Consider the following 144,179-nt stretch of genomic DNA (forward strand, 5'->3'; position numbering starts at 1 on the left):
GTCTCACCTGTTCCCTGTTACCTCGTTACCTTGTGTTGTTGGTCCTGTCTCGTGTTCCCCGGTAAGTGTCTGTTTGTTCTGCTTCCTGTTTTGTTTTGGTAGAATGGTTTCCTGTCTTGTCTAGCTCTGCCTTGTGCCTGTCTGATTGTCCTGCCCCGCCCTACTGTGATTCACCTGACGTCTCACCTGTTCCCTGTTACCTCGTTACCTCTTGTACTTAACCTCTGTGTTCCCTGTGTCTAGTGCCTGATCCTACTGTCGTGTTGAGTCTTCATGCCTCCTGTGTGTATTTCCCCGATTCTCCCTGGGAGTTTATTCCCAGCTCTTCCCTGTGAGTTTTTCCTCTTTCCCTGTGATCCTGTTTTTGCCTCTTGAATTTCTGCCCAGTTGTTCCCCGTGAGTTTTTCCCCCATCCCTGTTATCCTGTTTTACTGGGCCTCCTCCCTCCTTCCTGATGGTGGACATTTTTGGTTTTGGACTTTTGGGGTTTGATTATTCTGAGACTGTGCCGGTTCCTCGTCGCCCTGTGTTTATCCCGGTGGACTGTTATCAATAAACCTGTGTTTGTCTGCTCCTGCGTGCCTCCGGTACACTGCTTTTGGGTCCTCATCCCTGGCTACTCATAACGCATGTAAATGATTTGCATTTTAGATGTGGGATTAAGGAAATGTCTACAGCAAAAATTACATGTGTTTACAGTTTTTTTCTAAATTGGACTTATTTATCTCAGAGAAAAACAAATGCATAAAGGCCTATGATATAGGCGTAAACTAAAATCTCAATTGTTGTGTGGCCAGGGTGGTTCAGTGGGTAGAGCAGGCGCACATACAGTACACTGTAACAAATTTAATGTTAAATTTACAGTAACTTACTGGCAACAATTGGCCAGCAAGTTACTGTGAATTCTTTGTACAGTAAACGTACTTCCATTTAGAGTATTTTATGTATTCATTGTAAAATACAAAACAATTAAACACAACATAAGATAAAAAAGTAAAAATACAGTAGTTTACTGAACTATTTACAGTACTGTGTGGTTATATTGTGATTTTGTTACAGTAATGCTTAAACAACTGTGATTTCAACTGTAACTCTTAGACTACTGTGATTTTGTCATGTTGACAAGGTTTAATTTTAATCTGTTTACTGATCCCCTATGGGGAAATTACAATTTACACTCTGTGTCCACACTTTGTAAGTTTACACACAGTCCTGAACTACACACACACACACACGCTCAGGATCTATACATGTCAGAGTGAGTTGCAATGTAACTTTACAGTATTATACTGTAAAAACCATATACGTGTACCATATAGTGTTGCTGTGAAATCTAAAGTAGATAACTGGAGATTTCACAGCCTTTATTTACAGTGTACACTTCAAGGCTTAAGCCTCGACGCAGAGGTCTAGGGTTTGAGTCCGACCTGTGACGATTTCTTGCATGTCTTCTCACCTTGCCGTCCTGTCCATTAAAGGCAGAAAAGCCCAAAATTCGTATTCTCAATTGTTATACACTGAACACATGAGAGGCAAAAGCTGAGACATTTCCAACGTGTACGTGTTACTACCAGTAAATTCAAAATTTGAAGCCGGACAGCCACAGAAAATTCTGACATGTTCTTGCATCATCTGCCTGCACAAAGGTACGCTGGATTAATCTCAACTAATAATTTAAGGTAAATGTCTTTTTATAGCCAAAGGGGTTATTGTTATCATTTTAATTTTTGTTATTATTGTTATCTTTATACGGTCTTCTTTTCATCTAAAATGTATATTGCTGAAAACTGCTGCTGGACGGAGTCATCCCAAAAGGATTAATAAAGAGAAGTCCGAGTCCGGGTCTAAGTCCGAGTCTGAGTCTAAGTAGGCCTACATCCTACTGCAAATTGGTGACGACAGGTGCCAATGATAAATAAGTCCTGCCATAGTAATAATTTATGTGTATATTTGGTGCAAGTATGTTAGGTAGGCTATTTTCTGACATATCATAAACCAAACCATTCGGTAGTGATGCTAAACGAGGAAAACTAATTTAGATACACATATGACGGGAACCGGAGGGTCGTCGGTTCAAGTCCCCGTACGGACCAAAGTACGGAGAGTGGAATGGTAGCTGGGGAGATGCCACTTCACCTCCTGGGCACTGCCAGGTGCCCATGAGCAAGGCACCGTCCCCCCCAACCGCTCACAGCGCTGGTCCAGCTGGCGGCCCCCCCCCCACTCTGACACCTCTCCATTGGTGCATGTATAGGTCCTGAGTATGTGTGTGTCTTTCAGACCTGTGTGTAGTGAATAATAATAAACAGAGTGTCAATTGTAATTTCCCCACTGGGGATCAATAAACAGTATAAATGATGTATTAATTATTATTTATGACATAAAGAATAACAAGTGTAATATATTCACTTGATTTACGTGTGAATAAAAACATTTTTCCTACTGTGCCGTTTTGTAATGTATTATTACAATAATGAGACTCGCAAGAAAAGCATCTTAACACGGTTAACAAATACACGCACTAACTTTAATGAAGTGAAGGCATGTTATCAAGCAATTAGGATTTTATAGTATACTACGGTAGCGGAAGGGCAATTCTATTGCAAAATAATTGTATGCATGACGGGAACCAAGCTGATACACGTTTATGTTTTCTTCGATTTGCTTAGAGTCTAAATAATTAAGGTGCCTGAGCTCCACCAACATGTTTCCCTGCGAATTTAATGTGTCCACTCGGTGACAAAATAGAAAATGAATACTTGGAGAGAAAAAAATCACTGGGTTTAAAAAAAAAAGTGCCCCATTGTGAGGAATTACTCTTTCAATAACTAGCTGGCAAGGTCTACTCATTCCTTTCTCATGTGTACCCTTTCATTGTAACACACTGGTCAATGCTACTGTTGTGCAACAGCGCAATTAGTCACAGAGAGTAGGAGTTATGCAATTTGATTTATCATTCATGCAATTATACATTTCCCCTACCTTTTATCAAATATGCATGGGCCTTTGTAGCAGTCATTATGAAGGCTAATTAACCGTTCTCCTCAAAACAAACAATGCTTATCTATAATTATATCTGTGTTATCTGTAGCTCCATTACAGTCCGTTTGTACAAACACATTACGATACACAAGCACATTTTGACGTCAAATTACGGGATATGTTCATTTGCAAAGCTTCATATACAACCAAACATCGTAATCTATCCATGGTATATCCCTTCATTATTTCCAGGCTGCTGGTTAATGACTTCATAGGCTAAAGTCTAGGATATGGGCTGTTGTGTGTCATTTACACTGCAATCCCATCAATCTGTGTAGTATCCAATGGCTCATTTGTAGCATGCCCAACACCCCCATTATTCCATCAACAACCTGTCAGTGCAGAGGAGAGCACAAAAACAGACCCAGCACAAGGAGCACAAGCAAGCAATTCTCCAAGTTAGAATACTGATGTTTTTCTGTAGCAAAGGCCTCAAATGACTTCCTCCATGCCTGAGAGAATGGGAGTGCATTTGGATTTTAAATAGGAGGAAAAGGAAATATTGTGTTGTAAGGCTTGCTTCCAGGGAAACAAACATCAAATGTAACCGTGCCACTTTGTGACAATGTACCTCCTACGGGGGGGAATTGTGAGACTTTTAAGAACTGAAACTTTAATAACTCAGGATTTACTTACTTGGTTTTGACAAGAAGTGCTTTGTTTGAAAAGGTGTGAATGGAAATAAGCAAGAATGTTCCTATTCAAGTTGGAGTTGAAATTCAGCTGGATATATTTACTAACCAAAAATAACTCTCTCTCTCTCTCTCTCGGCTGCGGTGTTTCCACTGTTACAGAAATGTATCCCTGCTCTCTGGGTGGATAAGAAGAATCATGTCTAGCCGTATGGAACTTGAAATCAGTTTGATGCGCCCTCTTTCGAATTAATGGCCTAGATACACATGCATCTTGAGTTTACAATCTACAGTATATGGGGCTACATATAGCAGCCAAAGGCATAGACCTACAAAAAGACTCAGTCACTTTGCACATTTTCAGTCTCAAATATGCCAAGTTTCTGCCACTTCCAGCCTTTTTTAGGGCATATGTTAGATTATGACTAGCCGATGATTTGGGGAAGTAATTGTCCTCAGGTGTTCTGAACATCCCAAGCGTATTCTCCACCCCCATGGTGCTCAACTGTAGGGATTAGGCTCAGAGTAAAAGCTCTTCCCTCAATGGAAGGAAGGGAAAAAGCAGGTCCAAACAGACACAAACACACTAAGTATGTGTAGCCAATCAGCTTTCTGCTTTGCTTGAGCATGCAGTCCCTCCGGGCCCGTTGATCCAGGCAAAGAAAAGTCCTCTTTTGTCCCCCCCAGGACCTGTAATACCTGTGATGAGTGCCGCGGTGCTGCCAGCTGCAGCAGCCATACTCAATCCCACCATCTCAATGCACCACACACAGAGAACACACAGAGAACACACAGGCCTGAGAGCAGCCACTGTAAAACACACTGAAGCTCTTTGCAGCCACCTGCTGTGCTTGATGTAAAACAGCATTTTTGCACTGATGGAAACACAATCTGTATGTGCTGTTGCGTGAAGATAATGTGCATAATTAACGAGATTTATAATTGTATATTGAATTGGTGACACATTATTTTACGAGTCTGTAATTTCCCAACAATGTCTTAGTTAATTTCCTGGAAATAACTGTATAAATTATTACTAGTTACAGGGCAAATAGAGACAAACAAGAATAGGTCAAAACCCAGTATATGGCTCATCTTTTACCGCACATGGACCGTGCAAGAAAACACACAGATAATATTTTATAAACACTAGAGAAGGCATATTATAGATGTTAATAATGAAATGATTCTGACAAACGATCAAATATTCATCCCCTGCTTGCCCCCCTGGTCACCCGGAGTTTTAATTCCCCCGATTCTTACATGATGAAATATCAAAACCTGCCCGTCCACTTTATTTAGAAATAGCCTTGTGTCACTGTGGATTGTGAGTTATCTTTGAATGATTTAGGCCTACTTACTCCACAGATTAATGTGTGTATGAAGAGCAAGCGACACACACACACACACACACACACACACACACACACAGTAGTGTGTCATTCATCAGCATGTAGCCTACACTGCCTTGAGCTGTCGAGGGTCTGAAATTGCTTCTGTAGAGGGTTAATGGTGTAGCCCATTTTTGTGTATGCATGACAGGTCAAAGTCTTCCACCACAGTAAATCTGACTTTATAGTTTAGTTTTATAGTGAGTAATTAGGTACACAAAGGCCAAAGGTCCCGACTTTGAATTTTGATTGGAGACTTTAATGCAGCCTTGAAACTGCTGTTTAAATTATAGCTGCTTCATTAGTGGATGAGGGCCTGTCATGGATGATTTGCATTCTGCATATCAAATCGCCCACCTCAAGGAGAAACCCGCATCACAGTGGTTTCAGAAGATGATCCGGGATCCATTCTCCATGCTTCCCTATTAACACTGGGACGGTTGTCTTTTGTGATTATAACTTAGAGCACACAACAATTAGCGGTGTGGTCTCTCTTGTGCGTTCTCGTTAATACGATATGCTGTTCACTCTCTGCAGTAGATGACTCCACCACATAGGTAAATGTTGCAATTCATCCTTGAGTAAGTCAAGAGCAAATGAAAGTCTGTCTAGCATGAAATGCTTTTTACTTTCTGCGTGTTGTTAAGGGCATTTGGTTTTATTTGTAATTTAAAACATGCAGATGTTTCTTGTCTATGTATACCTCGCCTGTTTACAATGTCTGGGGATAGCATTATTCTCAATGTGTAAATATATTATTAATTGTAGTTCATCACATCATAATACTGTACATATGAAGCAGTCTATTGGTGAGACAGTGAAATGGAAGTCTTTATATATTTTTAGATTTTTCTGATTTGCGATGTCTTTTGACCACAGGTGTATTATGCAATATACCATAAAACGCAAAAATACCCTGTACTCCCATAAACAAAAAAGTTTTTGCCCTACCTTGACATGGGTTAATGTATACTGTATTTTAGATTATTTGGTTGCGAAAGATTCCTCTTTGCAGATTTTTGTCTCCAACTGATTTTATGCCAAGTAAGTTCAAAATACATAATTTCTCCAATCATGTCTGTTGATTACGATTCATCAGTGCTAATTCACTATGGTAATTTTGTCATTGAACTGCTGGCACGGAAGATTTGTGTGCAGACACCCCACCTCTTAATAATGTGCACAGCAGGAAGTGAAGCAACAAGATTTTTGTCTTATAAGGATTTGGGTTTTTGCAACAGTTAGATGCCAATTACACACACAAAGACAGACCAAACCTCTTGACTAAGCCTCCATTTAGAACTGGACAACTCAGTCTGGTTTTAAACAACAGAAGGTCCACACATGTCTGAGCTTTATCATTTGCATTCTGAAACTACAGCTGCTTTACCTGCTGCTGACAGGTTCATGAAGGCCACATTTGAGCCTTTACTTCAAAACTAATGAATACAGCTGCCTGCCTGCCTCAGAGTAGAAACCACAGAAGGTTATATAATGGTAGCTGAAAAAAAAGCAGGTGAATGATTTACAACCTGAGCTATTATTTTTTTTAATTTACCGCTAGTTGCGAAATATTACTCTTCCCATCTTTCCCTGCATTGAGACCACTACTGAAAACTATTGCAATCATACCTTCGATGTCATGTGTGAAAAGTATCTATTCTAGAGGAAGCCTCCTACAGTTTAATAACAGGTAGCATATACACCTACTATCTCACCCATTATAATCAGCCCCGGCATCAATATAAGAAAATATGAATAATATCTGCAAACGTGCTGCACTCCCACACCTCAGGAACGGGAAGAGAACCTTGTCAGTATGTATTCCACCTTCGCAGCACGTGACTGATGAACAACTATTATAATCATCTTGATTCACACTAGGACACTTCACGCCCCCCCTTAACCAGATAATTAAACTCATTTAGTCACACTTGAAATCATGAGGGTAGTTGAACACCGCAGATCTAAATAAGTTTGTTTAATTTCAGCATAAAGAACTTTGAGTGTGCAAGATCAGTGAGATTATATATTGTCTCAGTGTGGTTTAGTACAATTAAATCATGTACAGCAGGAATTAAAAAAATAAGTACATTGCAGTGTAGGTTTACATAGCCAGATAGAGTGAAGAACAAGACTCATTGTTCAGTTCGAGGAGCGTTTAAAATGTATTTAGTGGTTTCTTTTAGTCAGTATTTTTTGTTGTTGCTTATTCCCACCAGGTATCCATTCGCCGTACACGTACTCTTTGCTTGTAGTGGTATTCTTTGAGGTGCTTTTTCAAAGCATTTGGAATGGGAAGCATGTTAATGCCATCATAGGTGGTGCAACTGCTTATGACCGCCCGGCAGATGTGTTGCAGGGTGAAGGGCTGCGTGCGATGGATGGGGTTAGACAGCAGGGGCTCGAAGAACATGCAGGAGTTGGGGTCCTTGTAGTGCTCCAGCAATCCCGTAACAGTGGGAGCGTGGAAGACACTGGGGTCGTGCACGTCAAAGCTAAAGTTGTGGTTCCACTGTTCAATGCGCGCGTGCAGCGAGCGGCCGTAGCGGCGGAAGCTAACGGAGAAGAGGTAGTCTTCCTGGGCAGAGTCACGCAGGAGGAAGGTGCCTTCAGGCTTTCCCTCCAGCAGCGTCTCTGCCTCGTAGCGGTCCATCACCCCCCAGTAACACGGGAGGGTGGTGATCTGCAGCAGGTCTGGAACCAAACAGTGAATGTAATCAATCTGAGTGTGTATGCGGTAGCCATCGTGAGGTTTGGGATCCTCAGTCGGAGGAAGTATGGCTCTGGAGGGCACGTTGGTTGCCGTCACCTCTGGGTCAACCAGAGGATCGGGGATAGTGTCACAGGTCTGGACAGAGGCGGATGCAGACGATGAGGCGGATGCTGAGGCCACCACCTCATCCAGAGTGTCCAAACAGCTCTGTAGAAGGAGCTGGTGCTGCTGCTGTCTTTGGAGAAGAAGCTGCTGCTGCTGATGAACAGAGGCTCTATCAGCCACGGCTAACTCATTCATACCATGGGCCAGCTTAGGGCCATGCTTGTAGAGAGGGTTAATTTGGGCCGTGACCTCAAATGTGTGGATCTCTGCATTGGGTGGTGGCTCAACACCTTGTTCGATGCTGATGCGTCTGCGCTCTCGCAATCTGTCATCGACATCCTCCACCAAAATAGCCGTGGCTGCAGTAGGGGCACTGCATACTACTGCAGAATCAAGCATGGGAGGCTGGGTGATAGGGGCCGTGTGTTGCTTAATGAGATACCACTTTTGAGCCAGCTCTGATCCAACAGGGAAAGGGCAGTCATCCAACATCAACTCACTGAGATGGATCTTACGCTTCGAGGAGGCACAGGCAATTGATGACAAAAGAGCTTGTGGAGATGAAGATGGTGCTGATGCAGTTGCACTGTGTGTCTTTAATGGAAAACACTGCCCCATTGCATCTTGGATTTTTTGCCTGAGAGTGCGACTGCTGCTTGACCCTCTGCCCTCACCTTCACCGGGTGCAGGAACCTCTGTAGCAGAGCTAACTGTTCCCAGTCCTGACCTGGCTGTTACCCGTTCTTGTCCTAGAAAGGAGGCGGCGGCTTCCAAACCCTGCCATCGCCAACTCTCCTTCAGAGGTGAGGACGAAGACTGGTCCATGGTCTCTAGGTCACTCAACAGCTCACCATACTCAAAGCCATCGCTGACAGGCCTCTCAGCCGCTGGTTCATGCGAAGCAATGCCTTTCTTCTTCCCCTTTCCACCTTTCCGTCCACTGCCTGACCCTCGTCTCTCCTCTGACCGGCTCTGTCTCACCTTTGGACGGGCCCCCCTCTCTCGATCCTTCCCTCTGTTCCCTGACTCCTTTGGTAACGACATGATGGATTATGTGGTGAAAACGCAACAGTTATTCAAGTCCAGGGAGCTGCCAAGGGACGACTTGTAATTGCAGTTAGCTTTTGGCAGGTTTCCCATCCACATCCCTTGTTTGAGATATCATTATCAGCGTCCATGTATTGTAGCCGTAAAGAGTTAAAAACAACTGCAAAACAAAATGAGAGTTCTGTTTAGAGCTTGCAATTACCTTTTAAGATACAATATTATCATATTACTAGTGATATGCCTTTCTAAAACTGATTCAATATTACACAATCAAAATCGCAATATGGACTAGTGCAATATCCAAATAGTAGGGGGGAGGTTTGAAAGCTCAGATGGGCCGATCTGGAATCTTACCTCCCTTTGGCTTTCAAATGAGCAAAGTTTGTCAAGGCCACACCCCCAGCCTCCACCTTGGACTAACCAAAAATGGATAATTCCCTCCAATATTGTGAATCATATTGCACTCGCCACATCAGTCAAAATAATTTGGCAATTTGACATTTTACTCATATCATGCAGCCCTTCCCAACAAAAAAGATGTTTTCATGACGCTCCTAATGTTCAGTTTACGTTGAAATAGTTTGAGATGTGTTTATTTTAGCTCAACTGACACTTGCTGACATTATCGTTTAATCTGTCAATTATTCTTTTGATTGTATGTTCATGTTTAGGTCCAGAAAACAGTGAAAAAAACAAAAACTAAACTAATCACGGTTTCACAAAGCCCAACTTGACATGAAAAATCCTAGAAGATTAAGAAAATCAGAGACCCCAAGCCCAGATCGTTTTTTGTCACTTTTGCTTTGAGAAATGACTAGGTAGGCATGGGGAACTTTCCATAAGATCAACTCTCAATGCAAATCAAACCAGCTGTTAAGCTAAGTGAAATAACACCATGCCAATCTCTAGGTATGGTTAAGGGTATGTGATGATATTGGGGGGCTATTTTAATTCCAAAGGTCAAGGGAACTTTATCAGGATGCATAGTATCCTGAGCCATGAATAAAACTGGCCATTAAAAATAAAAATGTGCCTGCTGCTCTATGGGAATTTAACATAGGGGTGTATACTTATGCACCCAGTATTTTAAGGAAGAACATGTATTTACTTCAAATACAATATTCATTCACAAAGAAAACTGGTGTCCTTAAAAAGGTTGAATTTTCCTAATCTTTTTTAATTAAGCTAAGGCATTAAGATCAATTTCCAAAAGATGTTTTTTTTTTATTTCTCTTTTTAAATCAACTTTAGCATGGGTGTGTAAACTTATTCAAGCCATTGTATCTGTACCTAACCCCAACCAATCGAACTGATTCGTAGAGCGGGTCTTGCGTGGCCATAGTGGAATTTGGGACACTAAACTGCACGTATGGCGTTTCTAATATTTAGCTAGAGACTTTGAGTCTGTCTCTAAGATGAAAAGAGTTCACGTACATGAGTAGCTATACTTTGATTCAAGGCATTTTGGAACATGTTAGAGAATTAAAAGAAGCAAACAACACAGGGTCTAACTTCCAGTCTGATTAATCTTGGCTTTCAGCAGAATGTATACTGAGGTCCTTAACAGTACATAGCTACTAACATAGCTATATCATGCATAAAACACACAACTGACAAACTGTCAGAAATTGGTAAATAAGATATGTTACCAGAAAAGATGAGACCATTGTTTAAACCGTCCAACTTACTTCCCCTGAAAACTATAAGATACGATGCTCTTCGCTCCGATTTCCTACAATCCGAAGCATCTTCTAACGTTAATTAAGTAACGTTAACGCCACAATTTTGATATAACTGTCCGTAAGCCGGTGACAAACTCGTAACGTTAGTTGGAGTTAACGCTAGCTAGTAACGTTAGCTAGCTAGCTAAGCAGTTAACGTTAGTTAGAGGTTTTGACTGTGATTTAACGCTAAAGAAAATAAGTGACAGAAAACTACAGCGCCAATTAGCTGAAGTTTTCTGTACTTTAACCCAACATCCTCTTTGTGCCATGACGAAGATCACGTCCTCTCAAAAAACATTAACTACGTTAGCTAGCTAGCTATCATCACCGAGAAAAAGTGGACGGTCGAACTTTTTCTACTAACGTTAGCCACGACTTGAGCTAACGTTAACTAGCGTCAGATACTTGCGAGATATCAAACTCTTTAGGAAATTCGACGACTCAAATCATCCCTTTAAAGTTTAGGCATATCGACCACTCAAATCGTCCCTTTACAGTGAAACGTAAGGCGTTATCACGTTAGCTACCAAGCTAAAATCATCAGCAAGCAGCTGTTAATGCTCGGTAGGCTAAGTTAGCGGGGCAGCTAACGTTAGCTATCTGCTAACTTGAGTAGCTACTCTTTGCTGTAGAAGGAAATGTTAAATTGTATTTGTGGCAACTTATATCCAGCTTTCTCAACAATAACACGAAATGTGTACATACCCAAGCAGTTGTTATGTAGTTTCTCGACGAAAAAGCTCCAGTTTCTTTCAGAAAAACTAGATAATGACGTTAACAAAAAGCAAAAAGGCGGCTAGCTCATATTAGCTTGATTAATGAACTGCTAAAATCCGTGCAACCCGGAAGAAAAAAGTATTGAAGTAACGTCGGACTGAGAGCAATAACAGCTGCGGACTTTTTTCAGCTGCTGAAAGGCGTGTCCAATACCTAACAAAGTTAATAGACAAAAACACAAACCACAAGTGCAGTTGCAAAAGAACTGAACCTCTTTATTTGGACTGTCAATGATCCGACGAATGCTGCACTTCAGACCATTCACACATTATGAGTGACAGTAAAAAAGTAGAGTAAGCATGGGATGCAAAAGGTTCATAAAATATTAGAAAATGTCTGGGGAGTCATCAGAATTAAATATAAATTGTACAAGACAAATATATGCAAAACAGCCTACAGCTGGCTGCATTAATTTAATAATTTAGCCTGGCAGGGACATTAACATGATCTTGGGACCACTTGGTAGACATCTTCATAAGACACAGGCTCTGTACCTCCTCGTGGATGCTTGGTATGTGAAAATACACCAGGCTTAACATGTGAAGTGCATTTCCCAACTCATTTCATGCATCACTGGAATGTAAACATGGAGTAAACATATTCCTTGGCCTGTTATAGTGTTCTGTTTACTCATAATCACATAATCTGTGGCTCAGATAAGCATTGTCATCCCCCGCTGCATCTTCATTATGCACAGACACTTGTAGAAATCTGATGCACTGTACCTCTGTGTCCATTCACATTAATATGTGGTCTGTTTAAAGCTACAGAGGCTATGAAAATGATCATCTGAGCCATTTGTAACATAACACATTGATATACAGTATAGTGAATAATTAAAAAATAAGATAGCCAAGTCTTAAAGTTGTCAGCATTGTTAACTCACATAAATCCTTTGTGGGTATGAGTGTGATGCTTTTAGTAAGTCAGATCTATCCAAGAGCCTGCTCTGAAGAAATCCATGACTAGAATACTACTGAAGACCATTAAATCAACATATTGAAGATGCTGGAGCTGTGCATTTCAGGCACCACATGAACAGTTTATCAGGACATGACAGCTAACGGTTCAAACACAAAGCCAGGAAAGCTGTTCTCTCATCACCGCATAACTAGAAAAACAGGCATTACACGTCTCATACAGTTATCACTTGAAAAAGCATTCCGAGACTCACACAGAGTCCATGGATTAGGGGGTAGAAGGCTTTTGTTTTTAGGCTCTACCCAGCCAGCTCATGTGCGAGAAGGCTTCAGTTCTTTAATGCGTTACATAGTGAGACAATGGAGTATTCATGACATCGCATAAGATGAATTGGGCGTTATTCAAGAGAGATGTAAACAGTGACATTTAGGCGGTATAAACATACATGATGAGTCGCACGATTTCTGCTCTCTAGCCGTTGGTGACTCTGGGCACCATCAACCACCATGTCCTCTATCTACAACAGTGCTGTATTAGTGTGGCAAAACATGCGATTATAGAAAATAAGCATAAGTTATCAATATCAAGGGAGAGTAAAAAATACAATTGGAAAAGATATCTGTAAATAACCATCTTTACTAGACAGACCTCCTATGGCTCTGCTGAAAGAAAACGTGAATGGTTATCCCTGCCTTATGATGCAACCAAAAGTGATCCAAAGGTTAAGACCATATTACACACACATGCACCTCCGCTCTGCCACATTCAAAGACAGAGGCTGTATAAAACAGGTTTTTGATTCAACACTGATACCACATGATGATGTTAGGGTTCTGAGACTGAAACACATTGAGACACTAACAGAAAATATGGACATCGTCAAGCACCTTGAAAAGTATGATTCATCAAATCATCACGTTGGCCGTTTGAGGATGAGGGCACCGCGAGGGTGAGGCTGCGCTCTCAAGCATTTATCACAAGATCAAGCTTCATTTTCCAAAGCCAATCATAAGGAGGCCAGAGGGTTGAGACGGGTTTCATTTAGTTTTCTCACCCAGCATTAAAGTGTAAATTGAAAACACTCTACTCCCCTCGCTTTTATCAATTCAATATCAAATCAGCTTGCGCACAGTACAAACCTCACCAGCCCTTATTCACCCCTCTGGGGATTCCTTGGCACAAAATGAGATTCATCATCATTTATGTAGCTAGTAGGACATAAAATAACAGGGACAAATTGCAGCTGGCATAAATTATTCAGTCTGCTGTTCTTTATATAAAAAAAAAAAGAAAAAAAAAAATTATACCTTTCTGTTGGATTTTACTACAAATATCCATCTGAAATTAACAATCGCACAACCTTTCTCTTTGGCTTTGTAGACGTTTACAGGAGGACAGTCACTTCTGCTTTGATGTGTTAAGGGGAAGCGACCAAGACACAGAGAATGCCTGTGGTTTGTTACGAGCTTTTCCTCAATCCTTTTGGTCCTCCTTTTGCCACAAAAACATGTACTCTATTGTGGATTTTAAAAAAAGAACCAAAGAAAGCTTTCAAATTTTCAACCAACACAGGCCCTCACTAGCACTGCTTACAGAACAATTAGGTTGGCAAGGAAGCGTATTGGTGTCAGTTTATACCCGTCTACCAGTGGAACCCCTGTGTGGGCATCCTAGGGCCAATTACAGTTTAGTGGCTAATATCAGAGATCATTTATTAAAAGTGCCTCACTTTTGGGTGGACATTTTCTGAATCTACACATTATGTGTTGCAGGGGCTGTGGCTGTCAGTGTGTTCTGGAAAGAAGCCTTGCTCCAAGGCAGGAGGAAAAGAAGAGTAACTTGTAGGGCCCAAGCCCTTTAAGACAGCACCAATCCACCGTTTTTCTCTCAGACCACGGCAAACTGAGCCTCTGCACGTCATGTCACAGTCCTGCAGGTGACATGGAGCAGTTCGCCTTTTCTTTTTCTCTGTCCTGCAATATAATAATCATCTGTATTCCATTTTTAATAAACTTAGTTGTATATAATAAAGTACAAAAATATTAGAGAACATATACACAGTTTTTTTGTCATTTTGTAGTGACTGCTTTGCCTGGTTTTCTTAAGCATACGTATATCTTTGTGCTGGGTGAAGAGGAGTTAAACAGGCCTCAAATGAAGTGTATTTTTCCGTTCTTCTTTTCATATTGTTGATGTCCGGTCTGTTCCATCTGAGGAGGAGATTGGAAAAAAAATATGTTTCAAGACATTAGCAATCATAAAATATACTGCATCATTTATCTTTCATCTTTAAAGGCTTCACGGTTGGAGAATTCTACTCCCTTTTCTCCAAGGGGCAGAAAAACTTATTTTGTTGCATTCATTTCATGCATTTGTATGGTGTGTCAGCAATTTAACATTGGCATATTGTATCTTTACTAGATATGTTTCTGGATAAATAGGAGCTTTTTCCCCACGTTGGGAAAATAAACTTCACTGCTAAAGGAATGTACATACAATAACCTAACAATTACTTGGGGATATTGTCTCCAAAATATGTATTTTGCCATGGCTGTTTATCTAAACAAAAGGGTGTTTGATGGAATGTCTTCGGTAATAAGGAAATAGTGAATGGTGTAAATACTGAAACATTGAAATTATAACATCTCATTTAGTTTCAACAGCAAACTATGGACTATTTGATATTAGACATCAAGAAAGTAAGCCAAACAAGGCTTAACACATTGTTAAACATACTTTCAGACTGTAAACACAGACATAAATATGTATCAGTAACCCTATCTGTACCTGAGAAAGGAAGGAAAATAATTTAAATGCAACGGGGAGACCTTTTGACGTCAGGCCCAGAATACTCGGGGGTTGGGACACAGGAAAATAATACAGAGCTACTGTCCTTTAAACTTGTTTTACGCAAATGTTGTCATTCAAGTACACCATATGATGCACAGAGGTAAGAGGACCCCCGGCTGTGACTTGACAAATGATATAGTATAATTTTGATGTTATTAAAAATGAATACACAAATATAGCTAATTAACTATGAATTCCCAAAGTCAACAGACTTTTCATCTGTGTTTGCATTGGAGAAGTTGTGTGTGAAGCAATGGTAAGCATTGCTTGCTATGTATTGCCTTAATGTACACACAGTTCATTAAATCCTTTCTCACATGGCTTAGTTATAACACATAATAAGGTGTTGTTGCCTAGTTAGTAGTTTAGTGTGAGGTTTATCAACCAGTGGCCTATTTAGTACCGGGCCGCTGGGGACACTTACCCCCTAAGGCATGCTCTGTCATACTGAGGCACAGTGACTCCAGCGTGGGGTTGATCTCCAGGTCAGCGCCTGGAACTTGGCATTCTGAAAAAAAGAGTAAAAACAGTCTGTCCATAAGAAGATTGAGGATTTGTACGACTGTCAAGTTTGCCAGGAAGTCAATTTCTTTCAAAGTACAAATTTACAAAAGCAGGTGTGTATTTTCTCTAAAAAAGAATATCCAAAGAGGATTAATTTGGGTATTTTACTTGGAAATGAACAGGACATTGCTTGTACTTCGGTAGGACATAGCTTGTACAGTTGGTTACCAGTATAACCAAATTATTTCAACCAATTAACTGGGAGTGAAAACATTGGTGGACGTTACTTTATTATCCCAAACATCTGTTGTCGATGTCTGTTATATTTCAGTAACTTACTGAGTCAACTTTGACCTATTAAACTGACGACAGCTGTGCTACAATACAGTTGATCTATCCATATAATGGACCTTTAGGCTATGTCTACCTTCGTTTTAGAATTAAATAACACGGTTGACGATGGAATGGGTTGAAAAGCATTTCATCACTTGTTAAACACTATCAAACTCTTTAATATAATGAAATCTGTTTTCATGGTGTTTTATCTGTTTTTTGGACTGATCTTATATAGCGCTTTTCTAGTCTCAACAACTACTCAAAGTGCTTTTACATAGTGCAGGAACCATTCACCACACACAGTGGCCGAGGCTGCTGTACAAGGAGCCACATGCTCATCAGATGAACACACACAGACACATTTATGGCGCAGCATCAGGGGCAACTCAGGGTTCAGTGTCTGGCCAAGGACACTTCGACATGGACTGCAGGGCCAGGGATTGAACCACCAACCTTTCGATTGGCAGGCAACCGTTCTACCACTGAGCCACAGCCGCCAAAAAGACAATATTAAAACTACAAAAAAACATATATTTTTTCAAGTGTGTGGCAAAAGTAATTCTTAAAATCATTGAAATTAAAAATGTTTGCATTAAAATGACATTTTTTTTGGTAACATTTACACGGAAACAAACTATTTGCATCACAGTAGCCCATCTATGACACTTCATTAGTCACCATGTTTTCCTCACATCGAATAGTGCTAGGGCGTTTCTCAATACCAAGTAAGCAAAGAACGGACTTGTGTTCTTGGGGAGACCGTACTTGCTGGCTGTACCTGGAAGACTGAACTCGCAGGTTCAGAAGCACACAAAACGCCGTTGACCGTTTTGAGACGAAGCGTTCTTCCTGTTATTGCGCAACACCCACAGCACAGAGGGCGCCTGCCACTTTAGTTAGCTCTGATGTGTGTATTCATAATAAAGCATGGACGGTCACCTTTCACACCGCCTTGTTGTTTTGTTACGTTTTCATTTAAAGTGCTATTAAGTATCACGGGCCAATAACTGTATAAATAACGACACAACGGCGAGAAAAAATCCTTGTAACATTGTTCGGGATTCACTTTTAATTGAAAGCAGAAAAGAAACGTTAAAATAGGTATTCAAATTATAGATGGACTGGGTAAAGTTAGCCACTGCCGTCGGTATACTTTACCGAGAAGCAGAAGAGGAGCCTGCGAGAGGATGAGGAGGACGGAAAATTGTTTTAAATATCTTACAATTGTGGACCTGGCTTTCCTCTTCCATTGTTGTTGCTGCATTGTTCTGTCTAAATGTGGGGCCAGAGGGGTCTGTCTAAATGTGGGGCCAGAGGGGTCTGTCTAGATGTGGGGCCAGAGGGGTCTGTCTAAATGTGGGGCCAGAGTGGTCTGTCTAGACGTGGGGCCAGAGGGGTCTGTGAGCTGACTGACTGGCAGGCGAGCTTGCTACGCCAGGCGGGGATGGTGGAGCTGTCCAACTCCGAAGGCTTTTTTAATTCACCATCAATTGTTGTTGAACTGCCTATACTCAAAATCTACACAGCTGATTTCTCGCCTTAAAACATCTTAAAAATGAATTTATTGACTTAATAATAGACATAAATTGTGAAAATCTGTGTACCGGAAACCATACGCGCTTTACACCCGAATTGAATGCTGGGATACCGGCCCGGCCAAGTTCACACAAGTTACCATCCGATGTATCCTCTGTAAAATGGGCGTGTCGAGATCACATCCGGGGATTTTAACTGTTCTTGGCGAAATGCAAACTTGTGTATTGGGTCGGAACTTTGGCCACCAAACATGACGTTTCCCAAGAACACAAGTCCATAGAAGAACACAGATTGAGAAACGCCCCTATACTGCTAGTGCACTAATCCCAGATTTCCTTAAAATGAACTAAGTGCCAGATACACTTGGTGTGCATGGGAAAGGACTTGGCATGGTGCAAACCTACAACTAAAACAAGCCATTAACCAATGAAGAACATGATAATCAGGTACAAGCTAGGGCTGTATAATAATGAGTGAGGTAAAGTCTGTCAGTCTGTCTGACACTGTCTGTCTGTCTGTCTGTCTGTCTGTCTGTCTGTCTGGACCCTTAACTGATCTTACTACTCGGCTGCAAGACAGTGCAGTGATGAGTGATGTTTAAATTAAATCATTTGGACTACCCAGCAGAGCACACTGTTAAACTCTGCTGTAATAGTTGTGCTTTTTTTTAATTGAGGATCACATCTTTCAATAGAATACAGAAGAAGACAGTTACTAAAGTATCATCCAAGTGAAATCCTTCCAACATCTTGTCTATTTTTGTCTACTTCTGTGTGCTCTCTATGCTTATTCAATTCCGTGGTTTACAGATCAAAGCTGTTAGTATACTTGGAAATTGTGACATTCTGTAATCCTTATCTCTATAAGGATGTCTAATAAGATCATTTGTAATGAAGGTCTAGGACAGATTTCTTAAAATCCATATCATTATGAAATACTTCTTTAAAATCTATTTTAACATCCCGTGTGTGTGTGTGTGTGTGTGTGTGTCTCAGCCACAAGGTATAAATTAAAAGCTAGAAACGAATTTTATATTGTTATTGTGGGAATTATTTAAGTTAAAACAGACAGAAAAGATCGTCCCGATGGCCGAATGGTTGGGGCACATGCTACGTTCCCTGCTCAATTCTGGCTGAGGAACGGCATTAAATGTCATAGCCTCCTCTCTCCCCTTGTTTCCTTTCGGCTTCTGTACGGCCCTATAAATAATCTTAAAAAAACAATCACCTAGATGTTAGTTGTACACGCGATGTCGTGTGGGTGCTTGGGATGTCAGTTCTAGTAACTGAAGCATGGTTAGAGAGAAAGGAGCAATAAACAAAAAAGATCATCCTATCAGAGGCAGTCCTGTGGTTAGAATAGAGTTTTTTGTATTCATGAATGTACCAACAGTACAAAGTAGCTAGAGCTCCAAGCTGTAGGCATGTTTACGATACCATTGCTGGGTTCATGCATAAGTTATGAATTTTTGGCTTTCACACAGAATGGAAACGTCCTATGTTGACTCTGTTGAAAAATGACAGGACCATTACAGATGAATTTGCAATGCTCATGTGTGGCATCTGGCACATAAGACAAGACAACCATTAAGTTATGTATATTGTACAGGTTGACAGATTGTTTACTGCAACATTCTGCTAGGCTATCTTGTCATTTTGTCCTTGGCAACAGAGGGAGAGCAGCTCTCTGGTTTGGCATGTGACCAAATGGGCTTTTAAAAACAAACAAACACATACATAGATACATACATACATACAGTGTGTGTGTGTGAGTGTGTATATGTATATATATATATTTTTTTTTAACAAAAGGTTTTGTAGCTTTTGTTGCTCATGGTACTCACTAGCTGAGTCAAATCTGCCTCTTCCAAATAATATTTTCCTGTTAACCATTTCCATTTTAGTATATATACATTTATGCTTTGGGGGGAAAAAAGGTGTTCTAGATAAACAACATGCAGCAAACGCGCGCGTGGTAACGTAAGCAGGCGATCAATGGTGGCCAGACTGACATTTGCAGTTAGGTTTTGGTTTTCAGTGTATCCAAATGTAAACAGGACAGTAACAGACTGTGTAAATGCATGATTGTGAAGAATATAAGAGGCTTGACCTCATACAATACCTTGCTGCTGGAACATGAGCATGGTTTGTGGGGAAGTGTGGACAGGGAGTGAGTGGGTCCGCTGCACCGAGCTGCGACTCTGACTTGGCATGCTGTTACTGCCGCCAGGGTTGGCAAACCACAGGTTCTTTAGAGGAAAACACAAATTCTCATTACGCAAATGCCCGTCATCTTGGGCGCACCATCAGCTATGTCATTAAACCGAAACTCTTCAAGCTAAGATAATCAATCAATTCATATCAAAATGTGATCCCCTTGTACTGTCTTGTATTAACAGATTAAACTGCCATCGTCTCCTGTCTTATTCACTTGTTTTCCTTTCAGAACAAATGTTTACAAAGGCCTACTATGGCTTGTTGGGCATATTATCATGCAGGTTAATACCTTCAGGCACAGTGAATGGACATATTGAAGAAAAACTCAGAACATCTGTCAAGCCCAAAAATATAAAGTCAGGTCACTACATGAAGCTGCGTTTAGCTTTTATAACAAAACCATTTTTTTTTTTTTCTTTTTACATGACATGACTTGATAAATATAATCTGTCTTGTCCACAACTGAGGCGAGCTACACGTCACAAACAAGTGTTAAAAAGCTCATCAATTGGCAGGAATGCTGACCTGTCTACCCTGGCCTGCCAGCGCAGGACTAGTAAGTGTGTGGCGTGAAGATGCTCCCCCGATCCCGCCGGGACTCAGAAGGCCAATGCGCCCGGCTGGGAGACCACGAGTAGTCATCTGGAACTGCCTTTGTCCCCGCCGCCCTACAACTCCACTCACAGAGCCTGCTGTGGGGAGGGAGTTGGACCCATAGGTCCAGCTGGAGTAAAAGAAACAAAGAGACAGTAACATACATCAGAAATCAGTGAGAGTTAAGAGAACTTAATGTTTAACTCTTTCAGGGAGTTCAGGGAGAACAGAACATTCAGCTGGTCTGACATCTTCCCTGCTGAAGATGGAGGTAAAGAGGGCCAGCCGAGTCTTACCCTTTCTGTCTGTACACAGGCATGTCCAGCATAGCTTTCCGAGGGAACAGGCGTAGCAGTTTGAGGACCTGCTGCTTCCAGGAGACCAGCCTTTTCTTATGAGTTTCTGTGAAAGCCTAACACAGAGAAAGAGACAGCACACGAATTAAAGGCATCATATTTTCAAAGAGCATTAACAGGGTTTCGGCATTTACTTTCCAGAATTTTTGATTTTTAAATTAAAAGGCAAGCTTTATTCCTAAATTAAGGACAAACCTATAGATGATTACAAGAATCTCTATTACTAACAATTTGTGTAAAACTGTCTATATGGTATTTTCATTATTTTATATTCTTGAGGTATAATTGAATGTGCTATGAGCATTTACAACCATGCACAAACAAATGCATGAATACAAATGGGTTAAATATATTCAGTAAATTAAAAAAAAAATAATCTTCTGGTTCTCACCTCATGTGTCAGACACTTCTCAATGAGCTGTAGGTAACAGCTGATATTCTCCTCATCAGGCCTTGACACCAGCAGCTGGGTGCACACTGAAACAAAAAGAAGCCAGGGTGAATATATATATATATATATATGTCCATTATTTTAATCTAGATCTAAGAGATATCTGCAAATATGAGGGTAGGTGGATAGGGATAACTGATGAAGTATCTGTGTTTTACATTGCCTTAATAGCTTCATTACAGCTTATCGTTAAGCTGTTGAGTGCGTTTGATGTGTGTGTTGACAACATCTTAAGAGCAGTTCCTTTAAGGACAAATAACATAACTACCTCTGTAGTCTAGCATCTATGTGTAATCAATTTTAAACTGGTGGGAACATCTTACTCTTACCTTTACCCATGACACGGGTGAACTGTCCAGCAATGTCGCCGTCTGAGATGGGTGTGGCTGAGGAGTCTCCATCACAGGGAGGTGGGTTATGGCCCTGGAAGCCCTCTGAGGTCGGGTCCTTGTCGGCTCCTGTTTTTGTAGCTTCTGAAGGGGGGGTGGCTGTGTCCGAGGCGGCGGCCGAGTCAAGAGCAATCTGTGCTGCACTGGGGGGGCTGTAGGCCTTGATGGGGGTGATGATGATCTGTTGCAATTCTTGGAGGGCATTACGCAGGTTTCCCCCTTCCAAAATATCCTGCCATGAAATGATTGAACATGCTGAATAAGCTATTCAGCTGTACGCTTTGTACAGATTCCTAGTGTACTAGTCCAGCTCTGTGTCGGTTTGTGTGCATCATGGGAATTTCTTGATGAAGTACATACTTAAGTGCATTTTAGATCAGTACAAGTTGAAATTAATCAGAAGATAAGAAGAATAACATCATCCTCCCATTTGAATTACCTTTTCTAAAGACTTGAGCACACTCTGCCTCTCTCGCAGTTTCTGGATGCTCAAGGCGATCTTATGCCGTGCTCCTTTAGTGACGTTCTAAAAAGGAGAGAAAGAAAGTAACAAGATGCCGTGTAAAGCAAGCGAGTAATTTCTTGTGGGAACACAATTCATACAGTTACTAAAAAACAAACCTTATCACCATTTGTTTCATTAAAGCCAAGGGGCAGAGGCAAAATCGCACCATTTGTATGTGTGACTGGCTCAATGTAACTGTGGGATGCGTTGCTTAATTTCATGCATCATTGACAATTCCTCAGGTTTGATGACAGTAATGTGTACAATTGATAAGGAGGGTGGAGTAATCAAATTCCAGACCCAGTGTGTGTAATAGGGAGGCTTAAAAACCTGTGACTCCAGGTGTTGCTCTGTGAGAATCATCATCTCCTCATAGGTCATCTGGGAGAAAAGTGTTGCATATTTATGAAGGCGGAGACTCTTCAACCATGCGGGAACATCTAGAACAATAACACCAAGGGACAAAAAAATAATGATACATTTTAGTTTATATCACCTTAGCTGTTCGCTGTGTGCCGCTTTTACCAGAGAAAAATACTGTGAGAGCCCTTGGCTCACTTAGGTAATGAACTCTGACCTTTCATGCCACTTCCATCCTCCTGGAAGGTGTTGCGAGCAGAGCCCTGTTCTTCCGTCTGCTCACTGCCTGAGGAGGCGACGCTACTCTGGGGTGAAAGGGGTGCATGGTCTGTTAGAATGAAGTTCTGCCGGCCCCCTATGTCATCCTGGCTAACCCATTCAGAGCCACAAGCTTGGGGACAGGAAGGAATAACGGACATGGACTTCTTCAGAGGGCTGGGCTGCATCTGCCCACACAGACCTGGCATGGGAAACAATTAATATATGAGAAACAGCAGCAATTCTTAGGAATTCCTTTGAAAGAATTTAAAGAAATGTTAACACGCTACGACTGTTAACAAAAAGCACACTGTTTGCACAATATATGAGAGGTCTACAATGGTCTAATATGACCCTACTAAACTATCTTGTCATGTTTTCACCCAGTTGGAAAAATGAGGAGAATGACAAACCTGTGTTGTTGCTGTTGATGGGAGAGGACATCCCACCTGGGAAAGACATGTGTCCGTTCTGGCCTGCAGGAGACGTGCTGGATGAGGGGGACTGGTCGTGCCAGGCGTGGCCGGGGTCCAGAGCTTCAGCAGAGCTGGGCCATTCATCTGAGCCCTGGCGCGGGTGGTATGGGCTAGATGGGGCCCGTGGCGTGTAGCCACTGGATAGGTGCTCCTCCAGGTGGTTTAGCCACATGGCCAGGGAGGTGCGGTCATCCAGTGTGGTGGCAGGGTGGATGAGTGCGTAGGACAGCAGCTGCCTGCTTTCTTCAACAAACAGGCTACTCTCAATAGTGTAACTCAAGACCTTCTGCAGCAGCTTCATGTACTCACATTTGGCCTCGCTGTTGCGTGGCTGCAGCAGAGGCAGATGGGACAGCAGCAAGGACACAACCTTCTCCTTTGGCTCCTGATGCCACTGGCTGACAATTGCTAATGACAAAAGGGCAAACAGAGATTCAAGGGCAATTCATCTTTTAATACTGGTTAAATATAGGCCTTCAATTTAAGGAGAAACTAATAGAACTAATAGTGCTACATAATCAGAGATAATGGACAATATATGAAGAGGAAAAAAAACTCACACAAACACAAAACAGACAAAACACTCAGCTACCTGCATTGTTGGCCTCAGCTTCTAGGATGTGGATCTCTGTGCAGTCTGCCAGCCAGTGTTCAAGGCAGATGTGTAAGAAGCGAGCCTGGGTGCGGGACACCCTCTTCAGGAGGGACAACAGTGCCACCGTCTGTTCACACTCATTCCAGCCCTTGAACCAATCTGTGAGGATACCTACCTGGTCTCGGAACATCATGGCGTGTCTCCTCGATAAGGAGAACAGGAATATGTGGATCGGGGCACTGGAAAGACTGCTCTCTCAGACACAGACAGGATCAGTCCCACCCCGCACAGCGGGGTCGTATTTGCAACCACAGTCCTGGGATCCCCTCAGGCTGTACCGAGGGGCCCTCACATGGTTCAAGTGCGGAAGGAACTGCAGACAGGGATGCTGTACGGATTTTTCTTATGAAGTGAGACTTAAAGTGTGTGTCAATCGTAGTTGGTCACGACACAAACAGGAAAAGCTTTGTTTTTCACTCTGGCATGTTCAGGATCACATCATCTGTGCCCTTAAAAAAACAACAGACAGACAAAAAGAAAAATATTAGATGATAATTACACCAATGTCTACGTTAATTTTGAAACCTTAACCAATCCAATTTTTTTATCCATTCAGTACATATCCGTTCGTATTTTCTATTTTTACTGCATTCGTCATGACAACAACCACCCTTTCCCCCCCCACAAATAAACAGGCGAACATGTGTGCTTTGACAGACTGATTCATCCCACATATTTACTACTGGAATATGTTCTCCATGTGATCTTGGAAAGTATTATTTGAGCACAAACAATTTTTCAGATGGATCATCAACTTCAGTAAGTGACAAACAGAATTTACAGTAAAGGTAAGTAGGATAATTTATAAATAAGAGATGATGGGGCACACAGCCAATGTAGGACAGGCACGCGACTTCAACCTTTTGGAATATGCAAAGAATGGCAGTGATAGGGAATATTAAATTGGAGTTTTTTGTAACAGTGTTTCTATACAAAATGTCCCCTATATGTATAATTCAAAACAAAATGAGATTTGATAAATATCCCAAACAAATCTCACGTATAACTGACTGTAAGGGTGTTATTTAAAGAGAGCTTTTACTAATTGAGTTAGTCAATATCGTAATGGTAAAGGCGCAAGTTAACCACTAAGGGTGTGCCAAACACCCTATCCAAAATTTAAGAGTCCAGAACATTTACGCTGAGAGTAATTCTTAATGCAAAATGGGCTGCTATAATGGCTGTCGTCAGTGCCCTGTATTTACAATAGCTAATTACATTTAAATGGTTATCCGCTACTAAAGAAAAGTACAACACAAACTCACTAACCAGCATGCTAACGTTAGACTTCCAACCCCGCTAACGGCAACACTTGTAACATTAGTTTAAATTTTGATTAAAGAAACAAAACCTCAGTGTCTGACTATAAGCTCTGGTCCACAGACTGTTGTTATAAGTATCACTGCGAGGTTTATTACGTTGAAAAAGGCTAACATTACACCAAGCAGCCTAGCATTAGATAGCGGTTAGCCAGAGTTAGCTTAGTCCAGTGATGTAGCTAACACTCGAAGCAGATTACTCAACACTTATAGCTAGCTAGCTATACCTTTCATAGCACAAGCATCACAGAAAGATGGTTCTATGCTTCGCTTCGCTTCACTATGCCAAAAATCAAGTGACCACCCCAAACGAGGCCTCGTAAAGTCCCCCACTCATATCACAGATACGGGATGTTCTTGTCAATCTAGCTCAGTATTTGGATGTCAAGTCTTTTTTTAAGTGATCGTTTTTTTTAAAAACAACCTTTATTGAACAAAATTACAACGATGGAAAGAGTAAACATGAACTAACTAACGTTAACTGTTTAATCACCGTCTCAGATTTAATCCACCTATACAAATGCAATACAAAGGGCTTGACCAGCAGGTGTCGCCATTTTTGACTGTATCAAACGATTCGAAACATTGAACAATTTTCAACCCACAATTGCTTCATAGTGATGCAGTACTTCAGAAAGCTTCGTTTCCCCCATGACTAGCTTGGAAGACCTAGTCAGTGACAAAAGATTCAACATTTGTATTGTTTTTTTCGTTAATGCTGTTGCTGCCCCTTTTCTCCGTTTCGTACTTCAATCTTAGCGGTGCAAACAGGGACGTTAAAACGCAGTTTTAATAGACAGCCGGCTGTAGCCAGTTAACTAGCGTTAGGTAAAGGTAACCGATATGTAATTAACAATAAACGTACGTACAAGGTTTGTTGTTTACCTTTGTCAGTTGTCACTGGTTAGCGAGCTAGGCTAAAGTGCTAATGCATAGCTAGCTCGACGGTAGGGTAGTGCTAGCGCTAGCTTCTTAGCTAGCAAGTTTTGCTAATACAATAACGTTATCTTAGCTGAAAGAGGCGTAGATTTCGATCCCATAAGAGGTATTCCTTAAGGATATTCCTTTACAGCTGCAAGCTCCCGTGGTTTTAAGCAGGCCATGTTAAAGAATTTATGTACAAAATGTTTATTGCAATGCAGAAAATAAAGAGTGTACGCCTGGAGAAATCTACTTCGATTTTGAGTTGACGCAAGACGTGAGTACAACGTCATACGTGAGGATGGTACGTAATGGTTTGTTCCGCCCACTGTCTGGTAAATAAAAAGGGCTCCCACCCTGACAAGTAAACACCATTAGGGATAATCCCTGAGCTATGTTCCATGTTCATAAACTAACTGAACAGAGGAATGCTTTATTGTACTGTATGGGCATGGTCATATGGGGAAAATAAAAACCATGATAACCAGAAGACATTCGTCTTATTTATATGTAAAGTATATATTTATAGATATATAGATACAGTGGCTTGAGAAAGTTTACATACCCATGCTAAAATTGAATAAAAAGAGGAATAAAAAAACATCTTTTGGAAATGTATCTTAATGCCTTAATTCAAAAAATTTAGAAAAATCCAGCCTTTTAAGAAGACCAATTTTCTTTGTGAATGAATGATGTATTTTAAATAAATAAATCTTCCTTAAAATACAGGGGGCATAAGTATACACATGGAGGACTTTCAATAAGATTATCTCTTAATGCAAATCAAACCAGCTGTTAGGCTAACTGAAATAACACCATGCCAATCTCTAGGTATGGTGATGGGTATGTGATGATGTGTAGGGGGCTATTTTAATTCCAAAGGCTAAGGGAACTTAATCAGGATGCATAGTATCCTGTATCCATGAAATAACTGTCCTTTAATAATAAAAATATGCCTGCCTCTATGGGAATTTAACATGGGAGTGTGTACTTATGCACCCTGTATTTTAAAGAACATTTATTTATTTACAATACATTATTCATTCACAAAGAAAATTGGTGTCCTTAAAAGGTTGGATTTTCCTAATTTTTGAATTAAGGCATTAAAATCAATTTCCAAAAGATGTTTTTTTTATTCCTCTTTTTAATCAACTTTCGCATGGGTGTGTAAACTTTCTCAAGCCACTGTATATGTTCTCGAATAGCGTGTTCTGTCTGACTCACAGCCGTACACCTAAATATATTTAATTTAAAATATAAAACAGCAAATCCTCAGTTTTAAGAAGCTAGAAAAATGTCATGTCTGGCCACGGAGATTGAATCACCAACTCTTAATTGATTTAACGGCCGAGCACTTGAGCTACAGCCACACCTCTCGATACATGCTTAATGGATTAACATTTGTGCCAGCTCATTTTCTGCTGATCTAGTCATTTTTTGGAATAATCTGTTTCAGCACCATAGTAAACAATTGAGAGCTTATTGTGCAGGGGAATGTAAATATGTATGAGAGAGTAATTTCAGACATAACCATAGTTTCAAATTGTACATAGAAAAGACCATAAAAGGATTTAGGATTAAGATAAATATCTCCATAACGTGGATGATGGTTAGTCAACACCAAATAATACACACACACACACACACACAGGTAAATGGCAAAGGACCTGCTGTGACAACACTGATTGGGGGTGGAGCTGCAACATGCCTGAGTTTTCCACCAGTAGAGAGCAGTAATACTTATGTAATACTGTGACAGTATTTTTTGTAATGGAGACATTCTACTTTTAATGTTTGAGTAAATTACATTTGACTGCATACGCTCCCATACTTTTACTTCCATTGAAACTGTACATTTATTGTACTGTGGGGGAAAAAGGGAATCCAAAGCACTCTTCTTCAAAATGTTTTAAAAAGCCTTTATTTTACTCGCTATTGTTAAATAGAAAATTGAAAAGACACAGGGAGAGGCAACCCCCGCATAGCGGCACGGACAGCCTCCTTCAGGGTGTTATTCCATTGTGGTTTTGCTAGTTCAACCCTCCTGTTGTCCTCGGGTCAAATTTGACCCCTTTAAAAAATGTCTATCTGAAATATGGGTTTCTTTTTGACCAAATTACCACAAAAAATGGATTGGATTCCATACAACGCTCTTTGCAAATACAAACAATCACTTTCATTCCTGATTAAACTCATCTGTTCTTAACTATTAGTCAAAATAATTCTTAATTTCTGTTTTTTTTTAACTCAAATATTAGGTACAATTCTATATAAACGAGGGTTATTGACCATGAATTCCAAAAAGTGGTGTAAAACTAGTTGTAGTAAGGTGGTGTTAGTGAAACCTTAAAACAAAGTCTTTAACCCGGGAGGACAACGCAAGGGTAAAAGGACCTGAGGAAACTTTCGAGTTCTGCAAGTTTCTATGTCCATTTGATGTTTAAGTAGATTACCTTTTACTGCATACATTCCTATTCTTTTACTTACATTCAAATTGTAAATGTATTCTATTGTGGTATCGTTAGTCCTGAGGAAACCTTCGAGTTCTGCAAGTTTCTACGTCCATGCCTGTATGGCAATGGGAAGTGAAAGGAAGCCAATCACACATATCAACAAATGGTGACAACGTAAGGTAAAATTGAGCTTCTTCAACTTCAAAATGTGTGGATATATTGATCAGTATCTTGTCATACTAAGATTTATATCATAGGATACAATATTTTTCCTTAACGCATTACATAGGCATTGAAAGACGGTCAGAATGTGTTATACAACACGTGGCTGAGCATACACACATCTTGTGGTGTAGAAAAGAGGAAGTAGCACTACTGCATCCTCTAGCTGAGTGTCTGCCCCCCCCCCCCCCCCCCCCCCCCCCCCCCCCCCTTACCATTAAAAACAGGGATCGTGACAGTCTGAGAGAAGCTTTCAGTTTGTCGCAAGTTTGTCTGTTTCAACAAGTCACCCTGAAGACAAGGAGGCAGAAAAGGATCCTTTGATCATGGTAGGTGAAACTTGATGCAATTGCTTGAAAGATTTGGCTTTTCTGTTGAAATGTACTGGATGTGATCAACTGTCATTTATTTGTGTATACAATATTTTAGATTCTACCATTGCAACACAAGTCAACCATCCCCCGCTCTCTTTCACACAGGAAACTACATTCTGGCATGTTGCAGCAAAAACATTTCCTGCCCTCAATATGTCAGAATAGTGTTCTGAATGTTTAATGTCTCCATGCAAGGTGGATAGAGACCTTAACATCTGAACAGACTGAGCAGATGTCTCTTACCCCTTTTTGTTTGTTTCTATATCTGGCCTGTAGATCAAGCCACATACCTTTTTCAGAAGCACAGCACCATCAGGAGATATTTTAACATTTCTTAGACTGACGTTTTTTTTTTTTATATGCCCCATTTTGCAGTCAAGCTCTCTGGTGGTGTGTGAAGTGGATGAAAGTCTAAAAGCTAAACTGAGAAAGTTTAGATTTCGAAAGGAGACCAACAATGCTGCCATACTAAGTAAGTATCAAATACTAACAATGAATGTTATGGTTCCTTTCATATCTTCATTTGTAAGGGGATCGGCACATATTCATATCCTATACACATATCAGAGCATCAACATTAAAGAGAACCAAAAGCCTAAAAAATTGTATTTGATTTTTTAGTGAAAATAGACATGGAGAAACAGCTTGTTATCCTTGAAGAGGAATATGAGGCAAGTCCATTTTTTTCAAGTTTTCTTTGGAGGGCGAAACCTGCGTTTGAAGTCACTTAAAATCATTTTTGTCTTTTAGGACATCTCACTGGATGAGCTGAGAGATGAACTTCCAGAGCGGCAACCCAGATATCCTTCTTAACCAGGCAAAAATCCTTAAATTCACACAGAAATTAATACTCTGAAAAAGTTTTTAATTCCTTGACGGTAGTGCACATTCATTGTCTACAGCTACAAATATGTCCACGCTGATGGAAGGGTGTCTTACCCTCTGTGTTTCATATTCTCCAGTCCAATGGGTAAGTAATTACAGTATCTTAAATCAAAAGTAACCTCTCGTTAAAACTGTATTGATCTGCTTAATAGAATAAGTTATCTGCCAAATTAATAACGTCTCCTCTTGTCTGAAATCCGCTTTGTTAAAATGAATTGTAGCGATGAAGGTAGATGATTGAATGGATTTGTGAGGAATGTTCGACTGGTAAAACTACAGTATCCCTGGGGGAAAAATGTCATATTTCATTTGAACAGGATGTAAGCCAGAGCAACAGATGATGTATGCAGGCAGCAAAAATCAGCTGGTCCAAGCTGCAGAGCTCACAAAGGTAATTATCTCAAAATTACCTTTATTTTATCACAAACACAGTGGTATTAGGATCACCATATCAAGATGGGACAATTATTAAATGTAGACCAAACCCTAATTATCTTTAAGTTGGTTGGCAACGTATTTTGCATGTTATTCATACTTTTAGATGTGCATTTTGAATCGTCTAACCCATTAATTAGCAGCTAGCTTAATTATTGATGAGATAATGTCTGCTTTCTTCCCATTTGGATGTTATGTTATTGTTAGTTGGATTGTGACACTTTGTGCTTTATTTTGTGAGGTCTTTGAAACAAGAAATGCTGATGACTTGACAGAAGAGTGGCTGAAGAACCAGCTGTCATTTTTCCGTTAAATATGCATCTTCAATACCACAGACTTTTTCTGTGTGAAACATGATTGTGGATTTTAAATTTCCAATTACTGTCCATGTTATTGCTATTAAATGTACTGTTTGAAAGGAAGTTTTGATTTGTTAGTTTTGCAATAATTAAATAATTTTAGTCATGGGCAATTCTCTTTTTTGTCCAATAATATATGTACTGACCATTAACATTTCACGATTTTCAAATGGCGCACAGACAATAATAAACGGTTACATTTATAGGATTACTTAGAGCACAGGTGTCAAACTCAAGGCAGAATAAGTTTTTGCCCGCGTAGTTGTGCGCCAAACCAAAAAGACATAAAAACGGGTTTTCAAACTGCAATTACGCCACACACACAAAGCACAATTTGAATTTTCCACACAGCCTGTTTAACAGCTTGTTGTTAGGCAGGTAGCCTACATCTGAAAATGTCAATCAGCATGCATTGTTTTGCTAAATTCTGTGATTGCTAAGGAACATTAAATAAAAGCGCGCACACACGCAACGCACGCACACGTCTGGCCCTTGATGTTACCATCTTCTTCCAGTGTGGCCCTTAATGAAATTGAGTTTGACCCCCCTGATTTAGAGGTTCCCTAAATCCATTAATGAGGGAAAAACAACAACCGTTTCATACAAAATGTCACCTGCATTTTATTATCAGTTTCAAAGCCACGAACCCAATGACAAATCAAAAGCAGAGAGAACAAAGACATTTTACATGATCCTGTACGGAATATCTGAGACAAAAAGTGCGAGACAAACCTACAATTAAAAACTGGATTTAAGCGAGATGCCCCCGGTCCAAAACCAATGAGCATCTCCATTTGTACTTTAGAAGAAACTACATCCCCAGCCTGAGCTAACATTAGGGTCAGTGACAGGGTAACACTGCCATGTTTGGAGCTGAACGTAGAGGTAAGAAAAGGTAGCCGTCACCTTGCCGTCTTCCGGAGCACAGATCTCATTCACTGTCACTGGCGTCACTGGAATCTGAGCCTCTCTCGCTTCCACTTCCGCTGTGAGCCTGGGTCTCTGAGTGCTCACTGCTGCGGTCGCTGTGGGCTGGAGAGGCACTGCGACTCCTGCTGCCTCCTCGGTTCCCTCCGTCATCCTCGCTTCCGCTGCCCTCCTCTCCGCTGCTCCTGGCGGAGTTCTTGTTGTTCTCAGTCTCTTCGTTGTCGTCGTTGTCGTCGCTGTCGTCGTCGCTGCCGAAGATCTCTTCCTCGTCTCGCATTTCTCTCGTCCTCTCCTCGCCGCTCTCACTTCCACTGCCGCTGGCCTTCCTCCTCCGCTTCTCTCTGTCCTCGTCCTCTTCGTCCTCCTCTCCCCTTTGTTCCCGCTCTTCATCTTCCCTCTCAGATTCACTACCAGAGTTCTCTGCCTCACTGCCGCTGCCCTTCTCTTTCTCATCACCTGGAGAAAACAATTCAAATATCACAAAAACAGAAAATAATTAAAAACCTGTCATTGATGCAACAATACTACTCCGTTGTAGCAGGTAGCCAAATAAGTAAAGAATGAGAATAAGTGACAAGAATTGCATCGGTAGAAAATAGAAGAAAACTGACCCGAGTCCTGCAAGTCCTTATCCATGTCTTCCTCTTCATCTTCTGGCTCATGGTTCTCCAGCTGAGCTTTACGGGCTTCCTGAGAATCACAATAAAAAAAGGGAATGAGTCATCAGTACAGTACTGTCCAAGAACTAAAGCGATATATACAGTATTTAATGCTCCAGTCATTAGATTAGCTTATTGGAGTCACGTTGGAAACAAAACAAGCAAACTGGAGAGTTGTAGGATGTATAAATTGTTCCAGTGCACTGTTCTTGTTTTGGCGTTTCAAAGCCAATAATCCTCCGTTCGTAAAAGTTCCAAGATCGAGAGTTTAATCAATTTTTAAGTTAATGTTGTGACCTCAGATGCAATTTTGTAAGGGTGTGACGAGATCTCGTTTTACGAGATCTCGCGAGATTAAAACGTGACGAGATTTCTCGTCGAGGTGAAAAGTTGTCTCGTGAGGCGATGTGATGTCAGCGTGATGGAGCGTGAAATTACTATTGAAGATCCCCCTGCCACTTTTAAATCATTTGTGTGGCAACATTTTGCTCTCAACTGCTGCCAGAAACAGTCGACATGCTTATATTCTTGAAAAAGAACATGACCATATCTTAGGCTGTTGTGTGTAGTTTCTCTCTTTTTCATGCTTGAAGAAAAAAATTGTTTCTGTTTGCACTTGTAGTTTTGAGAGAGCAGTACTTTGGTTATTGATACACTACTGTTTGCATTTAAAGTGTTATTTTTCTGTTATTTACACATTTATTTTATTTATACTGTTTATTTTTTTATGTTCGGTTTGTGGAAAGGAGTTAGATTTCTCGTGTGAAATTGTACAGGGCAGAAGCCAGTTGGTAGAGTTTATACAGAACATTTTGCAGTGTTTGCACGTCCTTTACTGCATATAATTCATTAAAATAGTTTTTAAAAAAAGTTAAATAACATTCATCATTAATAGTTGATTTCAAAATGCACCTACATTGTTTTGCATTTTGTGATTTTTTTCAGTTGAATAAAAAACTTTTCCATTCATATATTTCATCGAGGATTTCTTTAAAAAAAAAATTTAAAATCTCGTCTCGTCTCGTTCTCGTGAACCCAATCTCGTGATGTGTCTCGTCTCGTGGAGTAAGCGTCTCGTCACACCCCTACAATTTTGCTCGGAGCCGCTAAGTCAGGAGTAGAGATTGTCTTGGACGTGCAGCAGCAGACTATGTTATGTTTCATTACGTTACATATCATAGTCACAACCATAGTCATAAAACTGTGTCCCTTCTACTGCCACCACCTCGTTCCAAATCCCTTCCACCCCACCACGTGTTTAGGTGATCAGCCAAAATAGGCGGACCTGAGCCACCATATCCATACCCTAATCACAAATCACCCGTGACAGATGGAACAATAAAATGAGCAATAAAGAAAAATCAGTGTTGCCAACAGGGACATTGTAGAGCGCCCTCTGGTGGACAGACTATCATTTATTTGTCAAATGCTTTTCTTTCTATTTTTCTTTTTCTTTGATAAATCAGCCATTATAAATGCTGATGGGATAAATCGGAAAATGTCCAATATTGGCTGATAATAACTGGCCCGCTGATATATCTGGTGGGCTTTACTGATTTCCTTAATGTCTGTGGTTTTGAGTACATATGGAGGTATTGAAATACAATAACTTTAGTTAAATAAGTAAATAACAAGTACTATCCAATAAGTGGTACAAATGCCTTAAAGAAAAGTAAAACGTGTTCAGTATAACATCAAGAAAAAGAGGAAAGCAAAATGTCCACTTACCTGGGCTTCGAGTTCCTTCTCGTTCATGTCTCTGTGCTTACACACCAGCACAGCGTTTGTGGTTGACTGTGCTCCAGCCTTGGCTCTCCTCTTGCTCAGACGCACCCTGCAGGACAGAAGAAAGGCCGTCAGAGGATAAGGGGCAAACAGATTCCCAAGAAAGCCCCATTTGTCATGGTGTTGGTGCGGTATGTTGTGTGCATCACCAGTTTACATCAACCTTTCTACGGCATAACAATTTACACTTGTGCTTGACAGAAGCACACCAGCTGCAATTATTCCTAAAATGCACATCTCCATTCATGTTGTAGCCTAACAACAAACAAGCCTTTTCTCCAAACAATGCGTTACCTTGTCTCGAGCTCATTGTAGTAAACACCATCTCCATCTCTGAAGATGAAGAAGTAGTTCTCTTCATAGCCCTTGCTGGCTTTGTTCTTGACATTCCAGTTGTACTCCCTGGCTATTTTATAGTCATACCTGAAACAAAGAAAACAAAATGCATTATTACTTCCTGGTACACAAGCAAAGCACCAAGGTGATTTTTTTAATGCAACATTTTTTGACATACAGATCCTCAGGCATATAATCCATCCCCTCATCACAGTCTCTCTTGCGCTTGCGAATGGTTTCTTCATGGGGCAGGAAGTAGGCCACAAACTGATTTCCCTCCTCATCCATCATACCTCTGTATTAAAGAGACATGAAATGTGAATTAGTGTCTATACAAAATGTTTACCATTTTAAACACTCATCTATGCAACCGATATTTTGTAGATACCTGATCATGGCCTGAGACATCATTTCCACTCCTGCTGGTCCTGATTTGTCTTTAGGTGCCGGATCAGAGTCAAAGATGACCTGAGCACATGGGTTGATCCACATCTGGAGAAAGAGAAAAACATACATACAAAGTTATTATATAAATCTGTAAAATGCCAGTTTGTCAGTTAAAGTGTCTTAAACTGACAAACGTACAGTAAAGTGTTTGTTAAATCTTTTTCCCTCCATGCACTTCTACTACAGTGCATGTGGCATGTCATTTTAAATAATACACAGAGACGCTAAAAGTCAAACTTGAGTGAAATCTCAACTCACCTTGAAGTCGGGGAACACAGGTAGAACCTCCACAGGAGTAACTCTGGGTTTACTGTAGTGCTGTGAAATCTGGAGAGAAACATGTTTACAAACCCCAGGCCAAAGACAACTCCCCATTAGAAACAGTCCTCTACTGCACAGAGCAGCTCCACAGCTATAGCTGAAGAAAACTAACGTACTGTCCATTTTACTCTTTATGTGGCTTAAAATATAATATAAAGGCTGTTGAACAACTAATTCACCAACTCACTGATTTCTGTGCATCCTCAAAGGTTTTCTCAATAGCAGAAATCTGGCTGTCTCTGTCCTTGTAGATTTCTTCTTCCGTAAACTGCTGTTTGACAGAAACACCGATCCTAAACACAAAAAATGTCTTGGTTATATACACACAAAACCATATGCCGTTAAGTAATTGTGTGGGAAATTAAACACATTCAGCCAACTTACTTGACTTCCACTTTCTCATTGGAAACGCCGTATCTGTTGAACTCTGTAGAAATATATTCTGTCTTTCTCATCCACGGGACCACTTTGGCATGCTGCTGTGACCTTATAGGGAAGAAGAAAATGTTCACAATAAAATCTCCACATGGATCTATAGCAACATGGATCTACAACAACATAAAGCTGCCTATTTAGCAGCCTTACCTCTTGGAGCTGGATGGAGCCTGGATGTCTTCTTCCAATAGCTTTTCATCAGCGGGATCCAACAGTACTGACAATATAAAAGAGTGGTTCAGTCAAAACAGTGATTTGATAACGCAAGGTAGTCTCCAGAAAAAAAGAGGAATAGGATATGACATGTAACAACAACAACAACAACTGGAGACTTACTATTGGGGTCTATGCGGTAGGTGTCTGGATTGATGAGATCAATGGTGACCCCGAGGTCTGGCTCAGTCAGGAGCTCATGCTTGTGTTGCTTCTCTAGAGAAGTGGCTTTATACTGTACAAACCTGCCACAACAGAACAACAAATGTCAAGCTGTGCCAATGTTGCTCACAGTGTGTGTCCTCCATGTATAGAGAGGCCGGGTGTTTACCTGTGCTGATCAAATGGATATGTGATGAATTTGGGGTCAAAAGGGATGTCAGGCAGGCTGTTGCAGTACTTCACTCGACAGACCACCCCTGACCTGTCACAGGCACAAAAGTACAAGACATACACAGTGTGGGTAAGGCAGACACTTTTACATACCTTAGTGCTACTTTAATTATGCACACTTTAAATGACTGTATATAATAATAATAAATACATAAAAGTTCTTCAACTACTTACCTCTCTGGGACAGTTCTATGAGAGGATGGCCTACTGGAAGAGAAAACAGACATTTGTCAGATTATCTCTCATCAACTAATGCTACAGTGTGACATACAGACATTTTTCAGGCAAAGGACATTGATGTTGTCCTGCCTTATTGTAGCTTTTCAACATTACCTTATATTATAAGGCCTTTATTATGCTTGAATGGATAGATGGATGGTATTAAAGTTCGACCGCTGAAGAACATCACAATTATCGTTATTCCTTTGTGCGAATGCTCTTCATTTAGCTAACCTACGTAACTAGACCCTCAACCCTAAAGTCAAGTCTACAATTACTTCTAATGATCTTAATCTTCTAACGTTAGTAAACGTATTGTAAAAGTTGTTTCAAACTGTTTTGTTACAGAAATGCATTACTGTTCAGTAAATAACGTTAGTACCTAACGTTTCTAACGCTAGCTAAAGCTTTAGCTACCACTAGACAATAGCATATAATGCTTTAACGTTAGCTAGCTAGTTGATGTAATGCAATAACGCTACTGTTAGCATTAGGACTGTTTAGCATTAACACAATGTTAACAAATGGATTTGCACTTCACGTTACATTAAATCACTAGGCCTGACTTGATAGACCAAATTTACTTCGATAATTAAGTGTGTTAATGGCCGCTAAATAACGTAGCTTAGCAAGCAGGTTAGAATAAGTTATCTAGACGCTAAAGCTTGCTTGTTAGTTAAGCTACCGTTGACGTTAGCTGGCTAACTAGCATTGTTAGCTAATGTTGTACACAACTGATAGTCGAGCCACCTAATAAGCTAGCTAATGTTGACGAATTGTAGATAGTTTCGCGTTAACTCAACAAAATTAACATAACGTAATAAACTGCCCAGCAAGTTTAATTTAATTTTACCTGTGGCCGTCTTCTCGTTGAGATTGAGTCTGAATCGTTGGAGCCATGTTTAAGACAAACAGCTCACAACTTAAAACAAAGTTATTTGTTTGCACAAACTATCAAAAAAAGGTCTGATGACAACCCAATCTTTTTGACCTAAGTAACAGTACATCCAACTATACAATCTAACTTTATTCAAAATGTGCACGGCATTTTTATTTCGACCCGGCAAGACATGATGACGATGACCCGGTTGTGTATCGAGATCCTCAGCTCTGAGGACTGGTGAGGATTTGCATTGCTTTATTGTGAGTGACCCCTACTGCCCTGGCATGCAAGGTATTCAGGTTGTAGATTGATAGTCAGCTAAAACTTGCACTTATAATACTTCCATTTTTTATTTAGCAAGCATATTGATACAAACAATTGACATTCTCCGTCTCAGTAACAAAATGAGACCAAAATGCAATCTGCTGGTTTTGTTCAAAAGCAATTCCCTTTGATTGACAGACAAGGAATACAAAAATGTATTGGCAGACCATGTACTCTCACAGGGTTGCAAAGAGTTGTATATTTTAAAAGTATAATTTCACTTTCAGTTCATTCACTAAATATAACATTGACATATTGCTTTGAGAGAGGATTCCTACCATGGGATCCACTATTATTTTCTTGTCTCTCTTTAAATAACACACACACACTCTCTCTTTCTCTGTCTTTCAGTCCCATCATGTGATGTTCAACAGCAGATAAAGCTTTTGCAGTTCATATTGGGATATGACAACTGAGAATCCACAGATAAAGAGCACAAGATGTGGACAAAGTATTTCCAAGGTTTATAATAAACCTTTAAGCGCAAATAATATTGATTCTATTAAAGTTATTTAAATATAAATTATGAACTCTTTATCATGTTCAGAAATGTATCTAACGCCACCCCACCCAGCATTCAAAGCTAGCTTAGCTCCTTGTTGATGGTCAAACATACACCAAAACATCAGGTAATTGTTAATAACATTCATACGTAATTTATAACAGTTTTACGGCAATCTGATATTTAAAACACAAATATAGCTGCAGACAGCAACAACTGCAGTTTCATTGAACGGTGGCATGATCAAAACAGCATCTCAGCACAAGTCTCAAAATGCAGCTAAAATAAAGATCAAACCAAACCAAACCAAGCATTTTCTGCTACAATCATTCTGCTTCCCCGAAATCTGAAAGAAAAAGTATAGATGTTACATTGGTCGGTGTGATATACATCAATCATTGAGATGTTGCGCATTCGGTCTTGCTGCAAGTTTCCACCACCAATAATAAAAGTGGGCCGACATTTACATTTGTTAACAATGGCTGTGCACAACAGTGTGCCAGGCAGGCAGTGCAAAGGAAAACAGCAACTGCGCTCAGTCATAATTCGTCACATAACTGCTATAGCCCTCTATTGAGAGTCCTTTCAGTGGAGTGCTTGATCTTTTCACGTATCAGGTTTGCATCTCTGTCTGCATATGGGTATCGACTCTGGGGAGAGAGAGAGAGGAGAGAGAGAGAGAGAGAGAGAGAGAGAGAGAGAGAGAGAGAGAGAGAGAGAGAGGGGATTAAGCCTTGCACACAAATACACACAGCTCATGTTTCAAATTGTTATAAACTTAATTAATCTGGATAAAAACAACGCTCTTGCCTGCTCAACATGTATATCATCTGCCCAGGATCATCTGCAAATACCCTGTAACATCAAAAGAATAGTTCTATTAAAACTGAATTTTCACTAACCCCTGAACCGAGTACACACACCACTGATTCCATAATGGACATTGCCCATTATGTCATAAGTGTTTTTCCATCCATCGGTTCAGGAAGGGCTTGAGGACTCTTAAGGTCTAAATTTGGGTCCCATTAAGTAAAATGGAGATGACAGTTTAACTTTCAACGCATGTCATTCTACCTTCTCTTCTCTTCATCTACTTACAAGATAGGTGACAAAGAAGTGTTGGTGGGCAAAACAAAGTTATACATCTGGGGCCTGTGTCCAAAACCATGTTCCATTTAATCTGGCTCTCTTTTGGGTTACATGAGCCTACCATTGGTAATAATAACTAGTGTCACAAAACTATCTCAGTTACCTGTAACATAATTTAAGGACGGCCCTGGGACGCGTTCTTCGTCTCAGTGTATGGTTTGTAATGGTTTGTCATTCTTAAAAAAGTCAAAAAGTCAAAAAATAAAAAGAATATTGAAAGTAAGGCGAAGGGTATGGAAAAGTGTGGGGGTTTCTACTTTAGTATTGAGTGAGTATCTTAACTTGACTGTATAATATTTCACTATTTTGAATATATGACAGACATAAATATGGCAATCACAGAAACCCATCTCTTACTCATCTCCCCAGTGGTAAAACACCCGGTCCTGGTAGAACATGGAGAGAAACAGCCAGACACTTATTGTCTCGACCCAGAAGATAACGAACAGGAACCATAGCGATGACAGCAGGACTTCACACAGCATCCTGGAGCTCTGTGTGGACAACAGACAGACATAAAGTAGAAATAAGTCATGCCTTTTGGAATTATGATCTATGTATTCACCTGTCCTGACATATCATGTGTTATTCTTTGAATGTCAGGGATTTTCCCATACCATTTATACTGTTTACATGCTAACCTTTTTACAGATACATATTCATTCAAAAATGACATATTGTATCAAGTTTTGTATGCATTGTGCATGTAGCAAAGTCAACATACTGTACGATCTTTGTGTGGTTATTACAACAAATTTTATTCATCATAATTATTCTTATACTCCAATTATTTTTTTTGCTAATCCACCCAATACGTTTAGGCAATGACATCTACAATATGTCATAAAATACTGCTATGGGTCGTATTTGGATAACTAGAATTATAAAAAACATACTGTAAATGTTCATATTGTGGACATATGAAGTTGGGCATATATAATGTGAGCCAAAAAAAGCTATTATTATATAGCTACATTGATGTTGACAATTTTTCTCTTTTTATTTGACTGACAAAGTCAGCAAATCAGTGTCGACTCACTTAAGAGAGCAGTTAACGTTAGCTAATGTAATGTCGTGTGTTGTGAATCGTTTATATATGCGTATTCGTATCTATGAATCGTTAACGTTACTAATATTCAAACAAAATTGTTGGCTAGTGTCCACGAAGTAGGGAATATAACGTTTCTTTAGCAGTAGATAACAAAAAGGACGAGTAACTAGCTTGGCAGCTATGTCGTCATTCAAGTACTAGCAGCCAGGTAGGACGTTAGCTAACGTTACTCGTTTTAAAGCCCATGTTTGTGTAACGTTAACCCCAGTTTCACTTTAGCATGAGCTAACGTTAACGGTTACATTCAACTTAAACTTAATTAATGCGTCTCCAATGCAAGGGTAAACCATAGGGTTAAACATGCCAAAGTTACACATGACAAACAGACTGCTAACGTGAAGTTACATTTATCACATGTCCATGTTGTTAAACGGTCAGTAGATACATATTCGTGTAGTACGACTACTTACTCAAGTAAAAGCCTCTTGTAATGGCATTCCTTTCCCAAGCTAGCAAAACTTGTTTACAATGCACGTCACATACTGTCTATGGTCACGTATCACGTTGCATGTATTTCCGCTTCTGCGTCCAGTGATGTGATTGGTTGATTGGATTCCCAGCTATCCTCGGACCTTTCCCTCCCTTTCTGTAAACCAATGGAAGTAGCATCAATATGATATTGAGCATAGCATCGTATAGCAACCTTGAGTTGCACACTTGACGTAAAAAAAACACAAGGCCACTTATACTAAAATTACTTTATTACAGCTGATTTCTGTTCAATATCCCTCTGCCAACACAATGGTAAATATTATACAAACAAAATAGTAAATTTGATCCTATTTTTATTCTGTTTAATGTATCTTTTGTACACAATTTAAATCCACGTTTAGTACTTTACCATCTCTTATGTAGTATCTTCATAATCTCTGACATTCAATAACAAGTTCCACCATCTATACATTTTAATACAGGTTATGGGTTGTAGTGGTAATGTGCCAAAGAAGAATACTGACATCTTCAAGGAAATGCAATCTCTTTCATAATTTGCCTGTCACCACAACATCTTTTCAAGCCTTTTCACTTTGGCCCCTAGAGCAGAACCAACTTGTTTTTATACATTTCATGCCATCCGCCTACTGATGGGTGAACCATGGAGATGAGACAATGCAGTGGCATGTTGGCTTGGCAACTCAGGTATGGCACAGTGTTTGACCACAGAAAGGATCGCCATTTTTTGTTGTTGCCGTTTCTCAATCGGTATCCCATAAGCTTTCAGTCAGTAGGACAAAATTTGACATCAAAGTTAAAGCAAAAAATAAAATAAAATAAAATAAAATCCAGGGTTGTGGAGAGGTCTCATAACAGACAATGATTGATAACAGTATCCAGACGCCCTCACACACAACGTTGACATGAAAGTGAACAAAAGTTGCGCACACAAACTTAAGGTTGGCATGGAGGTGAGGTTTGATTGGCCTGACATTCAAACACTTGGCCTTGGCTTTTGACTAAAGGTAAGATTCTGATCATGATAAATACATTCCCCTTTTCTTCACCAAATATCCATAAATCAGAAAGGAAATGATAAATATAACCTGCTGTATTACAGTAACTTAACCAGTTACTTGGCATTAAAAAAAATTAAGTTTTGGGACTAAACCATATGTAACTTCATATAATGCATACTTTCAAGGATAGGATATATACACGTGGAAAATCAACATCCCACCTATTTAAGAAAAAGCATTTTGTGTGTCCTCAAATGTGATATATATCACATTATGACATTCAGAAAGAGCCAGCCTCTGAAAAGGTGGCTCTGATTCTGAGTGGAATGGGGACAAATTATCAAACGTGTGCAGTGGTGGAGAACAAATTTTGCCGTGATAAAGCTCAGAAATGGCCGCCTGACTAAAGAAGTGCCACTTAAGAAGATGACAGCAAACATATGCATATGAGAAATTCGGTCTGTGTACACAAAACCAAGAATATCTTTCATCGAGCTATGTCCAGACAACTCAAAACCACTTTGAGAGTGAAAGGTTTGCTAACATCAGTGTGGTCTGTCAGTTAAATAAAGTTAGTTTTAGAATTTATTTTACTTTAAATGTGAGTTTAGTTTTTATACGTTTTCTTTAATAAAATATACACATATGCACATTTAACTCCAGCTTTGTATTTCAAGGAAGCATAAATCGTTATTATCTCTAGATCATTAACTTTAATGGCCTTTTCAATATAATGTGTTAAAGTCTCCGTATGGATATAGAAATTGAAAGCCAAAGTGGAACAGAGAGGCTGTTACAGGGTTTAAAGGGTGTTTCTCCAATGATATTTCAACCACAAACCAGAGAGGAGGGAGTGAGCAGAGACACATTATCAGAGGAACTGCTTGAGCTATCAAAGGAATACCTAAGTGCTTTTTTGCCACATTTTTTTGTTTTTGGCTGTTTTCCCAGAGAGTGCGCTGAATCAAATTTTACATTTACATGTATCTATAATATATTGTCATCATGTGAGCATGTGCTTGATTCAGTCACCCTTGTTTTTGGGTCTCGATGAGATGGTGTAACAATTATGACATAGCACCTTACTTTTAGTGTACTTAACTGGGCCCCAACATTTTTCAACAGTGTTGTAGTTTTCTTGTTGGTGCCAAGCCTGCTGTTATGGTCATGATAATTGCCTTAACCTTTCCACCTGCTGCACATAATAGACTCTCCTCCGCAGACTTAGTTCAATTTGTTCTATGGAAACTGTATTCAAAAACATAACTAAAAAGCCTGCAGCATCCTCACATCCTCTAGCATGAAACGCAGAGGAGGAGAGGAGGAGCAGCTTTAGTTTCAACACACAGTAAAAGCTGCAGAAAGGGGGGAAATGCTTTCACTTGCATACTGTCTGTTTGCATACACTAGGTCTTGTCTCTACTTGTGAAATTGCTACACGACGAAAGAAAAAAAAAAAAAAAAAAAAAAAAAATCACAGCGCGGGTTGGCTCGACTCCTCAACTTAAGTACATGCGTACCGATGAAAACACTCCTCCACCAGGTGCTTTGCAAACAGAAGTAACGTTTTAATTTTACACATATTCCGCTGTATAAAGTGCTTTGAACAAGGCAGCAGTTTAAAAAGGCACTAATAAAAATCAACAGATCAATACTAGGATTGTTTTTGAAGGCAAATTAATCTCAAATTAATCTCGCAAATTGTTTCCCCCTCACAATTCCGCCTGTGAATGTGTCCAAGGACATTCTCTGCAACGCAGGGGTTTCCAAGTTCTCCCCTAGAGTACCACAACTCCAAAGACCTCAATATATAGTTACTGCTAAAGCAATTTTCTATTCCTCACCATTTATAAGACTTTACTGCACACACAGTGAATATAATAATCTGAGAAAAGTATTCGGGACCTCTGGAACTAAAATCAAACTAAACATACACTGGCACTAATGATACAATTTAAAATAAACTATAAACATCTGAGACAGATTTTTTTTAATCAAAAAAGGTTTAAAAAGGCACTGTAGTAGTGTTGGAGCACTAACACTGCTAACATTAGGTTATTTGGCTCTGAATTTGCTGAAGTCTCATTTTGGCTGATGACCAGGAAATCAGGTGAAATAAAACTACTGAGTAGAAGGAGGCATCTCATTTCTCACAAGGACCATTACAGCAGGCTGGCATCACAACAGCAAAGCAGCTTTAGTCTGGTCTGCTGCGGTTTTAACAATCGCCAGCAAAACTGACCAGTGTGTGAATGAATAGGAATCGGGTGAGTGAAAGAGAGGGGCTCCTAAATGAAATGAGAATACCGTGATTGTTTGATGCCACATTTCTTAGGACATTGTTAACACACGTCAAAGGCGTTTCAACAGTGTTTCATGTGCAAAATGAGAGCAATGGCTGTGGATAGCACAAAACATATATTTTAAAACTTTAGCAGGAGCGAGCTGTAAATAAAAGCAAATGGGACTATTTTGTGTTGACACTCAAATTGCTTATGTAACATAAATTTAAGGATCTGTACGTGTGCCGATAAACTGCCGTGAGGATGGGCTGCGTCTTTTTGTGGGCCCTTTTCGACCTGAGCAACATTTAATTCATCGCACATCCACATCTGTACGGGGGGGGTTACTGGATTCTACATTCTCCACGCTCAAATTCCAACACCAGGGCTGATGGGGGATCTATGTGTAGGAGAGGTGTGACCCGTTAGATATTTGAGAGGTGACACTGGTACTCCTGCTCATGCTCTGCTCACTGCGCCCTCCTGAGGGTGTCCTCCCCATTGCTTGGGGGCTGTTCTGTACACCTCCACTGCTACGGGACAGGGCTCCTGCCGATGGGTGGCCCCACGGTGATGGAACCCCACCTCCCTGCATGCCCTGCCCCCAGCATTGCTGCATAGGTGCCCCTCCCGGACTGGAGTGATAGTTGTGATGGCTGCCATGGTGGCTCGCCCCTGCGGCCGAACCAACACTGCCCCAGTGGGACCCTGGAGAGCTCCCGGATGGCCGCTGCTGCTGCTGCTGATGGTGACTCCAACTTGCTGGAGCCCCTGGAAAGCTGTGGCTGAGGCCCTCTGGGGAGATGTTTGCTAGCACCATGTTGCTGAAGCCCAGGCGCATACTCTCGGAGTCAAAAGCCTCAACTTCTCGGGCTTGACGTTCCAGCAGGCTCCGGATTCGCTCCAAGCGTTCATTCTGCAGGGATAACATCTCTTCCTCAATCTATATAAAAACAAACAAAAAAAACATGGTAAAATAACATATATATATATATATATATATATATATATATATATCTATATATATATATATAATATAGATATATATATGTGCTTCACAGTAGAGTAGTTCCGATACCAGTACCGGAAATGCCTCTGATACGACCTAAATCGCTGGTATGGGCATCGACGAGCACTAAAGTCTACGCATGATCCGATACCACGTAATTTAGACTTAAAAAAATAATAAATACACTGTAAAGTTCTTTATAAGAGTTATTATTCTGCTGATGACTGTCAAACTAGATGACAAAAGATAGTTCAGAAGGTTCTATGGCATTCATTCTCTGTATGCATTTCTTTTTTTGGGGGGGGGGGGGGGGGGGGGCATTTTTAAGGCCGCTATTGACAAGAGAGCTGAAGAAATAAAAAGAGGAGAGAGGTGGGGGGAATGACATGCAACAGCCGCAGGTCGGAGATGAACCCGGGCCCGCTGCGCCGAGGAGTAGACCTCTATACATGGGTGCCCGCTCTAAAAACTGAGCTATCTGGGCGCCCTCTCTGTATGTATTTGTTCATGCTTTACAAAGGGTTTAATTTGAGCAAGGCCATACAACACTGTCATACAATGCATACCTTGATATCACATACAGGGTTAGTAGTATACAGCTGTAAAAAATAATATATACATTTTAATCACACTGGTATCTGATTGGTACTCAGTATCAGCCGATACGCAAGTTCAGGTATCAAAATCGGTACATCTCTACTTAGTGATGGCCAAATGAAGCTTCGTAAACCAGTGTCTTTATTTTCTGAGCCCACTAGATGGCGCTCTTGGTTTTAAGAGAAAGGCCTATGGCGTTGCAATTCAGTGTATTCTCAACACTTCGTTGAACAGCGAGCGCCATCTAGTGGGCTCTGAAAAATAAAGACACTGGTTCACAAAGCTTAATCTGGCCATCCCTTTCTCTACTTCACAGTGTACATAATAAAATTAAGGATGGCTGAATTTCATTTATTGGCTTCAGTCTCATGGTCCTGGTAATGTGCAATGGCACGTGAATGGAACAGAGCCATCGTTAATGTTATTAGTAAACGCCGGTGCTTGCAATGACAATGGAGACAAATATAAATCTCCACGTGACAATAATTTCAAACCTTCTGTTCCAGTAGGGCCCTTCGGAGTGACACCCTCTGCTCCAGGTCCTTCCTCTCGCGCTCGTGCTGGGCATCAGTCTGCATTTTGATCTTGCTCTGGTAAGCGTTGAGAAGCTCCAGCTCTTGCTGTAGCTGCATTCGTAGGCCTTGGCACTGAGCCTCCTGAGTCTCGTCCAGACGAAGCTAGGGACAGACAGATCAGGATCAGGATCAAACAAGTAAATCATAAAAAACAACCATAATCAAATTGGGCAAAATGTAAAAACTTGTGTGGCAATTTCATGGTTTTATTTTAAAAATGTTCTACATTCCTGGCATTCCCAGACTCACCGCCTGTGTGGAAAGCATCTCATTGATGGAGTGGTCATACTGCTCTGCCAGGATGGCAAGTTTGCGGTGCTGCTCCTGCTTCAGCCGTTTAAGGACAGCCTTGTGCTCTGACTTTGGCGTGGTCTCCAACAGATGGTTTCTTAGTGCTTTGTACTGCCTGGTCTGGATCTTACATGTGTCCTGGAACTGCTTCTTGATCTGTAGCTCTTTGGACTATGTTATAGAGGGAAAAATAAATTGATGTAATTATGTATTTCTATATTTAAAAGCAAACATTAAAAGGCAGGGTTGGTAAAGTTGAAAAGCTAGCAAGATTTGAAAGCGGCATCTCCTCAGGGCTCTGTGTAACTCCTCCCCTTGGCCTCAGGGCTCCGCCCCACACACAGACACAGATGTGCATGTGTCGCAGCTTCAGGGCAGAGCGAAGAAAGGACCACAATTTAACTTCACGTCTCATTCACAGGCAAGCTAGCACCTAATGTTATCATACTAAATGTTTAAAACAAACATGTCTACTGTTAGCAATGCAGCGACGACGCGCATTGACCTCAGGCTCGTACACCGGAGGGGTAGAGTAAGCGCAGTGGGGGAAGGAGGGACTTCACTGCTTCATCCCAAGCGGACTGCGAGGCAGTGATCGGTGGGACTTTGCTCCTTTTTCAAAGCTCTTGCTGTCAGGGTGTAAAGACCATTTCAAACAATATATAAAAAGTGTATATTGGAAATAGTTACCAACCCTGCCAACAGAAAACATGAAACATCTACATTAGATCTGTACAATCTTAATATTTTTGGGCTTGAGACCAAGCAATTAGAACAAGAAAACCAGAACACATGGTTAAGGCAACATGGGTCCGCTTCTATTCATCATTCCATTTTAAACCCATTTGCCTAACCAAAGAGAAGGAACAAGCAACATAATCATTACTTTGATGCAGTCCTTATACTCTAAATTCTATGGATCAGTATTAGAGCACACCTTGGCTTATTCAAGATGAAAAATAGGTCTGCCTCGTACACTCGTACACTTCAACTGTGAGAGATGGACTCTAAAACAAAAATCACATTGAATGATTTTAAAATAATTAATTTGCATTTTATTGCATGACATAAGTATTTGATCACCTACCAACCAGTAAGAATTCCATCTCTCACAGAACTGTTAAGTTTTTCTTTAAGAAGTCCTCCTGTTCTCCACTCATTATCTGTATTAACTGCATCTGTATGAACTTGTTAGCTGTATAAAAGACACCTGTCCACACACTCAATTAAACTCCAACCTGTCCCCATTGGCCAAGACCACAGAGCTGTGTAAGGACAACAGGGATAACATTGTAGACCTGCACAAGGCTGAGGTGGGCTACAGGACAATAGGCAAGCAGCTTGGTGAGAAGGAAACAACTGTTGGCGCAATTATAAGAAAATGGAAGAAGTTCAAGATGATGGTCAATCTCCCTCGGTCTGGGGCTCCATGCAAGATCTCACCTTATGGGGCATCAATTATCATAAGGTAAGGGATCAGCCCAGAACTACACGGCAGGACCTGGTCAATGACCTGAAGAGAGCTGGGACCACAGTCTCAAAGAAAACCATTAGTAACACACTACACCGCCATGGATTAAAATCCTGCAGCACACGCAAGGTCCCCCTGCTCAAGCCAGCGCACGTCCAGGCCCGTCTTAAATTAGCCAATGACCATCTGGATGATCCAGAGGAGGAATGGGAGAAGGTCAAGTGGTCTGAGGTAGAAATAGAGCTTTTTGGTCAAATTCCACATTTTGGTCAAAACACCGTCCCAACCATGAAGCATGGAGGTGGAAACATCTTTCTTTGGGGATGCTTTTCTGCAAAGGGGACGGGACGACTGCATCGTTATGAGGGGAGGATGGATGGGGCCATGTATCGCCAGATCTTGGCCAACAACCTCCTTCCCTCAGTAAGAGTACTAAAGATGGGTCGTGGCTGGGTCTTCCCGCATGACCAGAACAACCCAAAACACACAACCAGGGCAATTAAGCAGTGGTTCCATAAGAAGCATCTCAAGGTCCTGGAGTGGCCTAGCCAGTCTCCAGACCTGAAACCAATAGAAAATCTTTGGAGGGAGTGAAAGTCTGTATTGCCCAGCGACAACACCAAAACCTGAAGGATCTGGAGAAGGTCTGTATGGAGGAGTGGGCCAAAATCCCTGCTGTAGTGTGTGCGAACCTGGTCAAGAACTACAGGAAACATATGATCTCTAGAACTGCAAGGTGTCTGTACCAAATAATAAGTTCTGCTTATCTGATGTAAATACTTATGTGCAAATTATTTAAAAATCATACAATATGATTTTCTGGATTTTTAGTTTAGATTCCGTCTCTCAAAGTCAAAGTGTACCTTTGATAAAAATTACAGACCTACATGCTTTGTAAGTAGGAAAACCTGAAAAATTGGCAGTGTATCAAATACTTGTTCTCCCTACTGTACATAAAAATATATAAAAAATAATTTTTAATAAATCAATTAACTGATCAGAATCAAGCATTGAATCCTTCTAGAAAGAATCATGATGCATCAAAGAAAATACACACACATATATATACACTACCGTTCAAAAGTTTGGGGTCACCCAAACAATTTGTTTTCCTGAAAAGTCACACTTATTCACCACCATACGTTGTGAAATGAATAGAAAATAGAGTCAAGACATTGACAAGGTTAGAAATAATGATTTGTATTTGAAATAAGATTTTTTTTTACATCAAACTTTGCTTTTGTCAAAGAATCCTCCATTTGCAGCAATTCCAGCATTGCAGACCTTTGGCATTCTAGCTGTTAATTTGTTGAGGTAATCTGGAGAAATTGCACCCCACGCTTCCAGAAGCAGCTCCCACAAGTTGGATTGGTTGGATGGGCACTTCTTGCGTACCATACGGTCAAGCTGCTCCCACAACAGCTCAATGGGGTTCAGATCTGGTGACTGCGCTGGCCACTCCATTACCGATAGAATACCAGCTGCCTGCTTCTGCTCTAAACAGGTCTTGCACAATTTGGAGGTGTGTTTAGGGTCATTGTCCTGTTGTAGGATGAAATTGGCTCCAATCAAGCGCTGTCCACTGGGTATGGCATGGCGTTGCAAAATGGAGTGATAGCCTTCCTTATTCAGAATCCCTTTTACCCTGTACAAATCTCCCACCTTACCAGCACCAAAGCAACCCCAGACCATCATATTACCTCCACCATGCTTAACTGATGGCGTCAGGCATTCTTCCAGCATCTTTTCATTTGTTCTGCGTCTCACAAGTGTTCTTTTTTGTGATCCAAACACCTCAAACTTGGATTCATCCGTCCACAACACATTTTTCCAGTCTTCCTCTGTCCAATGTCTGTGTTCTTTTGCCCATCTTAATCTTTTTCTTTTATTGGCCAATCTCAGATATGGCTTTTTCTTTGCCACTCTGCCCTGAAGCCCAGAATTCCGCAGCCGCCTCTTCACTGTAGATGTTGACACTGGTGTTTTGCGGGTACTATTTAATGAAGATGCCAGTTGGGGACTTGTGAGGCGTCTGTTTCTCAAACTAGAGACTCTAATGTACTTATCTTCTTGCTCCGTTGTGCAACGAGGCCTCCCACTTCTTTTTCTACTCTGGTTAGAGCCTGTTTGTGCTGTCCTCTGAAGGGAGTAGTACACACCGTTGTAGGAAATCTTCAATTTCTTAGCAATGTCTCGCATGGAATAGCCTTCATTTCTAAGGACAAGAATAGACTGTCGAGTTTCAGATGAAAGTTCTCTTTTTCTGGCCATTTTGAGCGTTTAATTGACCCCCCAAATGTGATGCTCCAGAAACTCAATCTGCTCAAAGGAAGGTCAGTTTTGTAGCTTCTGTAACGACCTAAACTGTTTTCAGATGTGTGAACATGATTGCACAAGGGTTTTCTAATCATCAATTAGCCTTCTGAGCCAATGAGCAAACACATTGTACCATTAGAACACTGGAGTGATAGTTGCTGGAAATGGGTTCTATACACCTATGTAGATATTGCACCAAAAACCAGACATTTGCAGCTAGAATAGTCATTTACCACATTAGCAATGTATAGAGTGTATTTCTTCAAAGTTATGACTAGTTTAAAGTTATCTTCATTGAAAAGTACAGTGCTTTTCCTTCAAAAATAAGGACATTTCAATGTGACCCCAAACTTTTGAACGGTAGTATATATATATATATATATATATATATATATATATATATATTGTTTTAAATGTATTATAAAAAGTTACTGTCTCCAGACATGGAATCAGGAATCAGCGTGACTGAAAGAGGATTGGATAATGGACAACAACTTAGAATTTAGGCAAGAGTGCAGAAAAAAAAACACTGGCCAAAAGGAGAAAAAAAAATTAAGTTTTGTATCATATGATCTAATAAGACATGCATAAATTAATTATGCAAAACACATATAGGCTGTTCTTCTACTTTATGACCTTACATCTGACCACCTCATGTTTCATGTTCTCCACCTTTAAACATGACTGAGCCTCTGACATGGAAGATCACTGCGAGAGAAGGTGACTTCCACAAGCATGTTTAAGGCTTAAGTATGGAATGACTACAAAATAAAAACCCCAGTAGACAAAAAAAATTGCATTAAAACTTGTGTGACAAATACTGCATATGTCAAAATCTAACAAACTCAGATTTATATGCATTTTAAATTAATGCATTGAAGTGTACATAAAAGAGATGCATCAATAATCTGTTTAGAATCGAATTATTGACTTCTGAAATCGAATCGTGAGGTGCCCAAAGATTCCCACCCCCATTGCATATAAAACAAGTACCCAGAGCAACATTTTATTATTATTGAAAAGAGAGTATCTATTGACTATTCAATGAACATGCATGCGCACAAGCCGAGTTCTCACCTTGAGGCTCTTGGGCTGCTGGCGAACCTCCATAACATGTTTGCGTCGAAGTTCCCTCTCCCTCCTCTTGTTGTACTCCTGCTGATTGGTGAGCTCCGTCTGGTGCTGCAGACGGATGAGCTCCGCCCTGGTCTTTTGGATGGTGCTGACCTGGCGGAACTCCAGTTCTTGCATGGACTCATGGTGCCGAAGAAGCATGGCATGTTCCAAGTCCTTCTGGGTCTGACGCTTGTTTAGCTCCTAATTGTGTGCATGTGGTGAGACAAAGAGATGAGACTGTCACGCTCCAAAGATATCCCAATTTTAGTTTGTTAATCAATTCATTAATGTTTGTAACATTTGAGAGAGACCCAGCTGTACAATGTACAAAGAGACAGAGTGCTGACCTCACGCACTAAGTCCTGTTCAATATTGTGGCGGGCGATCAAGATCCTCCGTTTGAACCTGCGGCACTCCAGGTCCAGATACTGCCTCTGTCGGCGCTGCAAGTTGGCCTCTTCCTCAGCTTGGAAGTGTTGGAAGTTCTCCTTCTGCTTGGACAACCACTCCTGCTTTTCTTTCTTGGGTGTTGACTGGTTTTCATTCAACTCCTAAACAGAAGAAAGATTGCAGGTCACTTGTAAAACAGACTTCCATGGTACAGACTGATGTCCATTTGCTGATTGCAAGTAAACAGAGACTAATGGCGTTTTTCCATTACATGGTATCTACTCGAATCGTCTTAACCGCGGTGCCCCGTCCTCCTTTTTCATTGCAGATTAGTACCGCCTCATAAGTGAAGCGAGAGTGGCTGGTCGTCATAGCAGGAAACTGCTGTGACCTAACGCTACACACACACACAAAGAACGTCGAAGGTGTGTTGTTTTTTACTCTCGGCATGCGGCTGCTGCTAGTGAAGGCCAAATGAAGCTTTGTGAACCAGTGTCTTTATTTCCTGATCCCACTAGATGGTGCTCTCTGTGCAACAATTGGTAGACAATACACTGAATTGCAATGCCATAGGGCCTTTCTATTAAACCTAAGAGTGCCATCTAGTGGGCTCAGGAATTAAAGACACAGGTTCACGAAGCTTCATTTGGCCAGTACTTTGGCCAGAAGACAACTTTTGTTTCAAAAGAAGCTGGAGGCAGCTTAAAAAATAATAAAAATAAATAAAACCCTGGCTGAACTACTTAAACGTGGCAAGTCTGTTCAGGACACCCCCGTCTATCGCTAGCAATGATGACGCAGTGAATAGTGATGCTCCAACCAATTAGCCTGCAGGTTTCCACGTCACCTTTTTTGGTATTGCGTTGGTACTAAAAAAAAAAAGTCCCTGTTAGCACCAGGTACCACGGACTTTTTTCATAATGGAAAACCAAAACACGCAAGTAGAGTCGAGGAGGTACTATGCAATGTAAAAACGCCACAACGTCCCATACATTATGGCGTTTTTCCACTAAAGAAGGCGTGGATCTCCCTACCTCTTTGAGTTGTTCCTTGCGAAGTTTGTATTCCCGTTTCTGGGATTCAAGGAAGCTGTTGAGCTCTTTCTTCTGCTGACTCTGAATATGTTGCTGGAACTTCTTTTCATCGTTGGAAAAGGTTTTTGCCTAATGGAGAAATGTACATAATAATCAGTTTACTCCAGGCATTTTGTAAATCTTAGGTGAACACAGAAATGAGCTGAAAGCATACATCTTTCTCCATGGACGCCTGGTGCTTCTTGATCAGTTTCTCCATCTCCTGGGCAAAGCTATTCCTCTGGTTCTCCAGCTCCTTGTCCAGGCGGAGTCTGTGCTCATCCATCTCAGCCTTCAGCTTGTTTTCCAGAGCCATCAGCTGTTTCTGGTGCTGCCGTCTCATGCGCTTGTAGCCCATTATCTGCTCCCTTAACTCAGAATCCTGCTCATGCTCCTTAATCTGGCGAGTGAGCTGGAAAACACAAGACCCAAATTCTCTTCATATTTTTTTGGTTGGTAAGAACAAGTTTTAGACAACGATACCTCTAGGAGGCTTCCATGTCTTGTAAGGTTTTAAGACAATATGAAGGAAATGAAGAACTATCTTTTAAAGTGCATATACAAGGGCTTAAAAGGTTTCAAGCTGGATCAAGAACTACTTCTAGCCTTAAAGCAAAGGCATCAGGGATCACAAGGACAATTCTTCAAAAGATTTTGGATGTCCAGCAGCTATTTACACACACACAGTCATTTTATCCATCTTCTTATTTGATCTGCAAATACAATAACTGTTATTACCACAGAGGCTGTGCGTATAGTAGCAAAGTGTTCGCGGTTCCGTTTTGGCCGCGGAGTGTGTACAGGCGGGGACTGTGGCTCAGTTGGCCGGGTGTTAGGCTCCGATTCTTCTTTATACGTCTCTTCCTCCTAAAGCATAGCCAAAAATGCACCCAACATGTAAACAGCAGAAGAAGATACTGCAAAACAATAAAATGTCTCTCATGCTGTATTTAAAATGAATAAATAGATCATATAATAACAACAACGAATTCATATAATACATTTGAAAAAATCCCATCTGAAGGTCAGGCTGTAACCTGAACATCTTACCGGTTTGAGGTGTATTACCGAGCTGTTGGACATGACTGTGTGGCCTCCCTCAACGTCCACCTCGCTCTTGTCATCGCCTGCATCAGTTAGACTGTTGACAGAGCTGCTCTGTGAACTGGCGCTGATTGACATACTGGGTATGGATTGGTTGCTCCCAACACTGTTCACTGTACCCGTCCTACCCACGCTGTGTTCTGGCTCCTAAAAAGGTCACACACGTCAGACAGTAACAAGGATTCAACAAAGCGCTATAATAACGTAGAATAATAATAATTTATACTTTTATTAATCCTGTTGGGAAAGTACAATTTAAATTCTGTTTTCTTAGAATTCCCTACGCATGGGCCTGAAACACAGTGTGTACAGTAAAGGGGGGGTACAGTGCCTTGCTCAAGGGCATCTGGCAGCGTGAACTGGCATCTCTCTAGCTACCAATCAACACTCTGTACTTTGGTCCGTACTGGGAATTGAACCAGCGACCCTCTAGTTCCCAACCCAATGCCCTATGGACTGAGCTACTGCCATCCCCAACGACACAATACTAGAATATACAACATCCCTACACTGGACACGACAGAGATTATACAAAAAAAAAGGAAAAGAAATGCTGCCTAGCTGTAGTTGAAAACAGTTCCATCACAGACCTCATCTTCATCTTGTGCCTCCGTTGTGGGGCCATTATGGGCTTCCTGAAACAAGAGCTTCTTCATTTTGCGATACTGCAGATTGTCAAGCTCCCGCACTGCATCCTTAGTCCGACTTATCAGGTCTATTAGAACTGATTCTGGTCGCTCACGCTGGACAAATGCATGCTAGAGGAAGAACACAGGAAAGACTTGCATTAAAATTGTGACTTCTAATATGGTTATAGCTCTACTTCTAAAAGGGTTTATTCCTAAACTATACACTTAATCCCTCATAACATTTTTTTTTATTCTTACCTTTAAAAGCTCCTCAGAGTTCGGCCTATCCTGGGGGAATTTCTGAAGGCAAGAATCTACAAAGTTTCGGAAATAATCCGTCCTAAAGTTGAGAGATAGAATGTGGAAAACGGATAGAATTGTAGTAATTTTTTCGGACTCAAGTTTGTTTAAGAAACAATACACAATCTCTTATTGATGTCATTCTAAACTCACCATTCACTAGACTGCAGCATGGGGCTCTCATTCTGTGCTATATGGTATAAGGCACTCATTGCATTCATGTTGAACAGTGGAGGCTTCCTCTCAGCTACAGACCAAGTAGTGGGTTACATCACGGCGTCAGATGTTGCGAAGACAAATTAAATTATAAGAGAGAGAAAGAAAAAGCAACGTCATTCAAGTATTGACTGAATAAGTGAGCAAAATTATTGCTTGCAATGAGAGGTTAGTAAAAGTGTAAAAAAAGAAAAATGGATGTGGATGCAAGCAATGTAACAACAAAGCTAAAAGGTAGATGTGAAAACAGGCCATATACAACGGGGGCCGTACCTAATTCAATGCAGGTTATTCCCAAAGACCAAATGTCCACCTTTCCATCATACTGGCCCTCATCCATAGCTAAAATTACTTCTGGGGCCATCCTGAGAAAACAAACACATTCAGCACAATGAGAATATGACAATGAATAACAATTTAATGGGGAGTTTGATCAAACAGAAAACTTTAACGTAAATGTTTTGTAGCGCACCAATATGGAGTCCCAACAAAGGAGTTGGCAGGACAGGCGATGGAGGCAGAGCCAAAATCCGCTAGTTTTACCTGCCCCGGCTCCGTCAGCAAGACGTTCCCCGCCTTGATATCTCTGTCAAACACACAAGAGGAAATGATTCCAGCTCCACACAGAAAACAGAATGCCTGGACACATAAGCAGTGTCCAGCATGCACCCAAACACTCACCGGTGAATCATGTTGTGGGAGTGAAGATAAGCCAACCCTTGAAGAGCACCATGGGTAATTGCAGCTATTTCAACTTCTTGCAGAGGTTTCTTGTGAACTGGAAGGGATACAGTCAGCGATGCAAATCAAGAAAAAGGTGACAAGGATAAACTAGATGACTGAAACTACCGTTTCCGTTTGTAGTCATGCCGCCTCATGCAATGATCAGAACAAAGAAGGATTTTCAACTCACCTTCTAACAAATCAGAAGCAGAGCCCAGACAATACTCCATCACCAGCTGCAACAAAACAAAGAGTTTTGTGTGAAATTGTTTTCCCCTCAGTGGGTAGTACATTTTAGTCATCATCACCGCCTCTCATGTAGAATCTTACCCAGGCCGTGTGCTCTCGCAGGTAACAGCCTTTGTACTCTATGCTGTTTGGGTGTTGTATTCTCTGCAGGAATTTCACCTCTTTGATTATGTCTTGCCATTTCTGTGAAAATAGTAAAAACAAATTAGAGGACAGCAACAACCAGCAAACAAAAAAAACACTCATGAGTAAATGTTATTACCAATTTCCTGTTAACAGGATATAGGCTAGTGAAAGCTATCATACCTCAGTGGACTGCTTTCCACTGTAAGACATCTTCTTGATGGCCACCACCTCATTTGTCCGCACATCCCGTGCCTGAAGGATAAGCACATTACATATTGGTGCAATTCTCATCTTTACTTCACAAGATCACCGCTAGGATATGGTTTGGTTCAGTTACTTAAGCTACATGGGCTAAAGTAGTAGTACCAGCTGTATTTTGAGATAACCATGCAACCTATTCATTTTATCATGTAATATTTGCCTGTAAATCTTAAATGATGTCTTATATAATTATTAAAATCAACAATCACAGTATGTGACCTCATCATGACATACACAATCTGTATTAGAGACTCAACAACATGATCCACATTCAAATGCAATGTAGCTGTTGTGGCATTTTATAACAACAAATTGGGTCTTGTGATATAATTCTCTGCCTCTAACTGCTTGGGTATAATATCCACATCCCACAGACTATATAACCCATCTTAGCTAACACATTGTGCAAAAGTATGTCCAAAATAATAGGCTTGAGTGTCACAAAAAACAGTTGTGCATTGTAAGAATCATTATGAAATATTTGAAAGCGTCTAAAAGGCCTTTTAGAACAACGCTCTCCCATTGCTGAATACTGAAACAAAACTGAACGATTTACCAATATCATCCAAATGGCCTTCAAGCACATTCTGAATAGACTTCTAGGCTGACACACTCATGTTGCACTTTTTGCTTTCTCTCTTTGTTAGCAGTTTACAATCTTGGAAAAATGGAATTGTGCCCTTCACGTTACACAGTGCTATACCAGACATATGCCCTTGTATAGTTTATATTAGCTGAGCCAGGCTTAACCTTTCTGCTCTGACATGTTATTCTTTGGACCAGACCCCTATTTGTCCCAATGTGCCACACAGTGCCCACCCTGAAATGAATGACGGGGCAGTTTTTTCTTTTCTTTTTTAAACACAGTTCTGATGTCAGACTGAACATGGTCTAAGGCTTGGTCCAAAGCCTAATAATGCAAAATACTCACAAAATATACAGCACCAAAGCTGCCATGTCCAATCTCACGCAGATCTGAGTAGAGCTTTTCTGGGTCCTCCTTGAAGAAGAGCTCAGCAACGTCGGGGTCCTTCAGGCTCCCCGCCCGACTGCTGTTGGGCATAATGGGGAGTTGGGGGGGGGCAATGCCGCTGCCGCCAGGAACTATCTGGGTCTGCGACAGCGACTTGAAAGCCCCCACCGATGGCTCATCTGCAGGACAGTGGTCTCATGTGTGTTCAGAGCTAAAAAGTACAAGGAAAAATAGGAATGAGTACACAAAAAAAAACAGCAGCAAAGGGGTTTAACCCTAATGTAGTTATGTGTCCCCCAATATACATTACAGGGCTTCATTTTTAATACTGAATGGACAGCAGAGAAGTATAATATGATAGTAAGGTAATGTTACACTATATTAATAAAGCTGTTACAGTGAGAGTCAAGTTGAAGCAAGTGACACATCACACGGCTCTCTGGCTGTCCATACATACTACAGCAGAGCCTATATACCTGAGTGAGAGAAGGCTACGCAAAACATGAACTAAACCATGATGTCAGGTGCAAATGTAAAGAAATGGCAAGTCGGAAATCCTGAAGGTAGCAAGAGAAAAGTCTCCCGTTTCCATAGTAACAGCAACCACGGTAAGGAAACCAGTGGGCTGTGTCTTGATCAACTCTCCTCACACCGTCAGTGACTGGTATATAGACCAAGAGATGTGAGGAGGCTACATCGAAACCCTCTTGCAACTGACAGTTTCCAGCTCTAACAAAGAAACCAACTTAACAACACACTGCTTCACTGTGAGATCGATGTCTGAATGGAAACAAAGCATTCCAGTGATGGGACTACTTGTTAAACCTGTAGGTACTTGGTAAACAGGCATTCTCAAACATACCAAACATTGTCCATATAGCCTTCCTACACGATTAAAGGATCAGTTTGTCAAAAATCACAAAACACGGGCGCCCACAAAGCTCAGTTGGTGGAGCGGGCATATATCTATTATATATACACACACACAGTGCGTATGCATATATATATATATATATTTATATTTATATTTATATGTTCCCTCCTCGACACAGCGGGCTGGGTTTGACTCCGACCTACAGCCCTTTGCTGGATGTCATTCCCCCCCTCTCTCTCTCTCCACTTTAATGGCTCCAGCTGTCCTATAAATAAAGGTCAAAAATGCCCAAAATGCCCTTTCTCATTCAATGCGTTTCCTTTATTTTCATGACTACTTACATTGTAGATTATCACTGAAGGTATCAAAACTATGAACGAACACATATGGAATGATGTACAAAAAAGTGTGAAATAACTGAAAACAGTTCTTATATTCTAGTTTCTTTAAAGTAGCCACCCTTTGCTCTGATTACTGCTTTGCACACTCTTGGCATTCTCTTGATGAGCTTCAAGACGTAGTCACCTGAAATGGTTTCCCAACAGTCTTGAAGGAGTTCCCAGAGATGCTCAGCACTTGTCGGCCCTTTTGCCTTCACTCTGCGGTCCAGCTCTCCCCAAACCATCTCGATTGGGTTCAGGGTGACTGTGGAAGCGCAGCACTCCATCACTCTCTTTCTTGGTCAAAGAAGGCCTTAATTCGCGCAGTCTCCTCTTAATCCTTGTGTTGTCTTCTCATCAAAATTGAAAATCAACAATTTTGTTGACGCTTAATCAATGCTTTTAACTTTCTTATATTTTTGTCCTTTTTTTCCAATGTTGGTCACTTTTTTTTTTCCTTCAATACTACGTGACACCAAATTATTAACTCTAGCTCTACAGTTATTTTTAGAATTTGTGGTAAATTAATTTCATATATAGTAAATTATACCTCATGTTTGAGTTAGAAAAGCAGACATTAGGAATTATTTGGACTAAAATTAAAGGAATGTATGTTGATGGATAATCACAGACTGGAATATGTCAACTTTTACTCAATACTGTTTCAAAACCACTTACATTTATTTTTCAATTGCTATAAAACTGAATTAGACACACCAAAACTAATGAAAGTAGAGATTTGTACTTGCCAAAGAGTGTTGTGGGGAATCAATCATATTTTGGGTAATTACAACTGGGTAGTCAAAATGAATATTGATATAGGAAAATGGGTCAATTTGACCCAAGGACAACATGAGGGTTAACAGTTGTTCTAGAGATGTGTCTGCTGCTAGAACTCTGTGTGATATTCATCTGGCCTCTAATCTGAGCTGCTGTTAACTTGCGATTTCTGAATCTGGTGACTCAGAGGAACGTATCTTCAGCAGCAGAGGTGACTCTTGGTCTTCCTTTCCTGGGGCGGTCCTCATGTGAGCCAGCTTCGTTGTAGCGCTTGATGGTTTTTGCGACTGCACTTGGGGACACATTCAAAGTTTTCGCAATTTTACGGACAGACTGACCGTCATTTTTTAAAGTAATGATGGCCACTTGTTTCTCTTTACTTAGCTAATTGGTTCTTGCCATAATATCAATTCTAACAGTTGTCCAATAGGCTGTTGGCTTTGTATCAACCTGACTTCTGCACTACACAACTGATGGTCCCAACCCCACTGATAAGGCACGAAATTCCACTAATTAACCCTGACAAGGCCCACCTGTGAAGTGAAAACTATTTTAGGTGACGACCTCATGAAGAACACCAAGGGTTTGCAGCGCTATCAAAAAAGCAAAGGGTGGCTTCTTTGAAGAAACTAGAATATAAGACATGTTTTCAGTAATTTCACACTTTTTTTCAAGTACATAATTCCACATGTTAATTCATAGTTTTGATGCCTTCAGCAATAATCTACAACGTAAATAGTCATGAAAATAAAGGAAATGCATTGAATGAGAAGGTGTGTCCAAACTTTTGGCCTGTACTGTATATATCACAAAACCCCTATACCCAATTACATAAATGGCTACTAGTGGTGTTCAGTGTTGAAAAAATTAAAAAGCTTTTCTTTTTTAATATAAATAACGTCCTAGGTACGCTAAATAATCATCATCATCATCATTACTGAAAGGAGCTGTTAACAGTTTTCTTCTTCTGAATGTGAAAAATACTGAAGATATTCACAGTATGGGTGTGGATGAACCGGATCTTAAACGCGCCATTAAAAACCCAAACTGCCTGCATGACTGGAAACAGAGACGTGGGATACTGTGTTTGGTTTTTGGATGAAGTCATTCTTTAAAATTACAGAAATTGACAGAATATAACAGCTTCACTCACTGCTGTAAAACAGATGTAGACTGTAAAAGATCACTGAAGATAGTTTACTGAGTCTGTTAGGCTCAGATGATCAGCTGCAAACAGATGCAGAGCTGACGCTAGAGTCACAAGACTTCTTTCCCAGCCTGGGAGAAACAGCCCCCAGTTCAAGCAGACATCTTTTGTCTCACAACAACACTGAACAACTCACTATTCCACACAGATGCAGCCACAGCCCTAAAATAAAGCCTCATTACCATGTGGGACTGTGCCTCTTGATTGCCATTGTTCTCTTTACTACATCGTTGCTCATGAATGAGCTTTGTTGTCATATCTCGTGATGGAATTTTCAAATGTAGACAGTGAGCCCTAAAGTAGTGTGATGATAACTGATACCTTCATCACACTCTCACTCACACACACACACACAAGAATGCAGCAGGACAGGACAACAAAGCTGGAGGGCTGGAATTCCCAATGTATGCCCTCACTGGGCTGCATTTCTCAGCATTTCCTGTTCGCACAGCTATAGGGAGCTAGGAAGGGGCCCCGGTGAGCATGTTGACTAGTGATTATCCGTCTGCCTTGACTTAACAGCAAGGGCATGCTTACAGACATCCATTACAATTGCAGACACAGTAAAAAGACAGTTTATGAAGCTCTCATATCACACAGTTAATTTCTCTTTACAAAATACAATTGCCATCACATTTTAAAAATCAGTAACCTTACACGGTTTATCAGTAATGTTGTTCGGTTAAGTCATTTCCTAATGGCACTCCAATCCATAGCACAACACATAATCCTATAGTGTCAATCATATTTACCTGTATGTCAAAGAGCATAAACCAGAGATGCATGTTTATCTACAGGCCTAAATCATTTTACATGAATGGAGAAAGATGGCAATTGGGCCTAATCAGTTTGTATGTAGGGATAGACACTTGTACAGTAGTGATATTACTCTGACAATTTTAAACCACTATCAAATGACCAATTTTTGCCTAAACCCTATGATATACGAGTTAAAACTAGTTGCCAAGCCTTAACCCTACCTGCTGCGTAATATCATCAGTTACCTGTGGCTGGGTATTACCTCATTGGAGTTGCAACACAAGTGAAATTAGAGAAAGCACTTAGTGGGATTTTCTGAAAGTTGTCACTTTCCAACAGCGGTTTCAAGTAAATCAAACTAACAAAGTGTGAAAGGTAAAGACCCGCAGTGCACTCTCAAGCGTGCTCAAACAAATTATTCAGTAGCTCTTAAACCAGCCAACGCTGACTGTAACGTTCATGTTAGCTAGCTACACACCAAACTTAACGTTAGCTAAATTACGTGTCATATGACCAAACAACCCGAGCAATATTCGCGACGTATTTCCAACGTAAACAGTTGAGTGACTACTCGAATGATGTGGAATTAAATCCACTTCAAGAGTCATTTACAAGAAACGACTAAATTAGCACGCTAACCTATGTGATGTTTGCTAAGTTAGCTTAGCCAGTTAGTTAGCTAGCTAGCTAGCTAGCTGAAACTCACCCTCTCCTGACAGGCCAGGTTTCAGCACTGTAGAGAATGTCGTGTAATTCAAAACAGTTTGGGATTATAAAGTATTCTTCCCGTTTCATCCCCGGCGCAGTAATTTCGAACACTGAATCCTTGCGGTTCGTGACGCTGTCAGTCGATTATAACGAGCACATTTACGAATAATTGTAGGTTAAAATCCCCACCCTCGAAGTATCTGGGGTGCCAGAATAGTCGAATCCCACTCCCAGCCCAGCTCCAAAGATGGCTGCCGAGCGCTCCACCGCCGCCTCCCTTCGTGAAAATACGTTGTGGAGAATGTGAGGGAAGTTCAAACACCTCCCAGACAACCAGAAACAAGTCGCAAAGTCGAAAAACCGGGGGTTTCACCTAGCACACTGACATGTTGACAAGTTACTTAGCTATTTAGTTAAACTGTAACTCTGTCTAACTTTCCGTCTTCCTTCGGCATACTGCGAACAGCAGTTCCGCCCTGCCCGTTGTAGTTACAGTTAACTTTCTCTGACCCAAAACCATACAGAGGTGGAGACATAATAAAGAAAACACTCGGTCGGCCTTTGATATACTGTGTCAGTATCAGTAGGCTACTCTTCTTTTAGATTTTTTTTTTTTTTTATTCATTTGTGGTTATTTCCTCACATTTGTTTCTGACTATACAGTAGAATAGATAGGTCATTTATAATATATCAATTTTCCCTGCAATAGAAAATGCTGATATCTGAAAAGTAGAATTGATTTTCATTGTTAGGGTTAACTTGTTTATATAATGTAAAGTATTAATACTTGAACCTTCTGTAGTGAGTCTGTTTAATGTGCATGACATAAGAGCAGACGTCTATTCATAAAAAATGTAAAAGTTAGCAAGCCCAAAATTAGTATTTCCTTTTCTGGCATGGACATGGTCAGTATATTTCATGGCAGTCTGCCAATTACATTCTTGTCTTGAAAGTTTTTGGCTTTATGGGGGCACCAAAACATAATATAACACAGAGTAAATGACTTCTTAGGAACCCTCCAGAAAGAAGGTACTTTCCTCATTTTCTAATGTAGACATTTAATCTGGCAAACCGTTTAGATGATTTTTTTCAAATGCTGCCACCCAGCCATCTCACAAGCATATTCTTGGGTTGATGGCACCCCTTCATTCCTCTAATCCTCAAAGAATCTGTCTGGCCATCATTAAACTAGTTTGGACCCAGGTTCTTATTGTACATCCCTCTTAGGATTGACCCAAATAAAACAAATCTGGGGTCGAATGGATCCTGGGTCCCTGCAATCAGACATTATGCAATTTTTAATTCAATTTTATTTATAGTATCAATTCATAAAAAGAGTTATCTCGAGACACTTTACAGATAGAGTAGGTCTAGACCACACTCTATAATTTACAAAGACCCAACAGTTCTAATAGTTTCCTCCAGAGCAAGCCACAGTGGCAAGGAAAAACTCCTTTTTAGGGAGAAACCTGGGACAGACCCAGGCTCTTAGGCGGTGTTTGACGGCCGGTTGGGGTTGAAATGAGGAGTGGCAATAACAGTCACAGTAAAAGATAATGGAACAGTGACTAAAAATAGTAGTTTTTTAGTAGTTCATCGCCTAGCAGGGCACTGCAGGGCATTACAAGGCACAGCAGAGCGTAGCAGGGTGTAACAGGGCATCGCAGGACATGTAGCAGGACCACGGCGACAGCTGCAACCATGATTTTGGAGCCTGCCTGATCCAAGGAAACATGCTGGGGGGAAAAGAAATTAGGACTCTGAGGAATGACTCCCCAGAGCTAGGTTAGTAACAAGCATTTCTGGGACGTGGATGCACACAAATGGAAAGATAAAGGAGAGAGGAGCTCAGTGTGTCAAAGGAAATCCCTTGGCATTCTAAAACTATAACAGCATAACTAAGAGAGATGGGGTAAAGAGAGGAGCCTGGTCGGGCTGTACTGCCCTGCCTCTCTCTGGTTTTATTATATTATTGATTACATGGTAGATGAATCTGACGACCATAACGAGAAGCAGGTGGGCCGGGTTAGGCGGAAGCTGCGACTATATATCTTTTATATATATCCCAGTCCAAAATTCCTGGACCTTATCCACAGGACCATAGGACATGAAGTAATTGACCATCCTCTGTCTTACATTTCCAACAATTTGGTGTTTCTTTTCAAACAAAGTTATAACAATCAATAAAAACGATACATAATCTTGATCGCACCCCACATCACATGACATAGTTTAATAATTACAAATTCGGTCCCACTCCTCATCATCTAGTGCAGTGGTTCCCAAACTTTTTCAGCTCAAGACCCAAAAGAGAAATTTGGTGTCTCCCCGGGACCCAAATTTACAAAAAATACACCATGAATCATTGTAACATCTACATTTTTAAACTGTGGACAAAAGACGGAACAAACCATGAATTTAAATGTATATCAAGTATATTTATTCCATTATAAAAGTAAACAAAAACAGAAAAGGTCTCTATTCTCCTTTCTGTGTCTCACCCCTTTCTCAACTCATATGTTCTCATCCCCTCCCATCATCCCTCAGTCCCGACACCAACATTTGTTTAAATAATGCTGACTTGAATTTAATGAGATGTATTTGGCTGGTTGAAGATATCAACCAGCTGATCTAGTCTAGGTTCGGTTTTTGAAAGTGCCCCATTCTGAGCTCATGCTGAGCATTTAGTCTGTTCTCTGCCAATTGGCGACCCAATGAAACGGGTCTGCGACCCATTTTGGGTCCCGACCCTAAGTTTGGGAAACATTGATCTAGCGTAATACTTACAGCCCTTTTCCATGTCTTCTTCAGGGTTGCCATCCCCTAGGTTCTGCATTAGCATGAAATGCTACCCAGAAGCCGCGTGACCTTTTCCATATTTCATCAACACCTTGGCTAAACATTCTGGTGCCTTCAGAGCTGAAGAACTGGATCCAAAAATCCCCCCTAACAGATAGCAAAGCTGCAAATATCTGAAAAATTGAAACTCCAAATTGCTGTAAAATATCCTCAAATGATTTCAATATGCCACTGAGTTACAGATCCCTCAGTGTAACAATTCCCTTTTCCAGCTAATCCCTCCAAAAAAGGGGCAATCTACCTATACACAACTTTGGATTTCACAAAATACTTGAAGTATTTAGATATGGATCCAGTTCAAACAGCCCGGCCCCTGTAACTTAAGGATGCTGCTAAGACAGAAACCTTTTCTCTGAATGAACAGGTGTAGCAGTTACAAGCCCAATGGTTGCTAAAGTGATTGCATCCAAGGCTCCTTCATTCTTTCCCTCTTCTCACTCTTTTACGTCCAGCTCAAGTGAGTGAGTGTAGAGGCTGGAGCTCACACATCTTAAATCCTACAATACTATTTGTGATGTTTATTCAAATTTGTATAGGTTGTATTGATAAGAGAATTTTTTTTTCTTATAGTAACTTTGCTGTGAATGTTTCTTTCTTAAGCTTTAGTAGCACTTTCTGTAGAATAGCTGTAGTAGCTCATATATACTGTCCAAGGGTCACGCTTATTTTGATTTGTGCTTATGTAGTAAATATAGTAATATAATTGCAATATTCATTTATGCAAATTCAATTGAATGTAACTGTATTTCAGTCACAAAGGTCCATATCAGAATAAAAACAATACAATAAATACAAGGACGACAACATTTCTGTTGCAATTTGTTCTAATTTTCCAAAAACAACAGGAATACCGTGGCACTTTGTGTAGGCTCAGTTAAGCCGATTATGATTACATTGTTTTTTTAGCAGTTATTGACACATACGTTTATACATAAGAATCGTAAAACTGCATTAAATGCCACCTGAAGCTATTTCATTTTGTTGGGTGTTTATGCTCCAAAAAAGCCTGTGTTAATAGCTTGTGCATGCAGTTTGCAATGTTGGTGCTGCACGTTGTCATCATTATATCGCTCCATCCTGATTGTGTGACCTGAATATCTTAACCCTCATGTTGTCCTTGGGTCAAATTGACCTGTTTTCCTATGTTCTTTTTAACTACCCAATTGTAATTACCCAAAACACCATGACCATGACATTAATTTTGTCTTATTCCATTTTATAGCAATTGAAAAAAAAAAAAAATGAAGTGGTTTTGAAATAGTATTGTGTAAAAGTTGACATTTTCCAGTCTGTGATTATCCATCAACATCCATTCCTTTCATTTTAGTCTAAATAATTCCTAATTTCTCAAACAGGTATAATTTCCTATAGCCTACATGAGGTCCAAAAATAACTGTAATACTAGAGTTGATAAGTTGTAGTGTTGAAAACAACAAAAGTGACAAACATTGAAAAAAAGCGTCAGAAGAGTAAAAAAAAAAGGGACAAAAACGTAAGAAAAAGTTAAAAACGTTGATAAAAAGCGTCAACAAAAGTGTTGATTTTCCATTTTGACAGAAAAACAACACAAGGGTTTAGTTCACCACATTTACCTCATTTATTGTGGAAATAACGTTCACATGATCGTGAGTTGATGCTTTTATTTTGAAGAAACCCCTCTCCGGAAAGCCTAAAGACACGCCTCTCTGTCATGACGCCGTCGCGAGTACGGAAGCAGATTGCCTGTTACTTTCCATAGACAGTTAAAGAAGATACTTTCCCACATGGTGTGAAAATGGCTGCGAATGAGGAAAAACAACAGGGCCACAGGCCCGGCATATATAAACAGAAAAATAAAGGCCACAAACATGGCAAGCACCGGACGAAAGGGGAAATTGAGAGAGAAAACAAAGGTAAGCCGCGTTCAGTTATAAAGTGTTGCCCAGCAGCCGCTGTTAGCTTGTGGCTATGGCTACGGCTCTGCAAAACGCACGTGTTGAGTTTCTAGTGGATTTTGGGGTGGCGTTCAGTAGAAAATGTGCTCACGTTGTATGTAAAAACATCTAGTTAAAAACGCCCGACCGTGTGCAGCGTCTTGCTTGACGTTGCTAACTAAACTGCTGCTTTTCACCAGTTGACCCATGACCTTTTATAGCACGGGGACCAATCAGCGCTCCTCAGGGGAGAAGAAGCAGTTGTCATCCCGTTAACCTGAGCAAATGTTTGTCTTTTATTTTATTCCAATATGTTCAATAGAGTGCTTTATACCTACATGCATGTAAATTACAATTGCATCTATGTAGACTAGAGCTGGACGATATATTGATATTATATCGAAATCGAGATATGAGACTAGATATCGTCTGAGATTTTGGATATTGGAATATAGTAAAGTGTCTTTTCCTGGTTTTCCTGGCAAAATTACACTAAAGTGATGTCATTTTCTGAACTTACCAGACTGTTGTAACTGTTCTATATTTGCCTTTTCCCACTGAGTCATTATATCCACATTACTGATGCTTATTGATCAAAAATCTCCTTGTGTAAATATGTTGTGAAAGCACCAACAGGCAACACTACAATATCGTTGCGGTATCGATATTGAGGTATTTGGTCAAAAATATTGTGAGATTTGATTTTCTCCATATTGCCCAGCCCTACTGTAGACCATAAATACAAGAGTCAGTATAAAGCTGCAACTGCAATATCTCATCCCACTGAATCTGAACTAATGTCCCTCTGTCTTTATCTCCTAGTTTAGTATTTACACATGATTTGTATGTCAAGTAAACAAGCAACTATCCCTTTTCATGTTCAGTAAAAATGATCCATCTTCGAATCAATGCATTATTAAGAATTTAAGAAAATGTAACTTTATAAGCCTCACGAAGTCAAGGCAGATTTGGTTGCAGGGCTGTTGTTTTGGATCACACTGAACTCGACAGGTGGTTTTGATACATTGTCCACCCAGCAGCAAAGATATTGTCATCAACCATAACTAATAGCCTACAGAAAGTTCACATACCTACTGCAAGTGTATTGACAGCCTATAGTTACAGTGACTTGCATACGTTTACACACCCATGCTAAAGTTAATTAAAAAGAGGAATAAAAAAAACTGTTAATGCCTTAATAAAACGAAAAAAAGGAAAATCCAACCTTTTAAAGACACCAATTTTCTTTGTGAATGATTAATGTATGGTAAATAAATAAATGTTCTTCCTTAAAATACAGGGGGCATAGGTATACACCCCCCTATGTTAAATTCCCATAGAGGCAGGCACATTCCCCCCCACGTCATCACATACCCTTAACCGTACCTAGAGATTGGCATGGTGTCATTTCAGTTAGCTTAGTAGCTGGTTTGATTTGCATTGAGAGATGAACTTATGGAAAGTTCCCCATGCCTATCTCTTTGTTGGTTGGATTTTCCTAATTTGTTTTGAAATAAGGCATTAAGATCAATTTCCAAAAGATAATTTTTTTATTCTTCTTTTTGATCAACTTTAGCATTGGTGTGTAAACCTATACAAGCCACTGTACATGACATGTTTTTAAGATCTCTTCTAAGCTGCAAGCTTGTAGTTTGTTTGTACTCTGAACAGTTCCAGCATTCTTTTGCACTTTGCTTTTCATTCAGTGCAAATACTATGAAGGTTGCTCTATAAAGCATCCAAATCAGCCTTTGAAAGTGTGCTCCTACACATTTATATTTACCATTTTGCTTGAAACTTGCACAACATGGTAATTAATCCCTATGTTGACCTGACTCTCAGGGAGAGTGTCAGTGACGGCCCTTACCAAAAAACAGAGGAAAGAGCAGAAGAGGATGGACAGAAGGCACAAAGCCAGCCAGCTACGCAGGAATAAGAAAGACATGGTATTTTTCATTTTTATTTCACACAAAAACAAGTCTACTTAGAATTCCTGATTTGTGCTGCAGTGTCCATGTGTCTTGTCTTTTTAGGTCCTGACAGAGAAGCGACGTCTAGGCAGCCGGGATGGTCCTCCTCATTTGGTCGCTGTGGTGTCCCTCCATGCTGGAGTCGATGCCGGTGCTGTTACCAAACTGCTACGTGGCGAGGGTACTGGGGGCGTCGTACATCAGGAGCGGTGCATCAGTGGGATCCCTGACAGTTTTGGACTGCTTCTGCCTCGTTTTAAACAAAGGTTCATCTTCCTAAGCCACAGCACGGGTAAGTATTGAGTGATATTGAACAGTTGTTGCTTTTCAAAATAAAAAATTCAACTGGTATTGATTGAGTTAAAGGACCAGTGCGTAGGATTGAGGGATGATCAGTTGCCAGACATGGAATACAAATGGCCGAAATGGGTTTCCTCAGGATGGGGGGGCTGGCGTCTTCCTTAGAGATAGGGTGAGAAGCTCAGTCATCCGTGGGGAGCTCGGAGTAGAGCCGCTGCTCCTTCGGGTCGGAAGGAGCCAGTTGAGGTGGTTCGGGGATATGGTAAGGATGCCTCCTGGGCGCCTCCCTAGGGAGGTGTTCCAGGCACGTCCAGCTGGGAGGAGGACTCGGGAAGACCCAGGACTAGGTGGAGGGATTATATCTCCAACCTGGCCTGGGAACGCCTTGGGATCCCCCAGTCGGAGCTGGTTAATGTGGCTAGGGAAAGGGAAGTCTGGGGTCCCCTGCTGGAGCTGCTCCCCCCCCCTGCGCAACCCAACACCAGATAAGCGGGCGAAGATGGATGGATGTAATACAATATTATTAATTATTGTATAATAACTAGAAACTAAGATATGTTGTGTGTTTTTTTACCTTAAAATTAGCCCTTAATACCTGCATAGGAAGCAGGTCCTCTTCCTAGGAACCCGCCATGTTGCACCATGACTTTACAGTAGCGCAGAACAGACTAACCAAGCACTGGTTCTAGAGAGGGCCTTTTCTGTTTGACGTTACCTGAAGGTAAGAGGTTCTGCCAGAAGCTTGGTAGGGGAAGGTTGGGGTATTCAGTTGTTGCAATCTGCAACCATACCACTAGATGTCACTAAATCCTACCCACTCGTCCTTTTTAAATGCAGTTACAACCTGTTTTGTAATTAATTTATTCAATCAAATATAATTACAAAATAACACGTATATTTAAAAAAAAAAAAACAATACTAAAGGTGCAGTCCGATATATTGGTATTGATACAATTAAACTGTGAAAATGAAAATCTTATATGCTGTCTATCTTATATGTGTTTTGTTATGAGCATTATGTTGTCCCATTCTGAAGCTTCTCAAATGGTTTCTTTGGACAGCGGACATACACTCCCTGCTGGATGTGGCAAAGATTGTAGATAGCCTTGTATTTGTGCTGGACTCGACTGAAGGTTGGGACAGCTATGGAGATTACTGTCTCTCTGGCCTCTTTGCCCAGGGCCTCCCCAGCCATGGTGGGTATGAACCTGAACATATTGCTGGAGCTGCTCTAGCAGTGGCACTGGGCAGCCGGTTTTATGCACAATGTCAGATTTTTATGGTGTACATTTTCTAAGCGCTCATCTCTCTGTCTCTAAATTCACCCCATGTAGCGCTGGTGTGTCAGGGTTTGTCTGATATTCCTGTGAAGAAGAAGGTTGAGTCCAGGAGAGCTCTGTCAAAGATCACAGAGATCCGTTTCCCTGAAGCCCGTCTCTTCCCTCTTGATTCGGAGCAGGATGCCACTCTGCTTCTCCGACACCTGGGCACCCAGAGGCAGAGAAAGCTCGGTTTCCGCTCCAGACGTTCCCATCTTGTGGCTCAGCAAGTCACCTTCACGCCCAACAGCCCTGCTGAGGGGACAGCCGGCGGCCCCACTGGCCTGGGCACCCTCTGTGTCTCTGGGTACGTTCGTGGCCGTCCTCTACAAGTTGACAGACTGGTGCACATCAGTGGACATGGAGACTTTCAGCTCAGTCAGATAGATGCTCCATCGGACCCTCTGCCCCTCAACTTAACAACAGCCAGACCAACAAAGCCTGGCAAGGGAGACGTCGACATGCTGGTAGGTGAAGAGACTTGAGACATCACAGCAAATCACCACTTTTGTCACTGTCATGTTTCTGTTGCATAATAATGGAGTGCACACAAATGTGCACTTTCTAACTGTGCAGCAATAATATAACCTAACAATTAAAGCAGTTATATTAATTATAAAACATTACCTAAGCGGGCAAGATACTTTCAAGCAATACAAGAATGCCAAAGTCTCTGCTGTTCATAAAAAAAATGTAAACGTCACACAATATGAGTGATAGTAAGTGGGCTTGAAACACTGGTATGGTCCTTGGATGGACACGTCTACTTTTGTATGTATGGTGGTGGACTGGTAGCTGGAGAGGTGCCAGTTCATCTCCTGGGGACTGCCAAGGTGCTTTTGAGCAAAGCACCGAAGCCCCAACTGCTCGGGGCGTCTTCCAGTGGGCAGCCCCCCCGCTCTGACAACTTTCCATTTAGTGCATGTACAGTTACTGAGCATGTGTGTGTAATTCAGGCCTGTGTGTTATAAGAACAGAGTGTAAATTTCCCCTTGCGGGATTAATAAAGTATACATTAAAAAGGAAACATTTTTACATGTTTTGGATTTTCTGTGCAGTCGGTTCAATGTTAACATTTCCCATTTACCTCAGTCATCTGTGTTTTTCCCCACAGGACGGAGTTGAAGCTGAGGCTCCAGTGAGGGTGCTCATGAAAGCCGACCCCTCCTGCCGGGAGAGTCTGCAGGCAGAGGCCGAGGTGGACCCCATGGATGGAGAGCAGACGTGGCCGACAGAAACCGAGCTTCTGGAAGCTGAAGGTACAGAAACAGAATGTACACATAACGGCATCTTAAGATGGTAAAATGAGGACGAGGTCATTGTTCCGTGTAGGGGTTGAGGCCTCATGTGTGTAAGAGCAACCAGTTTTGTTTTTTGGAACGATCATGCACTAGGATCTGCTCCAAACTATCACTGTGAGTGAAGTCACAAGGAAACTTTGTACAAATAATGCTGGTTTGCCAAATTTTCCTTTAATTACAGTTTTGTATTACACCATGCTCTGACATGATCCTATAGACAGTTTAATAGATGTTTGGACAATAGATTTGATAGATTAACACGACCAGGCATTTACCCTAACAAAATAGAACATGGTTGTCATGTCCCCTTCACTTGGCTCAAAGCAAACTGAAACTGTACTTTGCAATATTTAGTTTAGAGCCCGACCGATATATCTGCGGGCCGATATTAGGCTTTTTTTTTAATAGTCGCTCATTAGAATCTTTTATAATGCAAATAAATGATTCTAATAAATGAATATTAAAAAAATTAAAAACGGACTGTCAACCATATTAAGAGTGTTGGCGTTCCATAGTATGTCCACCAAAGGACGGTCTACAACGTCCCTGTTGGGAACACTGATTTTTTTTTTTTTTTTGTGGCTGTTTTTCTTCAAAGGACTTTAAGTTTCATATCTTAAGTTTGTATTTTTATACATTTTATTTATCAGATCTTTACTATATTTTGATGTCCCTCTGTTCTGTTGGGACAATAAAACAAAGTATTATCATATTATTTTAGTGAGAACTCATAAATAACTACAAACAACTAATGTTAGGGAAATCTGTTTGTTTTGTAACGCATTTCTGGGTTAATTAATTTTTTTAAATATATATCGGCATATCGGATTTTTAAATAACCAAATATTTGCATCGCTATCGGCCTTAAAAATCCTTTATCGGTCGGGCTCTAATTTGGTTGGCCTTCATTTTGTACCTACACAATTTAATATATTTATAATAGAGTATAATAATTTCTGTGTACCAAAATGCCTTTCTTGATTAAAAATGTGACTGCCAAAAACTCTGGTTTTTAGAGGCCAGGAAGACAAAACGTGTGATGAAGGTCCCCAAAGGAACCTCAGACTACCAGGCCTCGTGGATTGTCGATGAAGACGAGGAGGAGAATGGAGAGGTAGACGATGAAAGCAGCGAAGAAGATGATGACGATGACGACATGTTGGACGAGGCCATGGATGGAGGGGATGAGGACAATATGTCTCAGGTACACATTGAGGGTTTTTCTGAGCATTTTAGCTTAATCACGGAGAGAGAAGAGGTGAGTGGAAATGAAGGAGAGATGCAACAAACGTCCCTGAACGGACTCGAACCAGAAAGGTTGATGGAAAGGAAGCTTAGTCACGATTATTATTGATTTTATTTTCCATTTCTTTCTTTGTAATCTCTTGGTAATTCAAAAGGAAAATATATATAAAAAAAAAAAAGATTATTTAGGTGAGAAAGGGGAGAGAAGGTGGGAAGACATACTGGAAATTATTACAGGTCAGATTCGAACCCTGGACCTTTGCGTCGAGGCTTAAACCTCCCAGTACATGTGCGCCCACCCTACAAAAATGTAGTATGTATAACACGCCATCTCGTATGCCGTTTTTGGCGCGTTTAAAGACGCACACTTGCTTTTTAGCGTGTATATCAGCGTCGTTTGGCTTCCACTGACTTACATTACCATGCGATTGCGTGTGAATGCACGCCGTAGCGAGAAGTGTCCGCGTAGGGAGGTTGGTCAGGGTGCTGGATGGGTGAAACACAGGACGTTCACCCAGGAGCCCGGGGATCGTGTCCCACGAGTTACGCTTCCTAAACCCAATCGTAGCTTTCTTCTCGCGATAATACGTTCTTTTGGCAATAAGATGGAGAGTGGCAATAACACAAGTGGCGTGCATGTTCACGCCCGCTGTTTACTCTGAAACATCACAACACGGCACTAAGTGCAACTTGCACAATAGGTTTATCTACATATTTATCATACTATTTAAGCAGTTGCACATTTTTATATTCCCAACTTGTATGTATTCAAATATTTGTTCTTTTATTTTATTCTATTATTATTTCATGTATATTGGATCCTAGAATTTCATTTATATTTATATTCTGTGCTGTGTGACTGATATTTTGCTGCTGTAACACTATAATTTCCCATTTTCTTGGGATAATTATCTATCTATCTGTAGACAGACACGCAGATCGCTCAAAATGCATACAGATATCACGCCACCTGGCTTAAGGACGTTGGCGTGTATATTTACGGGAAATCCTGATGCCGTGTTGCATGAACGTAAAGACAAAAATAAGGACGAATGTCCACTACAAGTTCACCGTTCCCAAGCTGTCTTTATCAGATTGTCGATTTTCTCTAAAAAGGTTTACAAAACAACAACTGGAATTTAGTTTATAATTATGTGAGTTAGAAAAAATGCTCAAACCCTCACCTCTTAGAAGCTGGAGTCAACAAAATATTCGGCATTATATTTTGTATAATTAGAAAATACAAATAAAAACATTACTCCAGTATTTAATAAAATATGTTCTCAATTTGTTTGTCAATGTATACTTCCAGCACAAGAGGTTTAGTTTGTGCAGCTGCTTCTTGTTGTCATAGCAACTGTGTGGCTGCAGTCCGACAACGTAATCTAATGGAGGCTGATGAGGACAGTAATGCGTGGAGAAGCGATGAATCAGAGGGGCCGGGTGCGGTGCATACGTGACCCGCGGTCGGTGCACCTCGTAACTGAGAGCCACTGTTTGTTTTCTCAGTGTCTGTCTCTGGCCTGTAGTGCCAGGCTGCTCACCACAACAATAGTGTTTGGAGCAGGAGTCCCGAGAGAAGCCTCCTGTCTTCCTGTCCTGTGAACAGAACTTCCTGTCTGGACGAAGGGAGGGTCGACCATTTATTTATTTCCAGCTCTGCTTGAAAAGAAGCCGGGGGAACTCTCCCATTGCAATGCGCTCACTACGATCTGGGATTGTTATTAGCATGTGTTTGATGTCAACGTTAACACACAGGAATACGTATTTATGAGAAGGTAACAATAGGGAAAAGGGTACTTCAAATGATAATGATTTATTATTCTTGCAGCAGGGATGTTGGAAAGGCGGTGAATCCGCCCCCATGCAGAGTGCTTTCCCCTCATGTGTCTGGCTCTGCCTGTTTTTGCCAGCTGAGGGAGCACTTTAAAGCATGTCCTCTTTGATGATTCATATACTCAAACAAATGTATGGCCCACGGAAGTTGGAATTCCTAGATAATGTCCGCGTTAACGTCTGGAAACACTATAGACGGTCGTTTGTAGACACACTTGGACCAGCACAAACTTTTAAATATATGCAAACCAGGGGGGTTCCCACAGTTGATAGTTAAACTTCTGGCAACTCCTTATCACACTCACACATAGACTCAAAACACGTCGTATTGTGGCTGGGTCGGCCTTGTTTATGTTTGGCTGTAATACACTTTCTATACTTAGAATCTCTTTGACTGCTCTTGTGTTCCTAACAAGTGCGTCTAGTCATAAAATATTGAGACTGCAGGTTAGCAAATAGGGAGGCAAAAAGCTGCCTTGATGAATTAGAAAAGAAGTTGCAAATGTATACAACTAACATAAGAGGAGTGCAAAGACAGTATTACTGGTATACAGAACTGCACAATAATAACATAGAAACCTGTTCATCTATGCATGTCTTGGTTTGGTATTGTATGTGCAAAAGAATTCAACACATATTTCAGGTAATAGCTCATAGTTTGAACAGTGACAGGCACTAGCAGTGCTGGTGAAGTGAAAGTAGGGGTGGGGGGAAAAAATCGATACAGTATTGTAGGAGCGGTCAGTAAATCAACGCGCATTCGTTCGTAGCATCACAATGATCTGTTTCTTTATTTTATAACTGCAACAGCAACATAAATAAACTTGTTTTAAACAAAGAAAAAACTGTTTGTCTCACAAAATGCGGTTGAAACATAGTTTGTCCTTCCGCTCTCTAGTCACACACACACACACACACACACACACACACACACACACACACACACACACACACACACACCTGGCTCAGGTGAGGTCTAAATATAGAGTTAACACCCCCTGACGTCATTGCCATCACCATCATCACCATTAACATCACATTAACATAATGGACAGTAATTGTAATCAGCATTATCTAAATGTAGGTATCAGTATGTTTATAACTGACATGCATGTGAAAAGGATAAAACTAAAATCAGTGTAATGGCTTCAACAAGTATAGTATTTTCAGTGGCAACACTGTATTGATACACAGGCGCCAAGTCTAGATCTTTTATTATATATGTGTTGGTCAGTTTGTCCCATTTTTGCAGCAATAAAATTGAAGTGATATGAACAAACAGAAATGTATCTTTTTAGATGTTGACAAAGTTTCCTTTTGGGGACGTCATTTGAAATTGGGAAAAATTAGAAGTTGGAAAAAAGGTTATAAATTGTAATATAATGCAGAATATTGCAATATGTTTAAAAGTGCCATAACATCGTATCGTGGCATAAGTATGTGGATGATATTGGATCGGGAGGCATCTGGTGATTCCCCCCCCCCCCCCCTCCTAAGTGAAAGGGTCAGTTCATCCACTTTACAAAAAAAATAAATTTTGCTTCTAGTAGTATCTGCTGATGCAAATACTTTAGTTTTTATGATCCAGGTTTTGAGATGTCTTCCTCCACCCCAAAGGGGGGAGTGGAGGTTACAACCTTGCTATCTCTAGTCAAGAGGCAGACTCGTGTGGTCCTTTTCAAACTAGGAACTCCAGTGGTTCACACAATGTCACAAAGTAATTAAGTGTATAGTTTCATAAGGGGACAGGGAAGCGTTTTGCATATTGAAGCCATTGTACTGTCTGCTGTGCTCAGGAGCCAGGTTCAGGCTGTGTCTCAGAAGAAGAAGAAGAAGAAGAGGAGGAGGTTGAAGAGTTGTGCTCCACAGAGCGAACTGGTACAGATCTGCGCTATGACGAGCACATTGATGAGGCTGCAGAAGTGGAAGGCCTAAAACGCTACCGTGAGGCTCGAGCCAATGAAATGTTTCCTGATGAGGTGGACACACCCCTCGACATAGCAGCTAGAATCAGGTCAGTTCTGCTACGTTTGTGTCGGATGATGAAAAAAACACATAAAAGTGTTATTTGTGATTTTTAGGTTGGAATGAAAACCATTTTCAGATAGAATTTTCTTTGTACAATTTGATCGTTGCCGTTCTCTGTCTAGGTTCCAGCGCTACAGGGGCCTAAAAAGTTTCCGCGCCACGCCCTGGGACCCCATGGAGAACTTGCCCCTCAACTACTCTCGCATCTTCCAGTTTCAGAGCTTTGAACGCACTCGCCGCCGCGTCCTAGCAGAGGCTGCAGCTGAGGATGAGGGCGCAATGGTAAAAAACAGTGTCTGTCTTTGTAAATGCACTTTGTTCAGTCTTAGATCTGCGGCTTCACTGACTCTGCTGTCCCTTCTGTTTCAGGTGGGCTGGTATGTTACGCTGCACATCATTAACGTGCCTTTTTCTGTGATGGAGAGTGTCCAGTCAGGCAGACCTCTCATGATGGTGTCTCTCCTGCCCCATGAACAGAAGGTCTGAATGCATAACTGTCCATTTGACACAAAGTCACACTGACAGGAAGCATTATTGTCATTTTTCGTCACGTTTCGGACCTCATCCGTTTTTCCTCTGTGCACAGATGTCAGTGATGCACCTCTTGGTGAGGAGACACCCCAGCAATACAGAGCCGATCAAATCTAAAGAGGAGCTGGTGTTCCACTGTGGATTTCGGCGGTTCAGGGCTTCTCCTATCTTCTCTCAGCACACTTCAGGTAGAACAACCTTTAACTGAACAAACATGACCCTAAGCATACTCCTATTATAAACTTAATACTGAGAGACATACATGACCCCATCTACCCGAAATGTACACATTAGTAAAAACATGACTTGACTTAATAGCTCACTCAAACCAGCTTTAACAACATAACAGTCAGATGTTGTACCTAAATTGGTTATTTTCAATGGAACTGATGCAACAATGAACGATATCCATTTAAACGACCATCAAGAATTAATTTAACCAAAACCCACCAATTATGCAAAAACACTGACATGAATTTTTCTGTGGCACTTTTGACCTGATTTTGACATTTACTTGTAATAATTGTCACTTTGATAGGACACCAAATCCCCAAAAAGCTGTGGATGTTGAACACGATTATAGTATTCTAGGGATTTAGTAATACTTATTTAAAGCAGTGTACTGTCACTTAGAAGGCAGTGGGTACAGTGATTTTCTGGTTCTAAGAATATAACTGTGCAAAATTAATCATTCGTTGTTCGATAGCATAGTTGGTTTGCTGTTGCTTCTATTGAAAAATGCATTAGCAGAATGGCTGTAGAAACAGGTGGTCTGAAGCCGATTTAGCTGCTGTATAACCGGTCCTAAATGAATTATTGAGTGCTGAACTTGGCTCTGCTCTTCTCTAGCTGACAAGCATAAGATGGAGCGCTTCCTCAGGCCAGATGCCCCCACCGTGGTGTCTGTGTACGCTCCGATTACCTTCCCCCCTGCGGGAGTCCTGCTCTTCAAACAAAGGAATGATGGTGAGATGAAAAGTTCTGTGAATACTTGACAACATTTTGATTTCATTTGTCATTTGGTCTGGCTGCCTTGTTTTTGAAACCTTTGACCATCCATTCTGTCCATTTTATTCAATTATCCTCTTTAGCTAATTCTGCACTGGTATTGTGTTTTTGTTTCTGTGTCTTTCTAGGCATCCAGGACCTAGTGGCCACAGGAAGTCTGCTCAGCTGTGACCCTCGGCGTGTTGTGCTGAAGAGGATTGTACTGAGCGGACACCCGTTCAAAATTAACCGTCGCTCTGCGGTTGTCCGTTACATGTTCTTTAACAGGGGTAAGGGGGACGCTCACTTCCACTACTATGACTACAGAATATTACATAACGTCTGACGTCTCTGTGGCTATAAGCTTCATGATTCACCATTCTTTTGTTTCCTTCTGTGACAGACGATATCATGTGGTTCAAGCCAGTGGAGCTGCGGACAAAGTGGGGTCGGAGAGGCCACATCAAGGAGGCTTTAGGTGAGACATTTAAAAAATGGAATTAGGTGTCAGAAGCTTCTTGAAGCAATATCTGTATAATTCTGGCTGGCTTGTTTTATCTTTCCAGGGACACATGGCCACATGAAGTGTGTATTTGACAATCAGATGCGCTCGCAAGACACTGTCCTGATGAATTTGTACAAGAGAGTGTATCCACGCTGGACATATGACCCCTACGTGCCGTTGTCTTTACCCTGGGTCAAGAGAGAGGCAACTGTGGAGATGGACGACTTGGACATGGAGTAGGGGAGGGACAACACAAGAAAAACACAGGACATGTATTAACAGAAGAGAAGTACTCTACAGTCTACTCTCTCAGTGTGAGCACATAACCTGTGTAGTGTAATGTAATGTGTAATAAAAAAACTTTACATCCAAAGTATCTCCTTGGTAATTGTTGACATCTTGTTCCATATTGCTATGAAGCCTCTAATTTGCGGCTGAGTGTGTTTGGGCCACTAGATGGCAGTGAGAAATAAGTATTCATAAAGCTTCTCCACTACTTTGTTGAGCAACTTTCAACTTTGTTTAAAATGGGCCAAGAATGAGTGACTGCCACTGAACAAATGGCTGCGTGTTGAGTACTTTATGATTAATTGAGGGCTGTTACCAGAGCAACCGACAGGTCAATAATAGTTTTTACATTTGTCATGTATAAAGCCCATTTCACTGGCAATTCTTTGAAGTCATGCAGATGTGGGTTAAAGCCTGCCGCTACACTAAAATGCACTAACTGGGGCATTATCATTATATAGTTAATGTTTGTGATATCTGAAAAACTAATCATGGAAAAAGAACTCCCAAGTTGTACTTTTAAGCAAAAATGCTTGTCCATATCTCCATCAATGACGTGTGGCCTTTTAAGATTTTGACAAATAACAGCTGTCAGGTCAATTTATTTATATAATCTTTTATCACAAATATGCCTCAGTGGGATTTACAAAACAGGCTACCAAGACCCAAGACTTGGAATGAACTTGAACAACTAAAAGCACAAAAATACAAGACTTCTTAACCCATTCAAGCGACATGGCACCACCTAAACTATCTCAGCGATACAGCAATGAAAACAATTCTCCAAACACACTCAAGCTACACTTTCCTGTACTTTGTGATTCATTGATAGAATTTACAAGCAGTGGGCCTAAACTTGGTTATTTATAGTACTTTGCTTACTAACAGCAGTATACACCCCTTCACATACCCTGCTTTCTCTCTCTCTCTCTCTATGGTGGTCTGGCCCTGAACACACACACACACACACACACACACACAGAGATCATGTCCTTTCTTGCTTTCTAACTGAAGTGTAAAGGCTTTGTCCTTCCCTGCCCCATGTTTTCTTGCGTAGGACAACATTGATTTATGAATTGCAGTATTTATCATTAAACTGAGCTCTTGCATGCATGCAGCAACATGATTCATCCTCGGGCTGTGTTGGGACTGCACCACAGAGGCATGCCAATATGTCTGGGAAACCAGAAGGTGAAGACTTTGGGATGGAGAGGAGAACATGATCCAGGAGAGGGGAGCAAAAGTTCACTGTGTGCAAAAAGTTGAAGAAAAAAAAAAGATAATGCAATCGAGAAAGACTAATGTCTCCATTGCCCATGGGGGGCAAGCTGGGAGCTCTGGACAGTTTTGTGGTAACACTCAATTTATTTCTTACTTCACTAGTTTTTTTTTTAACATGTATTAAGGAAAGGGGACAGGAACAGTGATGTGTTGAACACATCTTGTTAAGGCTGAGGGGAGGGGTGTTCTGCTGGCCAGCAGTTCAAGGCAAGGGGAGGGGGAATTCAATACCCCCTTGATGGAGAATGCTCTTAAAGCAACACATGTACAAACATGGTGCTGGGTTTAGATGCGCACACTACATTTTTCTCTGACACTATCAATTTGAAACAGATAAACATTTAGCTGTTAGGGGACCGACTGCGACGTGGTGAGACTGCATCCAGCCCATAAGTGAAGTGTGTGTTTGGCACAGGCCGCCATCAGAAGACATCAACGCTGGTGACTTAGTGCTGTTTGCTCGGATCAGGAATGTCTTGCGGTTCCCAGTTCACTGCCACCACACTCAGTTGGCTCCCACTGAAGATATAATGGGTGAGAGATTTTTCCGTTGGATGTGGATACAGAAACGGAAGGAGAGAAAGGGGGCAGTGAGGGAGTGAGAGATAGGGGAAGAGCCAGTTGTTGTTCAGCATGAATAAAACTAGAAGTGGTGGGAGGAAGCAGTCGGAGGAATGTAAAAAAAGGGGGATACATAGAATTTAGAAATTGAAATAAAAAGTGTAGTGTGTGTGAGAGAGGGAGAGACAGTGAAATGGAGGAGTGTGAGAGTCTAAGGCAGTGTGGGCGAGGGAGTAGGAGAGTGAGAGTGGCTGGCGTTTATGGATTGCAGATGTGGCGCTATGGGGTTTTGGCAGGGGCCATGCGCGCCTGAATCCTGCACCGGCTGGGTGGCACCGGGGTGAGAGGGAGGTCACTGCACCGCAGCACACAGCCCATAAAACACTGAGTAGTGGGGGAGAGGAGAAAGAGAATAGGACTTAAATACACACTAACCCAGGACATTAGGGCAGTGGGGGTGAGCGGATCACACTTAGGGTTCAAGCTCACAGGCATACCTGAATGCCCTGCATATGTCGAGTCAGGCTACTGATAGAGCCAGAGGTTAATGCATAAGACTTAGCATGAAGTGGAGCGATGATATGCTTATCTCACATTTAATAAGGATGAGCCTTCTGTAGACACCTCCCACAGCCGGGAAAAATCCCACTATCGCTACTGTTAGAGGGAAATTTTCCACCTCTGTACACATTAATGCTGAATTTATTACAAGTGCTTTTGACAAGATTCCGAAAGAGAAGCAAGCCAGCCACGTGTAAAGCCAAAGTGTTCATCAGGTGTCTGTTCGCTTATGCTCATCCACCCACGTTTTACCATGCATCTTTCCATCCTCATCAATGCACATCTTCCTTGGGAAGTAGCAATGGATTTTGGAATAAAGTTACATAAAATGCTTTTGGAAAACTTAGATTCCCTTCTTCTTCCGGTAAAATCCTGTTCTTTCCCCCCTACATTTAATAGTACAACTGGAGTGTTCTGATGCTGGAGGATGAACAATTCACTGCAGCAACTTACAGTCAACGGCTCAGAGGGCACTGTTCACACTGTCTGTGCACAAACGGATGTGAATAATCAAACTTCTGCTTATAGTTACATTACTTACATTTAAGGTACTTAATACTGCAACACTGTACATTAACCCTCGTGTTGTTTTCCCATCAAAATTGAAAATTCACACTTCTGTTGATGCTTTTTAACTTTTTCTTACGTTTTTGTCCATTTTTTCCAACACTTTTGACGCTTTTTCTTTTCAATATATTCAATATTATTTTTGACGTTTAACACTACAGAACACTAACTTATTAACTTTAGTTTATAGTTATTTTTGGAATTTATGGTCAATAAATTTTATTTAGACTGAAATTAAAGGAATGGCTGTTGATGGATAATCACAGACTGGAATATGTCAACTTTTACTCAATACTATTTCAAAACCACTTCAATTTTTTTTTCAAATGCTATAAAATTGAATAGGACACCCCAACATTAATGAAAGTAGAGATTTGTACGTGCCAAAGAGCGTTGTGGGGAATCAATCATGTTATTTTGGGGAATTGAAAAAAACATTGATATAGGAAAACGGGTCAGTTTGACCCGAGCACAACATGAGGGTTAGGAGCCACAATTTGGCATTTTGTTGACACCAAAAACACTTTTTAAACTGCGGATTCAGCAAAGTACGACTGCCTACAAAAACCCTGCAAAACTCCCTGCCTGCAGGTGGCGTGAGTGTTAAAACTGTGGCAGATTCTACTCTGCTTGCCTGTAGGAGGCAACATTGACATGTCTACATCTGCAGATCTCAACTGCACCAGAGAATGTCTAATAAGGGGAGAACTTCCACTCTAAACCTCCGGCTTCTGAACTGGCTGCGGTTCCACTTTGGTTCCATATGAGGGCGCTCACATGTGAGTGCAGAATTAATGGAGTTCTATGGAGCTATACCCTTCAAAATCCACTTTTCTCAGGCTACACTTTTTTGTCTAGTAATTTGATTGTTGCATTTGAAAGGGGAGGCTAAGACAATACACCCTGCTGGGCGTTAGAGTTTTTTTAAAGTGTTTTTTTTGTTCTAAAAAGCCTTAAAATGTCAACGAAGTCATACACATCGTACGGCCGGAGATACTGCTTTATGACGAGCTCTGTGTCACACCACACACACACACACCCACACACACCACACACACACACCACACACCACACAACCCACACACACACCACACACACACACACACACACACACACACACACGGTACGCTCCATAGGGTTTGTCACGTGGTGGACCCGTGCGCTGACGTGCACTAATATGTGCAAGTGGCACGGCAACTGGCCAATGAAACAGGGTCATTATAGCGTTTCAAGCGATCTCTAAATCAAACAGAACTAAGCCACACAGCGCTCCACAAATAAACAAAATATTGCATACTTATTGTGACACTTTCGATACATTGCGATAACGATATTGAGTCGATATATCCTGCACCCCTAGTCATCACCCTAGTACACAATCTGTGTGTTAAATATTGCACATTTATTGTGACACTTTCGATATTGCGATAACAATATTGAATTGATATGTCTTGCACCCCTAGCCATCTCCCTAGTACACAATCTGTGTGTTAAAGGTTGCATGTCTCGTTGATCTTTAAGCAGTTTAGCATTTGGAGAACGACCCGTAAAGTTAAATACAGTGTGTTTTGAGGGCAGAGGAGGTAAACACACACACACACACACACACACACACACACACACACACACACAACACACACACACACACACACACACACACACACACACACACACACACACACACCACACACCACACACACACACCAAGCAGGATCTCTGGCAGTAATCAGTCCTTCACTGACCAATCAGCGTTCATTAGCAAAACGCTAGCGCGTTACGGGTAACAATGACTCAACCTGTAAGAAATCAAAGGACAAAAGTACTCGGTCATTCAACTTTCGACCTATAATCCATGTTGAACTTGCAATAACTACAATCAAAATTGTAGATTTCTCAACGACAATCAGGCGAATGAGACACAATTGGCCATCTAGCTCCATAGAGTCCGATATTTTTCTCTTGCCCGCGATCACCCGCAGCGGAACTCTGGTGGAACCAAATTCGATACAATGGGCTAAATAGGGAGTGAACAGGCTCTCCATAGACGGGCTTTGACTGCACCTATAGGTGGCACATATTGACATGAACTAATGGAGGCAGTACCAAACAGCACTCCCTGTGGTGAATCTGCAGCCTGCTAAATGTGAAAGAGTGAGTTAGTAATCAAGTTAGTTCCTTGCAGTGCTTTGCATCTAAAAAGTTTGCATTTGCAAGTTGCATTTCAGCAACTAAAATATGAATTCATGCAAAATACACTTCAGAAAAAAGTGCAATTAAGAATACTACTTGAGTAGATGTAGTTGTTTTCAACTCTGAGAGAAACTAATTGCTGATTTTGTTGCAACATAAAACCAAGTGAAAGCACCAGTATCAAATAGTAAAACAAAGTGTTTCTGGAAATATGATGCTTTGTACCTCATTGCCCGTAAAAGCCCTTGAGGAACATCCCATGCACTCTTCTGTTTATGTAGGTGCTGCCTGGCAATACTTTTGTACTAGGTCAGCTCTGTTTTTCTCTTTCTTTTGTGATATCCCTCCTTTCCTCTCTTGTTCCCCTTTTTTCTCTCCCTTAGCCTGGTCCTGACTCCCAGGTTCCTGGGGCCTGGCCAAGGCGTGTGTCCCTGGAGGAGCCAGAGAGGAGATGGAGAGAGGGGGCAGCAAGGGGGTGCAGAGACTGACTCCAAAACCACAGCTGCAGCAGCCTCTCCTTCCTCCTCTCCTCTCTCCTCTAATGCTTTCCCTCCTTGCCTGGCACCCTCCCCAGCTCTGCCATTAATCAGAGGGGATGGGTATTTTGGTGCATGTGTGTTTGTGTGTGAAGGAGTGAGATGCGGACTGTGTGAGGGGCTAACTGAGTGTTATGTGTATCTCTGCGTGTGCGTTGATAGAGAGCTGGATGGCTCGGTAGTGATGGTATGGAGACCAGAATCTCACGCAAAGCTGCAGAGTTCACCCAGAGAACAAAAACGGGAGGGGGGTGGGGGTGGGGGGGGGAGGTTGACAGACATAAAGCCTGGTGAGCAGATTGGGACTGCCAGTGACTAAAAGGACGAGGCAGACAGATGATGTGCAGAAGTTCTTTAGCATCACAGGATGAGACCAAGACATCTTTAAGATGGCCCAAAACTTTTACTGAAATCCTTCTAAATGGACATTCTGAGAATTTTGTGTTGGAACATCATCTGCACAAAGCACAGTAGGGGAAGTTCATGACCTGAAAAGTCGACAAATTACATCAAGGTTTCCTTAAAGGTGTACGCTGCCTCTCTACTCTCCCTCCATTAGCCCTTGATTATCCAGGTGGGAGTGAAATCTCTGAAATATATATGAAGATACTAATTTTTCAACCTGCTCTGCTCTCACCCCCCCAACGGGCCTCCCAGAGTGCTTTTCTGCTGACATCACTGCACAGAGACCTGGCAAGCCAATCTCTCCCCGGCTCTACCATTCCCCTCTCCCTGCATCCTGCCCTGATGATGTCACACACCATATGGTTTTCAGCAGTATCAAGCCGGAAAAGAGATTTAGTCAGTGGAGAGGAGAAGGAGAGAAAAGGAGGAGGGCTGGAACAGGGCGCAGGTCGGACACAGAAAACAAAAGGTTCGCTCTTCCCCTTGTGTGTACTGTGAGTGGAAGGTAGGGAGGGAGAGGAGGGGGAGGTGGTGAGAGGGCGAGAGGGGAATGGCTGCACTGTGTGAGGCTAATGAGGAGAGACCAGGGAGCAGAGACCATGCATCGGACAGCCATGTGCTGCACAGACGCCTGTTGGACTGGCCTACACACACACACACACACACACACACTAACACACACACACACACACACACACACACACACACACACACACACACACACACACACCACACACACACACACACACACAGGCAGAAATACACACATTAAACAGAGTTTAAAGTAGGCAGGACTGAGCAAACAGGCCATGCTGGTAAATAGGTAAATTTGAATCAATTCTGTCAGGTAAAGAGTTATTTTGGTTTCTCATTTCATGTTAATGCAGGTTTTTGAGCTGTGATCAGTTGCTAAAAGCTTTGGAAAAAAAAAAATTTGATTGGCTACAATCAATATTAATTAAACTTAATGACGTGTTTTAACGTCTTCCAATTCATTGATTTGCTTCTGATTGTTGGGTTTTTTGTAAATAACATCACAGATTAGGTCTATCCCTGCTCTTTTATGAAAAGCGCAATGAGATATGTGTTGTGTGATTTGTCGCTATATAAATAAAATGGAGTTGAATTGAATTCTCTGGCTGCAACTTCACTATACTCAGCGCCAAACGGTGCATAGACAAAGTTGATGACCTTATTGTGTGAACATAGTGGAGCATTTAGCTGCTAAAGAGCCAGCTAGACCACAGCTAGAAGGAAAACGATATTGGACTGACATAAAATTAATCAGATGGCCCGAAACACAACTGCAGTTTGCCATATCAACTTAAAAGGTGATAACAGCCCAGTGTTGTGTTTACAGCTTCTTAAAGCCAAGGGGTTGGTTTATAGTCCAAGTTGAAAGTTCCTTCTCAGACCTCAGACACAACAGTTAACAACAATCTCAACACAAGGTCCACTGAGTTAGTCGCATCACACAATCGATCAAAAAATATTTCAACTACATGACAACTGGGCAAACTTCATCAGCTGAGGAAGATTCTGTGTTAAAAGCTCCAGAACAGCCACTAACTGGACCTTGTAAGATTGTATACTGTCTTTTTGATACGTACAGTTAGCCCAAAGTAGTCCTCGTCCCTCTGTTATGAAAATATGACATTTTTAAATTCAGTATCACCTAAGTTAAACAAGTTACACAGCTTCAAATTACTGCTGCTGCATTCCTCAGTTGTAATCAGCTATCGTACTTACTATCTTAATGAGGACATTCAACCGGTTGTACCCATTGTTGGTTTTAAAGACAAAAACAGCTCAACATTTTGGAAAATATGCTCATTTAATATCTCCCCGAGAGTTAGATAAGAAGATCGATATGACTCTGAGAGAAGAGAGGTAGTGATCTTCTCATCTAACTGTTGTCAAGAAAGTCGACAACATCTTTCCCAAAATGTAAAACTTATCTCTTTCCTTATTTTGTAAAAATGGCTGTTTTTTTCAGTTTTCCATTTAATATCATTCTTATACCACCCAGCTGAGGATAAGATATACAGTCAAGTATTTGGGGAAAAAAAACATGGTATGGTAAACTTTTTTGCATTGATACATTTGGCATATCAATGCAAAAAAGTGATATTGAATTTAAAATAATGTCATATTTAAACTGAAGTTAAATAGAAAGGTTTGATTTTCATAACAGAGGGACGAGGACTATTTTGGGCTAACTGTACGTATCAAAAAGACAGTATACAATCTTATAAGGTCCAATTGGTGACTGTTCTGGAGCGTTTGATTGGATCACAGAATCTTCCTCAGCTGATTAGCCAGTTGTCAAACTGTATTGTATTGTCATGTAGTTTAAATGTTAAAAAAAAAGTAAGTAAGATTTCCTCTGTAAAAAAAAAAAATGAAATAAATCAAGTATTTCTGATCTGGCTCTAAGCATGGCATGATAATTGTCCATCACCAGCAGATGGGCGAACTGGAATAGCGACCGAACGCACACAACAGCTCAGCTCGCTCTAATGACATGCCTTGCACGCCTGTGCTCTAAAGCTGTCGCAAAACTGCTCATTACAATGAATTAAGAGAGGTCTGTGTGTAAATGTTGAGCCTACCGTTCAATTTTTGGTGGTGAAGGGAATCTGAAGCTGGAGGGGGGGGGGGGGGGGGGGGGGCGTGTTCGCTACGGTGGGGCGGTCCAGCAAGCATCTGGAGCGATGTGTGGCCATGTCCGCTGGAAAGAAAGAAACAAAGAAAAGGAGAGAGGGATGATTTATAAGAATGAAAGAAAGTAAGAAGAGCGAGCAAAAAGGCCTTGTGTTGAGTAGTAGAGTAGAAAAACTGTGGGATATTACACTCAGATGGTCTGTTTGGAGGTGTTAAGATTACTTTTGGACTGTCCTGTTGTCCTGTGTCTGTGCTGGTGGACAGACATGATTCGTATTCATCGACTCAAAACGCAATGGTGTGGCCTCAGAGCCGTGGTGACCCAGCAGATCTGCTCACAGAAAAGTTGGCTACAGTCACTCAGAGTATTCACCTCCCCATTGTGTTTCCATATCCACCCCACAAAGCCTCTGCAAGATATATATCACATGCAGAACCTGAAATGCTCACACTTGGACAAATGGTGGGAAAGGTGTGTGATTTAGAGGGTGATAGCAGACTGTGAAGGGATTTAGCTGTCCAGCCTGCCTTATCTCCAGTTCTGGTTCCTCACTGAGTGCTGGCCTTCGGGGAAGTGCACATGCACAGTCTTTGGGATGGGTTCCCTGGGCTGTGTGTTGGGGCTCACAGCTTTAATTGAATCATTGCTTACAACCCGCAATTTGGAGGCTTTTTTTTCCCAGGTCATTAAAAGTTCAGCGTTTCAGACTTGCTGCGCTCCAGATTACGGTACGTTACAATGGGGTTTAACAGGCTGAAGTTAAATGTCCAGCGCAGACCTCTAGAGGATGATTGATTAGTCAGATACAGTTTGTCTGGGAAGACAACAGCTGGACCCATAGACAAAGACATTTGAAATTAAGCAGCATAAGTTTCTACAGTATTAGCATTTTTTTTGCCACTGTTAACCCTCATGTTGTCCTCGGGTCAAATTGACCCGTTTCCTATATCAAATGTTCTTTTTAATTCCCCAAAATAACATGATTGGTTCCACACAGAGCTTTTTGCAAATACATATCTCTACTTTCATTAATTTTGGGGCGTCTTATTCAATTTTATAGCTTTTGAAAAAAAACATTGAAGTGGTTTTGAAATAGTATTGAGTAAAAGTTGACATATTCCAGTCTGTGACTATCCATCAACATCCATTCCTTTAATTTTAGTCCAAATAATTCGTAATTTCTGATTTTCTAACTCAAACATTAGGTGTAATTTCCTATAAATGAGGTTTATTGACACAAAAAAATCCCCCAAATAACTGTAAATTAAAGTTAATAAGTTAGTGTTATGTAGTGTTAAAAACGTCACAAAAGTGACAATGTAAAAAAGCCTCAAAAGTGTTGAAATAGGAAAAAAAATGTTAGAAAGTTTTTTTTTTTAAATCAATATAAAGCATTAACAAAAGTGTTGATTTTCAATTTTGACGGGAAGACAACCCAAGGGTTAACATATAAACATAAAAATACATATCTATTGTAGCTGTGTGCTGGTTTCACTATTAGACAACACATTGATATGTCTGGTCTGTCTTACGAGCAAAACAAGCTCCTATTGGCTGTGACCCTCTCATTTTGCGTTGTTATGGAGGTCCAGGCAGCATGTGGTAGGAAAGTTTGTTATTTATTGGTTATGCGGCTTTTGTAAACTACTCACAATCTACGCTCTGACCCTTGACCCCTATGAAGTCAGAAAGCAGCGTGACATAGTTTGACTTGAGTAAAACCTGAGTCAAGGCATGTTGTTGCACTTAATCATTTTTGCCTGTGTTACTTAATGGTTACGAGGCTCTTGGAGGTGCATAGGGACTGCCAATTCCACCAAAAAACCTCACAGATGTCACCAATTTGTTGGAATCTGTGTTCTGTAATGAGCAATTAGCTTAATAAAATGCATTTTGTAACGGAAATTTTCTCGGCAAACCCCAAGTATGCGTATGTTATCCATCATATATCTTGAATCCCACATCCAATGTCTTCATTTTGTGGTCATCTTGGAAAAAACAAGTACAATACATCAATATTTGAAGCCAATAGGAAGCTTATAATCAGATAAATACAAGTAGGGCAGAAATGCAGATTTTGTTATGGCGCTGCTTAACAACACCACCAGCCATGATTATACTAATTTTTTTTAAAGCTGTGTAAATTAGATCTAACCCACCTGGCATGCAGCATGTGACATCACTATGTGCTTCCTTAAGTGGAAACAACTATTTTGGACCATGAATCGAAAGCCGCTGTCACATCCTTGATAAAACATATCTATTCTCCCGCACAGCTCTGCAGCTACCTCTGTCTGGGAGGTTATCAACAGTTCATCAAGGGAACATGGAAGTGAGAGACAATACCTTCCATCAAATCCAACAGGCTCTCGGGGTGGCTCGGATCCCTTCCATGAAACACCAGCACCTTGGACTCGGATGATTTCAAGAGGAAGAGACCCTGCGTGCGTTATGAGATTGTCAGATGCTGCTGTGATCAAAACAAACATAAATAGGCTTCAGTGTGCTTCGTGTTTCCCTGGAGCACCGCGATTGAGGAAATAAGTAGTTTCGTCATTTTCAATCTGCGGTCTTTCAAACACCTCAATATAGCTCTGGAAAAAAGGGATGATAACACACAGGCCTGTCTCACATAGCCCGTCCAACAGTAGATTGAATATGTGTTAATGTTTATAGAAATCTAATAACTCCTGCTAGATAAAGTGTACGAAAATGATCAAAATGTACTTTTTGTTTTGACACTGAAGTCAATTGGCAAAAATATGCAGACCCATGTTGTTCAGAGTTGCTCATGATGTTTTCTCAATTAATTTTCTCATATAAATTAAAATAATCCAGCCTGGCATAAATGATGACATAACAAAGGGCATGTATCTTTTGCATGACAGGTTCGAGTGCAATTGATTTAATGAGCGTTCTTTTTATTAGACATTGTTCGGCTTTTTTTCCCCCCATTCTAAGTATTTACTCAATGGTATTTAGGTATACTTTTTGAAGTACTTGTATTGTGTTCAACATTCTATGCTACTTTATACTTCTACTCCACTACATAACTGAGGGAAATATTGAACTTCACTACATGTATCTGACAGCTAGAATATGGTTACTTTCCACACAATACCTCTAATCAGCTTGTTAAATATGATGATTACAGACTAAATCTATCATGCAGTAGATGAAGAAAGTATCATATTAATAACACAGCTTACATGTAAATGCATCCATAATAATACTGATCCAATGATAGAATAACAGCGGCAGGGGTAAAAGTTCTTAAAGTACATTTTGGTGCTGTTGTACTTTAAATTCAGGACTTTTACTTGTAATAGAGTATCTTTATAACTGCTGCTACGTACTTAATGTGAACTGTCTGAATACATCATCCCACCATGGACATTTTAACGTGAATATGAAAGGGGTTCAACATTTATATGATGACACCACAATACTGCACTAAGTGCAACCTGCACAATAGGTTTATTTACAAACAATTTAACAATGTGTATATTTTTAAATATATGTTATTCTATTTTATCCTATTACCATTTCATGTACATTGTGTGTATGTATATTGTATCCTAGTATTTCATATATATTTATATTCTGTGCCGTGTGACTGATTTTGCTGCAGTAACACTTAATTTCCCCTTTTTTTGGGATCAATATCTATCTATCTATCTATCTATCTATCTGACATAAGTGGCCATGTGCCTGATTTCCTGCATAAACACAATTTTTTCAATATGGCTGCATATTTTTATATGGTACTCACAAACCAGATGTCATAGCATGCATAATTTTTAACCCCCCCATCTATCTATCTATCTATCTATCTATCTATCTATCTATCTATCTATCTATCTGACATAAGTGGCCATGTGCTTGATTTCCCGCATAAACACCCAATTTTTTCAATATGGCTGCATATTATTATATGGTACCCATAAATCAGAAGTCATACCATCCATAATTTTTAACAACCCCAAATCGATCTTTCTATCTATCTATCTATCCATCTGACATAAGTGGCAATGTGCTTGATTTCCCGCATAAACACCCAATTTTTTCAATATGGCTGCATATTTTTATATGGTACTCACAAACCAGAGACCATAGCATCCATAATTTTTAACACCCCCCCCCCATCTATCAAACTATCTATCTATCTATCTATCTATCTATCTATCTATCTATCTATCTATCTATCTATCTGACATAAGTGGCCATGTGCCTGATTTCCCGCATAAACACCCACTTTTTTCAATATGGCTACATATTTTTATATGGTACTCATAAACCAGAGGTCATAGCAGCCATAATTTGTAATTCCCCCCCCACCCACCACCACTGCACTGCATGCCCCCCCTTGATGAGGCCAATGGGACTCGCTGCCGCCAAGTGCACCGTTGGGTGTCGCTGTGCGCGTAAAGTCTCCGCTGGCAGGTTTGGTCCGAGCGGACACCGACACCAACACCAACACAGTCTGAAGTGTCAGATAGTCTTGTTAACACGTGAGATATTCAGTGTATGGAAGAGAGTGAAAGGAATGGAAACCGAGAGACAGAGGGCTGCAAAGTAACACGGAAGATACGTTTTGAGAGGGAGAGAGAGAAAGAGAGAGAGAGAGCTCGACTTGGAGGAAACTGCGGAGGACCTAATGAGGGAATGCCGATAAGGAGAGCAGACATACGGGCAGAGCACCAGACATGAGTCCGAGGTAAGACTGCGATACGGCAGAGAGGCAGGGATGGCACCGATGCCGTCGTGTGCCACTGCGTCACAACGAGCAGCTTTTTAGTGGACATGATGAGTTTGTCCTAGTTTGAATGGATTTAATGTATTTTTTATATTGAGCCGATGGTCCCGTAAAGCCTTCCCCACAGACAACGCTTGATCATGTGGATCAAATGCGCACGTCCCGGCCTAAAGCTGGTCTCTTCGGCTACATTAGAATATTTTCATTTTTCACTTTTTAATCTTGACATTGGCATAATAAAGTCATCCAAGACACTGGAGGTCTTGTGGTTAATATTTCCATAAGATGTAGGCGTAAAGTAAGAAATAAAATAATGTTTTTATTTTTACTATTATTGATACTGTATAATATATCTGTAGAAAAGGGAAGCAATTATTTTAAAGACAGTGTCCACAGTGGGCTCTATGTTATGGCATACAGCTGCGTGGATTACTGATCATAGGAGTATTTTGACACAGAGTCCTTGATACGTTTTTAAGTTGATTATTTAAATATGAAAATAAGCCCTGATGTCCTTGTGTTGACAGTTTTCAGAGGACTTGTGTCTGTCCATTTAGGATACACTGTCAGTGGTGCTGTCCACTTCAATAGCGATGTCCAGCTGATGGGTGAGAGTCACAGCTGGTGTGTTATACCTGACAGAGAGAGAGAGAGAGAGAGGTGTGTGTGTGTGTGTGTGTGTGTGTGTGTGTGTGTGTGTGTGTGTGTGTGTGTATCAAGCCCCTATTTAGTTTCCACTTAGTTGTGCTCTTTATGCCTTTGGCCTAATGGGACATTAAGCCTTCAAATCTTCTCAGGGGAGGTCTGCAGGGACTGTGAAAGACACCTTCATTTATTCATTCATTAATTAAAAAGTGTACAACTAGAGAATACCATGTGCATTTAAGTCCTAAATGACAAAAAAGCAAACAGAGTGCAATTAATTTTGATTTCATGTTGGCCTCAGTGACAAAATTACATAAAATATGGTGGTGTTTGGGTGAGGGAGTCCAATCCCTTAAAGGTCTTGACATTAAAACAACTCTTGATGTAACCGGTTTTATTATTATTATCATTATAATCCCCTCCAAAGTTGGAGTGGGCTGCCTGATCATAAATACGCATCATACGTACGTGCGCGCACCACGGCTGTCTGTCTCTTTAAGACGATGTGTTGAGAAGTTCAAGTTGGGGTCACTTGAAGTTCCTGCCCTCGATTTTACCTTTTAGTTTTATTATAGACTGACATCACACGGGGCGCTAAAACACTTAAGGCGCACAGAGGCTCCATTATCAAGCCGGTGCGCGTTATTGCTCCGACTCAAAAATAGCTAAGGAAATTACTAGAAGAAGGACAAAACAAAAAAAAAAATAGAAAAGAAATAGGAGGAAACTGATGCTGGTCTAAGCACGTATTTTATAGGAGGGGATGAGAAAGAAGGGAGAGGAGGGGCAGGGACAGAGAAAGAGGGAGAGGGAGAGGGAGGGAAGTGGGTGGGAGGACGGACCTAAGGAGCGACAAGAAATTCATATCAATTAATAATCATACAAAAAAAAAGAGCTGGCAGACGCGCTCGGAAAACTGGCATGGGTTTTTGGAGGCTGGCAATTCAAAGCTGAAACGTCAGATATGACTCCTGGAGACTGCTGAGATGATCATTAAGGGAGACTTAGATCGGATGGCAGAAGACATCGGGCATGCAGGTAAGAGCTGATATACGCTGCACGCGCGCAGGCACCCAAACAAGAAAAGGGGAAGGATGACATTTAAGTTTTTACGCATGAAACTGTGCAGTCCATGCTGTCAGAGAGGAAATGTATTTAAAAAAAATTAATTAATCGTTGATATATATATTATATGTATATATCATTATTTTACATCCAGCGTTTTACTTGTTGTTATAATTTTGATACCGATACGAGGCTCCGCTTATACTTTTACGCATTTATGTAATTCGGTTGAAAATGTGTATTCCTCCTCCTAAAAATGAATTAAGGCTTCAGGCTACATGGAAAAGTCACTTTTGTAAAAACAATCCGGATCAGTCTGATGTAATGGCAAATTTAGATTATTATTATACGTATTATGCTTAAAAAATACAGCAAAATTATGTAGAAAATTTCGAAAAGTTACTTCACAAGACTCTTTGTAAAATCAGACTTTGAAACATGATTTCTTTTTTTCACTCTTTTTTTTTAAAGATCTCACCTTCGGAGTTTAATTATTAATTATATGACCACACTCATTAATAATTAATTATTTTTTTCAAATGTTTTTGAACTCAAATTGAACGTAAAAACGTGCGTAAAAGTTAAAGGGAACATCGACCTCTGTCAAAAGGGAACTACACAAGTACAGTAGCCTGTAATAAGTTGAATAAGGAAGCAGTGAAATAATAACCATGTCACTAACCATGTCTCTGTATTAGACAAAACAGGCCCATTGGTGTGTGTGTGTGTGTGTGTGTGTGTGTGTGTGTGTGTGTGTGTGTGTGTGTCACTCCGAACACATGAGAATATTATAGGGATATTTGTGGTGTATTTTAGTGCATGAATTTCTGGTTTTCTTTTCATAAAAGGCGAAATTTTAGAGTTTCTCAGTGCTGTTGACAGCTGTGGAGGGGGACCAGCTGTCTGATGCCCCTTGTTGTAGATACAGGTCTGGATCTGGGGGGGTGGGGGGGGATTTAAAAGCTATTTTGGCGGGGATAAGGTGAAGGTCTAAAGGATGAGGCGCTGCAGCTTCACTCGTGATTCGGTTGCAATAGAAAAGAGAAGAGAGAGTAAAAGAGTTGAGAGACACAGAGAGGACGCGTCTCGCACACACACACACACACACACACACACACACACACACACACACACACACACACACACACACACACAGTCAGCGGACAACATGATGAAAAAAACGGGACGTGAAGTAGTGCTCAGATGTCCCCGTGCAACTCCAAATCACGGGGAAATGTAATGCCATTTGTCTATCTACGAGGAGAAGAAATGAGAAAATAGTGCCACTAAATAATAAAAACTAAAAATAAATCTGTTGTCCAACTTGCACGGCACCAACATGATTGTAATCCAAAATAATTGAGTGACAATTTCTCCCGTTAATAGGCAAATACAACATAACAACATGATATTAATATTCGTGAACGGCATCAAGATTAAAACGCCCTTCCGACACTTTTTCACATGCGTGATGATTTTTAGATCCGCGATTATTCGAACAGGAAACCGACTCTGACTCCCCAAAAGTCTTCTTATTCACCCGTCATTACAGTGCTGCTGCACTTTAATTATTTTTTCATAACTTTAAACTTACCTTCAACTTAATTGTGAAACAGTCTGTTGTTTAATGCATGCATTTCCCTCTCATAAGTCACAAAAATGACAAAAAAGTAATAAATGAGTTGGATTAAAAGTAATACAAAACTACAGTAAAATATGTTCTTGCAAATTTACACTGATGCTGCATTGCCTCATAAATTGAACCTGGACGGTGTACTGGACATGGTCAAATGGCTTCTAAAATCAACAAGGCCCCATGAGCATGGGCTGCAAATTGAAATGAAGAAAATAAAATGTCAACACAACGTTTTAAGCAGATGTTCCGACTGCATGCGGAGGTAGGAAGTTCAGTCTCCTGCTTCACCCCAAACCCCAAAAGTGACAAACCAGGCAGCATCAATGGATATTAATGGTATTGCAAATAACTGAGTGTCCTCCCTGTAAACTACATCCCCATCATCTCAGCGTGTTGACGGGTCATTAAAAAAAGAATGCTGTCAGACGGAAACAGCCATGCATCCCAGAAGCACTCAAGGATACTTCTCTCAGGACTCTGTGTGCGACTTAGAAAAACGATTTCATTTAACACAACAGCCTAACAAGACAAGCTGTAGCGCAGGCTTAGAATGTGCTTCCGAGAAAACGGGCCTATATGCAATGAGATGTGTTCTCTGACTAAATATCATTGCAATCTTACATGGCTTCCTAACAGGATGCAGTGAGCTTACACATGCCCTCCAGATCGAGACTTTTGTGAAACACGTTTTTCTGTGGCCTTTCCCTTTTTTAACTGTAGGCTACATCAAACAGGGCGCTCAGATATTTTAAGAGACAAGTTGTAGCTTCTGAAAAGGACTCATTGAGACCGCGACGAGAGACAAAAGGGACACTTAATGTCCTGTCCTGAAACCTACAGCCACCTTGACTGCTGTTACCGCAAGGCGCTACCAAAAATTATTTGTATGCACAGCACATTGCAGGTGCACAGAAATCTTGCTTTGTGCATGAGTTTTTTTTTTTTCCTTCTTCTTGTATCACAAAAGATGTTTTACAAAACATGGCAAGGATACAGAACATGTGGATTTAAATGTTTCAAAAAAAAATAAGTGTCTTCATAAATCAGGATATAAAGAAGGCTTCACTTTCTGTTATGCTATGTGATGCAAATGAACCGTGTTGCATTACACGGCGCTGTAGACTGCATACAGATGGGAATCTACTGATTGTGTGTGTGCGTGTGTGTGTGTGTGTGTGTGTGTGTGTGTGTGTGAGTACACAAAGTGTCACCATGCTCGGCACAGTAACCAGTAACAGTAAGCTAAACACTCCTTAATGCAGTGGAGACTGCAGAAGATCAACATGTTGTGGAAAGTACTATTTCTCACATCACCCTCATTTCTAAACATGTTTGATCTGACCGAACGCTAAAAATTATGGTGAAATATGGCCGCTGAGTAATCAAAGCCAGACAGAAACCAGAAGTGGAAACACTTCAGATGACAACTGGGGACATGATGGAACGTAAATCCACCTAAACCTGTCTTACCCGCCTTTTTCTTCACAGCCTTTTTCTTCTTCTTCTCTTTTTTGTTTTGTTTTAGAAATTCACAACCAGATAATAAGTAATAAATAGCATACAAGTCATACATGTAGATATGAGTACAGCCCCTTTGGAATTAAAATTAAAAATGAATATATATATATATACTTTTTTAAACTCATGGTATTTAAAAGATATTTTCCTTTTCATATTGATGACTGTTCGCATGATCCCGGGCTGGATATCATACTAATTCTGCCTTTATGTTTTTCATCATTGATGGCATTGATGCTAACCATGCAATTAAAAAAAAAAAATACAGCTTAAAGTGTACTAGGGAGTATCCCTGATTTTTAGGACTATTGTAAAAGAAGATAATACTGACATGACTCTGGATTCCCCAGAATTCCCTAGTAACTTATTCGTCAGGGTTTATTTTACTTAAATTCATACTTCCCTAATCTTATGCTCAGCGTGTAAACTGAACGACATAAACAAGAAGTGAATGAGCTGGTGTCAGGAAGACCACGATCAGACGGATGACATGATATTTATTTAGTAGCTTGTTTCCCACAAGTGAGACGGAGCCCTTAGGGACAGTTTAGATGTGTAATCTCATAAGTAAACTATCCTCAGATGCCACTGATTGAACAATACATTGTGTTTCATGCGTGCAGCTCATATCGTTTATTTTAGGCTTGATGGGACAATTAGTGTTGATATTTGAGTGTGTGTGTGTGTGTGTGTGTGTGTGCGCATTAGATCCAGAGGTGGGTAGTCACGAGTTACATTTACTCCGTTACATTTACTTGAGTAATTTTATGGAAAAAAAAAATCATACTTCCAGGAGTAGTTTTAAATTACTATACTTTTACTTGAGAAACTGTTCTTTTCCTCCGCTACATTAGGCTGCAATTGGCTCGTTACTTCTTCTTTTTTTTACCTCTTTGGGATTCTACGCGTCGTTGTTTTCATCCCCCCCCCCGCGAACGCCTCATTTTAATGTTTAACTTTGACAGAAATAGAGAGAGACTTCCGCGAAAAGGTCTCTACCACGTGACTGTGTTTCGCCAATCAAATGTCTCGTCGTGGGACCATACTTGATCTTAGCTTTACAGTCGTAGCAACAAAAAAATGTCCGACTCAACCCCCCCACCCTCATATGGAAAGCATGTTTACCTTAGTGAAAGGGCGAAACAGCAGATGTCTGATTGAATGCTTGTGTTAAAAAAATAAATCAGACGTAACTCAACAGCACTCAGTACTTGAGTGGTTTCTTCATCAAGCATTTTTTACTTTTACTTGAGTCATATAATTCTGAAGTAACAGTACTTTTACTTGAGTCCAATTGTTGGCTACTCTACCCACCTGTGATTAGATCCCTGGAGCTCATCATACTGTAAAATATGAAACCATGTAAGGTTGATTTCCATCCCGTTCCTTCGATGACTGGGCAGAAAGGGGAGCCGAGGGATCTTTTTTTTGGATGTGTGCGTCCACCACAGGTCTATACCTGCTGTTCCTCATACTTGTGAAACATTCATCCCTCGCTTTATTTAAAATTCTACACACCACTTGTGGAATACTTTATCAGGAAGCCAGCGGCTACAACATATCTATCTGCTGTTCACTGAACTTTGTTTTTTCTTTCTTTCTCTTTTGCTCGCTGCAGAGGAAGTGAATGCGTAGACTTGAATTTCTAATAATGAGAAAACCACCTTTAGCAAAAGTTCACTCCTACTAAGTGGCCTTCATGTGCACTTCCCACACAAGCGATCTTTTACTCTGTGCACGTTCCATCGAGTGGGATCTATGAATTAAACATGGTCATGTAAACTTTAACTGCTATGAGTTTGCATAAAAATGCAATTTAATTAAGTGATGTTTTGTGACTCAAAAGAAAATCTGTTATAAGTGGAATTAATCTATATTAAATCTCACAAATATGCATATCCAAGGATAGTTTTGTTTTCCATATTACTCCGAAGAATTCCTTTACTTTTATGTTGGCAGTCCATTCTATTGGCAATATAACCTCTCAGATATACTTTAAGATATTCTGATGTGTAAATCATAGATTTGATAGAGTCCTTTAAAAAAACAAACAACAATAATTATTCTCATGGTGCAGAAAATTACACATTAATTGTGAATATGGGAATTGAAATGCTGACTGCCGCATGATGTTTTACAGAATTCTGTTGTTGCAGGTGGCGGACTGAAGACGATGCTGGATGCCATGGAAGTTTCAAGTCATGCTAGGGATCTCCTCCTGCAGCTCAACAGCCAACGAACCAAAGGCTTCCTGTGTGATGTCATCATTGTGGTGCAGAACGCCCTCTTCAGAGCTCACAAGAACATTCTGGCTGCCAGCAGCCTCTACTTGAAATCTTTGGTGGTCCATGACAATCTCATCAACCTCGACCACGAGATGGTGAGTCCAGGGGTCTTCAGGGTCATTCTGGACTACATCTACACAGGCCGTCTTAGTGAGGGAGACCCCACTTCTCCCACTGAACCCAATCTAGGGGCTGTCTTGGCAGCAGCCAGCTACCTTCAGCTGCTTGACTTAGTGGCTTTGTGCAAAAAGAAGCTGAAAAGAAATGGCAAGTACCCTCCCAGGCCAGGTCCTGCATTTCTGCCCTACCCAAAGATGGGGCCCAATAATATGGGTTTAGGAAGTGGTGGCAGGTATAGGATTTCTACTCCTGTCATTCAGTCCTGCCCACCAGGAGGAATTTTAAATAACAATGCAACTCGAGCATCACCACTAGAGGAGCTAGTTCCCCATCGGCTAGCCGTTCACGCTGCGGAACTGTACGCTCCCACCTCCATCCAGGGCTCTCAGGTGTTCCCGTCCCTGCAGTCAGCTCTGCCTGCCCATATTGGGCGCTCAGCCCACCCTGAGAGGAACTGTTCCCCCAGCTATGGCCTCGATCTCTCCAAGAAAAGCCCCAACTCCCAGTCTCAGCACACGCCGTCTCAATCCCATCTGGCGAACACTCACAACGATGAGGAGCGAGATGGGACTCTGAGCGGACGCACTAGTCCCACGCAGGGGACAAATGGAAGGGCCTTTCCCTCGGAAAAAATGGAGTCGACTGACCAGACAAGCTCCCTCACTCCCCCACCATTCCTCCATCTCAATCAGCCTCTTGGCCCACACCTCCCCCACCTGCACCGCTCAGGCTCCCAGGGAAGAGATCGCTACCCATGCCCCCCCAGCCCTGACACCCCCACAGATGGTGGAGAGGCAGGCAGAGATATGGGAAACATCTACCGCTGGGTGAAACACGAGCCACTGTCATACACAGCTGAAGATGAAGATGAGGATGAGGATGAGGAAGAAGCGGGGGAAAATGGAGAACAGCATCACAACAACCACAAGGCCGGGGAGGAGAGTGAAGGGGTCGACGACAAGAGCGGGTCAGGCACAGAGGAGACGGGCAGTAGTGAAGGCCGCCCGTCCCCATCTGGACCAATGGGGAGGTTCCACATGCCGTATGAGCCAGAGAGCTTTGGGGACAATCTGTATGTCTGCATTCCCTGTGACAAAGGCTTTCCGAGCTCAGAGCAACTCAATGCACATGTGGAGACACACACGGAAGAAGAGCTGTACGGCAACTCTGGTGGGGAGATGGGAAACAGCAATAACGGCAGCACCAAAAACATGAGCAGCAATACAAACGGTTATGGGAGCCTGAACAGCTGCAACAGTTTGAACAGTCTGTCCCACCTGGAGACCAAGTCCAGTCAGAGTTCGGGGGGAATCGGGGAGATGATCCGACCCTACCGCTGTTCCTCCTGTGAGAAGTCCTACAAAGATCCTGCCACTTTGCGCCAGCATGAGAAGACCCACTGGCTGACCCGGCCTTACCCCTGCAGCATCTGTGGCAAGAAGTTCACGCAGCGGGGCACCATGACGCGCCACATGCGTAGCCACCTGGGCCTTAAACCTTTTGCCTGCGACTCCTGCGGCATGCGCTTCACCCGCCAGTATCGCCTAACCGAGCACATGCGCATCCACTCAGGGGAGAAGCCCTACGAATGTCAGGTGTGCGGCGGGAAGTTCGCTCAGCAGCGCAACCTCATCAGCCACATGAAGATGCACAGCAGTGGAGGGACTGCAGGGGGCCTGACCGCAGATGGGAAACTGAAGCTGGACTTTGCGGAGGGCATCTATCCTCTGAGTAAATATGCAGCAGAGCATTTGGGGCTGAAGCAGGAGAAGGCCAATGAGCTTCTCATCCAAGCCCAGCAGCAACTGGTAGCTGATGCAAAGGTCATGGAAAGCCTCTACCCGCTGTCCAAACTGGCCTCAGAGCACCTGGGCCTCGCCCACGACAAGATGGATGTCCTGGGTCAACCCCTCGCACCTCCTTCACAGGCCCTCTCTGAAGCCCGCATTGACCGCTACTCACCCAGCTAAGGCCACATGACCTGTACAAATGGCAGTCAACAATAGATCTGTGCACACATAACTTGCAGTATTCTAAAGCCATTCACCTCAACGCAATATCTCCTCTGCACCTCAGACACAGGCCAGGAGGAATTGGTCTGCTCATGCACACCAAAAGGTGTAGACTCTAAGTGCCTTTCTTTGCATCTAATGTATCTTAAAGTCCTCCTTCATAAAGGAGCTCTGTGCTATTCCGTGACCAAGAGACACTTACTCAAAGAAGTCCAGTATTTATGTACAGTGTATGCAAACAAAAAAGAAATAACAGCCATTGAGCCAAAGTGACAAATTGAAACCAAAATTGAAATTGTTTTATTTATTTTTGTATTTTGGTGAAATCCAAAGAGAAACTGTTGCAAGGAAATGTTGCAATCTGACCCTAAGTACCAACAGTGTACAAAAGAAATGAAAAAAGCACATAAAAAGGACAAGATTCAGGGTTTGAGTCCAGACCTGAGCGGAACTTTTACCAAATGAATAAGCCAACTCTTCTGGACTTTAAAGTAATGGGAGGACGTATTCTTTTTTTCTTCTTCTGTTTTTGGGGTACAGGATCATTTATGTATCCCAGTTTCTCAGAATCATGTTCCTGCTTCCCAGATTGCAAGGGAATGACTGCATCTCGGTAAAGTCTCCTCTGTTTTATTTTCTCCACATTTTTAAAAGTAACCCACTACCCCACATATCTGTGCGGATAAAGACTCATGCTATGTGACAGTAATGGTAGCTTAATCAGCCTTCCACGCAGCGTGTAACCCTTCTTGACCTAAAACTTCCTTTGCATTTTGACTAACATCCCTTAGCTTTCAGTTGTTATTGAGATGCAATGAGCAAAGCCCTGTGTGATCTCATAACTGGGACACGATTGCACATACCCAACTGATGACACACTAATCCCTGTTCATGAGCGTACCTTCATCTCACGGCGCAGACGAAGCATGGGTGTTGCCTCTGACATTGTGTAATATTTACAATTATGGATGCAGCCGAGCGGTGAGGCAGGGACGAGGTCAGAATGAATGACACAGAAATCTGTCATTTGCTTTCAACAGCAATTAGTCTATTCGCAGCAGCCTGATGATTAATCGCGTAGCGACGGTAGTCAGATGTCACGTTGCCGCAGCTCCGCTGTCCCACCTCTCATTTGACCGCCCTCCCCTGCAGATGGTTGTCTGGGAGCCCTGCTACTGTTGACAGGCCAAAGTGAGTGCTGTACTCAGCCCTTTGCCTTAAAAGCGCTTCACTCCACTCACCCTGCACACATATATATACACCCCCGCCCCTCCACACACACATAGCGAGCTGCTAATCTGTCCGTGATATGAACATAAGAAGGGGTTTTGTGGGTCTTCCCCGAAGCCAGCGGGTGAACAGCACACCCCAGCTGCTGTGCCTCAGTAATCCCTGTGAAATCTCACTTTCTCCTGGACAATTCCCACTGCTCGCCGGCATGATGTCCCATTTCATGCCTGCCATCTTACCCCTCTGATCCACTTATTAACATCATATCCGAGCCGAGCGAATGTCTCCCTGCCCAGCCTCCCTTTCCCGCTTGTATCCAACGTGAAAACAAAGAATGACATATTTCTGTGTTGGCTGACCTGAAGTTCCTCCAGCTTGAAAACAAAAAGAGTACTTAAAGGTTGTGGGTTGACGGCACATTTTTGTCTTTAAAATGTTTATTCCAAAGAACATGCTGGCCTTTGGTTTTATTTTACCACTTTTACTGGTCCTTGACTCAGATTAGAAATGTCTGACCACTATAGTGCCAATGCCAACCTCAGTGGGTGAATGTGAAGACTAAAGCCATAAATACACTGTGATAGAGGTAGTGAATCCTAAAGGCTTAAAAAAAACAAAAAAAACAGAGACAATGTGCCTGACTTTTGGGATTGTTATTCTTTAAATGTCACAATAATTTAAGCGCTTCTTCTCTGTAGCATATGATCATATCAAACATGTTGTTTTCTGTCACTTTTTAAAAAAACTCTTTTTTTTTTTATTTGAACTGCGCACGAGAAACTGGTGCTTACCTCAGGACTGAACCCAGCATGGGGACGCTAAGCTTTACTATCCTTCCAATTACATTGTCAACACACACACTTACACAGACACCCATGCACACACCACACACACACACACACACACACACCACACACACACACACACACACACACACACACACACACACACACACACACACACACACACACACACACACACACACCACACACACACACACACATTTTTTAATTTTCTTATCAACAGGGCAGTTGTCCTGTGTTAAACCTGTGGTTATTTCTGTGTTTATACATTCTTGTTTTATGGTGAAGAGATAACATGTGATATTAACATTTTCTTTGTTTTGATTTTTTTTTTTACTATGCGGTATACATTTTCTATTGTGTTGTCCTCAAAGAGGCTTGTGCTGGTATGACCAATTCCATTGTTAGAACACAAGGCAAAGTCATTTTGGTCGTATCTTAACTGGCTGTTTGTGAATTTCTGAACCACACTTTAGCGAGCATGATGGATTTGATCTTTGGTTTTAACCACACAGAATATTCTCAGTATTTCCCTAAATGAACAGTGGCTTTACAGGGCGAGTATGAAAAGTAGCCTCATATTTCTCCGGAGGTTAGTGAACTTTCAATGACGAGAGCCAGACTGAGGCTGTATCCATGCACACAAACACACAGGAAGCCAGCTCGTTTTGGATGATGCTTCATGTTTTGGGACTCTTTTGTCAAGCTCTGTAACAAAAAAAAGAAATGAGAGGCTAAATTAAATGTTATTTTTGTTCACAAGCAAGTGCATACGTGATGAAAATGTTCAGTAGGCGGATGTCAGTCGTGGGACTTTCAGTCCCCTCACTCTTTCTCATTCACTCGTTGAATGAAAATCAGTCTCCTCCTTTTCCCTGCTTCACCCCATTAAAATAACACAAAGTGTTTCCACTGTCACTCCAAATCTGTGCAGGAGGGAAGAGCAAGATAATGGCTGAACATTTCTGTAGGGTGTGCACAGTTTAAAATTTGCTTAAAAGCATTAATGTGTATGACAGACAGACAGAGGGGGAGGAGGGTTGTGTGACTATGGAAAAGGGAAGCGTTTGCTTGTCTGTTTGTATGTCCCCATGCCATTCGGGCGTATGAAGGGCCGTTAATGCATGTCCTGGGAATAGGGTCGGTGTGAAGGAGAAGAGCTGAGGAGCAGGAAGTGAACTTTTGGCTGGTGCGTTGTGTTGAGCAGGATGTGCCGTGTGTTTCTGCTCAGAGGCAGATAGAGAGAGACGGAGAATGGGGAGGGAGAGGAGCAGGGAGAGCGCAGCAGGGTGGACGCGAGCCATTGTCTCAGTATGAAAGCCCGTTCGTACTTCTAAAACTCTCCATTCAGAAAACAAGGCGACTGTATCTTCTCCTTTCCTTCCCCTTTTTTTGCTCTTAGACCTCTGCCCGAAACACGGTGATGCGACATCATGGAAGCCATTCAGACATTTTGTTACAATTTGGGGAGGTTTCTTTTTTTAAATTGAGGCAGCGTGGATCAATATGAAGGGCCTTGAAACTGTAATGTAATCCATAATTTAGAAAATGGCGGTATTTTTATTGCTCTGTGGTTGATTCAATTAGTAAAATTACAAGAGTCTTGTTTTAATTTGCTGGTGTAGCCACTTGCCCCATGGGGTTTAATGCCATATGCCTTTGTTCATGTTATTTACACACCAGCCCAGAAAACCTCTCATTGGCCCCAAAGTGGTTTTGATGAATATGTCTAGAAATTTTTAAATTTCAACAATTTATTAGTCACATAAATGGACATAAAGTGAACGAACGCAATTATAAATGAGTGCAGTGCGACAAACCACCAACTATGAGATGTGCGTTGATCATTTTATTTGATATATGATTTTTAGGCCACTTCATTCCTTTCTAATGTTGTTATGGCAACCATCCCAGGCCCGTAACTTTTGCAACACTAACAGTATAGAAGTAAAAAAAATGTCTGGATGAGTTCCAGTGGCCCCGTGTAGACCAAAAAAGGGTTTAGGTTTAATGTTGAAAAATGTAAAGCATGCCTTAAATCTCTCTACCAGCAGCAGCGGGCCGAGGTCACCTATGTGACTCGGACAGGCCGAATAGTCCTGATCTGCAATCATTCCGCCGTCGGACATTTATTGGATTTCCCGATGGGTGCCAAAAAGACTCAAGCACTTAGCAGATATCACAGACGCTCAAAACTCAATCTTAGTTGTTTTGTAGTTTGTCGAGCTAAGCTTCTGATCAACTTTGACTTTGCCTTAAAAAGCCATAATCTATGAGTGGCTAATCTTGAGAGCACAGCGTAGACATGCCACTATTGTCCAGTGTACATATTATTATTTTTTTTTTATGAGGACTCCTGTTCAAATATCAGCTAGAGCCAAATAATATCAATAATCAAAGATTTTTTGGCGTTGAAACCAAAAAACAGCCCCTTAAGTCAACCAATACAAATGTGTCTTCCATATAACAATTATCGATGATTCTGCAACAACTTGTATGCATGCGTGTGTGCCTGTGAGTGTGTAGTTGTCGGGATGTGTCCACGTAGTGCACCTGTCCGTCCACAAGTCGGAACGCCTTTCCCACAGTGTAGCGGGGTGAAGTACAAGAGAGAGATTCGACACTTTCAAGAGTCTTTATTACAAGCAGCTGCTTTAGATTTATTTCCCCGAACTGCACTTTTCTGGAAAGATCATTGCATTGTGATTTTGTTTTTTTTATTACGCTTACGATTCCCTAGAAGTCCCACAATTGCCTTTCCTCTGGCACTTTGCTGTCCTCCTCTTCCTCTCTTCTTACACTCAACACAAACGGCTGACCCACAGCGCCCGCTGCCTCCCTCCTCTCCCCTCATCCACTTACTTCCAGCTGTTTTTCATGCTGAAGAAGACAGTTGTCTAAATGTTTATGTGTAGAGCTACTTTCTTTTTCTTTAAACCCTGATCAATTTCCAAAATGAACTTTGTGGCATGTGTTAAAATACAGCAGATGACGGGCCAAATATATATATATATATATATATATATATATATATATATTTATATATAAACAGGCTGATGTCGTTATTGTATTGTGATCCTCAAGCCAAGAAATAGCTAACAAAGGGAGATGAAAGACAGCATATCGTTGTAGAGGAATGCAGAATAATGTGAGGGGAAATGTGTTGGGGGGGGGGGGGAATATGCTCAGAAAGATGCCAGTAAAGTAAACATGTATGAAATTGCACAAATGAGCCGGGCCTTGGCCGCCCGCACCAGCCAAGTTATGGACTGAGATGGAGAGAACGAGTAAGGGAGACGAGATGAGAGGGTGAAAAAAAACAGAACCAAAGAGAAAAGTAGCCTGTCCTTGATAGTCAAATAAAGAAAAACGGGTTGCCTTGTGAGTCTTTTCACCTCTCCCCCCCCCCCCCCCCCATTCTGCAATTTACTCTATTTCATTTCCCTCTTGTAGGAAATGATCCTGTGAGGAAATTAAGTTTTTCCTTTTAATTGTTTGCTGCAGGTCTTTTTTTTTATGTTAATGTTCATGTCAGCGTGCCCTCAGAGATGTCATGCTTTTCCCAGACCTAACAATTATTGCCCCATCAGCCACGACCCACAGTAGGCTCTTTGTAGTTTAATAGGAGAGGGCGGGGGTTCTGGCTGCATGTGTCTTCTTCCATCTGTTTATCTTGGACCTCTGTTTCTGTCTCTACCTTAAACGAATACAAGACAGACTAAGAGGCCTTTGGCTTGAATCTTTTAGTTTACAGTGTACAACTTCTGCTCCAGAAATATAAAGTCAAAGACAAACAGAGAGCGAGGACACAACACGCAGGAATTTGAAAGAGCGAAAGTTGGTCACAGAGAACATTTGATTGTATATTGCACGCACGCACGCACGCACGCACGCACGCACGCACGCACGCACGCACGCACAGCTGGAAGGCAGACTGCTGCTCCAGATTAGGTCAGATTAAATTAGGTTTCCTTGCTCCGTTTGGAGTGTCGCTTCTTATTGAAAAAGCCATTATTAAAGAAAAGGTGATTCCACTGACGGCTTCCACCCAACACACTAAACCTGTGCCAACATATTACAGAGCCCCAGGGTCCACACACACACACACACACACACTTACACACACACACACACATCCACATCCAGTCTGGTTTTGTAAAAAGTGTAGAGATGATGGATTATGATCTAATAAAGAAGTTTTGAGGTGGTTGTACCCGACTGGCTGTGGTTCGCGGATAAGAAAGTTCAGCAGTAACACAGACTGCCACGCAGACGCTAGTAGCTGCGGATAGATGGAAAAATATATATATACATGTCAGAATACATGCATCGCAAATTTACAATGGAGATGAGATTTTCTCCAGTGGAAGACAGGATCTTATTTCAGCAGGCATGAAGCAGAACACCATGAAACATCAATAATGTCCAGTGTTTCCTTTCGTGGTTTTACAAGAGTTTATACCATAAAAACAACAATTAAAAGCAATACATTAAACCAAATAGTATTTTTGCATTTTCTGCATTTCATTGTCAATATTGATCATACTTTGCTTTAGTGAAATGAATGTATTTATTGCATGTCAAAATGTTTTATAGTTAATTTTTCTGTAAATTTCAATTGTGTGTGTTTTTTTTATTTTTAATTATGGTGTCTTAATAAAATCATGTTGATAAGGCTTTTATTTTTTTAAAAGCCAATGTGAAAAAATGTCATGTTCGTTTTGTTTGTTACTATACTCAAAATCAACTTGGCAATAAAGTGAATTGCATAATGGATTTACAGGAAAATGTGTCAGTATTTAATTTATTTAGTGTTCTTTTGCACATCCACTTCAAATACAAATTATTCTAAAAAGTAAATTCCATAATTCCATTACTATACCTCATACATTTCTACCAGACAAACATTCCATTAAACTACTTTTCAGATACGATTAAATTGATATTTTCTTGAATTTAATTACACTAGATTTACCAAAAACTTCCACATCAGACCTTAAGTATTACAGCAGCACAGCAACGTGTTTTTGACACATTTATTGTGCATGATATGGGTTTCACATAAAAAGAAAAAACGGGAGCCAAAAGACCACGATTAAGATCATTTTACGGCAACGATGACCGCAAAAACTAGCAACTTCTGTTCATTTTCCTATAATACATTTTCCTTCAAGTCTATATCTTCCCATATGGAGACATGCGAGTGCCTCATTTAAGACAGAGAATTTCAAATGAATCTCATACATCACACACAGTCCACATGCAACAATGAACAGATCCATTACTCTGTCAGCAGGAGCAAAACCAGCCAGACACACACACACACACATGCGCACACACGCGCTGCACACACACACACGCACGCTCTTTCTCTCCTCTTTTCACACTTTTTCCCGTGTGTGAAAATCACCTTATTATCACCAGCACATGAGAAAACAGAGCTCCTTCCAGATGTTTGATATGAATCAAGCATGTTGCCGCAAATTATGTCTTGACATAAACCAAATTAGCATTTCCTTTCGCAGGTGCTGCAAACCATCAACATTCATGAACTCGAGGTGCTTCCTGAGAGAGATCACATTCACCAGGTGTAATTAAAGACATCATCCGCTTTATGCTGTTTGAACACAGGGTGAAAACAAAAGGAAAAGCGTGACATTCATCTCCATGTCTCAGTTCATTCTGTTTCCTGAACCTGGAACGCAGCCTTAGTTTGCTCCAAGTAAAAAGGAAAATTACAGTTTAATCGAATCCTCAGTTGTGGCTATCATACTGTATCTATTATCAAAACTCAAAGTCCACTTACTAGCTTTTTCCAGAGCTTTCAAGCTAGTATTGCTTCCAAGGTCAGGAATTAACTTGTCATGATCTTTTCTATCGCTTATGAGAACATTGTGCTCTGTAAATGTATTGCAGATATCAGGGAACATCACTGACATCACCGGCGTGAAGTCCAACGGGGCAGGAAACACAAGCCGAAAGCCTTGTGGGAAAAAAAAAAAAAAATCGCAAAAGGGCGGCGTTTGTGGAGCGTGTTGCTTCAGGTACTGGTGTGACATTATATACGATCCAGGAAGTCCAGTTAAAGAAACATGTCGAAAAAGCTCATTAAACGCCAAAATGCTGCACAGCTGTTCATACTTTGAGATGGGATTTTACACCTCTGGAAAGTTATCACAGCGGCAACTATTTTATCTTTATCGCAACAATTACAAGACAAACAGTAGAAATACAGCACTCGTGTTACAAAGTACACTTCCAGGAACGTTTGCATGCATATAGGTTATTTAAATGGATAATGCAGCGATGACGTTGTGTTGCGTCTCGACAAAAACTGAGACTGGATAAACTTCTTTGCCGGATTACCTGGCTTTTTTTTCCTTCTTCTTTTTTTTTTATAGAGCCCTCCCACGCTACATGAATATACTGCCCCCATCTAACTGAAATTGGAGTCTTTGTCAGTCTGTCCCCAATCAACACACTCAGCGGGTGCAGTGCTGCAGGCTGGTTAGGACCGTCAACTCATGTCGACCGGTACCCGGCTAAGTTTCCATCCACCTGTCAATCAAAATATCTGAAGTTTGGTAAAAAAAAACTCATGCGAGTAAAGCTGGTGAAGGTGTGTTTCCATCCAACGGCTTTAAAGTGAATGAAAACCTGTGGTGATGACGTCACATGCTGTTTTGGTATATCAAACTGATTTTAGACATTTCAAGGTGTTTCCATTCATTTTTGAACTGAATCGCACAACATTCAAGCAAACTTTTGCGAACAAAGTTTTTCTAGACAAAATGGATCATGCCGTCTACCAACACATGATCAATATGGGACAAGTTGTAAAAGTGCTCATCTGTCAGCTGATAGCGACATATCAAGCTATAATAAGAAAACAACGACGCTATCACCACATTGCTATGACGATGCAGATGCAACTTGGCTTTTGTTGTCCCTCTGGCACCGCTGCGAGACTCTTTTTTTGAGACATGTTTCGCTGTTTGAGAGTCTTCCATTTACTCCGCAGGACGTCCCACGGCTTGTCCTAACCTTTGTCGGCCATTTCCTTTGCGAGTTCCTGATAAGTTAAATTCAAAAAGTCTCTCGTCTCCTCGTCCGTCCACTTCCATCCGTCTTTGTTGACAGCCGCCATGTGTGCAGACAGAGAGGATACCCTGGGCGGAAATTAACTACAACTTATTATTCTTCTTCTTCTTCGTTTTGTGGCGGGTTGCAACCATAAAATGACTTAAAACTTAATCGCAATTCATTGTTTATTCGGCAAATAATGTTTTCATCAGCATTTATTGCATTGGCCGTATAGCGATCAAGATAAAATCTGATGAGACTGAACGTGTTCCCTTTGAGTCGATATTCATGAAATTTCATCAAATTTGACTGTTTCCATATAGCATTTTTTTTATCCGATATCACTTAATTCAGATAACAACATGTGCATGGAAACATAGCTACAGACAACTATTTTCTAGCTGTTACCCAAATAACAAGTATCCTATACTATACTATAGAATTGCCAGAGATGGGAAGAAGACTTTCTACTTTTACTCTTAACATTTTAACATGAATATTGGTACCTTTTCCTCCTTACATTTTACAAAATTGGCTCGTTACTTAGTTTTGTGCTAAAGGTCGTCTATCAGGTGTGATTGTGATTGCATATCGGAGAATAGCGCGGGCACGCGCCTCACACGGCGAGCGGGCGCGCACGCCACACGGAGGCAAAAGTGAGAGATAAGTAAAACAGAATAGCTGTCCGGAGGAGAATCAGCTGAGACTGGGAGCGTCATTGAGAACTTTAAGTCATATAAGTGATGTCGTCGGTTCATTTACGCCGGTTGTTGTATTGGTCTATAGTTCTTGCGAATTTAAAAGTGAGCTCGTTTGTGTTGTTCACCGGTTACCTGGGTCACACCTGTTACCTAGGTGACACCTGGCTGTTGATTCGTTATAATGGCGATCGTTGAACGTCCTTCCTCAATAAAATAATGTAATTAATAGTGGGTTTAATGTTATTGTTTACTAGCATATATGATTCCTATGCATCGTGTATGGTAGCCTTTACAATGTTATTTATTTCTTTTATTAACACAAAAACAGCCATAGCAGCGCTACGCCCCCCCCCCCCCCCCCCGTGTTTATACTGATGCTTGATTGTAATAAAGCATCAAAAGAGAGAAGTTGTCTCCGTCCGTGTTTTAACAGACACACCTGGGGGGACGTTGGAAACCAGAATCAGCTTTAAATCCAGTCCTAATCTAGTCCGCACTAACAAGTTTACAATCATTTCACTGGAGTTAGTTATTATTTTTGCGTCATCAATACCAAATTGAATCTAATTGGATGGGAATATACACAGACTTCTCACAAAATCACACTTGAATACATATCTTGGTACTCGGTGAGAATCGTATTAACCCGGAGTCCCGGTCTCTGGCACAATTAATAAGCTATATGTTTTAGGCCTATTGGCAGACAGCCATTTAAAATGTTACATATAAAGAGTCTTTTTTTCCATGTCCACTGTAGTTTCTCAGCATGCTTTCTAGTAACATGTGTCTGGTCCAGGGAGCTTTGTCATTCGCAAGGCTACTTTTACTTTTATAATTTAAGTACATTTCCAAGCCTCTATTTTGTTACTTTTACTTGAGTAATGAAGTTAAATCAGTACTTCTACTTTTACCAGAGTATTTTTTAACACTATTATCTGTACGTCTACTTGAATACGGGAAGTGAGTACTTTTGCAATCTCTGAGAATTGTTAGGGAACACAACTGTGTCTTAGCAGGTGTATTGCAAGGCCAAGCAATCAGCCCGTTCCAAATAGGAATGTTTTGAACGGCACTGCACTAGTATTTTCATTTCAGGGGCTGCCGTCAAAAAACCTTAGTGCCCACTGCTCATACTGAGACGAGGACTTCTTCTGGCAGCAGGCCTGCCTACACCTTGCCCTCTTGCCTCTCTGCCACTCAGGAGCATTATATATTACATGGCGAAGGTCTGAGGTGTCTGATGTCTGTTTTGCTCTGGGATAGTGCAATGAACTTTTCAGGATGTATGCTCGGTGAGACCTTTTTTAATAGGAATAAAAGGCATCCACAGATGAGGTGGCTAATCCATGTAAGGCGCTCCATAAATAAAATATGTTTTTAATATTATCATTATTATATAGTGGGACTGTATCAACCCTGTTTCCCCACACCGCTTCACATCCAATAACTACGTGATGTCACAGACGTCATTGCGTCACAGACTAAAACCCTGGCCTCCTAAGTGAAAGTCCTGTGTCTGTTTAACCCAATCACCATCCCAACCTGCCAACCGGCCCCGTGGGACGTCATTCTGGGCCAGGACTAGAACAAACTGTTAAAACCAGTCGTTTTGTCTCACAGGAATTTCTTTTACATTTGTTTACCTCATTATTTGAAGCTCTGGCCATGTTTGTTACAGCCAACAGACAGAAAACAAGGAGAAGGATAAAACAAAAGTCTTCTTTAAAAAAATAAAAAAATTCCAGCGTAGAGTCCTTTTTCTGGATTTCCCTGACTCTTCAATTCCAGAAAGCATAGAGAAAGATCTCTACAGGCTCCTGACGCCACTTTCGTTATTAAGTCCCCATTTGAAAAAAGGAAACCATAAGTCACATGTGAAAAGGTCACAAACTTTTAACATTAAAAAAGAAGTTTCAGTTACTGATTCATGTTGAATATGAATTACAGTAACACAAAAATGTACATTAATAGATGTAGACAATTAGAACTTCGCCCGTATGTGTTGTACAGCATCAACTAGTGTAAATGGCTTCCTGCTCAATGCATGAGAGCACAACTCGAATTTTTACTAGGTTGGGGATGAGAGGGCCGAAGAGAGGAGGTTTTGTGTATCATACACAGTGTGGAGGATTTAATAAGGGTAAAAAGATGCAGGTTATCAACAAAAGCAAACACTAATACATCTAAAAACAAGTCTCATTCCTTTAAAGGGAGTCTTTTGTCTTTTGGAGCCTACTGTTCTATTTAGTTTGTCTGAGACAAAAGAACACATGGAGAGAAAGAAAAGGACACACCAGGCCACTTGAACGGCCATCTTCGTGACCTTTACACGTTGTGTCTCACACCATGTTTTACAGTCTTGCCCCTCTTCTTCTACACTTCTTTGTTTGCCTGTCTATCCCACCCCAGCTACATTTCACTGCTTGTACTCCCACCGAATGGAAAACAGCTGGTTCGGGGACTGCCCAGAGCACATTATGCCCAATTCTTCAATGAATTCCCATCTACCTCTCCCCTCGTCTCCGCTGTCCAGTGTGCTCCCTTGCTCCCTGTCCTCATTTAAGGTGGGGCCGCGCAGCTGAAACAAAAGAAAAACAGCCTGTATGAGAACATGTTTCTCACCCACATATGGTACTCGCTCCCTCTCCCTCTTTCTGTGAATTTGTTTCCCAGCCTTACTCCCTGGTGATACTCTGGTGTTATGGCTAGTTCTGCTTTTGACAAGTTGAAAAATGTGGAGATCTAATGCAGCTGAGCTGTACAGCCAAGTATGCATATTGTTAGGTAATGTGTCAGAGTTATCACTTTGCCCTCATATCCAACCTAGTTCACCTGCTGGGGTAGATGTGAAGACAAAAGCAACCATAAAACCTGTGCTTGGATGTCTTTAGAACAAAAAAACTTATAAAGCCCACTTAACCCTTGTATGGTATTTGGGTCAAATTGACCCATTTTATATTTTTAAAAGAAGAAAAATGGTACAAGTTACATTTTTTTCTACCTGAAAATCAATGGCCTTACCTTATTTTCTGTGATAAACATGTAATCCTGACTCAATTCAGAAAATTATTCTGGATATGACCACTGATGTTTTTTCCATAGTGGATTTGTAACATGAATTATAACCTTATGACCAAAAACGAATGACACTTCCATTTTTAATTGTGTTCTAGTAGAGACTGATTGAATTCCCTAAACATATATATGTTATCTCAATTGTTTGAAATTGAGATAAAAACAATATTTGATAATAGATTGTGAAGTAAAATTTTATTTATTTATTAATTTTAAAACCCCATATAAGTCCCGGGTCAATTTGACCCAAGGGATACAAGAGGGTCTTAAAAGTGAAGACAATACAAGGGTTAAAAAGCCTCGTAGAATAAAGTGTTTTCCCAGTTTTTTTCCCAAGGGATAAGGTGCAATACATGTAGCAGCATGTGCTTCCAAAACAATAAAAACAGTTTGAACAGTTTTCCTTATTGTAGTAGTGGTGCATGATTCAAAAAATGTCACGAATCAATATCGGTTTTTAGGCTCAAGATTTAATTTTTGATTCAAAAACGATTCTCAATTAAAGAAACGGTTCACAGTATGTAAACGTAGTTACCTTTCCCACTACAAAATGGAAAAAAAACAATGAAAAAAAAATTATGAATCGATCTTGAATCTGTAGAGCTTGAATCGCGATACAAATGTGAACTGATTTTTTTGCACACCCCTTACCGCTAGCCTCCACCGACAACATGTTCAAGTGAGACAATATCATTTTTCAAATAAGCAACAACAAATTGATTAACACATTTTACAAACTAACAGTTGAGAGCTGCTTTGCTGAGTCACAGTTGCCTTCTGTGGCTGGAAATGAAAGTTATGGTAGCTGGAAAACCAAAAACAATAAGCTGATAGATTCTGAAACTATAAGCACTGTGTGTGGGCGGAAATGCCGAGTTAATTGATGTAGTTTTAGGTAATGAGCAATGCTCCGTTGTTCTAGTCGCTATACTCTTCTGAGTCTTGCTCCTACAGCCTCCTACTTGGCCTGGTATGACTAGTAGCTTATGGCGGCTAATTTTAGCTGAGGTTAGTAAGAGGCTTCTTTGTAACTGATGCTGCGTTCCAGACACAGATTTTAGCCAGTAAGTTACGATTTCAAGTAAGGACTCACGACTTAGTAGCGTTCCAGGCAAGTCACCACAAACCCTTTTAGCTAGCGTTAGCGTTAGCTAGCAAGCGGCTACCTACCGTTGACATTAGCTAGCGTTAGCGGATACTAACGATCTTGCGATTTCTAGTCAGCGACATATTTTGGGCTTCATTTAACAAACATAACCTGTAGTAGTACACAATTGTATGTGTATTGTTTTGATTACAATGTGCTAAATTACTTTACATTGCCTATTTAGGTCTATTTATTTCCATTTCTCAATGTTAATCACTGGCGTCTATACAGAATCGATAGGGGTCACCACTGTTATTTATGTGTGTGTGTGACGTCAAAACTGTAACTGGGAGTACAACGATCTGGTACGAGTTCACGAGTAGTAAGTTACGGGTTTGACTGCCGTTCCAGGGCACTTTCACGGGTAGAAGGTTGAGTTACGGGTTGCCTGGAACGCAGCATGACTGTCAGTTCCCTGGTGTTCCTGAAACACAACATTTAAGCATGGTCACAGACAATGATGTCTTTAAAGCAAGCGATGGAAGAGAATCTTGGGGAATTCAAAGGGAAATTCAATGTGACACCCTCTGGTCACTTTCACGTGTTGCCGCTGTTCAAAATGTACAGAGTCTTACTTTAAAGTAGAAACTTCAACTTTATCATGCCTGCTTAAAGGTCACATGAATATAATATGTGATGGCCTCTCATTGAAGGAAGTGCTGGTGTATCTTTGTTGGCAGACACAACTTTAAAAGAATGATTCAATTGTGTATAAAAAGGGCTTGTACAGTTTTTAATTTGACATAAAGTCAAAGTGGAGTCAACTGTAAATGAATGGTGACTTAACCCTTGTGTTGTCTTCCCATCGACCTGCAACTTTGTGTTTTTCTGGGCCGAAATTTTTACAATTTGAAGTTTTTTTTCCTACACATTTGTCAATGTTTTTGTAGATTTTTTCCCCCAATTGTTTTGTCACTTTTATTATGTTTTTGTAGTTTGGTTTAAAAAGTTTTTTTCTCACATTTACCAAGTTTTTTTATCACTTCTTTTTTTAAAGTTTTTGTAAGCCTTTGGCGATTTTTCCGATTTAGTTTGGTCACTTATTTCAGCGTTTAAAAAAAGAAATGTTTTTGTTGAATTTTTCCTGCATTTTTGAAGCTTTTTACAACATTCTTTGGTCATAGTTCTGATAAAATGAAAGTGGAAAGGCCCAAAATAATTCTTTTGTAAACGGGTCAATTTGACCTCGAGGACAACAGGAGGGTTAGTGTGTTGTGAGGGATTAAGAGGACTAAAATGGTGCTGGGTGGTTTTGCGATGTCACAAAGATGAAAATCATATTTCAAGAGAGCTGAGGACGGTGTGAGAAGCAGAGCAGTGTCAAGAGAAGTACAAGGAGGAAGTATTGCTTCAGCTGCTGAAGGGACGCGGGTGACAAATTGGGTGTATATTGTGGGCAAAGTGTGGGTTTGTGTGTATGCCAGTGCAATTTCCTGCCAGCAGATTGACTAACATGTGGGCACCTGCTCTGACAAATCCACCCATCCTGTTCCTCTCAGCTCACACAATGCAAAGTTATTCTGCCACTGCACATACTTTATCAGACACATGCAAATGAAATATTAAAGAATGTGTATCCGATATATCGGCAGGCTAAGATTAGGCATTTCCCGAACTATCGGTATTTTTAATGGCCGATAAAGATTTTTTTTTATCATATATACGTATATGTATATATAGTAAACCAAACAGGGGCTTTACATCATAAAGTGTGCACATCCAGCACAGAGGAGTGCAGCGGCCAGACAAGCCTGGACAAGTTGCATGGCCTTGGGGGAGAAAGGCTGGCGGCCATCCTGGCTGAGTGCCACACACACACACACACACACACACACACACACACACACACACACACACACACACACACACACACACACACACACCATTAGAAGTAATGATCTCTCTATCTATTAGGGAAAAGGTAGAGAGATACTGCATGCCTGGAGCGGAAAAAGTTGAACAGATTAATGAGTTGGCATGCAAACAATTGCAGTTCAGAAGGTGAGAGTGTGTTTTTGTGTAAGAAACACATACAGTATCGGTCCTGTGTGTTGCGATGCCTGTAGAAGTAGTGTGACCCTTAATTTATTGAGCTGTACTTCATGTGAAGGCGCTGGCAGTGAGATGTGTTCTGTGTATGACATGAACGTGAGAGTGCCGCACCGGCTGCTGGAACGTCGACGCTATTGTATTTGGTGACGCACTCAGGACAAAGTCTGAGCCTGGGCACAAATACGTGCATGTGCATGCGTGTGTGTGCATTTCCTAGTGTCACAGAAAAGAGAAAGTCACTGAGCTGTTAAAAACAAGGTGTTCATAACCTTACCATGAAGTTACAAAACCTAAAAGCAGACCATTAGTATTCTGTTCAGTCTGACAAGGGTAATAAATTACCAAGTGCCTCATCACTTTCACTTTGTGTGTGTGTGTGTGTGTGTGTGTGTGTGTGTGTGTGTGTGTGTGTGTGTGTGTGTGTGCGCGCGTGCACAGTGGATGGGTTTAAATAGCACCATGAAAGGTGGCAAAAGCAAGAGTGTTGTTTTTTTCATCTCGCTTTCTCTGTTCAGGAGCGAACGCTTGTGTTAATCTGTTCATTTCTGTTTAAACAATAAACCTTCATACACAAAACAAGCAACATATAGGAGGAAGCTGTAGCTCACGTGGTTTTGAAAATATTCTTAAGCAAGGCACCAAACCAAAAATTGCTCCCAATGTGGGTAAAAAAAAAACTAATTTCAATGTGCGCCAACTGCATTATATACAGTTAAACGTATAACAAGTACAGTGGGAGTATGTTGTAAATGCACATGTGGCACAGAGAGGTTACTGGTCTGTTTGGAAAGTTTTAGAAGACAACATGTGTGTGTCATCCAGCTCGAGATTAGAGCCCATTAGCCTCAGTGGCTGGTCTGCTGTTTAGACTGAGTGTAAACACAGAGAGCGAGGGATGGTCCAACGTCTTCTGTCTCCATCTTCAACCTCCTGATAACACTTGCACAAAAAAAAAACCCACACACTTACACACACGCAAACACACAACAACATGTCTGGACAATCATGCGCTTCACTATGCCACGTACGTGGGTGTGCGTGCGTGTCTGTGTGTGTGTGTGTGTGTTGCTGAGCTCTGGTGTCTCCTGTGAGAACGCGCTGTGGATTGCTCTCATGCCCTCCACTGGCATCATCCTTACTTCCTGTACCAGCTGCAGCTTGTCTCCCCTCCTCTTTATGTCTTTCTTTCTCTCTACTGCTCTTTTCAGGCAAATCTGATCCTTCTTTCATTCCCACGATCACATTACAAAAAAAAAAGCGTTTCCCAGCTGAGTCTTGAGCACAATTGCCATCAGCTATTGATATTGTTAGTGGTGTTTTTTTGGTTGGAAAATAAAACAACTGCATTATGTGGAAGACAAAGTGGGAAATCTATGTGGGTATCTTATTAAATATTGAAAGCATGTTGTTGTCCAATGGAGCTTGGTGGCACATTGGAAATAAAAGCAAATTAGGATGGGTTAAAGAAAAAAAAAGACATTAAGTGTCTACATGGGTCACCATGAGTGTGCTGAACAGCTTCATTGCTTGCATAGACATACACTACCAGTCAAAAGTTTGGGGTCAATTAGAAATTTCCATTGCACTCCATTATAGACAGAATACCAGCTGAGATCATATGCATTGTGTTTTTTTAACCAGGGCAGCAGTTTTCAGATTACATTATGTGCTTACATAATTGCAAAAGGGTTCTCCAAATGTTTTTCAAGTTAAAATGATATCAGATTAGTAAACAGAATGTGCCTCTGGAACATTGGATGAATGGTTGCTGATAATGAGCAATGTAGATGTTGCATTAAAGCTCAGCCACCCACTCAGATCAGCTGGTATTATGTCTAGAATGGAGTGGCATGGAAATTTTTGACCGGTATTGTCCGGTTTTTGACCGGTATTGTATATATTTATTTTGCAAGTCTCTGGAGCTTTACAGAATATGTACACACAATTCTCTCACAGTTTTAATTACAATGGCAGAGAGTGCTGGCTAAGACATTGCTCACTAATCTCCCATACGTGTTCAGTTGGGTTAAAGAAAAAAAAAAACTCACAAGTTATTTACAATTTGTCTTTTTTGGTAATCCGTACAAAAAGTTTACAAACAACAAATTGTGGATTTGAGGGGGATTAGGTGCAAGATTATTTCTTGGCCCAAATATTCCCATTTTTATACGTTGGCTAAACAAATGAGAAATAATGTGTTATTTAGCGTTAGCTTCGGAGGTGCTGGTATGCAGATGTTGTCACCTTCAGACAGAGCCAGGCTTACGGTGTCTCCCTGTTTCTAGCCTTTATGTGAAGGCAGAGTAACTATCCAGCTAGATAGTTAAAGGATGCATGAGTAGTATTGGTATCCCTGCAAGAAAGTGAACAATGCTGACCTAAAATCTTTTGCCTGAGGCTTGTACATGAGAGAGCAGAAGCAAAGACAAATCTGAACAACATCTGTCTTTGTCCACTTGCGTATGTCACAGTCAGCCTTGTACATGGACACCAAAGCGCGCGAGTGCACATCTTCGGCCAGTTCTGCCCCAGTTTACTGGCAGCGGCCCCACTGTCTGTGCTAAAAGTCACGTCGCGAGGAGAGAGAGAGAGAGAGAAGCCCAGAGAAGCGGGGTAGGAAGGAGGAGGGGGTGTAGGGGGCACAAGGAGCAGGACACAGGAAGTGGAGAAAGATGAAGAGCCGGGAGACAATGTGATGCACAGGGGTGCCGAACCGGAGGGGAGGGGGAGGAAAAGCAAGCAGAGGAGAGAGAGGAGGCAGAGGAGGAATGTTGGAAGAAGAGGAGAGGGAGAGCGCAGGGTGTGTGCATCTGGCACTGGGAGGCAGGGAAAGATAGCGTGGGCCAGGCTGGCCGGACGTGTGTGTTTGTGTTTGATTGAAGAGGGATGTGAGACAGAGACCCCTCACTGGCTCAGTTTTACTGGAATGCTGCCACGGAAAGATGTACACTGACACACATGCACGCATTTGTTCAGTGCAGAGAAAGAGGAAACGAGAGGGAATGACAGAATGGGAGAGGATAGTCACAGAGTTGGGCATCCTTTAAAAAAAAAAAAAAACCCTTAACAAGTAAATGCCTGTGTGGGGTAAGTTATTATAAATAATAACTCAAGGCCACCTTACATCACATAACTTCTGTTATAAAACATAAGCAACAGAGCATAGCTTAGCAATAAGGTAGAATCAGTATGAAATGAGATGCAGTTGTTGTAGTTTAAGTGAGAAAGCTAGTTTAACATGATGGGTTTTAAGAGATGTTCATAATTTTGGTATATTTTGTATTGTCAAGTCTGCAGATATGGGGGGGGGGAGTGAGTTCCAAAGTTTGAATAAAAGAAGGCCCAGGCATCTCTGATTGTGCTGAGGTTGATGGCTGGTAGTGCCAGACCTGCTGATGAAGACTGCAGGAAGTGGGAGGGGGTGTTAGGGTGCTTTCAGACAAAAAAAAGTGGTCCACACGCGTGGGGGGGGGGAGGTGGGCACCAATGAAACAACCCATTTGTGTGATGTCCTGTTGTGTTCTTTAAACCCCCGATTTAGCAAAAGTAGACTTTAAATTTCACAATTACTATTTCCGTCGGATCGTTTATGCAGTCGATCTCGATGTTTCCGACCGTACTTGAAAGCAGCTTTCTTTCACAGTGGAGAGGCAAAGAAAAGAAACGAGCGAGACATAGCGAGTGCTTTGTTGTTGCAGGAAACATTCCGCCATTACACAAACTCGCAGGCAGTTCAGTGCTTGCGTTTCGTTTTATCGCCCTCATCGTAGGGCTGGACAATTTATCGAAAATGTATCCACATTGAAATTCTGGTGCCGTTATTGACGTATTTTTTTTTCCATGATGATAATTTTGATAATTTCTACCTGTTGATAGGTGTACTTTCTCCTTAAAAACAAACATTCTACCATGTGTGCAGTCACATGACTTCGCCCGGACCAGTCAGCCGCATGGTGAGCATGATGGAGGACAACTCAAACGCCGAGCCTGAGTCAGTTGAGCAACTTGGGCCCCAAAAAAACGCAGTGTCCGTCGTCTGGAAACATTTTGGCTTCAGAAAAGATGATTTAATACTCATTTGTCGTCATCGTGTTTTAACCCTCCTGTTGTCCTCGGGTCAAATTTGACCAGTTTACAAAAACTTCATATTATTATATATCAGAACTATGACAAAAGAACATTGAAAAAAGTGACAAATGTTAAAAAAAAACACAGAAAAACACAGAAAAAGAAAATCACCAAAAACATTCTTTAAAAAAAACAGCAAAAAAGTTGGAAAAAGCGACAATTGTTAAAAAAGTGACTAAAACATAATTTAAAAAAAAAAAAGTCTAAAAAGTGACAAAACAATTGAAATAAAATTGTCAAAAACGTCAAGAAAAGTGTAGAAAAATAAAATGTTGAAATATGCAGCAAACCACAGCAGCCTAAATGCACTACCCCATTCAAAAAGAATGGCAATACCTGCGTTTTTGCAGGTATTGCAGTACCGATACTAACAGATACTGATGCCTGGGCTTTGTGGATCTGTCAATACCCAACACCCGATCCAATACCGGTCAAGTAATCATAAACTGTAGGCCTACGCCTTCCACCTTATACTTTCCTTCCACCATGTGGAAGAGACTAAAGGCACCAGACTTTCCTCACTAAACACTACTTTCCTAACAAAGACAAAATAACATACAGTAGATGTAATGAACTGAATGTGCATGGTGCTTTTGGATGTGCTTGATTAAATTGGGAGTATTGTTGGTTGCAGTACTACCACCGTCCCTCGAAACATTTACTTTGCAGACGTTGCAAACAGCCGAGGAACTAGTTGGCGTGGCAAGCATGACATATCTCCACACAGCCGACTCTTTGGCTCGCTCCACGTTGCTTAATGGTTAACTCAACTCTTCAAGCATGGGACGCACGTGTTGCTGACAAATGACGAAGAAAATGCTGCAATGGAGGAATTAAATAAAACTGGAGCTATTTTGTCAATATCGGGGCTGATATCCAATCTCATTATCGGATGGTTGCACCCCTAGTCTGAAGGCGGTCTGAATGTCTGTGAGATAAGCGAAAGAAAGATTATGAATAACTTGACTATTCCCAAGAAGTTAATGCATTGTGACACAGGGAGCCAAAGTAACTGAATCAGCAGGGGTGTGACATGCTCAGTGGAATTTGAACGTGTAATGATCTGTGCTGCAGAGTTCTGGATGATGGGGATGTCTGCCAGGATCACAGTGCAGTAGTCAATGTGTGATGTGACCAAAATATTGATTAACACTTCTGTGTGTTAAAGCAGGGCGAAGCCTGAAGATGTTTCGCAGATGGAAAAAGGCAATCCCATAGAGACATATATGCTATTCAATATAATAGAATATGATACGAAAGATCATCACAAAGAGCTGGAACAAGGCAAAATAAAATGAATTGAATTTTTATATATATTATATATATATATACACACATGTATACACATATATATATATACAGTATACTGTATACATGTATATACATATATATATATAACACACACACACACACGTAAACACATTTATTTACACACACACACACACACACACACACACACACACACTATTATATATATAATATATATATTATTATTAAGTATATAATGTGTCTGACTACGGCCATCCAAATAATATTTTTTAAACAATTAATCTAACGATTCATTTCTCAATCAGCGATTATTTTCCCATCGCTCAATTATAAACAATTTACACAAAACAAATGTCAATGACTTTTTAAATCTCTATTCATTAAAATTGTTTAACACTGCACTGTTCAAGTCAAATGAATTTGTAGTGCAACCTGAAGCCAGATGTAGGCTATCAATCCAACAATGAAATAAAGTCCCTTTCAGGAGGAATACACAAATAAAAACTTAAAGTAAACAAAGTAAATGCAAAAAGGAGTAGCCTGTATTTGCTTTGTTTAACACTAGTAGGTAACATAATGAATACGCTCTTGTTTAACATCCAAGCTCTACTCCCTTTAATCTTGCAGTAAAAAAGTGCAAGACACGAGAGTGGTATCAATGATCTCATCTAACTTTCTCCACAAAAGCAAATTAACTATTCATTTGATGGGGAAACACAAGGGGAAAACTGTTGCAATATCAGCCGAGGGGGTGAGGACATGAGAAAAGAGGAAAGAAAGGATGAACTAATGAGCTGCCAATGAGGCTTCCTCACAAACCCCGATGATAACAACAACCATCTGTTTTTACCAAGACACTCCAGGAAAATGACATGTTTCAAGGTTGCAGCCGCACACCAAAACAGGATGAACCTTAGATCACCCCATCAACTCCTGTTTGTGTGCTACTGTAGACAGCCATGCCCTTACAGAGTGGCAGCAGGATGAAGACGCACAGATAGGCTCACGGAGCTGACGCAGTCTCTTTGGACATTCAGAATGCTGCTTACATAACCTGATGAGTTAATGGGTCAATCAGAGTGATGTAAACGTGTCTGCCAACAGGCAGAGATATCTTGTCCGAAAATGTCACACACACACACACGTCGGTTCTAATGGAATATTTTTTGCCCCCATCACGTCAGGCAGGGTCCACTGTCTGAGAATTCTTACGCCCCTGAGAGTCACATCCTGTCCACCGAGGAAGAGTGTCCCTATAGCCACGAAAACGGCGAGCACAGGAGCCGCAAAACATTCGGCTCTTCCTTATGGGACTCCAGAGGCCAGATGGACCCCCCTAGCACACACACACATACACACAAATAGGGAGAGGTAGCACATCCAATAATGACACAAGGAGTGTGTGTGTGTGTGTTGGGTGTGGGGAGGATGGGGGAGGGACATAGGGGGTCCATTGTTTCAGACTGGAAGGCAGAAGTGTTGGGAGGGGGCGAGGGCAAGTCAAGGGGAAGCTAAATTTAGAGCACCTCCGCTCAAGTATCCCAAATATTCTTACGTGTATTTAGACGATCACGTATACACTTTGTTACTTCATCCACCTCCAAGAATGATGTAATCATGCAGCCATGATTTGGTTATTATTGATTGAAATAGCTTTCATAACTGTCAAAAAAAAGGTACTGAAATGCTTACTTTTGATAATGATACAGAGACAATCTGCTACTAAAATGACAGTTTAAAGCCTCTTTCCAACCAAGTAGTTCCAGGAATGTAGTTCCAGGACCAGTCCACTTCTAAACAGTTCTTCCATTTGCATTCACACAGGCCAAGTGGACATAGGAACTGGTAGGAGGGGTAAGGGAGAGACACAAGCACGGCAACGGTCTTTATAGCTTTAAAATCAGAAAACAAATACACAAAAAAAAAATATGAACTAAATACTTGACCCTCCTGTTGTCCTCGGGTCAAATTTGACCCCTTTGAAAAATGTCTATATCCGAAATATGGGTTTCTTTTTAACCAAATTACCACAAAAAATGGATTGGATTCCATACAACGCTCTTTGCAAATACTGATCACTTTCATTCCTGATGAAACTCATCTGTACGTTCTTAACTATAAGTCAAAAAAATTCATAATTTCTGCTTTTTTTCTGCTCAAATATTAGGTGTAATTCTATATAAATGAGGGTCATTGACCATGAATTCCAAAAAGTACTATTGGTAGTAAGGTGGTGTTAGTGAAAACCAAAACCAAAAGTCTGAAAAACGGACAAAAATGTCAAATCTTTGTCTGTTTTGACCCGGGAGTCTCCAGAAGAGAAACAAGTCTCTCTATCCCCCACCTCTGACTGCTGTGGCAGTGTGTGTGTGTGTGTGTGTGTGTGTGTGTGTGTGTGTGTGTGTGTGTGTGTGTGTGTGTGTGTGTGTGTGTGTGTGTGCGTGCGTGTGTGCGTGTGCGTGCGCAAAACGGCTGCCCAGCTTGTGAAGTTTAACTCCAAAAAGCCATCTAACCACAGGTTCCTGCTGATCTTATGACGGACATGTGTGATATGTAACCAAATGAGCCGTCAACGGCGAAATAAAAGCCTCTTATTTACGAGAGCGGTCTGAGAGACCTCCAGCTTACAGCCGGGTCTCCGAGCGGGACTGGCCGAGCGACGAGCTAGCGGCCCCGGCAGGCGCTAGCTGGCTATCGCGTCACTTTATGGAGCTTCTCAACGCCAAAAACTTTAAAGCCAATTGTCAATTCGGCAACGACTTTCGCCTACTTTTTTTGGCCTATATTCAAAATCCAAACAGTTCATTTCTCACCTAAAACATTCTCAACAGGAATTTAGTGATGCATAAGATGGTGAAAATTGTTCAAATTGTCCTGTTGTTGGTCTCTCTGTATCAAAAACCCGACCCTCGCTGACCTAGGTTCCTATGCGGAAAACGGAACAGTGAAAAGACCCTGCCCTGAAGTAGGAGCTGAAAGAGTTACTTAAAAATGCCCAAATTGGCCCAGTCGGTAACCACGAGGAAAAAAAAGTTCTAGGAATGTTATGTTCTAGGACCTGCAAAAAATCCCTCATGATGGATATCGTCCAGAGAAGATGAGAAGAGGACACGGTGCACATGGGGTTAAATCTTCATGTGCATGTTCTGGGTCATTTCCTGCTGGCTGTACAGCCCTGACCTGCTGCTGAGGACCTGGCACACACACACACACACCCCACACACACACACACACACACACACACACACACACACACACAGACACACAGACACAGACACACACACACACAGACACACACACACACACACACACACACACACACACACACACACACACACTCTGACCTACACTTCCTGTCAGACAGAGACACCCCCTTGGAGAACTAGCCTGATCTGTCTCCAATACGTCCCCTGCAGAATCCTCTCATCCACTTCTTTCCACCTCATTGTTCTTTTAACACTTGAGAGTGATCACTAGGGAGCACGGCTGAAAGGACGGCAGCCTCCTAACAGGTGCTTCTTTTTCTTTTTTTACATAAACACATTCTTAGTCATAAAGGCAGCCACACCAGTAAGTGCATCAGTGCAGGATTCACTGACAGAAGTGTGTGTTTCTTTAAAAAAATAAAAACTGCTAGTGGCTGGGTTAGCACAGTTGGTAGAGCAGGCACACAAGTATATAGAGATTTACTCCTTGACGCAGTGGCCTTTGCAGTGGCTTTTGCTGCATGTCATCCCCCCCCCCCCCCCCTCCACTTCCATGTCTTCAGCTGTCCTGCGGAAGTAAAAGGCCTAAAATATCCCAAAAAAATGTCCCTGCTAAGACAATTTTTAATTTTTTTATTTTATTATTATTTTTTATTAAATAACTTAGTGAAAGTCTTGGGACTTGCTTCTTATAGACTTTAATTATTCCACATTATCTACATTGATAACATCAATGAAATAGGTTGTTCAAAGTTGTTAAATTAAATATGGTGTTTTTCACTCATCAAGACCCTCTCAGGGTGCCCTCTCCTCTCTCCCCCATGTAAAATAAGATTAATATGTAGGCTAATCTAATGACAATGATACTAATAAATCCATTAAATTAGAATACTTGAATTATTATTATCAAAACATTACATAAATACGCATAAAAACATTAAACAAGAAACTTATATGACAAATTCTAAATGAAATCTAATATCTTCCATCCCACAAAAGATTCTACCTTGTAGTGATCTTATTTTACTTTATGGATCTGTCCTCCCTCTTTGCCACCATGTTCAGCCGGACATGTGACATGTTGTCGTTATTGTAAACTGTAACATAATGTGTTATTGGTATCTATGGGTGTGTTTGTCTGTGTGTGCATCTGGTTAACCCATCAGCACTCCAGTGTCGTGTCACTGACCTGGTGAGGGGCACATCGCTGTGAGGCTACGTGTTTCATTTTTAGCACGTGTTTCCGCCCATTGCTGGAGTCTGATGTCACTTGGGGTGAGGAGCAAGGACCGGAAGAGTCGGTGGGGGGGGGGGGATTTGCAGCAAGGTGAGAACTCTGAGGAGACATCAGACTGATTGCATCCAAAGACCATGCTGAAGGGAGACAGTCGGGGTGCTTGACAAACCGATTGTTAACAAGGCTTTACTGACAGGTTGCAAAGGGCCCATGATTTAGAACACAACGGAGACTTTAGTGGATCACACGCAAGCCCTGTCTCCGTTGTCATACAATGGTCAGCTGTTCAAATTCTGTGTTGTAAATTAGCCTTGCGCCCCTCAGGCTCTCTCATTTCTACCTATAAACACATGTATCTCCTCATCTCATTGCGGTCAAAGCGACTACATGCTGTGGTCTGTGATTATAGCCGAGTGTTTACAGTCCTCACATATTAACACTTGTGTTAAAACAGCATGGGGTACCATCCTGTAGCAGTGTGTGTGAAAATGCACAAAATTGGGTTCAGGATTTGACACCACCAGTTTGATGGCGCCTTCCAAACTGTGTGCCCATCTGAGGCAGGGCATGTAGGTAAATAAAGATAATTCAGCCTACATTTTGTATTGTTTTAATTGGACTGATCGCAGTGCTATAAATACAAAAGGAGATGTGGAGTTCTAAGTGGATTTGAGCGTGTTACCTGTCATGCAGAATCAAGAAAATCAGGACAACACTGTTAAGTTAAACATGCATCCTAAATATTGTTTAAGGAGTGTGTTGCATTTTTTTTCCTAAAAGTATTGCTCTTCTTTTTTTTTGCATTTCTTCTCCTTCATTTTGCTTTTGCTCCTTTCATCCAGTGCTACAACTGCCAGTGCCCAATTTCCACACACACACACACACACACACACACACACACACACACACACACACACATGCAGTAGGAATGGATGGCACTTCATCTTTGGAATTGCACAAGTCTGCATCTGCATCTTTTTGTGTGTGCCTGCTAAAGCGTGCAAGTGTGAGGGTGTGTGTGTGTGTTCTGGGTGTGCGCATACATGTGTGTAATGAAAACCAAATGGTGGGGTGTGTGAGAGCATGGTTTCTCTCCCCCCCATCTCTAATCAGACAGCCCCCAGGAGTACGGTGTGAGCGTGGACTTAGGGCTTAGAGTGCTGAGCTGCTACATAAATCAGCTCTGCCCATGGAGAAGCCTGGATACATGCGGACTCCACTAACCTGTAGACTGTTCTGTTTTGAAGGTTTTTTCTGATTTGGGTTTTCAGAGATGATTAAAAGCGTGAAAATTGGCGTGAGACTGCAGAAATAATGAGTGCAGCCATTTTTGAAGACTGACCACACTAAGGCTTGTCTGGGTAGGTGGTCTTTGATGACAAGGCCAGGAAATTTCTAAAGAGGAATACTTTATGTTTTATGCTTGCTCTTTCACGTTTGATTACCAGCTTTGTTATTTCATCTTTCCCATTCTCTCTATCTCCTCTCTCCTCTTAGAAACTTCCCCTCCTCCCTCCTTTTCTCCGCTTCTCCACTCTCTCTGTTTCTCTGTTTCAATCCTCGTTCCCAGCAGGAGGTGGCCTCTCCCTGTCCACCTCTCCTTCTTTCTCTTTCACATCTGGTCAGGCAGCTGTGGTTGGCCAGGGTTCAGTGGGGTGGGAAGGTGTGGAGGGAAGAAGAGGAGAAGGAGGAGGGTGGTGGTGGTTGAGTTTTTAAAGGAGGCTATCAATTGCAAAGCCCAGGGCACAGTAAAAAAAAAGAAAAGAAAAAAAGATTTGACACCAAATGTGCACTGTGAAAAAAAAGTGAACCAAATCGCTTCAGTTTTTCTCAGTCTATCTATCACACTGTCTCCCTGTGCACTATTAAACTCTATTAAAGAGAGCAGCAGTGCAGGGAGAAGGGGGGTAAAGTAGGCTGGGAGTTTGGGGAAAAGCAGGGGAAGAGGAGGGGATGGTGAGGGCAAAGATTTCAATATCTGATTTCCACATCTTAAATACATTAATTTATCTTACCCTGGGGCTCTTTTAAAGTAGGGAGAAAGGAGAGGAAGGGATGGGAGGAGGGAGAGGAAAAGGGGCGAGGGCACTTATGACATTTTCATTGTGGAATCTCCTTTCTATTGTTTCTGTGGTCAACATATTGCCCAAAAGATTCCACATGCCATCGTGGCCACACAAGCTCCGAGCTGCTAAACGGTCACAGATGTTATAACATGCTTTGCGCGAATGCAGATGACTTGATTCCTGTCAGGCTTAGGTACTTTTTTTCTGCAATATGCCAATGTCAATGCATGATTTACTGCTCACGAGTGCGTCACTGCGTTACACATTCCAGGATGTCATCTGGGCTACCTTTGTGCCAACTAGTCAGTCTTTGTCACTCTCCACCCTGAGTGCCAGTTCCTCCGCACGCCAGCTCAAGTTCACGACCCCTCAGAGTTCACATTGGGACGAAGGCCTTTCTGAGGGAGAGTGAACTCTTCGCTGTGGTCTCACGTGACTCTCAACATATGGTAAGTCACCCCGAGAGTGGAAAAAGCTCCACTTTCAGTTGCTTGCAGTTCCTTCCAACTTATTTTATGGACAGTTTTAGCGCATGAGGAGCCAAACAAACAGAGAGGGATACATGGTCAGAGTGAGGGGGCAGAGACAGAGCTACAGTATTCAGCGAGAGTAATGAGAGATGGGAGGCAATCGGATTGAAGCGGAGTGCGCATTTGTGCTTGTGAGCGCCCTACTGTTGTGTATTATGTTTTCTGAAAGTGTGCATGTACGTGTCTGTGTGTATGTGTGTGTGGTTCTGAGGTACTTGGGAAGGTGAACTCATGCTCCTCTTGCTACAGGAAGCCCCTGATTAGAGCTAACGAGAATTGCAGACCATATTAATGCAACCACACACCTCTCCCTCCGTCCCTCCTCCTTTTCTCTCTCTCACTCCTGCCATCTGCATTCTCCACACTCTTCGCCAGACATCATAAACCCACTGCAGAACCCTGAGACACACACCAGAGCACCGAGGCCAGGGGGCTGCCACGCACTTGGCCCGCTCGCGCACATTCAACCCCTACAATAACACGTCTCTCAAACAAACACATGTGGTTGGAACATACATGGCATAAAAAACAGGAGAAATCTTACACCATTATGACAGATAGTAGAGTTCATAGAGCAAACATTTACACGCCTAAACAAATACAGAAGGTACAGTGAAAAGCAAAACACTACACAGGCGCAAACGTTCAAAACGCCACTGAAACACACTTTTTTCAATTTCCAGCAAACTTCATTTGCATAGAAAAGAACCTGAACTCTGAGATCAAAGATAAGAGCGCATGAAGCCGGAGCGAGAGAAAGAGATGATGGAAAAAAGATCTGCTGGTGTGCAATTCTTATTAAATGTTCCTGCAGATGGACAGACTGGGCGTTTTCATATTGAGACATGGATACCCTCTGCTCTTTCTCTTGACTCCCACCCACACATTAACATGTGTTTTACATTCAAAGCGGAGATGTGCAAACCAAGGGCCAACCACTCAGTGTGACTGGCAGTCTCTCTCTCTCACTGTAGTCATAAAGATGAACTTATAGAACAGTACCAGTAGGCTATCTGGTGTGTGTGTGTGTGTGTGTGTGTGTTTGCTTGTTTAAATGCAAGTGTTTGAGTTCCTAGTAAAAATGACATCCACCTGCATACTTCTATTTCAAAATGAGGATGAAGAACCAGCTGACGTTTATCGATCTGAACAGGTGGAAATAGTGAAAATTAGAAATCACTGCTGATTCCAATTGTTCAGTTCAAGACTCGCACACAGTGGCAGAGTGTAGATTGTGATTGCATGGCCATTCAAATGTAATTGTATATATGTAATATGTTATATGAAATAGTCATAGTTAATATTTAGTCATGATCTACTGCACTGTTCAATCCTTGCACTGTTCACTCAATCACCATTGCACACAGTCTACCATAGTATCTTACCTTATCATGGTCATTGCATTTCTGTGAGTGATTTTTATTCTTATGTTTGTGTTATGTGTATATCTGTGTATGTGTGTTTGCTGTGTTATGGTTGTTCCATCCATCACTAACTGTTCATATCCCTGGCTGTGACGTCAGCTGAGGCCGAGGTAGAAACTGTCATACGACAACAAATTAGCCTACACGTTTGACGTCACATTCAATATCCCCAGGTCAATATAGTGTAAACACTTACTTTTTTTGTTAGCTAGAAGGGAAATTCGCCATTTCTACGAGGTCCTCCATGCAACGTAGGCCTTTTAGATGTGTCTTCATCCACTCCAACCTGGAAGTACAGTGTCTTTGTATGATAAATCCATGAATCACTTCTCCGTCACGTTCGCATCGCTACAAGCTAGCATCATTCTGTTTGTTTACCATGCTAGCTAACATCCGGGCCTTTCCAAAGAGTGCTTCTGTGTGAGCCCTTCCAGAAGATTTGTAAACCGGCCTGGAACATAAGTGACTTTTTGGGGACTTTCCAAAAATAATTCCAGAAGGATACATCCTCAAGTTACTTTTCATATGAAAATGTATCGTTTTACTGTTAGCACCAACCATATTCAATTCCTGTATTGTTCGGTTTTACGGCAGCCATCATCCATGATGGTGCATTGCTGCCCCCTTGTGGAACTATTATTTCACTGTGCCACCTACTTCTAGTGAGCTGTGTGCAACGTGCGCATGCGCAATAGTCCCATCGCAGGACGTTGCGATTGTCACTCCCCGATGTAAGTCAAGTGCAGATGTGAGTAGAGCATGCTCAGATCCAAACGGTTTACAGCATAACATGTCATAGGCTACTGAGATTTGTTAAATACATGAAATAATAAACTTTTCTAATTACAAACAATAACAGAAGATGGAAATCATTTCAATTTTTTTTTTTAGCTATGATTGTTTTACAGCTAACGCCATTCCAGCCTTTGTTGTGTTTAATTGCTAGCTTGTAGCTAAGCTACCAGTCATTTCAAAACCGTTTTAGCTATCTATGATTGTTTGGTTGCTAAGGTTAGCTCAAAACACCACTCAACTGACAACCTTCGTTGTGTTAAATGCTAACTTATAGCCAGCAGTGAACCAACTTTGTTAAGTAGGTTCATTTACAGAAGTCTCGTTAGCATCTTGTATGCTACTTGTTACAAATGCGCAACTCACATCTTCACTTGTCGCAATGTGACGCATGCGCGACTCAAATCTGCACTCGACTTACATCGCCTGATTAATTCAATGTAATCACGACATTTCCAGGCCATTTCTCACCACAGAAAGCTGCTCTCAGCCAGGCTAAAGCTAATAAAGTTAGCATAAAGAAAGGGGTCCGTCCCACCTAACATTACGGTTCGGAGCCACGATGCTGGAAACGTAATACTATTCTACATCAGCAGTTTGTGTATGCTATAACGTCATTTAAACTGGTTTGTTGCACAGCAAACCACCAATCATAATTCTCTTATATTTTTCTTTTGATGACATGCAAGAAATCGTCACAGGTTAGAGTCAAACCTTGGACCATTGCGTCGAGGAATAAACCTTAAGGTACATGCTCTACCACTGAACCAACCTGGCCACAATTATAATCAGTATATCAGTATATCAGCAACATGCATTATTACCATCATTCACTTTGGCCTGGATTGATACTAGGCCCTGTTATATGAATATAATGGTGCCATGTCAGTCACCCAGTGTATTTCTACCTAAATTCCCTATTCAAAATTTCTTCAGAAAAGTAGTCACAGCACTTACTTGCTTTTGGTGTTTGTAAAGCATTAAAGTTCAACAAAGAATGGTTCACATAAGAAAAGTTCCTTTATTTTTATTTTCTATGTAGATGCACTTTCCTACAAAATCACCCCAGAAGTCAAGAACGATTTATTTCCAAATAAAGCTATTTATATCATCTTGTAAAAATTATTGCAACATATATCGCAGGAAAAAAGATATTGCATGTCAGTTGTTTTTTCCAATATCGTGCAACCCTAGTGAGTCTTATTTACAGTGACGACCCAAACTGATCCCCACGACTCAACATTTACCATTACCCAGACCCAGTTGTCTGAGTTTGTGCAAATCCCTCCCACCGTGTAGTAAGTCTTCATCCAATGTGTCCACAATGTTTAAAAGAATCTCCTAGCAGCACCCGACACCATCTCCATTGTTTCTGACCTTCCCTGTATCAACAGCACAGTTTATTACAATGCAGCCAAAAATGAACAACCAAACTCCATTTGTTGTGGCTATGTGATGGCTACAGGGGCCCCAACCAGGTGCTTAGATCACTTGGTGGGTCGCCTCTGTCCTTGGAAAGAAGAGGGCAAACTCTTCATGTATGTGCACATGTACTGTATATATTTGGGTCGGCGGGAGGTCTGTTTGATCACATTCAACAGAGATGCAAGGTCAGAGTGAACGGATGAGGAACAGACACACACACAAACAAACATAAATACACACACACTCACATAAAAGAGAGAGGTGGGGAGACCGCATGCGGAAACACATGGCATCATATGTCTGTGTTAGAGGAGGCAGGTAGTGTGTGTGTACATAAACCCAGTAATGGACAAGAGAGGGTCAAAGAAAGGGTGGTGGCCTGGAGACAAAGGCTGAGACGGAGGGGTCGGCGGATGGGTGGGTGGGATGGTTCGAGGGGGGTCTCTCTCTGTCTAGTTTACCCAGCTGGAGGACCAAGAGACCCAGACGGAGCCCTGATGTCACCTACTGTACCCTACCCTCCCAACTCCCCTGCTTCCTGTCCTCGTTGGAGTGATGTCACAGACCAGCTGGGGATGTCACGTCCACACCCTCCTATCCCCTCCGTCTGTCCCCTCTCTCCCCTCTCTCTCAACTCGGCTTCAATCGCTGATGTCCCACTGCGGCCCGGGACAGTCAATGGAGCACGTAGCAAACACAAACAAGAAGGCAACCGTACAGACACTCGACACACACAGTGGCGATCATGTTCCCAAACACACATGCACACACAAACCCATGAAACATAAATCATCTAAATTATGTAATATAGGCACAGCAAGTCAATTAGATGCTAATAAACACAACAACATAACCAGCTGTGTGATCCCATAACACAGTATACTTGGTTTGTTGTTTTATGTAATTCACTTGTTTCCACTATACGAAAGCAAAAAAAGGAAATAACCCAATCCCGAGGAGAGCGGCTACCAAACACTGTAACACGATGCACCGGATCCAGTGACCTCACGAACCTTTGCTCTGTGAACTCGAAGAAATGATCTAAACCATTCACGACTGCTGATTTCATTACGACAGCTCACAATAACAGGTGTAGAGCAAGTGAACCAAGGTGGGAAAGTAAACTATGTCTGCTTATATCAGTTATTACCACCTATAACTCCATTTTGGCTCATAAACCACTGATTTATGTACAAGCCTTTTGTTAAAAACTCACATTTCTGGCCCGATAACAAGAGCTAGGTTATGAACAGCATTCAATACTGTCTTAAAAGCAGCATCACTACTGGGAGGAAGTAAGTGACAGATTTATGGCCAAATGTGACCATAAAGGGCTCTCAAGCATGTTCCACCTGTTTGGGCCACCTCAGACTAATGAAATGGCATGGTGAGTTCATGTTACAGAGCTAAAGACGGGACAGCATTTGTCATATTTTATCCAACTGTAGTGTTTGTTGCCACCTGACGTTAATTGTTGTGTGTCAATTTGTGTGTCTATTCTGTTCAGGTTTTCTTTTCCTGACAGGTTTTTTTAACCCTTGTGTTGTCTTCCCGTCGACCGTGCAACTCTGTGTTTTTCTGGGTTGAAATTTCAACATTTTGTTGTTCTTTTTCGACACTTATCTCGGCATTTTTTGTCAATTTTAGTCCAATTGTTTTTTTCAATTACGTTTAAATTAATTTTTTAACTTTCTTTTGTCAGTTTTTCCATTTTTTTAAATGCTTTTTTTTGTCACTTTTTCCGATTGTTTTGGTCAGCGTTTGAAAAAATTGATTTTTTTTTTTTTTCAACATTTGTCACTTTTTTCAACATTCTTTTTTCATAGTTCTGATATAGAAAGTTTTTGTAAACGGGTCAAATTTGACCTTAGGAGAACAGGAGGGTTAAAAAGGCCGACAATGTTCCCTCAGGGTTGGTGTTCCCCCCCACACACACACACACACACTCACACAAACATATTTTTAAATTTAAAAAGGAAATCTATCACTTCAGAAAATGGTGTTTTGAATAAAGGCTGATCGCTATCTATAAGGAGGACACTGTTATTCATAAAAAGTCATACATGACCAAACACTAGATTTCATATGTAAGTCACAAGACTAAATGACTCATGAGTTACAAATTCTCACATGAATGTAAGTCATTCAAAGAATGATGATTCAATTGTCAGCTGAATCATTTATTTTGGCATTTGTTATATCATCTAAATGATTGACTAGGACTTTTATTATTATATCTTTGATATAATAACATGTTCAGTCTGGTCCATTTCTGCCTCTCATTCACTTGAAAAAACAATATATACAGTATATTTAAAATATAAAATATGGTATAAAATACCATTATATAATTGTCCTGCTCAGCTTTACAGAGACACACTGCACAACTCTTTTGTAGTCACTTGTTGTTGTGTGTGTAAGTTTGTGTGTGTGTGTGTGTGTGTGTGTGAGAGAGAGAGAGAGCGAGTGAGAGAGGTCCATACCCCCCACCCACATACACACTGTTACATGCAAGCCGACAGGACCCCCCTTGTAGAAACTGAACACCACAATCCTCCTTTAGACATCCCCTCTCCTCTCCCGTGCCCTGAACCCACCCTGTTCCCTGCTGGCCACTGTCCTTAACCAAACACACACACACACACCACACACACACACACACACACACACACACACACACACACACACACACACACACACACACACACACACACACACACACACCTATACAAACACTCAACTATGATATCGGGTTATATTTCAGAGATGCACATGCACGTGTGACACACATACGCACACGCGCTCCTTCTGAAAACACACACATCCTTTCACTTTCTTTGATGGATGAGGAAATGCTCACACAAACATATAAACAAAACCTCCATCCCAAACCCCATTACATCTGGATGCTTTTCCTAGAGCTTCAGTGGAGCCTTTAAGGACCTGACGTATCAGCGGCCCGCCTCCCCTCCTGTCCTATCCCCCCTTCTCTCTCCCGGCTCAGGCCCTACCTGATTGTCTGCTTGTTTTCCCTGGCGGCTCTCAGCTTCCGTTCCCAGGCTGGGAGGTGGGAGGTGGGAGCGCGGCCTACGACACATACTTTCCACCCTCGAAGGCTGAGGGCCAGCGACGGTTCCTCCTGTCCACAGGCCCTACAGGAAGCACTTAAGCCCCGCTGCTGCCCACCATGTCAGACCTACTCTTCTGGCTAAGGCCTGGGGGTAGAAGCAGGGAAGAGATGGGATAAGTGCATTAGATCAAGGAAGTGTGAGCATGCAGAATGAGAATATGTCACACTAAACAAGGAAGCCTTTCGAATAAGTTCTAAGAACGCATACATCTAAAAATCCTGTCTTTAATTTTAATTTCTCAATTTTAATCTGTTTATTGATCCCCAATGGGGAAATTACAGTTTACACTCTGTGTCCACACTTTGTTAGTTATCACACACAGTCCTGAACTACACACACACACACACGCTCTGTACATGCACTAATGGAGAGATGTCAGAGTGAGTGGGCTGTCAGCTGAACCAGCGCCCTGAGCGGTTGGGGGGGGGGGGGGGGGTACGGTGCCTTGCTTAAGAGCAGTGCCCAGGGGGTGAAGTAGCATCTCTCCAGCCACCAATCCACACTTCGTACTTTTTGGTCCATACGGGGACTTGAACCAGTGACCCTCCGGTTCCCAACCCAACTCCCTACGGACTGAGCTTCTGCCACCCCCAATTTAAGTGTGGATGGGACAAACTGAACAGCAGAGAGGAAAGATCGGACATCAGTTTGTTTTTTTTCTTCTGCTTTGATGAAGCACCTGCAGGTCTCTATGCTCCAGCCTTTCCCAGTGGGACCTTCTGCTTCCATAGCAGCTCGTCTCAGAATCAGCACGGCCCCTGTGATTAGCAGAAATGACTCTCATTATGTGGTAATGCTGTAATTACATGACCCAAAAGTGTTGCCCTGCTGTAGCGCGCTGCAACTTCTATCGCTGTAAGTGACAGCATTCGCACACCCACCAGTCTGTGAAAGTTGTTCGTAAAGAGATGCAGGTCCCCCCCCCCCGCCCCAGTTGTTTGCCTCTGGTCATTTTCATGCTGGAGTTTGTTTTTCTCTGTGCTTGGGGCTGAGCCATTCTGTTACTGTTAAGCGTTTGATGTAGTCAGACATGGAGGTGAACCAGAACAATGACTGTGAGGCTCTCGAGTTAAATTAGTTCTGTTTTATCCAAACTGAGCGCTACGGTAATCCACCCAGATCACATAATGGTAATTTGGTACCTATTTCCTCGTCCTACAAGCTTTTATGTACGCCCAGTAATCATCTGCAGAGAACTTGAACTGTACGTTGTACCACTAAAGCTCAAAACCAGCTGCACGGGCCCATAAAAAGACAAGTCAGGATGTGTTATAGGACTTCAGGACTTTTCTGCCATGCACTGGGTACGAGCACCGCACTGAAACAGCAGATTTCTCCCAAATCTGACTGCCGGTTTGCCTCAGAGTTTGGATCTGTTTTTAGCGGTGACTTTGGAGGAAACGCAGACACTTACCGTTATTTGCACAGACACTGCTTAAAAGCAAGAGTGGCTTTTGTAAAACATGAGTCAGTAATAACACACTTCAGCACTGAATGATATCATTTGGCAATGCAGCTGAAATTCTGAGTAGCAAATCAACAAAGAAAACTCCTGGAAACTGCCACTTTATTTTCTTCGCAACTGGGTGATTAACTGCAGATAAATGTAAACCACATATGAATTTGATGGTGAGAGGAAAAATGGTTGTCATACGATTATGACTATTCGATCTGATAAACGGTTATTACGGTCCGCCAGATAAGATACCACTCAAGTGACATAGGCACGGTGATAGAGGCATGAGGTGCAGCCGAGCGACAGCTGTGACACTTCCGCTCCGAACGCCTTGCTGATAACCACCATACAGACATGAGTCGACGTGATCAGCCGGTTGGATGGTATGATGAGATACAGCATACCGTTGGATGATAGAGATTTGTCAACCAATAAAAATATTGCTGTTCCATTTCTACCAAGGCAGATATGTCTCAGTATCTCGTTTTCAACATTTCAGCTAGTTTACTCATTGGATAAGACAAAAACATGATGTAGTTTGACTCTAGAAATCTCTAAAAGGAATGATGAGCAATGAAACAACTGCAGGCTGGAATCCATGCAGAAAAGATTGATTTGCATTAAGAAAATGTTATAATTCAACTGCAGTAGAGTAAATGTAAATGGCCTGTTCTTCAATAGCGCTTCTAGTCTCAATGACTACTCAAAGAGCTTTTACATGACACAGGAACCATTCACCATTCACACACTGTGGCCAAGGCTGCCGCACATGATACACCAAACTAGATTTTTGCTTAATGTGTATGTATATATGTATGCATGTGTATGTCTATAGTTGCTTTCAGGACTGTGCACCACATTCCCCCCTCTTTTTCTACTTACATTACATATTTTTATATTTTGTGTTGACACTGTAAAGGGGTTAGGGTTTGTTGCACAGGTGTATAATGACAATTAAGGTATTGTATCTAAGGTTCCGCCAGACGAACACTCACACACATTTACACTCGAAAGGCGCAGCATCTGGGGCAACTCGAGGTTCGGTGCCTTGCCCGAGGACACTTTGACGTGGGACTGCAGGGCCAGGGATCAAACCACCAACCTTCCGATTGGCAGGCGACCGCTCTACCACTGAGCCACAGCTGTTTAACAACACCAACCTAAAGCGGAAGTACAACCAACAAGTGAAAACCATAGCCTCATGGTAGGTTGCCACTATGGTTGGGAAATACCACACAATGGTTACCATGTCATACCTGGGCCAAAATAAAAGTGAAAGTAATATTATGTATTGAAGAGCATTCTCAAGGTGAATGCGTCATAAAAACTCTTCTGAATACTGATCACAACCAAATGTTTGTCATAACTATTTTCTGTTAATCTTATGTCGTCAACAGCAAATCATTTGATAATTTAATGCACACAGTGGTGGATGGAGTATTTAGACCCTTTAGTAAAACTAGCAACATATCCCAATGTAAATATACTGTTAGAAGCATAACTCTACCTGAGTAAAAGTACATAAGTATTTTTAGAAACCTGACTAGGTCTAATCATCCAACTCAAAACACCGGAGTGGTGTGCAGTGCATTTTTATTTTTAATAATGCAACATGTTTTGAGTCCACAATGCATTTCACATGTAAAATCAAAGGAAGTATTAACGAAAAAGTACAATATTTTCCTCTGAAATGGAAGTGGAATAGAAATATAACATAGACGAAATTGGGAACACTCAAGTAAAGTACAAGTATCTCAAAATGGTCCTCAATAACAATACCAACTGAGTAAATAGTTAGTTACTTTGCAAATATTTTTTTTTAGGAAGTATTGATTCTGAAAACAAGGCTTTGTATCTATATATTGATGGTTTGGTATCAATCTGTCCACCCTTAGCTGCAACCTTCTGTCCTATTAGAGAGTATTAAGCTGCATTCCTACAGAGGTTTGACCTGGAGACGTAGAGAAGAATGGACTTAAAGTATCTCATAGAAAGCAACAGTTTATACTGGGATTGTCTCACTTTTTTACATACATTCTGTACTGGAATCAGTTAAAAAAGGCCATGATGACATAAGAATTTGTCACACAGTGGCTTTGACCAAGTAGTTTCAGTTTAGTTAACCTTAACCATACTGTAGTTGCCCTGCATGGATATTGTAAAAACTGTGAATGAAAAAACACTGGCATTGAATGTTTAAAAATGTCATCACCAAACACAATCCAGGGTTTTTTGCAGAATTGTCCCATATGAATGTTTAGTCTGGTTGCATTCACTCTTTGACACTTGGGGTTCATCCAAAGTGCTGCAGCCCATCTAGTCATGCAGAGCCCCCGCCTTTCTAAATTCTCCCATGTACCCCAACCATCATTTAACACGGCCAAGAACACAACCCCACATACAGTGGCTTGCATACGTTCACACACCCGTGCACACAAGTTGATTAAATAGAGGAATAAAAAATCCTCTTTTGGAAATTGATCTTAATTCCTTTATTCAAAAAATTTAGAAAAATTCAACATTTTAAGGACACCAATTTTCTTTGTGAAGGAATAATGTATTGTAAATAAATAACTGTTCTTCCTTAAAATACAAGGGGAATGAGTAGACACAGCCCAATGTTAAATTCCCATGGAAGCAGGTACATTTTTAGTTTTGAAGGCCAGTTATTTCATGGATCAGAATACTATGCATCCTGATAAAGTTCCCTGGAATTAAAATAGCCCCCCCCCCCAACATCATCACATACCCTTCACCATACATAGAGATTGGCATGGGGAACTTTCCATAAAATCATCTCTCAATGCAAATCAAACCAGTTGTTGTTCAGTTGTTGAACCATCCTCCTCCCAGTTTAGCTGCAGAGTGTCTGTCCCTCCACATCCTGATGCAGATTAAAAAGCTATCGCCCCGGACTCCAACTCTGACCCCCTTAGCCTTGAACCGAGGTTCATATCCTGCATGTCCTCAAACGCACACAAACTGAACACACACATGTGCATACGCACATACTAACATTAATTTATTTATTCACATATCACCTTTCAAGAGCAGGCTGCAAAACACGATAGCAAGTAGAAAACAGAACAAAAGACATGAAATGCCGACATCAAGCTAAAACACAACAGGCACTTGTTTAAATGTTTTAGCCTGTGGATAGAAAGAACATTTTTGTTATTTTCATTGTTGGAATTAGTTATTTAAGACTGATAATTGTTCATTTCCGGAAAGTAATGGTGAATTAGTGAATTAGTGAGCTATAATCTGTGTGTATTATGGCTAATTAATTTAACCCAAGGGTTATTTAAAGGGAAACTATGCCGTTCTTTAGCATAATTTACCTTAACTGAACAGCTTTGGAGTCATGGAATGTTTTATTTTTAGAATTTTTTGGGGGGTTTACCCCCAATTATAATGTTATTATAGTGACAGTGGATGGACATGAAAGGGGGAGAAAGATGGGGGATGACACGCAGCAAAGGGCAGCAGGTCGGATTCGAACCCCAGCTAACATGGCCGCCCCGTCATTGGAATGGTTACATTTCCTTTTTTTTTTGTTGAATTGTGGTGGTTGTCTGGCCCCCCCCTCTTGCAACTTCCGGCTGGCAAGTACAGTAAGTATCACGTGATATAGTATTTTTTTTAAAGGGGTGCTACGCACCCCTTTAAAAAAAAAAAAAAAAAAGTTTAGCTCACAAGCTAAGATAAGTTAGAACCAGAAATGAAAAATAACCTTTACCCTAACCCTAATTCTTTACAAATTGTGTCATTACTGAAACTAAATTTGAAAAAGCAACAATTATTGTGCCTGTTATTTGTATTTTTTTTTGACAATTTGCACATGGTTGTAACAAGTGTAAAACACAGTTTGAATGCATCTCTTACAACCTTGTTAAAGCATTTTAAGGTGTTGTAATGAAAAAATGCATTTCCTCACAGTTACGCTGACAGACTTCATAGGAAAAACAACGGAAAAACAACACACGGCGAGGGCAAAAAAGAACCATGTGTGGGTGTAAAATCACTTTGAGGAAATACTGATTTAAAGCTCAGATGAAGTCTTGCCTCCCTTTCACTATTATTAGAGGGTGTGAGTGAGTGGACTAATCCTGATTGAATTACACAGTAAACTCGCTAGCTGGGTATCCAGAGCTGAGACAGTGTCCTCTGTGTACCCTCCACTCCGAACAGGAAGCTGCCAGCCTCTCTGAGATTAGGCCTGTTTCCTCTCTCCACATTGCACTCCCAGCGACCCTGTGGCCCCTGCAACCTTCCTCCCAGCACGTATGGCATACACACCATCAGCCGTGGAGTGTGCCAGCTGGCGTTTGAGAGAGACCCCCCCCCCCCACACACAAAATGAGATCAATTCAAAAAGAGTATGGCCTTTCCTGGCACACGATTGGAATGCTAAAGTGTTCAGCAGACACAACACCGTCCCGTTTGTCAATACTGTATCCATATACAGCACCGTACCAGTACCCCCCCCCCCCCCCCCCCCAATGCCTTCCCCTCCATCTCTAACAAATTGTGGCAGTAAATTTTCTCTCTCGCTGGGTTTTACGAGACGTAATGTGAAGCACCTGTAGCCAGAGTGAGGCCAGGCGAGGGCTGCAGGAGTCTGTCTGTGACCCAACTTTAGCCTAGCAGAATGGACACACACACACACACATTTATTTATCATATTTTTGCATATAGAGAGCAACAGCTAAAGAACTTTTTGATAACCTTTTTCTTTTCCTTCTTGTCTTTGTGAACTTTGGTGACCCCCTGACCTTCCATCTCGCAACATGTCAAACCAAAGATCGTCAAATTGAAAGCACTGCTCAGTTTGAGTAATCAACCAGCAGAAAAAAAGAAAAATATCACAAGTTCAGCAGCAATATCCACCCACCTGAATACAAGAGATAAACTGAGTGAGGAACTGATGAAAAGAAAACACTTTCTCTGAAGTGGTAGATGCAGAAATTGCAATAAAACATAGGCTTGTAAAGAAATGTGTCATCAGTAGATTTGCATCACTTGACCTCGTATAGGATGCTGCACCTAAGAATGACGTGAGTGCATCATCTCACAATGACTGCGCTCAACTGGGGTCAAATTTAACACTCTCCAAAGTTCACAGCACTTGCTGTTAAGTGGAGGGTAAGATTCCTTTCATCGTAC

At 41.2% G+C, this 144,179-nt stretch overlaps 7 protein-coding genes and 2 long non-coding RNA genes across 16 annotated transcripts; 3 read left to right on the forward strand and 6 right to left on the reverse strand.

The window, feature by feature from the left end:
- Positions 1-7,014: 7,014 nt before the first annotated feature.
- Positions 7,015-11,614, reverse strand: socs9 (suppressor of cytokine signaling 9). 2 transcript variants are annotated; one of them, XM_032503879.1, is made up of 2 exons: positions 11,363-11,614; positions 7,015-9,093 (listed from the first exon to the last, which is right to left on the reverse strand). In XM_032503879.1, exon 2 carries the CDS (start codon positions 8,928-8,930, stop codon positions 7,275-7,277), a length of 1,656 nt encoding a protein of 551 aa, XP_032359770.1. In that variant the 5' UTR covers positions 8,931-9,093; positions 11,363-11,614; the 3' UTR covers positions 7,015-7,274. The 2 variants fall into 2 exon arrangements, with proteins under 2 accessions (XP_032359770.1, XP_032359778.1); XM_032503887.1 differs by lacking the exon at positions 11,363-11,614 and adding an exon at positions 10,622-11,207.
- Positions 11,615-11,628: 14 nt separating this feature from the next.
- Positions 11,629-26,366, reverse strand: samd4b (sterile alpha motif domain containing 4B). Of its 2 annotated transcripts, none has more exons than XM_032503865.1 (13): positions 26,046-26,366; positions 23,779-24,290; positions 23,124-23,594; positions 22,670-22,912; positions 22,423-22,532; positions 22,027-22,113; positions 21,528-21,819; positions 21,139-21,224; positions 20,688-20,803; positions 20,323-20,521; positions 19,703-19,829; positions 15,630-15,713; positions 11,629-14,565 (listed from the first exon to the last, which is right to left on the reverse strand). In XM_032503865.1, exons 2-13 carry the CDS (start codon positions 23,972-23,974, stop codon positions 14,537-14,539), a joined length of 2,040 nt encoding a protein of 679 aa, XP_032359756.1. In that variant the 5' UTR covers positions 23,975-24,290; positions 26,046-26,366; the 3' UTR covers positions 11,629-14,536. The 2 variants fall into 2 exon arrangements, with proteins under 2 accessions (XP_032359756.1, XP_032359760.1); XM_032503869.1 differs by lacking the exon at positions 26,046-26,366 and adding an exon at positions 25,193-25,503.
- A 2,598-nt stretch (positions 26,367-28,964) lies between these two features.
- Positions 28,965-30,917, forward strand: gmfg (glia maturation factor, gamma). Its single transcript, XM_032503915.1, has 7 exons — positions 28,965-29,085; positions 29,506-29,602; positions 29,752-29,801; positions 29,881-29,930; positions 30,018-30,100; positions 30,333-30,406; positions 30,692-30,917. The coding sequence occupies exons 1-7, from the start codon at positions 29,083-29,085 to the stop codon at positions 30,761-30,763; spliced, it is 429 nt and encodes a 142-aa protein (XP_032359806.1). The 5' UTR covers positions 28,965-29,082; the 3' UTR covers positions 30,764-30,917.
- A 493-nt stretch (positions 30,918-31,410) lies between these two features.
- Positions 31,411-37,684, reverse strand: paf1 (PAF1 homolog, Paf1/RNA polymerase II complex component). Its single transcript, XM_032503901.1, has 14 exons — positions 37,398-37,684; positions 36,500-36,532; positions 36,264-36,356; positions 36,056-36,177; positions 35,870-35,936; positions 35,669-35,770; positions 35,472-35,577; positions 35,222-35,290; positions 34,905-35,008; positions 34,695-34,811; positions 34,475-34,603; positions 34,124-34,229; positions 32,348-32,426; positions 31,411-32,192 (listed from the first exon to the last, which is right to left on the reverse strand). The coding sequence occupies exons 1-14, from the start codon at positions 37,442-37,444 to the stop codon at positions 31,741-31,743; spliced, it is 1,626 nt and encodes a 541-aa protein (XP_032359792.1). The 5' UTR covers positions 37,445-37,684; the 3' UTR covers positions 31,411-31,740.
- Positions 37,685-39,062: 1,378 nt separating this feature from the next.
- Positions 39,063-41,099, reverse strand: LOC116672224 (uncharacterized). Its single transcript, XR_004327501.1, has 3 exons — positions 40,924-41,099; positions 39,760-39,896; positions 39,063-39,108 (listed from the first exon to the last, which is right to left on the reverse strand). It is a non-coding gene; the product is annotated as an uncharacterized LOC116672224 (long non-coding RNA).
- A 97-nt stretch (positions 41,100-41,196) lies between these two features.
- Positions 41,197-62,873, reverse strand: taok1a (TAO kinase 1a). Of its 3 annotated transcripts, none has more exons than XM_032509693.1 (20): positions 62,563-62,873; positions 57,624-57,876; positions 56,612-56,683; positions 56,387-56,488; positions 56,247-56,292; positions 56,015-56,111; positions 55,806-55,919; positions 55,607-55,698; positions 55,271-55,364; positions 55,076-55,157; positions 54,779-54,946; positions 54,135-54,335; positions 53,823-53,951; positions 53,260-53,496; positions 53,046-53,174; positions 51,969-52,172; positions 51,583-51,822; positions 46,677-46,889; positions 46,347-46,529; positions 41,197-45,189 (listed from the first exon to the last, which is right to left on the reverse strand). In XM_032509693.1, exons 2-20 carry the CDS (start codon positions 57,753-57,755, stop codon positions 44,647-44,649), a joined length of 3,078 nt encoding a protein of 1,025 aa, XP_032365584.1. In that variant the 5' UTR covers positions 57,756-57,876; positions 62,563-62,873; the 3' UTR covers positions 41,197-44,646. The 3 variants fall into 3 exon arrangements, with proteins under 3 accessions (XP_032365584.1, XP_032365586.1, XP_032365583.1); XM_032509695.1 differs by having other exon boundaries at positions 53,823-53,948; positions 62,372-62,873; XM_032509692.1 differs by having other exon boundaries at positions 62,372-62,873.
- Positions 62,874-66,890: 4,017 nt separating this feature from the next.
- tsr1 (TSR1 ribosome maturation factor) lies at positions 66,891-79,651 on the forward strand. Its single transcript, XM_032510094.1, has 15 exons — positions 66,891-67,124; positions 68,988-69,091; positions 69,179-69,407; positions 70,477-70,611; positions 70,750-71,201; positions 71,849-71,993; positions 73,052-73,239; positions 76,913-77,130; positions 77,267-77,426; positions 77,514-77,624; positions 77,731-77,863; positions 78,525-78,641; positions 78,812-78,952; positions 79,066-79,140; positions 79,229-79,651. The coding sequence occupies exons 1-15, from the start codon at positions 67,007-67,009 to the stop codon at positions 79,405-79,407; spliced, it is 2,505 nt and encodes an 834-aa protein (XP_032365985.1). The 5' UTR covers positions 66,891-67,006; the 3' UTR covers positions 79,408-79,651.
- A 12,992-nt stretch (positions 79,652-92,643) lies between these two features.
- Positions 92,644-109,067, forward strand: hic1 (hypermethylated in cancer 1). 4 transcript variants are annotated; one of them, XM_032503322.1, is made up of 2 exons: positions 92,644-92,938; positions 99,982-109,067. In XM_032503322.1, the coding sequence occupies exon 2, from the start codon at positions 100,015-100,017 to the stop codon at positions 102,214-102,216; it is 2,202 nt and encodes a 733-aa protein (XP_032359213.1). In that variant the 5' UTR covers positions 92,644-92,938; positions 99,982-100,014; the 3' UTR covers positions 102,217-109,067. The 4 variants fall into 4 exon arrangements, with proteins under 4 accessions (XP_032359213.1, XP_032359212.1, XP_032359211.1 ...); XM_032503321.1 differs by having other exon boundaries at positions 99,998-109,067; XM_032503320.1 differs by lacking the exon at positions 92,644-92,938 and adding an exon at positions 94,453-94,660.
- Positions 109,068-114,189: 5,122 nt separating this feature from the next.
- On the reverse strand, positions 114,190-132,837 carry LOC116671890 (uncharacterized). Its single transcript, XR_004327395.1, has 3 exons — positions 132,588-132,837; positions 132,406-132,495; positions 114,190-114,653 (listed from the first exon to the last, which is right to left on the reverse strand). It is a non-coding gene; the product is annotated as an uncharacterized LOC116671890 (long non-coding RNA).
- Between the last annotated feature and the right edge of the window lie 11,342 nt (positions 132,838-144,179).

Source organism: Etheostoma spectabile, chromosome 3, assembly GCF_008692095.1.
Source record: "Etheostoma spectabile isolate EspeVRDwgs_2016 chromosome 3, UIUC_Espe_1.0, whole genome shotgun sequence".
NCBI lineage: Eukaryota > Metazoa > Chordata > Actinopteri > Perciformes > Percidae > Etheostoma > Etheostoma spectabile.

Excerpts from the sequence above, each read along its gene's own strand:
- socs9 (XM_032503879.1), bottom strand. The coding sequence starts at position 8,930 with ATGTCGTTACCAAAGGAGTCAGGGAACAGAGGGAAGGATCGAGAGAGG.
- hic1 (XM_032503314.1), top strand. The coding sequence starts at position 94,609 with ATGATCATTAAGGGAGACTTAGATCGGATGGCAGAAGACATCGGGCAT. Across the intron at positions 94,661-99,997 it reads AGAAGACATCGGGCATGCAG|GTGGCGGACTGAAGACGATG; the intron begins GTAAGAGCTGAT and ends CTGTTGTTGCAG.
- gmfg (XM_032503915.1), top strand. Across the intron at positions 29,931-30,017 it reads CTTCCAGAGCGGCAACCCAG|ATTCATTGTCTACAGCTACA; the intron begins ATATCCTTCTTA and ends ACGGTAGTGCAC. Across the intron at positions 30,101-30,332 it reads CATATTCTCCAGTCCAATGG|GATGTAAGCCAGAGCAACAG; the intron begins GTAAGTAATTAC and ends TCATTTGAACAG.
- taok1a (XM_032509693.1), bottom strand. The coding sequence starts at position 57,755 with ATGCCCAACAGCAGTCGGGCGGGGAGCCTGAAGGACCCCGACGTTGCT. Across the intron at positions 53,952-54,134 it reads CGGTAATACACCTCAAACCG|GAGGAAGAGACGTATAAAGA; the intron begins GTAAGATGTTCA and ends GCTATGCTTTAG. Across the intron at positions 53,175-53,259 it reads AGGCGTCCATGGAGAAAGAT|GCAAAAACCTTTTCCAACGA; the intron begins GTATGCTTTCAG and ends TTTCTCCATTAG.
- tsr1 (XM_032510094.1), top strand. The coding sequence starts at position 67,007 with ATGGCTGCGAATGAGGAAAAACAACAGGGCCACAGGCCCGGCATATAT. Across the intron at positions 69,408-70,476 it reads CTTCCTAAGCCACAGCACGG|CGGACATACACTCCCTGCTG; the intron begins GTAAGTATTGAG and ends TTCTTTGGACAG. Across the intron at positions 71,994-73,051 it reads CGAGCTTCTGGAAGCTGAAG|AGGCCAGGAAGACAAAACGT; the intron begins GTACAGAAACAG and ends TCTGGTTTTTAG.
- samd4b (XM_032503865.1), bottom strand. The coding sequence starts at position 23,974 with ATGATGTTCCGAGACCAGGTAGGTATCCTCACAGATTGGTTCAAGGGC. Across the intron at positions 15,714-19,702 it reads GCTCATGTTCCAGCAGCAAG|AATGCCAAGTTCCAGGCGCT; the intron begins GTATTGTATGAG and ends TCTTTTTTTCAG. Across the intron at positions 14,566-15,629 it reads GACAGAGCATGCCTTAGGGG|ATGGAACAGACCGGACATCA; the intron begins GTAAGTGTCCCC and ends TCTCCTCCTCAG.
- paf1 (XM_032503901.1), bottom strand. The coding sequence starts at position 37,444 with ATGGCTCCAACGATTCAGACTCAATCTCAACGAGAAGACGGCCACAG. Across the intron at positions 35,937-36,055 it reads CTACCGCATAGACCCCAATA|TACTGTTGGATCCCGCTGAT; the intron begins GTAAGTCTCCAG and ends TTATATTGTCAG. Across the intron at positions 32,427-34,123 it reads AGAAGGAACTCGAAGCCCAG|GAAGCCCGTAAAGCTCAGCT; the intron begins GTAAGTGGACAT and ends TGTGATTCTCAG.